General features: G+C 46.4%; 4 protein-coding genes, 1 long non-coding RNA gene and 2 other non-coding genes across 12 annotated transcripts; 2 read left to right on the top strand and 5 right to left on the bottom strand.

Annotated features, from left to right (window-relative positions):
* The first annotated feature begins 286 nt into the window (after positions 1 to 286).
* On the top strand, positions 287 to 2,256 carry LOC119702146. The gene is made up of 2 exons (XR_005257262.1): positions 287 to 444; positions 905 to 2,256. It is a non-coding gene; the product is annotated as an uncharacterized LOC119702146 (long non-coding RNA).
* Positions 2,089 to 3,790, bottom strand: CDKN1C (cyclin dependent kinase inhibitor 1C). The gene is made up of 3 exons (XM_038139679.1): positions 3,133 to 3,790; positions 2,916 to 3,042; positions 2,089 to 2,776 (listed from the first exon to the last, which is right to left on the bottom strand). Exons 1-2 carry the CDS (start codon positions 3,581 to 3,583, stop codon positions 2,921 to 2,923), a joined length of 573 nt encoding a protein of 190 aa, XP_037995607.1. The 5' UTR covers positions 3,584 to 3,790; the 3' UTR covers positions 2,089 to 2,776; positions 2,916 to 2,920.
* A 16,071-nt stretch (positions 3,791 to 19,861) lies between these two features.
* SLC22A18 (solute carrier family 22 member 18) lies at positions 19,862 to 78,707 on the top strand. Of its 2 annotated transcripts, none has more exons than XM_038139177.1 (10): positions 19,862 to 20,402; positions 21,771 to 21,868; positions 23,904 to 24,049; positions 24,923 to 25,055; positions 54,953 to 55,068; positions 55,557 to 55,667; positions 60,867 to 60,967; positions 69,500 to 69,601; positions 73,326 to 73,446; positions 73,929 to 75,015. In XM_038139177.1, the coding sequence occupies exons 1-10, from the start codon at positions 20,229 to 20,231 to the stop codon at positions 74,048 to 74,050; spliced, it is 1,224 nt and encodes a 407-aa protein (XP_037995105.1). In that variant the 5' UTR covers positions 19,862 to 20,228; the 3' UTR covers positions 74,051 to 75,015. The 2 variants fall into 2 exon arrangements, with proteins under 2 accessions (XP_037995105.1, XP_037995107.1); XM_038139179.1 differs by lacking the exon at positions 73,929 to 75,015 and adding an exon at positions 78,417 to 78,707 and having other exon boundaries at positions 20,180 to 20,402.
* A 1,468-nt stretch (positions 78,708 to 80,175) lies between these two features.
* On the bottom strand, positions 80,176 to 81,571 carry PHLDA2 (pleckstrin homology like domain family A member 2). Of its 2 annotated transcripts, none has more exons than XM_038139181.1 (2): positions 81,024 to 81,571; positions 80,176 to 80,599 (listed from the first exon to the last, which is right to left on the bottom strand). In XM_038139181.1, exon 1 carries the CDS (start codon positions 81,469 to 81,471, stop codon positions 81,073 to 81,075), a length of 399 nt encoding a protein of 132 aa, XP_037995109.1. In that variant the 5' UTR covers positions 81,472 to 81,571; the 3' UTR covers positions 80,176 to 80,599; positions 81,024 to 81,072. The 2 variants fall into 2 exon arrangements, with proteins under 2 accessions (XP_037995109.1, XP_037995108.1); XM_038139180.1 differs by having other exon boundaries at positions 81,066 to 81,567.
* A 17,314-nt stretch (positions 81,572 to 98,885) lies between these two features.
* Positions 98,886 to 125,921, bottom strand: NAP1L4 (nucleosome assembly protein 1 like 4). Of its 4 annotated transcripts, XM_038138151.1 has the most exons (16): positions 125,793 to 125,921; positions 121,917 to 121,948; positions 120,898 to 120,958; positions 119,349 to 119,450; positions 118,281 to 118,422; positions 118,087 to 118,173; positions 116,434 to 116,553; positions 115,777 to 115,848; positions 112,846 to 112,985; positions 110,793 to 110,938; positions 108,967 to 108,989; positions 108,246 to 108,365; positions 107,925 to 107,954; positions 106,621 to 106,677; positions 105,446 to 105,483; positions 98,886 to 100,163 (listed from the first exon to the last, which is right to left on the bottom strand). In XM_038138151.1, the coding sequence occupies exons 1-15, from the start codon at positions 125,888 to 125,890 to the stop codon at positions 105,478 to 105,480; spliced, it is 1,236 nt and encodes a 411-aa protein (XP_037994079.1). In that variant the 5' UTR covers positions 125,891 to 125,921; the 3' UTR covers positions 98,886 to 100,163; positions 105,446 to 105,477. The 4 variants fall into 4 exon arrangements, 3 of the variants coding, with proteins under 3 accessions (XP_037994079.1, XP_037994080.1, XP_037994081.1); XM_038138152.1 differs by lacking the exon at positions 105,446 to 105,483 and having other exon boundaries at positions 119,349 to 119,448; positions 120,897 to 120,958; positions 125,793 to 125,919; XM_038138153.1 differs by lacking the exons at positions 105,446 to 105,483; positions 125,793 to 125,921 and adding an exon at positions 125,131 to 125,481 and having other exon boundaries at positions 119,349 to 119,448; positions 120,897 to 120,958.
* On the bottom strand, positions 115,356 to 115,476 carry LOC119702230. The gene has a single exon (XR_005257290.1). It is a non-coding gene; the product is annotated as a small nucleolar RNA SNORA54 (small nucleolar RNA).
* LOC119702231 lies at positions 117,761 to 117,889 on the bottom strand. The gene has a single exon (XR_005257291.1). It is a non-coding gene; the product is annotated as a small nucleolar RNA SNORA54 (small nucleolar RNA).
* Positions 125,922 to 126,525: the final 604 nt, after the last annotated feature.

Genomic DNA, 126,525 nt, shown 5'->3' with positions numbered 1-126,525 from the left:
TTTTTTTTTCTCTCTCTCTCTCTCTGTCGCCCATTCGCATCAATAATAGAAGCAAACAAAGTTCCAATTGTTCCCTGTTGCGGGACATTATGTGCCTGAATAAATGGATGTTGGCTGTGTCTACATGGATTTGCCATATGGCTACAAAGGCCGAAAGAATAGGGGCAGTGTGCTTTGTGCCGGGGCGCGGAGGGCCGGCCGGGCTGGGTGGGGCAGGGCGCGGGGGCGGCCGCACACCTTCCCGCACCCCCGGGCCCGGCGGGCAGCCGGAGCTGCGGCACGGGGCCCTCCCTGCTCGGGATGCAAACCCGACGGCTCAGCTCGCTCGGGCAGTGCCCGTGGGCTGGAATTATTTGCTGCAGAGCCCCGTGCCTAAACTGTCCCCGCGGTGAGAGCTTTCCTCCTGAGCCAGGCTGGGCACACCTCGTGGCTCCTCCGGCCGAGGTATTTGGGAGCTCGGAGCAGGGATCTTTCATTGCGAAAAGTCCTATTATTAGTTGCGGGCTGGGACAATGGAGGTCCCAAAGGCACCTGCTTTCATGAAAGCGAGAGAAAAGCCCATAAATCCTGGAGGATCCAGCTGCCTCACTCCGGGTATTGTTGGCTTTCATAAGGAAAGGGAAAAGCTATTTTTCTTTTCAAAGGGGGGGGGGGGGGGGGGAAATCGTATTGAGTCAGCGGCCACTGATGCGGGCGTGTAAAATAATCCCGTTCTGATTAAGCGATCATGGAGCTGGAGGTAATCAATGTTACTTTTACAGCCAGGAGCGTTTGGCGGCCGTGACAGCAGGGGGAGAGGTTGGGGGAAAGGAGGGGGGTGGGGGCAGAGAGGAGCGCTGTGACGAGGGAAGACGATGTGGGTAAACCTTGAGCCTTATTCACCCTGAACCTCATTCTCTCTCAGCTCCTTCCCCCCTCCGTGGAAGTGTATCACGCAGAGATCAGAAAGCCAGGGAGTGACGCCCTCTCGGTCCGCCCCAGCTGCCGGGTCCAGCGCGGGGGTGCAGCATTTCAGAGGTGCCAAGTTGGGGAGTGGAATCGGAAAGGCACGAATCAGTCCAGTCAGTCCCCACGTCCTGGTCCTTCTCCCCATCTGCACTCTCCAGCATCCCACTCCTGCACCACCTGCAGCCGGCGCTGCTCTGTCCCCCTTTCCCGGGCAGCGCGGGGCTGGGATTCGGAGCAGGGCGTGCGCCCCGACCCCGCGGGGCTGCCTGAGGATGCCGCGGCTTCAACCTGCCCTCAGGCCACGGGGACGCGGTGATGCCACAAAGTGCTGCTGCTGCTGCACGGCTGTGACAGCACTGTCACCAAAGCACTGTCAAAATGCTGGCTGTTTCGTCTCGTGGGAGGGTCTATTTCGTGCGAGTGTTGTTTTGCTTTTTTACGTCTTTTAGGGCCAGCTGAAACTGCTGCCTTTCCCAGAACTGTTGTGTGTTCGTCCTGTAAATCATTGCTGGGCAAGAGGTACCAGGAAGTGCTTCCCTGCAGTAGCCAGGGCTCCGGGTTGGGGAGTGAGGGCCCGCGGCCGAAAGAGGGGGAGGGGGGAAGGTTTGCACAGCCGCGACAGGGGCGTCCCCCCGTGCTGAGCCCGCTGGGGGCCACGGCCCGCACGCACCAGGCAGCGCCCGAGGCTGTCCCCAACAGAGGCAGGCAGCGATGTGGCGAGGGGGGGCGGCCCCGGGCCAGCCGCGCTCCCCGAGGGGGGCAGACACAGCCTCGGGAAGAAAGGGTGAGCTGTTAGAAGTAACCATTACAACGTGCCGAAAGGCGAGCGAAGGCAGGGTGTGATGAAGGGCGTGTGCTCGCTCCCCTCATGCTTGGTTAACTCCGGCAGTACTCAGGAGTTTTAAAGTTGTTTTTTTTCCCCTCCGAAGCGCACGCCCGCTCTTCGCGGCGGGGCGCTGTGGGGGGAGCGCTCTCCCCGTGTCGGGGTCGCGCTCCGGGGGTAGCCGGGGCCCCGCGGCGAGGGAGGAGCCCCTCCACGAGAGACTCAGACTGGGCTGGGCTCCCCCGCCCAAGCCGCCGGGGCTGTCTCTGCCGCCCCCCCTCCCCCCGGACTTCCCCTCCAGCACACAGCAAGCAGGCTTGCGGCCGTTTCCTTTTATTTAATTTTATTATTGAAGTTGTGGCATTATTTGCAATTGGCAGTGGTACAGACCGGCTCAGGATCCATTGAAACAGATTTGTCTTCAAGTAAAGTCTAAAAAATATTTTGATTCATAGCTACATCTTGTGAACGCAAAAAAAAAAAAATCCACTATAAAAATAAATTTACATTTTGTGAATAACAAAAGCAAATATAGTGCCCTTTGGCTTAACCAAAAGAAAAAAAAAAAAGACTATTGGATGTCAAAGTTATCCACGTTTCTGACATAAATAGAAAATATAAGTTAGTATAACTCTTAAAAAAAGTTTTGTACAAATATACACTTGTTTTTTTAATTTTACCTTTTTTTTTTTTTTTTTGCACTGAGAGCTCAGCAGAGATTAAACATTTCTTATAAATGACTTTTAAAGCTTTACACTTCTGGCCAGTGTACTCACATTACGCATAATACATTTCTATACAGAACGTCATACATTGCACTGTTGTACGATAACACTGCTCCGTGCGCGGCCGGCGCTGCGGCTCCGCTCCGGCTCCCGCTCCCGGGCCGGGCGGGCGCGGGGGGGTCCCGGCTCGCCGCGCCGCCCGCCCCGGCCCCCCGCGCCTCCGGGGCGTCGCGCCTCTCGTGGCGGCGCGCCTCTCCCGTGGGTGCAGTAGTGCAAAAGTCTGGAGAGAAAAAACAAACAAGAGGAGGGGAGAAAAAGTAAGCAGGGGGAAAAATAACTGGTCGTGGTATAGGAAGTAAGTAAGAGAGCGCGGGAGAAAGCGCCCGGACAGCCTCGCCCGCTCCCGGGGCGCGCCTTACCTGGCTCACCGGAGCCGCTTGCGGGGAGTCTGCTCAGCCGGCACGGCGGCGGGGGGCGGCGGGCAGCCGCTGGGGCGCTCCGCCGCCGCCTTGGGCTCCGCCGGCCTTTTTCTCCTCGCGAAGAAATCTGGATGGGGGACGGAGAGGAAAGAGGGGTCCGTCAGCCACTGCGGCGGGACGCCCCCCCGTCCCCCGCGCTCCCCGGCTCCCCACGCACCTGTGATGCGGGCGGTCGGGCCCCTCCGGCGGAGCCGCATGCCGCGGCGGCGGGGCGCTGCGCGGTTCTCCCGGCTCAGGCGCCCCCCGGGCCCCTTGCCGGAGGCGGGCGGCGGCGGCGGAGACGGGGGCGCCCGGACGAGGGGGACGCGGCACCGTCCCACCTGCAGAGTCTCCCGGTAGAAAGCGGGCACGGCGCCGGCCTCCACCTCCTCCCAGCGCAGGCGGCCGGGCCCCGGCAGCGGCGTGTCGGTTTGGAAGTTGTAGTCCCAGCGGCGCTGGTCGTCCTCCCCCATCTCCCGCAGGCGCTCCCGTAGCTCCCGGCCCAGCTCCTCGTGGTCCACCGGCCCGAAGAGGCTCCTGCAGACGGGGCTGCGGCCGTGCCCGACCAGGGCTCGCCGGGCCGAGAGGCGCTCCAGGGCGGCGGTGCCGGAGAGGTGCACGTTGGACATCGCCGCCGGGCCGGGAAGGCGTGGATGCCCCCCCGCCGCTCCTCTCCTGCCGTCCTGTCCTGTCCCGTCCGCTCGCTCCCTGGCGCTCACAGCGGCCCTGCCTCCCGCCTTTGAACCCCTGCCCCCGGCCGCTGCCTTTTAAACCCCGCTCCCCGCGAGTGCGAGCAAAACACCATTAGCATAATAGTGTTTCCCTGCCGCCGGCCCGCCGCGATTGGCGGGGCCCCCCCCCGGCCCCCGGCGGCAGCGCTCCTGCCCGCGCCCTCCATTGGCTGCGCCGGGCAGCGCCGCGCCGCCGCCGGCCGCATTGGCCCGCACCGGCCCGGCCCGGCCCCGCCGCCGACCGGGGGGGCGGCCCCGGCGCTAGCCCGGCCCCGGAGGGCGGCTGCCGCGCTCCCCGCCCGCTGCCGGCCCCCGCTCCCTTTGTCTGCCGCCGGCCGCAGCTCCGCCGCTGCTTCCAAGCCGGCGACTTTCGGGGTTGTTTATTTCGCCCCGCTCCGTGTTGCCTTTTCCGCGTGAAGAGTGCGTGAGGGAGTGTTTTTGTTATTATTTTTTACTATTATTTTGTTTGAGATTTTTTTTTTTTCTCCTCGAGGAGTGTCGCCAGTTTTTTCAGCATCCGTGGAGCGCGGGGGCTTGGGGCGGGGGAGGTGATGCGTGTGGAGGAAAACGGGATCGTTTCTGGCTCGGAGATTTTTATTACACTGCTGCAAAACAAAGCGAGATGCTTGCAGATTTCAAAACAAGCTGAAGGCTATTTTTAAAAATAGGGCTTCTCAGCTGCATGGAAGTAATAACTTGCAGCCTTAGTGAATAGAAGTACATGAAAACCACAGCATTTTCCTCTCCTGACTTTAAAACCCACATAATACGTGTTTGTTCACTGCAGATGAACTAATCTTGCTATTGTGTTGCCAGGGATCAGCTGGCTTGTGCTTTACATTTTCTGCAGGTCACTGCAATCATTGCCTTTTGTTGTTTTGGGATGGAGAAGTATGAAAGGAAAAGAAGGGGGAGCATAATTGACACCGTGCTAAAATTGGTCCCAGAACATCATCACGGTGTTGATGTGCGTCTCAGAGGGTCATCGTGGCAATGATTTTTTCATCTGCAGACAACAAGGGGAAAGAAGAACCTCTTTCACGCAGCGTGTTCAGGGACCCCTCACTCATGTCTTTATGGCTCTTGCCTTTGGGAAGTTCAAACCCTTGAGCAAAGACAACTTGGATGGCTTTATTTCCTAAAGGGAATAGAATTAATTCCTAGGATGTGCTGGCTCTGCAGAGACTGCCCCAGATGCCTGCTTGCTGCAGGGCTGGAGGGGTTGCAGCTTTAGGCCCCTTAGGGCAATGGTGCCCACAGGTAGGTCTGCTTCAAGAGAGGCATTTGTCTTTGCATCCATGCAAAGGCCTTGCCAGGTGCACCAAAGTAAGCCCACGGTGTTGCCGCATTTGTCTCACCTCTGTGACAGCGCGGCCCTCCAGCAGTGCTGGGGACTCTCACTCCTGCTCTTGCCATGCCAGTGAGGAGCTTGTGGCAGCTGGGACAGCCCCTGTCACCTCCCAGGTGCTGCACCTGCAGGGGTGCTTCCCAAGCCTGCCTGCCCCAGGAGGTACCAGCAGTGCCCGTGGGTTTGGACCCAGGGACCTGGGGTTGGCTGCTGCTGGCAGAGAGAATGTTGGAGCCTGGCTCACTGCACAGGAAGGATCTATCCATGCTCAGGCTGCTGAGCAGTGAGATGCCATGACAGGTTTGATCTCCTGAAGTAATTTCCTGATGTTTGTGGGGACAGGTGGGGTGCTTGGTGGGGAGCATCTGTAGGTTGGTGATGGAGCGAAGAAGATGCAGCAAGTGCCTTCAGGGTACAGATTCCCATTTGTTTCCTAGGCTGGCATGGAGCTGGCAGAAGATTTTGTTGACCAGTGGTACAGACAGACCACTTTCATTTCACTAAGGGTGATAGCACTGGTGTTTTAAGAAATGTGAAGACTTTTTTCTTTTAAAGATGCCTGTTCAGATGTTATATTCTTAACAGCCACTCTCAGTTTCCCAGGTGAGCTGGACAACCTACCCATGTGGCTGCTTTAGGTGAATATTGCCCCACTGTCCCTTCCATCCCAAAATAGCCCTTGAAGATGGCCATATGGAGGTCTCTTGGCCCCAAGGCTATAATTTAGGGAGCAGGTCATGAAAAGTTCCTCATCACTAAGAGCACTTCATCTTAAAAAGCAGGAGGTGCACATCATTTAGGCACAGGTTCAGCCAGGCGAGGAGGCGTGGGTCTCGTTCAGCTGGGGACTTCTCTCAGCAGCCATCAAATGCATCTCTCGGGATATAGGTTGGGGTGGAATAAATGTGCTGTGCAGAGAAAATAATTTGAGGTCCCCAAGAAACCTGCTGGAAAAGTGCTCTCTATTCAAGACTCGATCAAAAAGGCAATGTCCAGGTCCCTGCAGACAGGGGCTCTTTGTGAGGAGTCCTCGTGAGCCTGCTGCCATCCTCCCCCCGTGCCGGCGAGGCCAGCAACTGTCTTTCCTGTGCTCTGCCTCCTCGATTTTAGACATTCCTGCCATGAAAGCTGCACCAGCAAGATCCCCCGCTATTTGCAAGATGTGGGTGTGCCCTCTGCAAAATCCATGTCGTTGTCCTTCCAAGCCCTTCCCAGAGGTTAGCCAATATTTACGCCGTGCTTGAGGGAGGCAAGGAACGACGGTTTCAATGTTCAGGAGTTGCCTTGTGTGAGGCCACTTCACCTTCCAGCTCCCGGCTTTACCTGGGAGGTAAGGCAGCTCAGGTTTGAGATTACCACCCCTGGTTTTTTTAGTTCAGCTTCCTCACTGTTAATGCTCCCTAATGCTTTTGACTCAATTTTTTTTTGTCCCACTATACATTTAGGTTTTAAGGTGGTGGTGACAGTCCTGGCCACTTTCTGCTCACAAATTCTAGCACTGTCAGTTTTTCTTTTTTGTGTGGAGATAGAGAGCATCCAGCCTATTTGAGGAGGAAGTACTGTGTGCACAGAGAGATGTTTTTAATTTAGTGGATCTGTGAACTCTCAGGCCAGACGGGTAGGTTATGATCCTCTAAACCAGCAGTTTGCCTAACATGAGCCTCAAAATCTTACCCAGGAGCTCCTACCACCAAGCCTATTAGCTTCTTTAGAAATTCCTGCTCCAGAACACTGAGCAGAGTAATTACTGCTATGGTTAGAACAATGCCCCATGAGAATGAAACGTTTTTGCTCAAAATATCCAAGTCATATCTGCTTCTGTCAGGAAAAATAATGACTTTAACTAGTGTGTATTCCTGCTGGCTGCTGTGTTTCAAAAGGGTGAGGGGAGGGAAAAGCAAACTCCTTTATGGCCTGTGCATCATTGCAAAGGGATTGCAATTGCAGGAGGTTTATTGCATTTGACTCTTTCTGTTTGGAAAGGGTCCAGGTTGACTGCCAGAGCCAGGGCTGAGTCTGATGGCTTGGCAGATAGGGGAAGAGAGGTCCTTGCACTGTAAACTGAGCAAGGAGTAACCAAGGAGATTTGATAAGAAGTTATGGAGGTAACAAAAGAAAGATTCTCGGTGCTGTCATTCTGATGGGGCTGGCTGTTGTGCAACTCCAGGTTAACTTATTCAGAAGAGAGGGTTTAGTGAGATGCTTATGTATAGAGGCAAACAGCCCCCGTGATGTGGTGCCGTGGAGAAGCACTCCGCTGTCTTTGGCAAGTCTTGGAGTGAACTTCTCCTGCAGGGATTGTCCTCAGCATGCTGCCAGACGAGCAGACCTGTTGTTGGGCCCCTGAGGCTGGGAGGTTTGTGCTTTGCTCTCCTCTCATTTCCTTTAGTACACGGTTATCATCTACGCTCAGCAATGTTTAACTCAAGATTCTTCAAATGCTGGGTGCTCTACATGTGATTGCTTCATTTCAGAATGTGTTATATTCCTGTAATTGCTTTAGCAGAGGCACAGACCAATAGACATAGATACTTTATCTCCTTTGCACTTCTCTTTTACTAAGCATGTGATCATAAGCAATTTGCATTTATACCAGTGGCAATTTTGCTTGGTACTTTGGAATCCCGCTTAAATAAACTGATTACAATTAAGGTTCAAGTTAGGACAGGCTGCTCAATCTCTTCATCGAGGCTTTTCTACCACCAAAGTGACAATTCAAATTAAACTGGTTTAGACTCAGAATTTTCCATTTCTTGACAAGGTCATAAAGTGTCAAATTATTAGATTTGATAGCTGAGCAAAACCACACTAGTTCAGGGGTTAAGGAAATTTGAGCAGAACCCTGGAAAAATTCTGGCAGCTTTAATTCAGTTTGAATTGCTTTTTGTTGTGTTCTCAAAAAAAAAAAAAAAGGCATAAGCTAATATCTCAGACAAAAAAAAATTGCTTCATTTAATTTAATTTCCTTTAATTATTTTTTTTATTATGCCTTCTGTTCTTGGTTGTTAAAAGAAGAGCCAGCCTTGCTGTCCAGCTGCTGTGCATCATTAGGGTAGCACAAAGGTAGCAGTGAATTTAGCCTAATCTATTGATGGACCTGCCAGTGCACCAGGGGCCATTGCATTCTCTCTTCACACTCCTCTTTTGCTCTTGCCATCATGTTGTTTTACTAGATGAACTCCACTCGCCATCTGGCTCTTCATCCTTACTGGGAGCCTGGCTCATTTGCAGGATGCTGTTATATGGGAAAACAGGCTGGGAATGGCAGGTACCAAGCAGCATTTCGAGCTCGCAGTACGTACCTGTGGAGGGTGGCTCTTTTTTGCTTGCTGTCTGTGGAGTTATATTTTAGCAGTAGTTAAATGTTCCATTTATTTATATTCCCCGCTTTTCTGTTGGTGTAATTGCTGTCAAAGTCATGCTCTATGCTCACGGGTCCTGTTCATTGCCACTCTTTGCATTAAACTAGAGGTTTGCGTTTTGCTTGTTTTGACATTCCCCTTGCCTTTCATCTTGATCCATGGTAATATTATTTTTGGAGTAGCTTTTCATAGGTTATTTCTACTTTATGTAGGGGGAGGTAGTGGTGAAGGGGCCATTACGCAGGTTTTATTTTTGGTTTCACGTTTCTTAAGTAAACAGGTTTTTTACTGCTCGTAGTCTAGTCCTGAAGGAGATCGTTCATGGCCCGGACTGTTGCAGAGGGGAGGTGCCTGGTCCCCAGGCAAGCCCAAGAGCAGCAGTAAGTGCATCAGAGGCATCTTCCCATGGATCCCAGCACATGCCTAGAGGGAACAAAACCTGCAGAGTATGAAAAAACCTCCCCGAAGCCCTCGAAACGTCTTGAAATCTGACCGTGGAAGCAGCACACCCCCGAGAAGTGGAGGCTGTCTAAAGAACGCTGACGACGAGGACCTTAAAAACAGCGTGACGGGAGAGTAAACGAAAACAAGTTGTACTCGCCCAGTCCGTGCGGCGCTGGCGGAAAACCCACCGGGGCAGCCGCGTTTGCCCTCGGGCCGTGCCCGCGCCTCGCCGCTCCGGGTGCCCAGCCCGAGCCGCGGCGCGGAGCGGGGATGCGGCGATGCGCGGGGCGAGGCTGCCCTCTAATGTCGGCCTGGCGCTCGCCCGCCTTCCCCTTCCCTTGCCTCGCCCCGCCTGGGCAGCCCCGCTCTGCCCGCAGCGCCCCTGACTTGCGGGCGCCTTCTCCGGCCATCCAGCCCCGGGGGTGTCTGCGTGCGACCCGCGGGACTTGGGGGGCCGTTCGCCGCCCAAGGGGCTCCGGGCTGGGCTGTGCTTGGTGACAGGCTCTTTGCTTCCCCACGGAGATCCCTCAGGGCGTAGTTTGCTGGGACGCTGTTCTCCAGGCCACCAGCCTGCTGGGCAGCTTTGGGAGAGCAAGTTATGGAAAAGTGTAGATTTTAATTCCATAGGGTGCGCACAGTGCTTCTAGAGTAAGGAAATACATTGTAGCTGTAATAACCATCCTAAAGGTTCTCAAGTTTGTAGGATTCTTTGGCAAGATTTGTGAATAGAAAAATACACTCACTTTATTTTGTGAGCAATTAGGGTTGAGGTGTAACTTGGCTATCACAGACTTACAGAATGGCTTGCTTTGCAAAGGACATTAAAGGTTATCTTGTTCCAATCCCCCTTGCCATGGGCAGGGACACCTTTCACTAGAACAGTTGCTCAGAGCCCCATCCAACCTGGCCTTGAACACTGCCAGGGATGGGGCATCCTCAACTGTTCTGGGTAAAATGTACCAGTGTCTCACCACCCTCGCAGCAAAGAATTTCTTCTTAATATCTATCCTAAATATTTTGGTTTAAAACCATTGGCCCTTGTTCTGTCATTGTCACTTCTCAAATATGCCAGATGTGACTTCGCTCAATGGCAGCTCTAACCCTGGCAGTCCAAGAGAAGCAGATCCAGTTGTAGAGGATGCAGACCTTGAGACACTTGTCTGGCTTCATGGAGGCCTGGCATGTCTCAAGGAGCCCCAGGAGTTTTGTTTCTTTTACATTTTCCTGCAGTGGGTTCCCTCTCCAGGAGGGGTTGGCAAAGCAGTACAGTGCTGTGGGATCTGGCTGTTCCTTCTCTTGCACTCCAGGCTGGATTCCCTCTTCTTATCTGCCTCTCCTTCAGGGCTTGCTCCCTCCATTCCGTACGATGGGCTGTTGAGATATCCTGCAGTGACGCAGCATGATGAGATAATCTTTCCTCCCTCCTCACCCCCCGGCTTCTTGTTTGTATTCTTTGATTAATTTATCTTCTTGCCTACAGCTTTGAATTTGCTTTTAGGGCAGTAACTTTCTGAAGACACAGCACTAAAATTTTATTTTTTTTCTTAATCTTGGAAAGCAATCACTTTATAATCTCTCTGCTAGAATCATAGCATTAATTTTGCTGCAAGCATTGAATGTGGACCAAACATCACCCAGCCAGTGGTGAACCTGCAGAGGGAGTGGTTCAAAGAACTCCCTTGGGGGAGTCCATCACGTTCATTTTTCAGCAGTTTAACCATAATAGGGCTGCCGTGCCCACAATCAGGTATGTATTCCTACAGAGTGAGGAGTTAATTGTACCTGGATCCAGCAGCACATCTATACAATGCAGAACAATTAGTGCTGTGTCTCATTGCTGGGAGCTCAGCCTATGTCATATATGGGGCAGCATTAAGGGATTTGTACGTGCCATCCACAATAGCACTCAGCACAAATCCCACTAGCCTTTGGCAACCTGCAGATCTGAACAGAAAACAAGGGCCGTGTCCCCTAACAGGGCAGGAGAGGTGGAAGACCACAGGTAGCACTGGCCTAAAGGCTTTCTAATGGTTTGCATTACACCCACTGACACAGCTTTTTCTTAATGAGGAAGTTCTTGAGCTTTGGACAGAGGCTGGAAGGACCTGTTACCTGAGATCATGGTTGGAAATGTTACTAAATACTCTGATTACAAATGATTGTAATGGCCCTTGGTAGATGGTGGAGGCCAGGAGAAAGTCAAGGTTTTTTTCTGTGTTGTGACCAGGTTGAAAAATCATCAGGTTATGTTGCAGCCTTTTCAAGTTTCCCCTTAGCAGCTGCTCTGAAACTTCTTTCAGGAGTTGTTGCTAAAACAAGCGTGTAGGACAATGACCTCCAGGTGCCCAGCTCTCAGTTTCAGCTAGGATGACTTTTGGACTTTGGACAGGAGAATCAGGCACAAAGAGATTAATTTGTACCTGAGTTTCTCAATTAAATTTTAATTCCATGAAGGTGCAATTAAAACCACACCCTGCTGCTGTGCAAGATAACAGATATCTCACTGGTGCTCAGTGAGCGTGCACGCGAGGGCATTTCAAAATGACATGGTACAAATTCTTCTGGTGTGAACCTGGAGACACATTCTCAAACGCAGTCATGACCAAATGGGTCTGAAACAAATGTTTTCCTAACAGTAAAAACAGAAGAGAAGCTGGATGAAAGACTTGAAAGTTAAATCCTGGCAGCATGGAAATCAGAGGCAAAATTCCCAGTGAATTGGGGTCATGGTTTCAGTCTAAAGCCAAGTAATCCAGATCCTGTACTTCTCAAAGTAAAAATGAGTCAGCTGGTCATCGTTGGTATTCAAAGAGAAAACAGAAACCAGGTGAAATCATTTAAGCTGACAGTGGCCAAACGGTTGTGAGTTTGCTCTGGAAGGAAATAAATACATCTGGAGGTGTTATGTTTACAGAATCTCATTGCTTTCTGGATCAAATGCACTTGCTTTGCAGATGGAAGAATGGCTATTTTTTTTTCCCTCTTTTTTTAACCACCAGGCTGCAACTTTAATCTGGAGTCTTTTCTTTTCATGCACCTCAGCCATTAAGCAAGATTTGTCTCTGACCTGCCCTGGCAGTCCTGCAGCTTCTGAGGGCACCTCCAGCGGGATTTGGGGTGGTTGTTGCTTCACCTGCGCAGAGATGGCTGAATTTGGCAAATTGATTGATGAGGCTTAGAAGGAATATAACCCACTACTCCCCTGGTGGTACTGGGCAATAAATAAAAGGACTAAATCCTTATTGTTTTGTTTTGAAGGTGATGAGGAGAGAGGCTGGGCAGATCTGCTGAGTAGATTGGTGTCAGTTTTAACAGGAGCTTTCAGGACCCAGTTAAGTTTGGAAGTTGGAGAATTGCTTCCCAGCACCCTACCTAGGGCAGTTTTACAGAGCTAGACTAAAAATTTGTAGAACTTGCTTGATCTCTGCATTGTGAGCCTGTGATCATCTCAGGGACAAGCTTTAAAAAGTATTTTGAAATACTTTTTAAAAATAAATAGCTCTTAAGGATTTTGTCTTGGGAAAATTTGTGTGTGCCCTCATACCCTGATGGCAGGGTTGGATCCTAACAGTGTGTAAAGTCTGCTCTGATTCTTTACAAAGAGAGATAAATTTAATTCACAGGTCCTGGTGTTGTTCCAAAATAATTCTGAAGAACTGTTATAAGAAATGTGCTTTCAAGAGAGAACAATTGAGCAGGTTTAGTGTTTGCTTGTGACAGACATACCTGCAACATGTTAGAAATGCATCCTCATTGTTTGCTTCGAGGGAAGGCCGTGCCTATAGAGGTTGAAACTGGATAGAAGAGAATTAAATGGTACCATGCAGGTTCTGGCTTCTTACAGCAAAATTTCAGATATATTTGAAGTGGGAATGAATTATGTGATAGAGTAGGTTGAGATTAGAGATGTGTCTTCTAAACTTTTCCACTCTCATCTATCTGTCCATGCTAGAGTTGTATTCAGTGTTCAACACTGGTTTTGCTTGAAAATTTTCCAAAAACCACTGTGAGGATTCCTCATATCCCACTCAAGAGCCTTAGTGGGTTCCCCCTACAATCTCAGTGCTAAGGAGTCCATGAGGAATTCTCACTTCCAGGAAAGGTGATTTGATTTCTTTTTGTCTCAGGTAAATTCAAGCAGAGATTGTATGGGCAGGCCAGGAGGAAACAATGAAGCATCTCCAAAGCCTTCTGGTGGTTTGAACAAAAACCCCCAGAGTTTGTAGGACTGACATTGTTCATGTATTTCTAACTAAAATCAAGATTGTAATTGTTCTCCCCGAGTAGCCGTGGCTACAGCCGTTAGTGCTGATGCAGCCGGTGCAGACCTGGCTGGCAGAGAGGACATCTCCAAGGGCTTGTGTCTTCCAGATCTTTAAAAACTTTGGTTTTCCTGGTGAGTTGACTGATACACAGGAGTGCATGCTATGCTCCAATTTGCAGCAGTGTGAACTCCAGGATTTGCTCTGACTTTACAAGACCATTCAAGCCTTCATCTAAAATGACGTGTTTTACTTAGAGGGAGAAGAACAAGAACCTTGGAGTTCTTATTCTTTTTTTTTTTTTTAGACTTTTTAAAGTCATTTAGAGCCCAAATAGATCAGGGGCTGTGAAGCCATGTTTGCACATTTCACCATTTTTGAGCTGCTGATAAATCCAGCCTGCATGACTCTGGATGTCTTTGTTCTCTTCCAGCCATAGGCAGCAAATAATCTGCAACACAGGTTTATCCCCTACTCGTGTAGGGGGTGGAGCCATGGGGTCAGCTGTCCTCTCCCCACTCCTGGTGTGTGGGTTCTGTGCAAGACTGGGAGAGGAAATGTCTCCCCTGGCCCTGAACTACTAAAGATTTGTCTCAGCATGTAGCACAGACCCCCTTCTGTGCAGGGGAGCTGTCTCTGGGATGTGCAAGGCTTTACAGACATGCTTTGCCCTTCCCTCCTTGCTCTGTACAGAAACGTGCACTTGCAGGAGTGCTGGATACGCACCCGTGTTTTGTTTGTGCTGTGTACAGCTTTGTTGGAAGGCTGAATGACAGAGAGATTCTTGTTACATTGTGTTGCTGGTGGTCTCCCGAATGCTTGAGATTTATAAATCAGGCAATTGTTTGATTCTGACACAGGAAAATGTTTTGGTAAAGGCAGAAGTCTTGAGACTAGTTGAAAATGTCTGGGACTCCCATTGTGTGGAGAATGTTATGTGTGCAGAGGAAATCTGCAGCATTCCTACAGCAAACCACAACAAGAAGCTCCATACAGCCCCAATCAGTCACAATTCTCATATAAATTATAATGGCCTAAATGTTATTTAAATGATAAACAGCTTTTGCATTCCAGACATTGCTGTGATTCCAGAAGGTGGCTGTGTAATACCAGCTGAATGAAATACTGTACATTGCAGGCAAAGTTTGAGGCTCCATTTGTGTGAGCATCCGGATTTATCATTTCTAGAATATTCTTTGGCTGTGAACCTCAGACTCCCAATGCTCTGTGTGTATCTTGGAGCCCAGGGCTTCATCCATTATCCAGCAGTGAGCTGTCTGAAGACTGGGCATGCCAGCATGCCAGGAAGCTGAAGACACAACCACAGAGGCAGCAGAAGCATCCATTGATTCTGGGCTGTCACCAAGACTTATTAGTGTGTGGAGTTTTGCCTGGACCCTGCTCAGCAGCTGATGGAACAACCAGTCCTTCAATCCCATTTTCCTCCAGAGATGGATGGGTCAGGCTCTCTGGAAACAAGTGTGGCTTGTGGAGGAACAATGCCAGGTCTAGGAGAGACCATTTGCCCAGCAGATCTGGGTTTTCACTAAGGATCTTCTTTTGCTTGCTGATTCTTCAGTGTTCTGACATAACAGGTTGGAGGCATTTGCTGGTTTTTGGTGTTCCTGCTTGAAGGAGAGGCAGCCCAGCAGCCCTTCTGCACTGCGTGGCAACAGCTGACTGAAACTCAAGGGGTTTCTGTTTGCTGGGGAGAAATTCTGGGTAGGGAGGGCCACAGCCATGGCCACAGCTGGGAGATGATCCAGGGTGAGCTGAAATCACCCTACACAAGGGCCACTCAGTGGGAGCAGGCACAGGAGGCTCCTGCCCCAGTGAGGTCCTGCCGGAGCCCAGGAGACTGGATGGGTACAAAGGACTGAGTTTTTCTTCCTATTTGGTCATGTCATTTTTGGTGTAACTCTCCTGAATTCAGCCACAGGATTTTTCCAAAACTCCTTTACAGTTGACACAGTCTCTGTCTCATCTGCATGCTTTGTTGTCTAATTCTAGTATTCAGAAATGTTCTCTTTTAATTCTTCCAGAATATTAGAGGGAAGAAACTGCCCTGTGGTTAACAAGGGGACTGGCATCCAAAGGATGATTGAATGTGACTCCAGCCTCTTCCACAGACTTCCTCTGTTTTCAGGGAAGCCATGAAACCCCTCTGTCTGTTAGAGTCCCATCTGCAAGACAAGGAGGATTTAATGTTTTTCCCTCATCTGAATCTCAACCTCTTTTTGTGGTTACAGGGCACCAAATGAGGCTTCAGTATTAGTTGGAGCTTTGGGGATTTACCATTAAAAAGTTAATAATAACCAGCAATATTTCATAGAATCATAGAATGCTTTGGGTTGGAAGGGACCTTTCAGATAAAATGTGATTTGCAGTTTAATATGCTAAGTAACAAAGACTTTACCAAGAGAATGAACAATAGCCTTTTCCATTTTACAAAATAATTTGCCAGGCATAATAAGTGCACCAGCATTTTTATAAAAACAAATTATAAATAATTGCTTTTTGCAATTTAATACACACATAGAAAAAGCCAAAAGCAGCTACCAGGAATCTGATTTCATTGTCGATTTGGACTGTCTCTGCAGTTTTTATGAAAATCCCTGAAGACTGTGCTGTTTTGTAAACTAAATATGGCTGCTTTTTTTTTTTCTTTTTTTGCTGGCCATGTGGAGTCTTTTTCCATTCATTAGCGAGCTGCTTTTTTCATGGACACAATTAGACAAAGGAATAAATCAGTCAACAAACTTGGGATATAATTTTGGCAATACCAGGCCATCTATGCTCTTATTTGCTTAACTGTATAAATCTTTCACCAGAGTACAAATGAGGCCTGTTCCCTCAGTCTTGGGGTCGGGGAAAGAGAGGGATCAGGCCAGATCCTGCAGATTTGATGGCTCCCACCGACCATGGCTGGTGTTGAGCAGTTTCCCTCATTACAGCCATCCAGCATTCCCACTATTGAGGAATCGCTTCGAGATAATTCTTCCATTTCCTTTCTCATGTTACAGAGTTTAAGAAGCATGCCCAGGACAATGGCTCCCTGAGGACTGGGTCTGTGTGAAGGGTTGTTATGTGCCTCCATGTCTGAATGTCTGCCTGCCTTACTGGTTTTGGTTGGTGGCCTTTCCATGTGCTTCCAGAGAGAGGAAGGGTTTTCTGTGTTCTTCTTGGGCAGGGAGATGCGGTTATGTTCATAATGCTTCAACTTGCACCTCGTGTCTCTCCTGGCACCTGCAGTACACAGCGCACAGAGTTGCTATTTCTCTTTGCAAGGAGAAATGAAAGTTTTGCTGACAGCAAGAGGGAGGGATTCCCTCCCTGGCATTCCCAGCCAGCTGTCATGCTTGCCATGGGTATGCATGCACACTCACAAGGGCAAGGATTTGTGGATGATCTATGTTGGAGCAGGATTTGCTTCATCCCATTGCTGATTTTTTTGCATAGCTGAAGACACTGGCCAGTTCAAATTCATCGAGGATTGAGGCCTGAGAGATGCCCTTCATTGCAGGGCATTATATCTGCATTTTCATCCCTCTTCAAAGTTCCTTTGGGCTGAAAACTTGGTTTGACCCTCTGCAGGCTCCCACCCAGGGTACCTCATGTTCCTCCAGACCATACTAAGCTTCCTCTGTGAAAAAAAACAAAACCACAAACAAACAACAAGTTCAGAGAAGGATTCGAGGTTTATTCTCCCCCAGTTCATTGTTTTCCAACCAACATTTTCAACTTCTGGTATTGATGTGGGTGGATTTCCCTTCCCTGTGCATGTGCTAGCCTTGCTTCCCATTCCAGCAATTTAAGAAAAAATTTCTGCCCAAGTAACATAAACAGTAAGCCTTTATGATTTTTTAAAATATGTTCTCAGGTTTCCTGCTCATTTTTTTTTCAGAGATCACCAGATAAATAGGCCTCAGGAAAGACACACCAGGAAGGCAACTATAAATACTCCAAAATTGCTGAGAATAAGTGTCAAGGCTTAATGCATAGCTAATGGACTAATCTGCAATTTTACCACAAGATATTTATCTTCCTGCTCGTTTTCATGGTAGTCTCCCTGAAATATATGTCTATTCAAAGTTTATTTATCCTACCCAAGAAAACTCATTTCCTCTTCATAACCTCTTCCTCCCTAGTTTTAAAATTAATTTTGTTTTTCAAAGATGGCTTGTCAGTGACTGAGTGCTACCTATGGTGTAGTCTATAATTGAGCCAGAAGGAGCCTTTAGATAAAAGTGCAGTGCCAGCTTATGCCATCTGTCATTAGTGGTGCATTATCACTAGAGCTATAAATGAGCTGGCCCCGAGCTGCATGGCTGCAAACGTGGTGTTCAGTGGAGCATAGCTGGGAACAGGGTTAATCTCTACCATACTTAGGCTCCTGCAGACATTTCCAGTCAGACTTCTCACTCAGGGGAGGAGGAGAATTTGTCTTGTGTCAGTCACAGTGGCTGTATTCCCATCAGTGCTCCTGCTGCCACATTTAGCCCTTAGGCTGATTGATTCATGGGGCAAGATTCTAAAAATCAGGCGCTGAAAGTCAGGAAAATCCAAGTTCCTGTGCAGAAGACCTTGCAAGAGGATACTGAGAGGCTGACAACATCCTGGCCAGGTTTGGAGAATACAGCTCATGTCTGCATCCTTGGGGCCAGGGCAGCATGGACATGACCTGGCCATTGGCTTGTAAAGATGCTTAAAACTGCAGCCTTCTTGCCTTTGTCCTGTGTGAGTCAAAGTGCTGGGATGGGGAGAGAAATGATCCTGCCCAAGGACATGACTGCTAGAAGAGGATCACCAAACTGGGCCCAGGGCATTTTCTTACTTGCAGCCTGATCTGGGATGCTAAGGAGCAGTCTTGGGTGCTAAACCCTCCAGGGGTGGGGGTGTGCAGGAACTGATGATCACGGCTTATTCTCCATGGACACCTCCACACCAGGCACCAAGTTTAGCTTCCTGCTTTTTAGAACTGTGTCTCTAGCCCCAGAGGCTGGGAATTAAACTCTGTGGTTTTTTACTCCACTTCCCTTGTCAATGCCAGTAAAAAGAAGCCAAATCCAAGGGAGAGCATGTGTCTGGCTAGCTGTCTGCACTGCATGCCCTGGCAGGACAAGGCTCCTGTCTGGTGGAGAGTGGCTGCATCTGCAAATCTTTGCTGCCCTGGTTGCCTTGCTGGGATCTGTTTTCAGTTGCTGCTGAGACAAACTCACCAGTCAAATTATTGATGCTTTTCAAGTCCAAGGCAGCAAGGTTTCCTGTAAGCACAGTTGTACATTGCATTTGCATGAGTCGCTTTCTTGGTTGTCTCGAAACCTCCATAAACAGAATTCTGTCATTAATTTGACTCTTCTATTCAATGGTAATTTGTACATTGTGCCTATCCAACACAAGCCAGGGAGTGATGATGGCGGTACTGTGCTGAAGGAACATTCAAAGTGCAGGCAATTCCATTGTTTTGCTCTGAGATGAACCAAATGTCGAGCGCTGGTGCTTTGCTAAGTTGGGATATATGCTGGGTAATCATCCTTCCTCAGGAACAAATCCAGATTCTGGGGTCTTGTGAGTTGGATCTGCTTGAGTGCTGGCATTGCTGTAGGAAAGTCATTTTAAAAGGTGCTTTTTTCACTCATGCTCTGAGTTTGTGAAGGGTTGTTTCTGTGCAATCTCCAGTGATATGGTACCCAACGCTGATGAAAGATTTAACCTTTGGACTTCTTCCTCCTTTGCCAGGACGTGGAGCCTGGCAGCCTTCAGCAAATCCCAGCGCTCAGTGGTGACACGATGAACAGAAGGGTGTGCCCAGAGATCTTACAGATCACTCTCCCTAGGCTTGGTTGGAATCCTAGAGCTCTGACAACCACTCCAGATCCAAGCCAGCAGACATCTGTGTTGATGTGTCTGTGTCAGCCTTCATGGTGAGTCAAGACTGTTTCTAAGCTGAGGTGTCACTAACTTAGAGGGACTGGGTGACATGGTCAAGCTGCAGCACAAGAAATTCAGATTGGACAGTAGGAAAAACTTCTTTCCCAAATACTTAGAGAAGGGGCAAATCTCTTTTGTTTGAGATTTTCAAAGCTTGCTTAGAAGAAGCCCCAGCTGAACCGAGGTGTTCAAGCAGCAGGGTGGATGAGCTCTGTTCCCTTCCTTCTAAAAGTCCTATAATTCTGCAAAGTCAGAGCATTGGAATCTCTGCCTTCTTTTTCTCTTCAAAAGAAAGATAATCCTCAACCAGACTTCCAGCTTCAACGAGTAAGAAAACAAACAAATAAACCCCCAAGCAAATAAGCAAGCAGACAAACAAATAAAACCCTAAGTAAACAAGCAAGAAAACAACAAAACCCCCAAAGGCCAAATAAGTCTTATTTATTTCCTTCCGCAGTTGGCAGTCAGCCTCATGATTTTTGTGGATTTAATACCTTTCTTTTTTTAATGTTTTTGACGTTGGCTGGTAATCTGTAGTTTGAGTGGAGTCACATGTGGACATTTTCTAGCTCAGAATTACTATAAATTTGCAGCACCTGGAAAGAAGGAAAAAATGGCTCAGATAAAGGTGATGAGAGGGGCTCTGACTACATGCAAGAGTTGTGTTTGTTCCAGGGTCTGTATAAACCTACTGGAATTGGAAATAGCTGTTGTGCTGTAAGCTTCATTTGTAACCTCCAAAAATAAAAGCAAAGTGCCTTTTGTGAAGAATTAAAACAGTCATCTCTCCTGAGCCACCAGGGGCAGTAAAAGTGAAGGAAGTGAAGTAGTTAAAAGAGTTGAAGAGCTTATCACATGCTCTTGTTTGGGGCAATGTTCACTTTCACTTCGCTGGGAACTCCAGCTGACTTTTGTTGTGATGGCACCTGGGGCAGTGAGCCCACAAGGCTGAAGAACCAGGTCCGTGGATTGATGCACAGTTACTTTTGATCCTGCCTAGCAAGTAAGCAAAGGGAAGAGGAAAAAAAGAAAGAAAGGAACATTAAATCCGTGGCATGCTGGCTCAGCACCTTTCACCGTAAGCTTTGAACTGTGCACACAATTTGTGCCCCTTATCTACGCTTCGCGTTCGCAGCTAGCAAGTGCCTCCGTGTCATTTCCCAGCCCGTCCTGCAACAAGCCGTTCTGGGAGCACCATGAACGCAAAAACCAGCTCTGCAGGTGAGGAAGAAGCCTCAGGAATGAGGAATGAGACCCTGGGAGAGAGTGGCTTCTTGGGAGAGGCCAAAAGGCGGCAAGTGATCCGTGTTGCCTACGTGATTGCAGCCCTAGAGCTGACCTTTTTCTTCATGCAGATCGGAGTCATGCCTGTGAGTATGAGTTCTCTTGCTCCACAGCACGTTTCCTTCAAAGCAGGGCTCTGTGGTTTTCCAGCAAAGCCAGAAGATAGTTTTTAGCAGGAAAGAGGAAAGGTATCCTTGAAACTGAAAGGAATACTTGGTGTTCTTACCAAACAGGCAGGCTGTGTCTGTGTCCAGGGTACACCCAGGCCATAAAAGCTGATTTATTGCTTGGGCTGCAGTAGCACCCAGAGCCCTTTCCTGGCCCGAGGGCCCTGGGTGAAGCTGATGTAGTTTGTGTCTTCTGGCATGGAGTGTGAGAGTGACCCATCCAGCAGCCATCAGGAAGCAGAGGTTTCAGATCAAAGGTGGGGTTTTCTGTGTGTAATTAACCAGCTCAGTGGGATTCATCGCTTCTCACTTACTGGACTCAGTTGTATCTGATTTTATAGAATCAGTGAGGACTTTTGGTTGGAAAAGACCCTTGAGGTCATTGAGTCCAATCAGAAACCTAACACTGCCAAGTCCACCACCAAACCATGTCCCTGAGTGCCATACCTACATATTTTTGAGATGCCTTCAGTGATGGTGATTCCACCACTTCCCTGGACACTCTTGTGCAGTGCTTGACAAGCCTCTCAGTGCAGAAATATTTTGCAATATCCAATCTAAACCATCCCTGACACAACTTGAGATCATTTCCTCTTGTCCTATTGCTAGTTACTCGTGAAAAGAGACTGACCCCAGCTGGCTACCAGTCCCTTTCAGGCAGTTGTAGAAAGAGATGAGGTCTCCCTACACCTCCAGGCAAAACAAAAGCATGACACAACAAAAACATGAATCAGAAATAAGTGCCCATTGGCTCTTCAAGGTGTGCATCTGGGGTTTTTTGCAAGCTCAGGCTGTGGGTGTACCCTCTAGTGAAGGCAATATTTGCTCATGTTGTACTCTCATTGATTCTGGCTTGCTTGATTAAACAACAGCTCCAGAACTTTTCCCTAGTTATCTCCTAGAGGGTGACTGGGCTGTTCCAGGTGCAGGGTCTGGAGGCAGGAAGGCATTTAAAACTTCCCTTATCCCCCTTGGTGGTTGCTGAATACATTCAGCTGTGTTGAGCTGCAAAGGTAAATGGTGATACAAACTTGTCAGCTGGTGCAAAACTGATGGTTTTGATCACACCTCCCTGTCCTTCAGGGTGTGGGATAGAGACATTTGGTCTTTATTAAACTGCCAGTATCTGGCCCACTAAAGATTTCCTCTGTAGGGGTGGGGAACTGAAGGAAGTGGTTGTTTGGAGCTGCGATCCTCTCCACAGAGATATTAAGATGTTTGTTCATAAATACAGCGTGCTTCTTTTCCATTTATTCGGTTTTTGTGGCTTTTTTTTTTCATTTTTAGTACTTGGCAAAGAGCCTAGGTTTGGATTCAGTGGGGTTTGGCTATCTCCAGACCACCTTTGGTGTCCTGCAGCTCGTGGGGGGTTACATTTTTGGAAGGTAAGTGAGAATGATTCTCATGACCCTTTGCCTAGCTGAAAAAGGCCAGGCATTTTTACACTTTCATAAAAAATCATTTTGTTCTGGTTTGTGGTCCTGTTGAAATGTTTGAGGATTTCATAATGAGCAAGGGAAAAAATAAATGCTATTATTAGAAATACTGCAGCATAGAAGCAGCCTTTATATTAACTTAGCTACATTTTAATGGCACACATTTAAGTGTAACAATATCCTGGGAATGGGCTTAAACCACCAGCGTCCTCAGAGCCCAGGTCCTAACAGCTTAATTCTGCAAATGTTTTACAGCCATGTGTAACCTTAGAAATGTCTTGTGACTGGGAAACAAAAAAAAAAAGGAGGGTATTTATTGATGGTAAGTAGAGCTGTCAGTTACAATAAGTGAAGGTGGTGTCATTTCATCAGCTGGATCTGCATCCATGTTGAATACAAATTTAGACTTGCAGGGACCTTTAAAAACGTCTGAAAATCTTTTAAGAATATCTATAAACTCAAGCTATCAAAATAAGAAAAGAGTGGAAAATACTTGGGGTTTCTGCCTCTTTACCCCATGGAACAGACTCTCCTGTTCCTAATGAAATGCAAATAGCCCTAAAAATATGAATGGTGGGAGAATATGTTCCTAAAGAGCAGGAAAAACAAAACCCTGAAAAATACATGTATTTCAGTGACAAAAAACTAAAATGGGACTGAAAATATCTTAACTTCTCTTCTTGATCCTGCTACTGATCAGCACATTAATAAATGGATAGGGAGCTGGTGTGTGCTTGAGTTTACCTGCAGGAAATTTGCTTTCTGGCTGATGTAGATTGGGAGCTCTACAGGATCCTCTGGTACATGGAGTGTGGCACTTTGAGGACCTGTTTTCAGCCCTTGGACACATTTTCAAATAAATAACAGCAACCTTTGATTCTACAGTACTGCTTGGCAGAAAATGCATTTCTAAGAATGGAGATGGTGCAAAGGGCTCACTTTTAATGCTTTTCCTATTAATACACAAACCTAGAGTAGTATTTCTGTCCTGGATCTGGTGCCATCTGAAATCTGGTTCTCCTCTCTGCATGTCATTCACTAATATCCAGAGTCACTGCTGAAGGGAAGGAAAATGGCAAACCAGAATCTGTCTGGGACTGAAGGTGTCCTTTGCCAGATTGAAGGCAAAATTTGCCATGTAGGTTTGAGATAAAAATGATTTTTCTAGACATCAGACTGCTTTGATGTCAGTGTAGGGACAAATTAAATAGAAAAGAGGAAGAAAGGGGAAAAGAGAGAATGTGTTTCTTAGCTCAGTTTTTCGTGTTCTTGCTTGATGCTCCTAAACAGACATGGAAAGATAAAGCACTGTGTTTATTTTCAAGTAACAAAACAACAAAAAAAAAATCCCCACACCAACAATGTAATGATTTGTGGTCTTTAGGTTACAAACAGCAAATGTAAACTGCCCTGGCTTACATGTAAACAGCAAAGTTTTGACCTGTACCTTTCCCTCAACACAAAGCCTTTTAATTACTTAAGCTTTGCTCTGTTTGTATACCAATCCTGGCATTTTTGGGGGAGTTGTTCCTCTTAGTGTAAACACAACTAATTGCTATGCAAGGTAATATTCATCTGCTAACTGTAATAGGCAGCTTAAATAAAGGGAAGGAAGAAGGAGTTGTAATGAGAAACTCTATCTGAGGCCTGGTTTATGGTCATCTTAGCCCCTGTTGCTCAGAACCTGTCCTGTGGTACTCTCAGACTTTGTCCAACTTAAGCTTTTAAAGCTTTTTGGAGTTGAATTACAGCAAAGAGTTTGAGCTGGGTCAAAACCTGATCTGACTGGGGTTTTTGCCTGTTTGTGTTTTGGGGCTTGGGGGGTTTGTGGTTGTTTGTTAGTGTGTTTAGTTGTGGTGTTGTTTTTTTCCCCTTAAATAGGAGCAAAACTGATTTACTATTGAGAGGTCTTTTTGTTGTTGTTGTTTGTTTTTTTTCTTAACCTAAAGAGAGAACTGACAATCTTGTGCCATTTCTGTACCAGGTTTGCAGATAAATTTGGTGCCCGAGCAGCCTTAATTCTCTCCTGTGCATCTGGAAGCATCTTCTTCCTGCTTATGTCCCTCTCCACCAACATCCCCCTCCTCTTCCTCTCCAGGCTGCCAGGAGTGTTCATGCATGGGATACCAGGTAAGGTCAGTCAGGAATGAGTAGCTTTCCAAATTGCTTTTCCTGCCTGATTCCCTCGCTTCTTGCCTGTTTTATGGGAAGTGAACAGGTCCAACAGCATGAAGGAAGGCAGGAGGAACATGTGATGGTCCTCAGGGGTGAAATGGTGGGAGCGTGAAGCAGCAGGTGGAAAGCAGTGCTTATTAGTCTGAGTTCCAGGCCCATCTTCCTGTAGAATCTTGAGGAAGTTCTTTGGCCTTGATCATCCAGACATGGGTGCAAGTCACTTGCTGGCAGCAGCGTTACCCCAGACTTTTCAGCTGCCTTCTTAAATACCGGGATACTTTACACAAAAGCTTTTCCCTTTCTCCTGGTAAAATGAGCATACTGGTAAAAATTAAACATCATTACAAAAATACCTTCCATTACCCACCAAGCTGTTCTGTTTTGGCTGATGTTTCCTATATTTTTCATGTGAAAGACAGAAACTTCAGCTATTAGAAGTCCATGTAACTCATGCAAGAGGAATCAAGTTGATAATGCTTCCTGTCACTTGTGAAGGGGTTTATTTGAGTGGTTTGGATGGTTCTGTTTCTCTGTTTCTCATGACTGGTGGGCTGTTGTGTTCAAAACTGATGGACTATGGGGCTCCCAGAGGAGATTGACTGCTTATTTGGAGGCCCTCTTCCATGCAAAGTATGAAAATTAAAAGCTGGAGAAATTGCCTCTAACCAGAAACCATCCCAGAAAAGTTTTAATTGGGAAAAAAAAACCAACAAAACCGAGAACCCAAAAAGCTCTTAATGGCTTAGCGATAAAACCGTGGGAATTGCTGGGGCATCTGCTCAAACCCTGTGGTAAGGTTCTTTTAAGGGATATTTTTTCCCCCTGCAGGTGCTCAGAAGGTTATTACAGATGTGACCACTCCTTCTGAACGTGCTGGTGCTTTGGGGAAGCTGGGATTTTGCTTTGGAGTGGGCATCATTTCTGGCTCTGTCGTGGGAGGTGTTCTGTCCACCAAATTCAAGTGAGTGGCCCACTTGTTTGGTACTGATTTTGTTGCAATCATTGAGGGAGCTGCTGAGGGATATTTTGCTGCCCTACAGCTTTTGATGCTGTCTTACTCCTGGTGGCAGTAGAGGACCATACCAGAACTCAGCATTTTGCTTTCTGTGCTGCTACAAAGAAAACTCCTACTGTTTTCAAGGGGATCTTGTTGAAAATCTCACCTCTGCCTACTCAAATACATTTAAAAACAAATTATATTGAGAAGTCGGTATTGTCTTTCTCCTGATTGTCTTTGGAACTGAGCGTGCTGAAAAGCAGCTTTTAAGAAATGGTATTGTACAACTGAGAGATGGAAATCAGGAGCACCGTGAAACTTGTGGAGAAAATGGTGCTTGGGGGATGCTCAATATAGGGCAAGACTATGGAAAAGGGGAAGGCAAGCTTGGGACAGTGGGGGAAGAGAGTGAGGAGGTCTGACCCTGTCACAGCAAGATGAAGCATACACCTGACAATTCCATGTTGACTCTGCACAGCCTGGCACATCATAGCAGGCTGCCACCTTCTCTTACATTCTGCAGTAGGAAAGAAATGCTCAAAAGGTATGGTGTGTCAGAGAATTTTGCAGGCAGTGAAGTGCATGGGGCTGTAATCGCCTTGGAGGATTCCCCAGCTGTGCTCTGGAGGGGGAAAAAAGTCTCTGGTGGACATTCAGGTTTCTGTGTTGCTCTACTTCTCTTTACTTTGGGTACTTGCCTATGCAGACTCAGGTTAAAATAACTCTACAGCATAGGATAGAGGGTAAAAACCACTCCCATCCTTGTCCCAGTGCCATAAGCTCTGTGGACTGTGTATGGTCATGCATCTCCTGGGTGTTTTGCATGGGGTGCAGTGGATTATGCTGTGTGGTGTCACGTGTTGCTCTCTGAACCCCACTGTGCATTCAGGTGCTGCAGTGATGCAGTTTAGTGTGTGAAATCCTTTCACAGGTTGAGGAGAACGCTGTAACCTTGTAACCTTAGGGAGCTGCCCTAAACCCGTTGGCTGCTGTACCTTGGCAGTGTTGGCCAAATGACACAAAACTGATCATTTTGTAGTTATTACATGGTTACATAAAATTAAAATTGGAGATGTACATAATATTAACTGATCAGTGTTTATAGATGTTGCTGGCTGAGTGCTGGTTTCAATAAGTATTATTTTTAACCAAATACAGTGATTGTTGACTTTATGTGTTAACTGAAAGTAAAAGTTACCTCAGTTCTCAGCTTTGGTTATATGCCTATATTTAAACATCAACATGGAAGCAGCATTGCTATCTAGCAAAAATTTATGGGGTTTCACTTTCCAGTGTGTGTATCAGTCACAGGTTTATAGAAAAGAGGCGGGGGGGGGGGGGGGGGGGGGGGAATCTCCCGTGTCATTTAATTAGGGACATTCATGGCTTGAAGGCAGTCTAGCTTTTGCATGTTAGGGCTTGGTGCTGTCAGACTCCTCGCTCACTCTGAAAGCTTCTGGACCTTAAACTTTGTGTCTGCAGCACAACGCGGAGAAAAGTGAACCTTGTCCGTAATTATGGGAGAGCAGGACAGCTGTCCGTGGAAAAGGAGCTGGCTCCTGCCTTTCCCGTGCCGGGCTGGTTTCCCGTGCGTCCTGCGGAGGGCAGCTCCAGCCCGCTGCTCCTGCCCGGCAGCCGAGAGCCAGCCCGCCTTTGGGGCTGCCCTGCAGTGCCACGGCAGGGCTGGGGAAAGCAGCCTGCCTGCCAGCAGCACCTGGTCTTCTCCCAGAGGATCTGTGCATCCTCCTGGAAGGGCGATAGGAATTTCTGTTAGCGCGGGACGAGCTGTAGCGTGCTGGCAGCGCCCTCCTGAGCATCCCTGATGTGCACAGAGGGTGGATGCGATGTGTTCAACAGAGCTTCAGGCTTCGCAAGCCGCTCTGGGGGTTTGGCAGCAAGGTTTGCTGCAGCCAGACCCCACTGTGCTGAGCTCCTCTGGCAGATTTCAGTGCAAAGATTAGAGGAACAATCCACCGGGTTTTAGGTGTTTTGGCTGGTATTGGTGGAGAGCGGGAATTCGGCTGCCAACAGCTCTGTGCCACGAACAGCTCCCGGAGCATCGCCGGCCCCTCCGGCTGTGTCTGCCGCCCCGAGCCGGGGGAAGGAGCGGATGCTGCACTGGGGACATGCCCGAGGCTCCTTGGCCTTGCTGCTGTATCCCACAGCCTGGCTGCTAATCCTTCCTCCCTCTTTCCCACGTTTTTACAGGAAGGCTCCAGCTGTACTTGGAGCTGCGTAATCACTTCCATTTTTTTTTTCTCCAGAAGAATGACCCAGTCACCTTCCATTGAAAAAAAGCATTTCTGCTGTGTCATGGAAGAGCAAAGCTGGAGATTTCTGTCCACTCTGTGTTCTTTGCTTTCCCTCACCACAAAGCTGGCCAGCATTCCCCATGTCTTGTTGACAGCATTATTCATATGTTAGCAGTGCTTTGTATACAAGAGAGGGAGTAGAACTCGGTCTCAGTTCCTCAGCTGATGTCATTTTAGTATTATTCTTCTGTATTGTATTTACCATTGATGTATTTGACCTAAAGAACTGGTCTGTTATTGTTTTCATTGTTGGAATAATATTTGTCAACCCTTATTTATTAAGGGAGCCCTGAGGAAGTTGAATGTCTTGTTCTGATTTACATAGGATTTTTTGGATGTTAGATCCTGACCTCTGCTGTTAAACTGTAACCACCAGATCCAGCCCTTCCTCTTTCTCTTTGAAGTGCTACATTTTCCCTCCATGTTTTCCAAAACTTTGCTGGTCCGGCAGATTTCACCACCTGAGGATGTAGTATAAGCCAATTTATTAACACAAGCAGTTGTAATCTTAACCATTTGGAAAGTGTTTTCCTGTTTTTACGTGTTTGCTTTAGTGTTCTGTTTTTTGGGGGTTTTTTTTGTTTTGGTTTTTTTTTTGGTTTTTTTTTTTTAATTTTTTATTTGTGTTTTCTGGTAATTGATCAGTTGGCTCAGGATTGTGGATATAAAATACCTCCAGCTAGAAAATAACTCCAGTGGTTCAGCTGAGGGCTACACAGGTTCTTGGGGAGTTTGCACTCCCCAACAGTTCATCCACAAAAGGGGACTAAGAAAAGGAGTTCTGTTTGCACTCTGCAGAGGTTCTCCCTCCCTGTACACCTTCTGCAAAGCTGTTGTGGGGCCACTTGCTGCAGGTGAGTGCACCCCTAAAGGGAGGTGATTTGGTGTTTGCAACAGACTTTTGTGGCAGCCCTGTGGGTGAAAGGTGGAAGTAGGCAGCTGGATTAGTTTTCAAAAGTGGAAAGATGAGTCTAGGTAGTTAATTACAGAGATTTCATCCTTTCTTCTGGGACTATGATTAATTACATTTGGCTGCTTTTTTCTTTCCTTCTAACAAGGCTGTAGAGAATCTCTGCTGCATCACCCAAGAATTGTTTGCTTTCTATGGACACGGAGAAGCTTCCTCATTTTAGTGACTCAGCTGTAGGCTTAAATCTCTTTGAGCAATTATTCTTTTGATTACAGCAGGCTTTGGGGATAGTTTGTTGGGATTTTTTTTCCCCCTGGCTCTGCTATTATTCTTTTTCTTCATGGGGAAAAGAAGGAGCATGTTTGCCTGGAGTAGGGAATAGCTTTTTTTTTTTTTTTTTTTTTTTCCAAAAACCCATTTGAACAATGTCCTCTGGCAGGGAATTTCTCATGGCTTCGTGGCAGAGTGGAAAAAGTGTGGGTGTTGAAAGGACTGAAGGTTGGGAGCTGGGAAGGCGGGTGGGAGCACGGCAAAGGGTGAAAGGGTTGTGCTCCATTTCGGGACAAAGCAGGGCATTCTGCTTCTGGGAGCTGCTCCTGCTCCCTTCCAGCAAAAACTCTGATGTTTCTCTGCCTGGGATGATGCTGGTCAGCCAAGCAGCAAGGACTGGTGACGCTTGTACAGGCATTGCTTTGTCCTTTGTGTCAAGGCACTTGGGAGAAAGGGAGGTGGAGTCTGCTTGCCAGCAAGCAAGTCATCCATAATCTGCAACATGGTCTGTCCCTGCTGGTTGAGCTCTGTGGTGCCCTGGCAGGAATGGGGGCAGAAGAGGAAATGGGCTGTTTGTCAAGGAGCTGATGGCTTGGGAAAGGTGCAGATGCCCTCAGGTGTGGCCTTCTCTGAAAAACAAAACAGAATATAAGGTTTTTTTCTTATCACTTACTCTGCATGGCAACTGCCTTAATTTGAAGACATGGCCCTGAAGTTTATCTGTAAATTCTGTGACAGAGGATCATGGATAGTATCCTTCAACAACTTGTTGAAGAAGTCAGGTTTAGGGCACTTCTGTCCTCTATTCCCAGCACCAGAATTTTCTAGTTCTGATAACTTGTTTAATCTATTCTTGAACCTGAGAAATGCCTCAGTGCACTTTGGGTGGAGTTCATCTAATCTTAGACATCTGCAGGGGAGACAACTACACCTAAACTTGCTGTTCAGACTCTGTGGGACAGAGAGGCACAGGTGGTTCTACAGCATCTTTTACCTCCTCATGAAGCAGTCCTGAAGCAACTCGGGGAACAGTCTGCTTCCTAAGCTTTTTCTTGCTTGACTCCCAAGGCCCAGGACACATTTCTGGCCATCAACACATTGCACACGTGGTCTAGGTCCTGTTGTTTGATGCCGGATTGTGAACTTACCAAAAGCCACCAGGATGCAGGTTCTGAGTAGTTTTCTGTCTATGCTGCATTTATGCAACAGATAGGTCTGCACTGAGCTTTCCCCAGCTCTTCCTTCCTGCAAACCTCTAACCTACCTCCCCCATCTAGGACACCAATTTTCAAGTTTGGGTGCCCTGGCTTTCTGCTATGTACCCACTGGAAGATGGCACTGTCACTGCAAAGGTGCCCTTGTTCCCCCTTAGCCCATCTTCAGCAAATCTGGCTCTTCTGTGCTCTCCCTGCAGCCCCTGGTCTGAACTACAGTGGAGGGAGGTGTGATGGTGGAGCCCAGAGCTCCTCCTTGGTCCTTCACCCGTAGGTGGGGCCCTTTCCCAAGGGAGGAAGAGTGGGGTTTAGGACAGGAGCCAGCAGTTCGTGGGAGGGAGAGCCTTGTGGCTGCCCTCAAGGAGGGCTAGGCATGGGTTGAGCTAATGGGGCAGTTGGCAGCCCCTTCCTCAGCCTCAGCCTTATCAGGTGTGCTCTCCATTTTCTTTCAAAACCTTCATTCCCACTTAGCCTTCTGCAGGGATGATGTTGGAAGGGCTGTGAGTGAGGCTGTGCCACCTCACAGAGGATGGCCACCTGCCCCTTTTCCCCATAGCACCCTCCTAGCTCCTGGGCATCTCTACCTTTAGAGGTTTGCTGCTTCATTTTCCCAAAGTAACCATGGTGAAAATGCATTTTAGAAAAAGACCCCCAAAACAAGTATCCAGAGCTTTCTCCTGTGACTGGCTTGTGCTGCTTACAGAGAGCTGAGGTTTGGGGGCTGCTGGAGATTGACTTGCACCAGAGCCATGGGAAGAGGGACTCCTGGCAGGATTTGCCTGGTTTCCTTCCATGGGCTTACAGCAGTTATCCAAACAAACAGGCAGATAGAAAATAAAAGGCAGAGGGAGAAAGATATCTCCAGGGGAGCTAAGGAAATTTCCCTGCTGCCTTTTCCAGCTTTCATCATGCCTGTGCACTGGGGGAGGCTGCCCTGCCTCGCACCCCATGCCTGGAGTCAGAAAGTGAGGGGGCGGCGGGTGAGCGAAACCCTGGTTTGTGTGCGTGGTCGCCAGATCGCAATCAAAAGCGTGTGTGTTTGTGGAGTCAGCTCCGCTGAACAATTATGGATGTTTGAACACTGCTCCCCTCTCCTGATGCTTTGAAAGCCCTGGGTGCCTGTGCAGTGCAGAGCCCTGCCTGGTCTGTTGTTAACTGCGTCCCTTCTAAGCTGTGCATAGGTGCTGGCTGATTTTTCTTGTTAAGCCTGGCTTAACAGCCCCAAGGAATAAGTAAAAAGTGGGTGCAAGAAACCCACCATGAAACCAAAATGGGAATTTTATAAAAAGGCACAAGGTATTTTAGATCTGGCCTTGCTAGCAGAAGTCCAGTTGGAGGGCTGAACATGGCCCTCACAGCGCAGGTTGCACAATGAGGCAGTGTCTGCTCATGACTCACTAGAGCTTCATCTGCTCTTCCCACTCCCGGACTATTTCATGACTGGGCAGCAAATCCAGCAGTATCACTGGGGATTGAAATCCAGGAAAATACTGTTTTCTTTGTTAACAGAAAATAGAAAGTACAGAATAGCTTGTGGTTAAGTCCCTGAATTGGGATTTGGGATTTGGGACTTGGCTCTGCTGTGATTTTCCCGTGATGCGAATAAGTTATCCCATCCCTCTGCACTGCTGTTTCTCATGCATAATACAGGGCAATGAGATAGTGTTTCCTTCCCTCATCCAATACATTTACAATATTGCTATTTAGATCATGTAGCCTTTGGGATGCAGACTTTCTCTATCACGGGGTATGCTCATGCAAATTTCTACTACCTTGAGGGAATACATCCTGCTTTTCCTGGATGTATTCTCTTTTTCATTCCCTGGTGCCCTGGGCAGGCAGAGTCCTTGTAAGCCAAATTACCATCTCATTCTGGGGGACTTGTTTCTCTTTTTTTCTTTTTTCCTTTTTTTTCCCCCTTTCTTAGTTGTTTGTAAAAAGTCAGTGCCAGGTTAGTGGTTTTTTTTTTTTGTCATGGAAAAGTCCCAGAGGCTGAGCCCAGCAAGACCTAGCAGAGGGACCTCTAGGGCAACCTGAGGTGGCCCTACCTGCCTCCCTTTGTGTTTGTACATATTCAAGTGGCCAGCCCTCTCCTTTACTTCTCCTAATCCTTTTGATTCAAAGGGTCATGCTTATGTTTCATTCTGATCTGCTTCAGTGAACAAACCCAGCTTTGTGGCGAGGCCAGGGCAGGAAGGATGTGGTGCTTGTGTGGGAAGGACTATCAGCCAAGGGAGGGACGGAAGGTCAGGATGAACAGAAATGTGCGGATGCGGCATGTGAAGGGTGGACTGGGAGGAGCTGAGATTCCTGGAGTTAGGGAGATGAAGAGTGAAGCTCTGCAGGAGATAGACTCTGTGATTTTAGATGTATTGTGTCACCTGGGGCAGTAAGATTAGGGCACCAAGGGGCTTGGGCTGCAAGGAAGGAGTGTTTCCAAAACAGACCCTCATTTACCACAGGGGAAGAAGGGACAGCATACCTACTGCTGCTGCTTTCCTGGTTTTCTCCTGCCTGAAATGTGACTGCTGGGTGGAAAAGCAGCCCTTTTGTAAGGCTTTGGTCTTGGCTTTTAAGCCATTGCCGGTGCTTTTCTTGCTGCTGGGTGGCTGGAGAGATGCAACGCCCCATTGTCATGAGGTGCCAGTTCACTTGTGTGCCAGACTGAAGGCCACACTGCTTGAATGGGGTGTTTAGAATGAAATGAAACGGGTGTGACCTTCTCATGAACTGCACCAGCTTCTGCAGCCTCACCCAGGGGTTTTGTTGGCTCGCGGTCTCCTTACGAAACCCTGCTCACAGCCACACCACCAGAGCCAAAGGCATGTGAAGCATTTGGGCAGTGGACGTGGCCAGAGGGCAAAGGAGTTTCTGAATGGCCATCTCCAGGCTACCCCTGGCACTCGTTGGGGCTTGTCTCTTCCACCTGACAAAGCATGGGATAGTGCAGCCAAGTGAGAAGGTATTTCCAGCATCAGAAACTTCTGGGTGCTTCTCAGAGTACTGTCAGTGAGCAGCAGGAGTGCATGGAGCCACCGCATGGAGCTCTGCCTGGGGATGGACGAAGAGAGGATTAATGGGTCAGGACTAAAGGGAGGGCAGGACAAGTGACATTATAGTCTGGGTCTGCTGTAGGCCATCCAGCCGGGGTGACAGAGCAAGTGGCATCCTCTATTCAGATAGGAGTGGTCTCGTGTTCAGAAGCTCTGGTCCTGGGAGGGACAACATAACTGGTCATAAGCCATGCAGGAGGGGAGAGAACTTCCTGCTCCAAGTCATGCAGGAGCCAGTGAGGAGAGGTGTTATGCTGGACCTTGTTCTCAGCATAGGAAAGGCTGATGGGGAAGGTGAAGCTCAGGGACAGCCTTGGCTCTAGTGACCATGGAATGGTGGAGTTTGAGGACTTAGTGCAGCAAGGAGGGTGCAGAGCAACCTTCCTGCCCTGGACTTCAGGAGAACAGACTTCGGCCGCTTCAGGGATCTGCTTGGTAAAGTGCCATGGGATAAAGCCCTGGAGGGAAGAGGGGTCCGAGCAAACTGGTTGATATTCAAGGATCACCTCCTCCAAGCTTAGGAGAGATGCATGCCAACAAAGTTGTCAGACAAAAATGCATGGATCAACAAGCAGCTCCTGGAAAAACTCAAACAGATGATGTCTGAGGAAAGCCTTCCAAGGGTGGAAGCAAGGACAGTTAGCCTGGGAGGAATACAGAAAGATCATCTAAGTAGCCAGAGATCAGGTTAGGAAAACAAAAGCCCTGACAGAATTAAATCTGACCAATGACATCAAGAGCAACAAGAAAAGCTTCTATAGGCACATGGTAGATAAGAGGATGATGGTAGAAAATATAGGCCCTCTCCAGAAGGAATTAGGAGACCTGGTTACATGGGATATGGAGAAGGCTGAGGTATGGAGGAGGTTTCTGCCTCAGTCTTCACTGAAAAGTGCCCCAGCCACACTGCCCAAGTCAGAGCCAAGAAGGCAAAAGTAGGAACTGGGAGAAAGAAGATTGTGCTCTAGAAGACAAAGCTCAACATAGCCCAGCAATGTGCACTTGCAGCCCAAAAGGCCCACTGTGTCCTGGGCTGCATCAAGAGCAGTGTGGTGAGAGGTTTAGGGAGAGGACTCTGCCCCTCTACTCCACTCTCAAGCCCACCTGGAGTGCTGCATCCAGCTCTGGAGGTCCAAGCATAAGGGATGTCGACCTGTTGAGGAGGGCCACAAGGGCTGTAGCACCTCTGCTATGAAGACAGCTGAGAGAGTTGGTGGTTTTCAGCCTGGAGAAGACTCTGGGGAAACCTTAAAGCACCTTCCAGTACATAAAGGGGTCTATAAGAAAGATGGAGGGGGGCTTTTCACTAGGGCATGTAGTGACAGGACAAGAGATAATGGCTTTAAATTCAAAGAGGGCAGGCTTAAGTTAGATATTAGAAATAAACTCTTTACTGTGAGAATGGTGAGACACTGACACAGGCGTTGTGGCTGCTCCATCCCTGGAGGTGTTCAAGGCCAGGCTCAGTGGAGCTCTGAGCAACTTGATCTAGTAGGATGTGACGTGCCCCTGCCCATGGCAAGGGTTTGGAAATAGGTGATCTTTAAGGCCTCTTCCAACCCTAGTCATTCTGTCATTCTATCAAATATTCTCTGTAGCATTCATATCACAAGCTCCTGACTGCTTGGGCTGAGCCCTGTGTTGTGCCAAGCAGTGCAGGAAATTACCGTAAGCACTGCTGGCAAACTAAGATGCTGATCCAAGAGGAGGGAAATGCTCGTGGTGGGATCTGAGGGGCCAGGCACCATGGTGACAGTCCATTAGTGCACAGGGCTTAGCACTGTGTGTTGAGCCAGCAGTGTGTCTGTGCCATAGGACATGCTGAAACACTCCCAATTTGCCCAGTCAGCATCTGCAGGTGGCAAAACAACATCTTCTGGGGTTGTATCCCACTTGGGGGAGGTATGCAGCAGCAGATTTGGAAGAGTAGCATGTCTTGTTATTAACTATTGCTTGGGAGATGGCTTGGATGGCCTGAGAGAGACAAAAGCCTTATATGTTCATTGAAATTATTTGCTTTGCTTTATCATCATGTAAGGGGTTTGGCTCTGCACTCTAGCTGCCCTCTTATGCAGAAGCAGTTGCCAGCCTTTCCAGAAATGACTGTGATTTTCTTCATCTCCCACTTGGGGATGTCTAAAGTGGATTTTCAGCAGATAGGAATTTATTACTTTTGGAAGTCTGATCCATTTAAGGTAGATCACGATCTGAAAACTGTGAGAGTTTTTGAGAATCAGAGGTTTCCTTGTTTAGCTGCTATTACAGCAACTGTTGCTTCGATTTTAATTTATTTTTCTTTCAGAAGAGGGGATTGCATATCCAATCCATTGTGGTCTATATGCAGCATTAACTTTCTCAGTCTCACTAAATGTTCCTTTATTCCATTATATTCTCAGCTAAAACTTTTGGTCTAATTACATCTTTATAAAACTTCACTGTGAATCCCTTTGAAATCTGCACCATTTTTACGGGATTTGGTTCAATTCTCTTTTACCCCAGGGTATGTGATCTGAGACATACTGAAGTCATTGTGTTTCCTTTGAGTTTAGTTTTAAATCAAGCTCCGGGTAAAGAAATTTGTAGAGGAAGGAAGGAAAGCCCCAGAAACCTAAAAGATTCCTGCAGGATATTTATTTAAAAGACCCTGAATAATTAGAAATCCCCTTGGAAAAGCCATCTGGGGAGCATCTGAGCAATGCTTACAGGAGGCCAGAATCTTAAATGCTGTTCTGAGACTTTTAAAAAAGGGGAGATGAAAGACAGTAATGGTTATTAAAGCTGAGGATGTTCATGCATCAGATGTTTAAACTTACTTCCTACAGAAGCTTGGAGAGGCTCTTTTCTGATATAAAGCTGTGTAACAGATTCTGTCTTGTGTGTGATGGGTTTTTTTTCCCTTTCCAGCTGTCCGGACACAGTTGGATATGAGACAGATGATAGATCAATTCTTCCGGCTAACATTTTCCAGTGCCGTCCTGGTGGTTTCCCAGTCTTTCAGGAATTACTTTTCATGACAGTGAGAGGCCTTCTTCTGGATCTAGTGATGTTTAGAAAAGAAATTTTTAGAGCGTTTGTTGAATGACTGCTTTTGGGTAAGTGGAGGAGCCTGTGGTTGGTGACACCAGGCTCACACCTCGCACTACGCCCACGTGTGTTCTCATTGCATGTGATTACACGGTCTGGCATGTGTAATTGCCTGATTGTAATCTCTACACCCTACCAAAAGTTGCATCATTTTGATTTTGCCTGGGTGCTGTGTGGCAAGCACTTTGCAGACAGAGGCTCTTGGCTCTTGAAGGATTATATAATTTTTTCCCCTGTACTTTTGTGTAAAGTCAGATTAGTATTTTTTTAAATTTTTTTTTATTTCTTAGAGATGAAGGTTGTACAAGAGTACATCCAAGGTGCAAAACTGCTCTGAATAGCAGTGGAGCTGAATTGTTTAAAGGTTTTTCAGAATACAGACTCTTATTTGAACATTGCAGCATCAAGTGTGAGCAAATGCTATTTGTTCTTCTCCAGCTATGCTGGTGAGAGGTTGGGTACCCACTGGGAAAGCAATCCAGAGCCCTGTGCATTAGTCACTTACCTCAGCCTAACAGCACCCAACGTCAGATGATGGAAAAAGGAGTGACAAATACCTACCAGGAATAATCCAGCTGGGAGATAAGGCCTCACCTCTCCTGGGGGATGTGCAGGGAGCTCAGTGGTGGCACCCAGTGAGGGGGAAATCACAGGAATGCAAATGGCATGCTCTGACAGGGCAGCGAAGCCATCTGATGGCACACTCAGGCACTCTTTTACTGGGAACTGGGATCTATTTCTGGGCTTTGGAAGTGAGCCATCCAAAAGTAAATGTTTAGTCAGCCTTGCAAGCTGTCTGAAATGCGTGACGTGCCTGTGACAGGGTGATTTTATGGGGATCAGGCTGACCTTTCTTTGTCAAATGTGATTCTGCTGAAAAGAAAATCTACAGACAAAAGAGTTGATAAGGTGTGGGAGAAGTTCAGTTGTCTATTCTTGAAAACTGAGCTGCAGGGGAGAAAAGGGAGTCTGCTTCTTCTGCGAGCTCTCGTAAAGGGCGTGGCGGGGGGGGGGGTGTTTTCCCTGACATGGAGGTTGTACCCTTCAAAACAAGCTCTAAATCTGGGGATTTGTCACAAAACTGGGGGTTGCTGCCAATTTTTGTCTCACAGGCATGAGTGGAGCCACTGAGCTTTGAGTTAGGGCAGGCTTCTTGCTTTGACAGGAGCTGTTGCGTGTGAGGGCAGGGAGAAGGGAGTGCAGAGACAAGCTGGGCTTGGTCACAGTGCTGGGGCTGCTGGGGCTGCTGGAGCAGATGGGAATGCCAAGGAACAAGAGCCAGCTCTTGAGTGGAGCATGGTGGACCCACAGCAGGGCACTGGGTGGTGTGGGGTGAGAGGAACAGAGGGCACCAGCTGAGCACAATGACTTGGCCAAAACCAGGCTGAAAGTAGAAAGCCAAATCTCCAGACTTTGCCTTTTGGAAACCTGTAGCTCCAACTGTGGGTTGGGTTTGGGGCTGGGTTTTACTTCATTTGGGAGAGGAGAGAATTACAAAATGTGGATCTGGGTTCAGGTTACCGTTCTGCTCCCCTGGGCTATTCCAGGTGTTCAAATATGAACTTTTGGCCCAGGCCCATCTCTAATTAGGCGTATTCTTTAAAAGTATTTTCCTTACTTGGCTCCTGTGCTCTTGGCTTGTCTCCACTAGCCCTCTTTGCTGTGCTAGAGCACAGTTTGCTGGGTATATTAATTGAACTGTTTACACACCTGGTTTCCTGCAAGAATAGACACCTAGCTCCTTCTTTTGAAAAGACAAGCCCAGAGGCTGTAAACAGGGATTGTGCCATGTCTGGAAAAGCTGAACTGCTGCTTATCTGCACTCCCCGGGGCTGTGGGAGCAGCAGCTGCTGCAGATGTGGGTCAGTTGAGCACAGAAACCAGCCTGTACACTCTGTACCCACCAGTCCTCTCCTGCCACCCAGCTCAGGTCCACTAGCAGCTGAGGAGTCACCTTCTTCACAGGGTTATTCCCTTTCATTGTGGCAGTGACAGGAGAGGCCTCACCTGGCACTTGGGTCAGCCCAGATGCAAATTTTGTCTTGTGTGTGAAAGCTGGGGTGTCATCCTGTAGTTATGTCCTGTGCAGGATGGCTGAGGGGACCCTTCCTCTCTTTATGGCTTTACCTTCCAAGGTTAGTTTCTGTTGAAGCTCCCCAAAAGCAGTGGTGTGTTCATCACCCATTTTACTTTTCATGGCCAAGGGACATCTTTTGTAAAACATTGTATGGCTCAAAGAATGACTCTGGAAAACAAGGTTGGTGCAGGACAGATGGAATCGTCCCTCATGATCTTTTTGACTTTAAAAGGTATAAGCATAAATATGTGCCACTGCACAATTTTGCTTTCAAAGTATAAGAGGATTACCTTGAAATACGCTGATTTTTGTGGTTGTGCTCTCCACCCTGAATCCTGCTTTGCAGCTGCTGTTTTAATGAATGACCTTGAGTTTTACTTTGCTGCTTCATCTCTTTGCTGAACATGACTAGCACTTCAGCTGGAAGGCACCAGCCGACCCCTGTGTGCGGCCGAGAGCTGGGGAGGTTGGTGTGCTGTGCTGCTGGTGTGGCACAGGCCAGGGAGTGCAGTGCTGATGAGCTGGCCCTTGGAATCTTAAACACTTGAGGTTTCCAAGTCTGATGAAGGCCTCTGGAGGAGTGCCCCCAAGGTAGGCCCTGGAGAAGGGGCATGCAGATCGATGGGCTGGGAATAGGGAACAGGAAACCAGATGCACCTTAGGGCAAAATTTGATATCCAAATTCCAGTCCAGCTAGGAATGGCAAGTGCTGCTGTTCCCAAAGCACTGGCCCGGACTCCAACAACCTCCAAAGCAGACACAAAGTCATCTGCTGGGGAATGCAAGAAGGCACGATAGCAGCTTTTTGCTGCTTGTGCTGTGGGAGAACACCAGCAACTCTGCCCAGGAGCAACACAGCTCCTAATCACCCAGCAAGCAGCAACTTTGTCGTTGAACTTTATGTTGGCATTGATCCCTGCTTGGCTGCTGAGTGTTGGTTACAGGCCATGAGTGTTACAAGCTGTAAGGGCTGGGAAATGTCAGCTCTGGAAAAGGGGCCTGAAAGGACAAAGGTGACAGGTACTTTTGTCCAGGCTTGTGTCAAAACCCCTCAGAGAGGAAGAGAAGGCTTATGCTATCGCCCTGCTCACCTTCCCTCCTGCGCAATCAGGCCCCTCTGCCAAGAACAGGAATCAGGGCTTTTGCTGGAGCCCAGTGGCTACCTGCAGCCAGAGTGCAGCGGTGCAACCGCTCACGCTGCCCTCCCTGCTCCTGCTAATGCTATCAAATCAAGCAGGAAATTATTTTTGGAGCAGTGAAGCATGTTGAAACCCAGCAGAAGGCAGCTGTTTGCGTAACCAGAGTTGTGGGAGAGCTGCCTCCCTTGTTGCCAAGCACTCGACTTCCTCTCCTGGTGAGAAACGGCTTCCCCGCTCCCGGCAGCGTGAGCGAATCTCCTTAGGCTTGGGAGGCTGGGCTTGGTCCAGCATCCATCCTTCCTGCAGCGCCTGCTTCACTGCTCTGAAAGTCCCCAGATGCTTTTTGGGGTGGGGGGTGTCTGAACTGGCAGATTCTTACTCCTCAGATCACTGCTCAGCCCTCTCCTTAAAAACAAGCTACCCCCAAAACAAAGGGTTTTCTCCAGAATTTCAAATGTGTCTCGGTTATCTCTCAGCAGAGGTCCATGTCTGGCAAACAGCCCATGCTGGAAGTGAAACAATAGCTCTGCCTCAGTCTGATCATCTGCACCATGTGTTTACACCCTGGCTGCGTTTCCAGCACCAGTTTGGTGCCCTGGCGGCACACACAGTGCCTTCACAAGGATGTGCCCTGGCACGCAGCTCCTCTGGCTGCACTTCAGCACCTCCTTTTCAGTGTAGCTCTTTCAGGAGCTCCCAACTGTCTAACAGGGCTTGGGCTATTTTCTTTTCTTTTCTTTTTTTTTTTTTGGGGGGGTGGGGGGTAGGGTTGGGGGTATGCTCTTGGCGTGCTGCTTCTTTTTCACTCTCTAATAATACCGTTTCTGCATTTTCTTTCTGCTCCATCACTGCAAGGTGGTGTCCGGGCACTGGCCTTGCCTCCACCTGTATGCTGATGTTTCTCTTACCCAAACAGCTCTCACCCTGGGCTCTGCCTGCCTCTTATGCCCTCATACCAGAGCAGAAATAAATCCTTCAGCACTTTAGTGAAATGCTGTGCCCCATAAAATGGCATTGCTAGTGTGAGTTGGAGGATTGCGTTAGCCAGAAAGAGTGAGATAAAGCCATGGCTGAAGAGACGGGGCTTAAATTCCTGCCCCCAAAATGTGATGCTGTTGTACAGAAGGAAAGGACTAAGTCAGTGCAGAGAGGTTTTGAAAGCCACCATGTGGGTATAAAGCCTTTTTTGTTTGTGGAATTATTATGTCACTCCTCGGTCATGCAAATGTCGCCCCAGAAGAAAGACTTCTTCACATTGGTGCCCTGTTCTGGAGAAGTCCCTCCCTGATTATTCATGACCGCTGACTCCTTCAGCCATGTGCCCCTTTCCTGAGGGCCGCAGGGTGGAAAGAAATTCCCTGACGTTGTGAAAGGCAGGAAAAAATCCAGTGTACCCGAAATGACTCAGTCTGAAATATTTATGGCTTTTCAATAGGGTAATTAAAATCTCATGCAGCCCAGTTATGGTTAAAAAATGGTGTCTGTCCTGTGCGAGGCTGAAACTTGTAACAGTGACATGAATGTATGTCAGCAATGAGAGCTGGGATGATGGACAAGGTGATTTCCATACTCTATCAAAGTCTTGGTGTTAAGCACATTAAAAAATAATTTTTAAAGCCACTGTTATTTCAGTTAATCATAACCTTTCAGCACAAGTGCTGGACAGCTTCTGTGTGATTTGGTACTAGATGATGGAGCCTTTTGTTTCTACCTGTTCCATCCATGCCTACATTTGCAGCTATCTAACGTTTTGCTGTCTAAGGCTGTTTAGCACATGATTTTAGTTGAAGATCCAATTATTTTCCCCTTGCCACTTAATTGGTCCCTGTGGCATCATTATGCCTTGTGCCTTTGGTTTTGCTTTGTTTGGTTTGCGAGGGACACAGCACAGAGTGGGAACACCCTTGGAGACCTCCAGCTCCATCTTGAGTGTGCTTCCTGCCTTGTCTTTCAGTTCTCTTCCTTTTCTTTGTCCCCTCCATTGGCCTGAAGGCATGAAAGAAAAAGCTTTGAAAAATCTCCTGTTTGGTGACTGCTTTAACTGGTCACTCAGGCTTTGCCTGCTCCAAAGCCATCCTTGGTCTACAGTGCTTTAGCCCAAATTTCTTGGGACCTAAACTGAAGCATTTATTAAGATGTACCCCAAAAGGGAATTACATTTCGCGACAATAAAATCCAGCCCATGAAATGAAGTTAGTATGAGCCTTAGAGGCAATGCAAACAAAGGAACAGCTGCGGAGTGTGAGGAGCAGTACATTAAATCCATCAGTTTGAAACCTCTGAGGTCGGTCCTGTTTCCTCAGATGAATGCCATTGCTGTGTCTGAATGGTACCTCTATTTCTCTGCTGATATTTTACTAAAGTGTCGCTGTAGGGAAGGGTTTAATTTTACTTTGTCACCTTATCTCTGGGAACCACTTCAGTTCCGTTTCCATGACGTTCCTGAGAAGCGTAAGACTAGAAAGGGATTTATTGTGTCTTTGAACTGCCTTTTGCTCTGAGGAATGAGGATATAATTGTAACGTAGGAAGGACAAACTGAACGTGTTCAGGCTTGTCCTGCCTGATCTTTCCCTGTTGCTTTTTTTTCCTTCGCCCCTTGCAGCTAGCACTCATGACTGGGACTTTCCAGCCGATAAAGTCTTGGCTGGCCTCGGGGCTAATTTGCTCCTAGCAAAACCAGCTCTCTGGCCGGCTAGATGTGTGCTTTCTTTTGATGCCAACAGGACGAGGGATTGCCACTTTTTTTCTGCCATCAGAGCATCCATCTCTCACTGATCACATCTGTGGGATGAGTACGGGGGGGAGTCTCGAGCAGATGGCTTTCATGTTCCCTCTGGGATAATTTCTTCCACATTTTTATTGATCTTTGAGTACTCTCCTCTCTCTTGGTTATGTTTGGATTTTACAAGAAGTAAAAGTCTGGGGAAGAAATTAAAGGTATATATTAACCACATTTAAAGCAGCCCGTAAAGAACATCCCCAGAGCCCTCAAATTCCATGGTGCTTTGCTTTTAGGATATCATAGTATTAGTGTAGTTAAATTACAGGGTTTGTTGGCTGTGTCTGTAAATACAGTAAATTGTGCCTAGTTTGTGTAATTTAGTTTTTAAAAATAGCCTTTTTCAGATGCCACTACTAGACTTGATCTAAAGCAGGGATTAAAGGTAAAGATGTGGGTACCAAACTCACCACCTTTTTTACTCACCTGCTGCTATCTGATAACTTACTGAAGAGCAGTAAATTTCAGGTCCTTTCCTACTGCTAATCCCTATCCCTGTGCTCTGGCTAGGCTTTGTATTGGATTTTGATGCCCTTTTGATGGGGATTGGCAGCCATCACATCTATGCCGCTGATGTTGGGCCTGATCTTAAACCATTTTCAGTTTTACTGACTTTCATCTTTTCCATGACGCCCACAGTTGATCTTTTCCAGCCCCTTTTCCATGACAGCCCCTGCTGCAGCTGGGATTGCAGCTTTTATTACTAATTCCTCAGGATCTGCATTGCTTGTTTTACTCTCACCCTGTGGTTTTTACTCAGTCCTTCCTCAGACAAGTTTCCACTGACTCAAATTCATGCTTAAATTGAGTCAGGGCTCTAGGATGTGTCCCCGGGGCGAAGCCTGTTCCTAGGGCACCTGGCTCTTGTGGAGCTGGGCCAGCTGACACCAGTGTGCAACATCAAGGCTCCTGGGGAGGAATTCTTGAAACAGTAATAGGGATGTCACACATTTTCAAAATCTACATGTGTGTGCATCTCTCGTAAGTGGTGTTGTAATACATAGGTGCTGCTGTTGTGTTGTCAGGGTGCTGCGAGACACAGCAAGCTGTGGGTTCCCATTGCATCACTGTTGTGGCTGGGGCAGAAAATGGCTCTTGGGGATCCAGGGAAAAGAAAGAGGAGAGGAAAATTATGGTACTCTGGTGTGAGCACTAAACTTGCATGTGAGACACCTGATTTTTAAGGCTTTTTCTTTCCACCATGGTCTTTATGGGATCTTACTAGGGCATTCGGGTTTTCTGTGCTTCGTTTCCCTGTGAGTACATCCAGGGTGTTTGCACCACCACTACCCACAGGGATATTATGAAGATAAATTGTTAGATTTAAAGTGTGGGGGTTTTCAGCTGCCTTAGGGCTGTTTCTGTAGGTAAGAAAGGAAAACTTTATAACAAGTCTCTTACAAGGACTGATGCAGACCCAGGTCTGGGGATTTGTGTACTTTGGACAACCCAGTATTTCCCTGGTGCTGTACAGATGTATGTCCAACAAGCTTGGCAGCACTCTGAAATCCTTGTTTCCATGGTTTTGCCCTGCTGAAAGTAAAATTGATATGAAATGAAAATGTAATTTTTTTCCCCTGTGCACTGAAAAGAAAAAAGCCAACAATCTCAAGGTAAATAATTTCCTAATCAATAAGTTCATCTGTTTAAGTGGACCTCTTTGGTGCACTGAAAGCAGCCAGCTTTTGCAATGCTCCAGGCTACCACAAACACCAGTCTGAAATCATCAGCACTGCTGGCCACTAAATAACATGGCCCCTTGCTGCCTTCATAGCACCTGAAATACAGGTGTTCCCTAGGATGTCCTGCCAAAGAAGTGTGTGGCCTCTGGCTCTTGCACCACCACATGGCTTGAAATGTAAATATTCCAGCCACAGCAAGCCCCAAGGTGCAGCGGGCCAGCGCTTCACCCCGCACAGCTACAGCCATGGATCATCAGAGGTTTCCAAACTCCTCTGCAGACAGCTGGCAGCTCACACCTCACTCACCCCTCCTGATTTCCAACTGCTAATTTGCAATTAAATGCAACTAAAAATACAGTAAACACTCTGCTCCCAGTTTTCCATACAAGTCTGTCAGGTAGCTTGCTGCTGCTGCCATTTGGTGGTGAGCAGAGTAAGCGGGTGGCTGGGTGGAGAGCTGCCCATGAGGCTGCCTAAGATGTGGTTCCCACTGAGTGCTCCCACAAATACCAGTTCAGCATAATGCAGCTGATGCTAACTGGCATCCCTGTAGGTGGTCTCTGTAGTGGGGCCAAGATGAAACGTGGTGTGAAGAAAGAACCGAGCGCTTTCTCTCCCTAAGGGGAGTTCCTCTAACTGAGAGCAAAGGTGTGGGAGGCAGAGCTCGAGATGCAACTGCTGCAGCAGCTCTGCAGTTAAAGGATGTTCTTGTTCAGGGCTTTGGCAATGTTGGAATCCACCATAAATACCCAGGATGAATAGAAGACCTGGCAATTACGTTTGACTGGTACGAAATGCATTCAGTTTGCTTTCATTCATTGCTCCAAAATGTGCAAGCAACTTTAGTTAGTGATGAATGTGCTTTTTAACCCAAATAATTTCCTACTATGCGAAACAAAGTAGTTGAGAATACCTCACTCGGTGAGAAGTTTGTTAGCCATTCCTTGGCTAGTGTTTCTCCTACCAACTGTGTAGAGGAGAAAGCTACTCTAATTTGCAAATGCGAAACCCAGAGCAACCTCCTTTCTGAATATATTTAACATGCAGAAACCATTGTCATTATGGATGAGGGAAACAAAGTACTTAATTGAAGGAGTTCAGTAAATAGAGCAGCAGTGAGACCACTCCTGGTAAGAGCATAGGAAGCCTGCCCAAACAAGCAAACTGTGTGCCTTCAATTAATGGTTTCGCCCATTATTGAAATGGAGTGACTCACTCATCTCATGCAGACGCCTCCTTTTGGGGTCAAAGTCTTAATGAAATCAATTCAGCTGCCCCACAGCCCTCAGGCTCTGTCTTTGCTGGAGAAAGGATTGGTTTCAAGGGGCCTGTTGTGCAACCAGAGAGGTTGCAGTGGGATGCTGGAAAGTCTCCCACCTGACCCTTGAAATGCCTTATTTGTGACTTTTGGATATTAGTGTTTCAACACTGCTTCCCATACAAAATTAGTCCTAATGTGTCCTATTTCATTTAAAGGTCTTACTAGACAAAAGATGCTGGAGCCCTTGATGAAGCATGGCAAGTTTTTTCACACCTTGAGGAAGGAGGTGTTGGCTGCCACTACTTGTTCCAAGGAGAGATCAGTCTGTGCCATACCTCTGGTAGGATGCTGCATTTACAGTTACTTACCTCAAGGTAGAGAATTAACTTGTTTTGCCAGGGATTACGTAGATTAAAAATGTCATTCACGTGAGCACAGTCCTGTTAAGAGATGAATTTTAAGTGTTAGGCTTGGCTAGCCAACGACTTCTCTATTTATTTACCTCAAAGCCTGTGGGTGTGGGGCGTGGAGGGAGTCCTTGCTTTTGTGTGACACGAGAGTCGCTCTCAGGGATCACGGCAGCAGCACTACCAGAGCCCTGCTTGCAAAAGGGACTGACAGAGGGAGAAGCTAGATTCCCTTAGTGGGCTGATGCTGGGCCACCTCCAAGATTGGCTAAATAAGACCTGCAGCATCAGATTATCTTCCCACAGCCCTGTTGTCTACTTGCCAGAGTGTCGAGAAGGCACAGTCTTTGCCGAAAGCCAGAGCATCTGGTCTCCCTGTCTGCTTTTGGAAGGTGGGAGAGGTCCTCTTGGAAGTAGCAGTCACTGCCTCACTCCTTAGTGCTAGCAAAAAAGGCAGTGGCTTGCCAGAACTCTCTTCATCCTTTCTTTGCCAAATCCTACCCCTTCCCCTTGCAGGAACTTCCCGGATCCCACCCCTCATCCTTGGGCAGCAAAATTCAGCTCTGCCCACACACTGCTTTGAGCCAGCTGTGAGTGAGTGAGTGAGTGCATCATGATGGGTGAGAGGTAACAGCTCCAGCCAGTGCCAAGCTTGCAGATCTTCCAAAGCCACTGCTTTGAGTCGAGACTTGACGTGCTGGAGTGCAGCTCAGGTTACTACAGCAAATCCTCAACAGTTTCCTGCCTAGCTGAGTCTTTTGGAGTCTGAAGCACTGTAACCTCATAAAAGCTGGAAAAAGCTTGAACTCATTCAAAGATTATTTCACACCACCTACAGCACTCTATGAAGTCAGACATGCTGTAACACATAATTAATGATGTGTTTGGTGGTGAGTCACTGAGTAGTCTAGCAAGCTCACCTTCAACCAGTCTGTGTGTGGGAGTCCTTACCCAGCAACACACCCAAACTGAGCATTTTAATAATTTACCACATTCTGAGCTTGGAAGAGTAGTTTTTGTTGCTTAATTAAGTAATTTAAAAGAAATACTTAAAGGTTTTGCTACCTGTTAGGGAACAAACCTCCAACATGAAGGAGAAGGTGGGGGAGAACCCCAAAAATCTGTTTGTAATACTACTTTCTATTACTTTCTTTGAAGTATCCAAGAAAAAGGTTAAGAGATAGGAGACTGCATCTTTGTGTTATATTCAACAGTCACTTGATAAGGTACATGAACATTTCTTGGGCTGAAAAGTGGCATTACCCTTTCCCAGCTGCATGTCCTCCCAAACACAATGTGAGAGTTGTGCTTATTCTTATTTATTCTGTGGAATGTTTTAGGAAAAAAAGCAGCATTTTCCAGGGAATGAATGAGCAAACATGTGCCTGTCTGGCCTGTGACATGGTGGTAGGAGACACAGGTTTGATTCCCAGTGTAGAGAAGGAAATTGCACTTGCCTCTCAATGTGTTCTAGTGTCCTTATCCTTTCTCTGACAAAAATCATAGTAAGAGTCCTCGTGAAGAGCAAGAGTCGGGCAAACTTGCATAATACTTCTCTGATTACTTTTCCAGCCTCCAACTATTTTCAGCTCAGGGGATTTCCTGACATGAATGAGTGAATATGATTCGTGACGCTTTAGTAATCTTCAGTGCATTCTTCTAAGTGCTTATCTAATCTCTTCTCGTACGTGTCCAAAACTTTTGCTTCCACAACAATAGTAGCAACAAACTCCACAGACCATCAACATGTTGCAAGAAGAATTAGGCCTTTCTCTTTCTTTTGAATTAGTCTCTGACAGTTTCACTTGGTGTTTCCCAGTTTTTGTGTTGGAAATGACCATGTCAGTCACTTCCTAACTGCCTGCTCCAGAAATAAGCAGTTCAGAAACCATAATTTCATGTGTGAATTTAAGACTTGTTTTGCCTGCAAGCATCTAATCTGCATTATTGCCCAATCCCTCAGCCCTGTGAGGGCCATATGCAGTTCCCCACTGGCTGTTTTTTTCCCCAATACTCTTTTAGTTGTGTATTCTCAGGAAATTTTCTTATTTCACTGCTGTGCCAGATCAATCATAGATAGGTTGAAGAGCACATGTCCCAGCCTCACCAGTGGGGTGCCTCTGATGTGAGCACTGACCACCAACACCTACCTTCTGATGCCTATCTCGACCTGTCCCAGCTCATCCAATATTAGTTAGCACTGCTGGGATCAAAGCCAGGAGTTCCAAGCCCCCATTCAGGGAGTGCAGCTCATGTCTGGTCCTTGGCTAGACTTCTCCATTTCTAGGCATGCAGGGTTATGCTGTATAGAAGCGTGAGGCAAGCACTGCCTAAAATAACTAAAATCTTTTGGGGAATGCAGTTTATTCCCCCGTTTGTTATAAATTCATGTAGATGTGCAGGTGTTCAGTGAACCAAGGCGCCAGTGGGACTGTTTATGCCGTGCAATATGGAAAAGCAATAATCACACATACAAGTGAAGCTTTGAATTAGGAAAGCACAGCACTTGGAAATATAGGGTGTTTTATCAGAGAAAAGAGTACTGTGAGACTAAATGATACTCAAAACTAGCGGCAGACTGTGGGCAAAGCATGCAGGTCTGCCCACACCTTGTTGAAGCGTGGCTGATATCCCTCTCGCGGCAATCAGCCGAGTGCGTGCCGCGGGAGAGCGCTGCGCTGGATGGGGCAGCACAGGTCTGGCGTGGCCAGGCTGCTCCAGCTGCCTGGGAATTAGCATCCTGCCACAGGGATCTCCTTCCCGCTCTGGCAGCGGGATCTGCCGGGGCTGGGGCTGGCTCCTTCCAGCTGCTTCTCATTGCTGGGATTTTCTCTGCAGCAGGTGCTCGGTGGGGATGGATCACGTTCATGCTGCTGAGCCTCTGATGGACAGCCAGCCTTATCCATCCACACAAAATACTTTTTACCTGGAGAGCTCTGCCAAAGGAGGGTTTTCCCTGTGGAAGAAGCCCAACGCTTTTTATTATTTTATTCCCTGCATTGCCCCAGTGCTTTTTCTTCAAGGCTGAGTATCAAGACCCACCTGCAGCCCTCCTTGTGCTGGGTCAGTGACACGCACAGCAGTGAATGTCCCTTTAAGGGAAGTTAATCCACAGGTGGCTCCAAGGGCTGGTGATGGCTGTGAAGTCCTGTTCCTGATGTCCCCCGCACACGGCAGCTCTGATGTACCCCTGTGGTTCCACTCCTGGCTCTTTTCCCTGCTAATGCACCAGTGCCAGTCTTCAGCACCCCTGCCTCACCCAGTTCTGATGGAAGCAGGTCATGGAGACTGCTCATTCCCCTCTTTGTATTTTTTTCCTTCCGCACCACACGAATTTTCCAGATGTGGCTGCCACTGGAAATAAGCAGTTGAATGAGCACTTGTCTGCGGGTGAGTCATTCTCACCCTGTGAGGAGCTCTCTGGAGGGTGTGGATGTGAAGTCTCACTCCCTCCTTGGACAGCCCGCAGTGATGTCAAGCTCACCATAGTGGAAAAAAGCCTCCTGCTCTGCTCAAAGCAGTAGCAGCCAACTTCTGCTGCTCCTCATCTAAAGCATATGTGGCAAAAAGGACAACCTGGTAATGGTTTCCAGTTGCATCAGGAGGGTGAACTCCCCTCTTTTCCTGCTGAGGCATGGGAGGGGGTGGCTATCCACTCAAGTTTTGTGTTCTGTGTCAAGAGATGGGGAACACACTTCTCCATGTCTCTGTAATGTTTTTTCCATGAGGACAGAAGTAGGAACTGCAGAAAGGAAGACTTAGGGGTGTTTTGTTTGCCTCTCAAAGGCATGGATAATGTGATGGGTGGTCCTGCTGTGGTAGTGCTGCCCTGAATTCTGCAGAGCATTGGGGTGTCTGAGTTTATGTGTGTTACTGTGCTGTTTCTTGCCCTGGGCTGTGGAAGCTGGACTAGCTCTGTACATTGGCTTGAACATCCTAGGAAATATGGGAAAATTCTGTCAGCTCAATAAGTCTTTTTTTGGTTGAGGCTTTTGTGGGTTTGTTTTTTTAAGAAGGCTTGGTGAAATTTTGTGCTTGGGTTTTTGGGTTTTTTTTTAGTTGGTTTTTGGTTTGGTTTTTAGGCAGAATCTCAACAATATAGACCAGACCACAATGGGTCAGAGAAGAAATGCATTCAGCAAGGCAGTAAAACAGTATCTTGAACAAAACCATCACTAACTTACAATAAGTTATGCAGTAACTTATGCATCACTAAGTTATCAGGACCCCAGTGGTCACTGCTCACTTTCTTACAGACCTAAAACTGGTTGCCAGAGCCCATGGTTTGGTGTCACGATTTCACCTGAACTTTCTTTTTTTTTCACCTCAGTTTTTTTGCTTTGCTTTTCTTTTTAACTCACCAGCTTTTTTTCACCTATATCTGCCCCTCTAAGGGTATGAGGGGATAGTGTGGCCAAACTGCAATCAAAGAAATATTTTGAGAGTCCTCTCAGAGCTTAAGGAATCTGGGCTGGCTATGAATGCCGGCTTTATGCAGCGCAGTTTTGAAGTAGGAGTGAGTCACTAAAAAACAATCTGTGCTATCTCCATGTTCAACTTTGACGTTATTAAGAAAAAGAGAAAGAAAACAAACACAATCCCATTCACTGCTGAAATGCACATTGATCCTTTAATCCTCAGGGAATCATTGGGAGCTGCTTCCTCCTGGAAAGAATCGCTGCTGCGTTGAGGCCGCGTTTAATTGTGCAATCACATGCGTGCGTTCTCCTAGGCTCTGCAGAGCAGGGCTCTGTGGCTGGAATGCTAATGGGAAAGCCACTGATACCATCTCGTGGCACAGGCAGCCTCCCCCTTGGTACCTGCCTCTGTGGTCTATCCCAGGCTTCTCAGGCAGGAAATCAAAGATGGGAATTGCAGCCAAGCAAGGACTGGAGTTTGGGCTGTGGCCCCTGTTGGTTTGCTGGAGCTGCCCTTGGTGGAAGCAGGAGGTTCCGGTGCTCAATCCCTGCTTGGCACTGCCTGGGGGTAGTGGCTGGCAGGTACCAGCTGGGATTCTGCTCAGACTCCCTGTCTGTGAACTGAAAATATGCCTGGAAATAAGCTTGCAAATGCCTGGCCAGTGGCTTCTGCTCCTGGTCCACTGCCTGGTGCCCGCATGCTGCACATGCCTTTGTGGGATTGAGTTTTTCATGGAAGTTTTGCTGAAAGCATTGCTTCATAGCTACTGTGAAATGCTCTGCACATGTATTTGTACCTGTGTATGTACCTATACCCACCCACACATTCTTTTTTGGCCAGGCCCTGCTTTCCAAGAGCTGCATTTGCTCTGAAGTTTGCCAGGTTTTTCAGATGCTGCATGTGTGCCACCTCTGACTTCAGGGGCAGGTGACAGGAGCTGGAGAGCCTCTGTGTTGCTGCCTTGCTGTGTTACTGTTGTGTCTTGATTCACAAACTGATCTCTGATTGCATTCATTTGGCTTGTACTAATTGACCCTGCTGGGAGCAGGTTGTGAAGCAACATGGATTAGCTCCTCACTTTGCTGCTCTTGGGAGGTGAAGGTTGGGATTTACCTTGCCAGTAAATACAGGGGCTGGTTAAGTGTTAGATGGGAAGAAATGCAACCCTCCTCCAGCTGGCTTTGGATCCTGGGATTTTTTGGGGGACAATCTGTTTTCCAGTACATTACTATTAATGGTTTCAACATCAATTCTGCTTTCCCACCAGCATTTAGGATGGAGTTTCCAGATGGGTAGTCTTAGCTGCCAGCCACTCATCCCTTCTCCATGGCCAGAGGGGGTACCAAGTGAGCCTTGCATTGGGCCACACCATGGGTCCTGTGGCAAGTGGCCATCCCACTTTTTGAAACCCTTTAAAACTCTTTGAACGAGTGGCATCTTTAAAATGTGGCATCCACCACATTTTACCTATTGGCTTCAGGAAAGTGAAAAGGAGAGGCTTTTGTTAGGTTATTAAGCAGTTCTTGGCTGATGTTACGGGCTCCTGGCCTCCAGGTCCCTCTGCTCATGTTATCTTCTTGTTTCTCTGAAAGTTTTAAGTCAGGACAAGCTGCAGCTAGTCATGTTGGCAAAAACTAGTCCTCCTTGACCCTAGTTCCTCCTAGTCCTAGATTCAAGTGTTTGCTCCCTGCATCCAAAATGTTTGCATCCTCCTGAAAGCAGGAGATTGGGAAACATCGGTCCCATGAAGGACAGGAAAATGCACTTTATTCCTCTGCTTCAGGGCAGGGCTGAAAAAAAAAGAAGAATAATGGGCAGCTGTGGTTTTAGCTGACAGCTGAAAGGAGCTTTGCTAGCAGAAGTCCCCAGCGAAGACCAAGGAGGCTGCTGACAAAAGTCAGGAAGGGGCTTTCTCTACAGATTAAAAAGCAGAGGAATTATAAATAACACGCTGAAGTACACAGATAAAGTTACCCAAGTTATTTTGGCCATAAAGCCCAGGACAGTAAAGGCTCTTAATCTCTCATTAATCAACAAGAAGCTGGAAGAGGCCATACAATGAGCTCAGCTGCCAAAGCTGCTGTGCCCTTTTGCTCCATTTAATTTAATTGTATTAGTCCTGCCCGCAGCCTTTGTTCTTCCGCCCCGCTCAGGAAATCTGCTGCTGGGTTTGGCAGGGCTCACTCTGGTTCCACATGGCTGGTTTGTGGACAGCCAGGAGGGATGAGGGGGAGAGCAAGAAGGGGAAGAGGATGGGAAAAGGTCCCACGGGAGCAACCTGCTTGATGTACTTCATTTATCTTAATAGTGCCACTGCATCCCTTGCTGGTGAGGCTTCCTCCTGCTAAGCCAAACACAAAACTGAATGCAAAACTGGCTGATATCAGCAGAGATGGGAGTTCATGCTTCAGTTTTAAAATAAAAAACCAGAAGAGCGACCACGAGCCAGCTCTTGTTCAGCAGGTGCTACCCAGCAAAGCATTCCTACCACCACCTCCCTTGGTTTCACTTCATCTCTCTTAAATGAGCCAACAAACAAATGCAAAAGGTGGTTTCCAGGACACGGGTGAGTTTTGTCAAATTTCAGCCTTTGTTCCTGCTGAAGGATGAGATAGCAGAGCAGCTAACTGGAGGGTGCACCTTCCTCACCTTTCCATCATGGAATGACAGTGCTTAATGTATGGAAAAAGATGAAGCACTTACAGAAAGATGTGCTCAGGAAAAGGGATTTCAGATGACTTTGCTTCAGGCTTGTGTGGGAAGCACAATTTGAGCACCATATTTTACTGGATTTCTCTGATTTCAGCAACCAGCTGTATAAAATTCCACAAATTTGTTATATCAAGCCCAAGTTTTCCCAAACATGTAAATTGTCAAGGTTCTCCTCTCCCTTTCACAACAGTGAATTAACAGTCCTGTGCTTGCAGTGAAGTAAGCACAGGGCATTGTTTGCTTATAGTTTTACAGAGTGATCCATGTGTCATTGCTTACTGTAACTCTTCTTGGATGTGAAGAGTAAAACACATTTACATTGGTATGTGGGGATTCTGGACAACCTCAGGAAAAAGCAGAGCTGGAAAGGAAGTTCTTCTGGCTGATGAAAAATTTTGAGATGTGTTTTTTACATATCAGAATGAAAGCCTGAAATAGAGAAGCTCCCAGGAAAAAAAAAGCAGTCAATCAATAAGATAAACTACCACCCCCCCCCCCTTCTCCCCCACATTTAGCCAGCTGCAGCTACTTATTTAGGTTGTTTTATCCTTTTTATTTTCTTAATAAATTTACTTTATGTTGCAATGCAAAGTAGAAATTCTGGATGTCTTGGATAAAAATTTTTTGTCCACAAATTTGATTTCAGTAGTTTGGGAACTGCTTGGCATATAATTTTAATTTAGAAAGTGGCAATCTGCTGCACTAAAAATCAAAAGTAATGATCCAGTAAATGACTAATTTTGTGGTCTGAGTTAATTAGTGAAACAGCTTGGTGGATAGAAGGCAGCAGGTCTAAATTATTGTGCTAAGTTCTTTTGCAGAAAGATATTATCTGGCTTTGTTGTTTTAATAATAATTAATGAGAATTAAAATATTCACCTGGGATTTTGCTGTTACCATAAGTGAGAATATGTGTGTGTGTGTATATATGTATATTTATATTTGTTCTCTGATGCTTTTCTTGCTTGTTTGCATCTCAATCCTTGACTGTCTTGCTCTGTGGCTTAAATAATACTCCAGAAATTATTCAGACTGCACTTTTGTCTAGCATGGAGGAAACTTGAGGCTTTTACAATTGGTGCTGCTGGTTTTTTCATGAAAAACATGCACCACAGCCTGACAAGGAAATCAGCAGTGAAAAGCCAGGCAATAAGCAGTCTCTCATCAGCAGGATCACAGGGGGCATCAGCTAGGGGCTCACAGCTCACTTTTACATTTAATTGTGGCAGCACAGGTTGCTGGGAATGCAGGGATAGCACTCTCACCTCCAAGTCTGGATGGATCTGCAAAACTTCAAAGCCTTCTCTGGTGAAATCCAGGCATTACTGTGCTGAAGTCCAAAATGATTACATTTGGATGCCTCCAAGGCACCATGCTGGTCACTTCATCTTGTGCCCTACATGACAACAGCCTTTAGTGTTTCTGCTGGGCATTTCCACCCCAAACCTGCTTCCTGTGGTTGGTTTCAAGCACATGTTTTAGGAAACCCAACAACTAACTGGGTTCTCATGATGGGGGAGACTTCTAATGAGCTGGCTTAGTGGATAATTGCTCTCACTGCTAAACAAGCTCCTCTCTTTGTTTTCACTTGACTTCTCTCAGTTTCAGTCTTCCAGGCCTGGACTTTGCTCTACTGTGTTTGTTAAAATTAAAGCCCTTTAGAGTGTGGAATCTTCCCACATACCCTGAAACACTAGGAAGAGTCCTTTCCTAATCTTCTCTTTTAAGAGGACAATGATAAGTGGGGACTAATTACTGGCTCTATTGACTTTTTCATGTTTGTGTTTTTTAGATAAGTTGTAATTGTTCCTTTTTTATCTTTCTGCAACTATAGTTAATAATTGCTGTTCACTGTGCCTACACCCAAGGATGTGGCCCTACTTCTGTTAACGATTCAATGTTTGGGGTTCTGAGAGATATTGGTTTGGTTTGGGGCACTTTTGGAGAAAAGTGCATCAGTCAAAATGCTGTTTACCTTCTCAGGAGGTTTTGTAGTTGTGTTTTTATTTTTAATGCCTCCTTTTCAAATGGCATCGTCTCTCTGGCGGGTTTAGTTCTGCTTGTAGGCCGTATTCTACCATCCTTAATCATCCTGAGTACTTTCCTGAAGTTCATTTTATTTCACTGAGAAATTTCAAGGAGTGAGATGATACTTAGACTAATGAAATTGGGGATTAGACAGGGATTAGATGGATTCTAACAAGCAGATGCTGTTCTTTCTGTGGGAAGATTTCTAAGCTTCATTAAACCAAGAAAAGCTCCTTTCCCCTGACACTTGGAGATTTAAAAGCATTGTATTATACCCTATTATTAATAAAATTATAAACTATCTTGATAAAAATAGCCATCTTTTGGTGAAATTTCAAACTGTGGTCATATCCAAACCCTCCATGAAAGGATGTGAGTTCTTTTAATGCCTTATGTACTGTGACTTGAAGGGGAATTGCTCCTCATCCAAATGCCCAAGCCTTTGCAGGATGGAGGTATAAATCTCTGTTTTATGGTATTTATCCAGTTACCTCTGTTTTTTCTGTTTGCAGTGTTTATGTTCCTGCATATGTTGGGCTGGTGGGAAGTCTCATCAACACCCTGATAGCAGTGGTTTGGATCCCTTCTCAGACTAAACCAAAGTCAGACCATCACGTGACAGAGCACAGTGAGTATCTTGCGTTTCTGAAAAATAGTACATGAAAAGGGGCAGGGGATTCACGTGCTGCAAGAATTGCTGAAGGACCATGGAGTGATTTAAGGGCAAAAAGGTCCCAGCCTTGAGATGCTGATGCTTCGATGTCTAAGCTGAGCTTATGGAAGAGGATTATTCCAAATACATTGATCACTCTCCCGTGTAGAATAGCAGTCTTCCAGCCCAGACTTGTGTCTCAGAAGAGGTGATGGTGGAGGCCTTGCTGGGGGTTAGTTTGGTCTGACAGGGGAGGGAACCTCACTGTCTCAGAGGGTTCCTCCACATGCAGACCTGGCACCAGCTGCCAACCTCCTGCCATCGGCACAAAGCTGGTGCAGCAGAGATGTGGGGTTTGGGTGGTTTTTGGGTGCCTTTTGAACCTGAGCAGAGTCTCAGAGCTTCCTGCTTTCTACCATTAGCCTGTGTAAACAGAATATTAACCCATATGTCATCTTCTGCAGGCACATCACAGTCTGGGAGCTTGTTTAGCATCAGAGAAATCCTGCGCCTGATGAAGTTTCCGGGAGTAATGGAAGTTTTCATAGTCAAGGTCTTTGCTGGACTTCCCATAGGTAAATCTCACCCATTACCCATGATTGCTGAGTAGTTAGAATGGGATGATGTACACTGTAGGCCAGGCTTGTCTCAAGTTACTGAAAGCACATTGCTTTTGATCACAGAGCAGTGAGGATTCACCTCCTAACTTGAGGCTGGGTGCTTTCAGATAGTCACAGCTACACAGGGTCAAAAGCCTGGGACTTAATATCCAACACACTACTTGTCATAAGCTGCATCTGGGAGTTTTGGCAAATGACTTAATCTCTCCATCCCCTTCACTGCAAATGTTTTTTCTTCTTGTCTGTCATTTCTCTTTGGGCTGTAAGCTCTTCAGAGCAGAAGAAAGTTGTTTGTCCTCTGCCAGGAAAACTGAGGTCCTTCCTGATTTTACATAGTGATTTTAAGGTGTATGTGTATCCTAACCTTTTTCCCAGCAATTAAAAACTGTTGATGGATGAGAGGGCCAAGCTGCACACAGGGGATCCGCAGCATGTGTCTTCCCTTGCACATTGATGGGGATGTTTGTTCTTCCCTTCCTTATATATTCTGCTGGGGTTTTTTTGTGTCATGGTAGGAACTCGCTGATCCCTCAAACCTTTCCGAAACCCATCTCTTTCCCTGCTTCCTCTGAGTCAGTTGCTGTCCTGGCAGGGTTCATATCTCCCTATTTGCCTGACTATGTATCCCTGGCCACAATTTAATAATCTTCAGTTTTGCCTACCCTCTAACTTCTTTCCCCACACACTTGACTGGAGACAAGCAGCATGTCATCCTCGTCAGTGATGTGTAAGGACAGGGTGATATTCTCTGTCCTTCTACAAACAAAGCCTTCACAGCTCTTTTCCCAGTCAAACCCAAAAAGTCCAGTTTCTCTCGATGATGATTTCAAGAACTGAGCTTTGTGCACATCATAACACGTGTGTATCATGCACCTGAACAAACTAAGGCACTTCCCTTCCAAACAGGGATCCTAAGAGGGGGCTTAAGGCACTCTAGCTTTTAGACTTTGCATCTTTTTCCAATTCATTTTTGTCTGGAGAAGTCCTTGAAGTTTAAAGAACGTGAAACATGATTTGCAAATTAAATGCTAATTTGTAAACTGTAAATTCAGTTTACAATTGAAAGTAAATTTGGTTGTGGAGTGTGGCTGAATTGGAAGGGGATGGCATTCCTGGGCTTGGTCAGGCTCGTCTGTTATTTCTTGCTATATCTCTGGGGGAATGAGTCCAACTGGAGCTGGAAGTAAAGGATTTCTGGGGTTTTTTCCCTTGCTGTATGTTGCTGGCACTGGCTGAGATCAGGAATGCCAGTTGGTCCTACCCCTGCCCCTGGAGACAGGATACAGTCTCAAACCACTGCTGGCTTGACCTAACAGTGCCATTTTTTTGGTTCTTCAGAAAATAAACTTCTAAAACTGCACTCTAAAAAGTGTATAAAATGACAGCATTTCACAGAATGAAAAAGATGTTTTAAAAGGGTTTTCTTAGCTGATTCTGACTCATTTCTCATCTTAAAGTAGCATTCATTTCTCTGTTAAAAATGCCTGAGACTGCATCCACGTGAGCTTCCCACAGTAATTTCCTGTCTGCTCTCTCTTTTCCAAAGGCCAGGCAAAATGCACTTTGCTTTAGACATTCCTGCCTAAATGCAAATTCCTGCCTGTTACAGAATCCATTCTTCTTTCCCCGTGCAAAGCAAAAACGCTCACTGAACCAAAATAAACATCTCCTGCCCAAATCTGCAAGGCAGTTTCTAGGCAAAGACGATGGAGATGGGATTTAAGGCAGGCACTGGGATTGAAGGCACTGGGATTTCAGTCTGTCATTGAAATACTGGGAGTATTCCTGTAAGGGTAGGAGAAGGTTCACTTGAGGCATTCCCGTTCCTACAGCGAGGAGTGATTAAAATCCTAGTGACTTCTCTTTGCAGGTCTCTCTTCACTTCAGGTCACTGACCAAAGTGCTGGCGGCTGAAAGGGGATCTGGCCATCCCTAATTCTCTGCAGCTCACAGCTGGAGGCTGAGCTCCTCATGAGCTCATTTACCTTTCATCCCCAGGCTGCAACTGTATAATTAATTAGATTGCCCAAATTACAGACCGTTTGCTATTTACTTTGTAAACAAGTTTGTGATATACAGCAAAGAAGATCTTTTGTTCCTTACGGATCTCATTGTTGTCTAAAATTAGCTCGTTTGAGACTGAAAGAACCTCCCTGGGAGGGCTGCAGGGCTGGGAGACTCCTCCCTGTGTTGCATAAAAGCAGAGACTTGGTCTCTGTGCCTCTTGCAGGAAAGGAGCTGCCAGGGATTGGGCAGGCAGCAGACAGCTCCAGCACAGCCCAGTTACCTTTTCAGCTGACCTGGGAAGAGAGAGCCTCACTGCATTGTGGTAGATGGGAGACAGAAAGAAAAACAAGAGGATAAAAATATCAAACTTAACTCTCATTGACAAGAAATCACCAGGTCCTTGAAAATATTGATAAATAGCTGCTTGTATGAATCTTTGGCTTCCTAATCCCTTTGGAAAATCTGGTTTCAGCATTGATTGCTTTAGCACCTGCATCCCGTTTTTTCAAGGATTTTCCTTCATGTGTTGAGCAGCGTTTTGCAGTGAGCTTTAGGGCTCTGCATCCCATCACGTTTCCAGTCCAGCATAGGAGGGCTCTGATGAGCTCCCAGAGGCTGTGCTTGCCTTCTCACACCACCTTGCAGTAGGGATTGCTAAACTGGCCCTCCAAAACTACAGGCTGCTTTCAGACATGCCATGTCTTTTTTTTTTGTTTTGAAAATAGGGTTTGCACTCCTGGTTTTCCTTGGTGCTTTTTGTCATCGTTACTGCATCTCGCAAACCATTTCCCTGCTTTCTTCTGCATAACCTTTGTTATTCATCCCACTGATGCCAGGTTTTCTAAGGAGCTCACCCTTTTCTTATGAATCCTCAAAAAAGGCAGGGTTTCTGAGGATATTTTATGCCATTTTCCTTTTTTTTTGTTTTCCCACGTTGAGCCTGTCAGCATGGACTGAGGCTTATCATTATTTATGTGCTGCACTCAGCTGACCTGCAGCCTACCCAGCTGGGAAGCCGCTGAGATCTTTGTAAGAAATGCTTGTTCCAATGAGCATAACATCTTTTTTTTAAGTTCAATCTGGGGCTTGCCTTGTGGGTTTCATCAAGAAATGTGTTACCAGTGGGAGAGACCACCTTTGTTTCTGAGAGAAGGGGGGCAAGGGGATCTCCCTCCTCCAGGTAGCTTTAAGAGAGCACGCAGGCACAGGGGGTGACACCCATCTGAAAATGAGACCTTGCACCTCCAGCTGAGCTGTGCAATGTGTGATTCTAATTAAAGAGCACGGCCTATTCCCCTGCTCTGAAAGAAAGCAGCTTGTTTGGAGGAGAAGGATCCAAATCTGTCTTAACTTGATGAGGGACTTCAAAGGGGAGAGGAGCTGTAGAAGCTGGGGCACAGTACCAGGAAGAGGCATTAGGTATGTAGGGAGGCCAAGCCCCTCCTAGGTGGTACCTGCAGTGGGGTGCAGGATGAAGGGCAAGCTCCTGCTTCCATCTAATCTTCCTACAAGTGAAACCAAGTGTGGTTTTTCTTTCATTTTGTCACGTGTGTCTTTTATAAACGTGTGCAACCCTGTTGCCTGATTTGGGTGTTGTGAGTAAATACTGGTATTTGCATGTTACCTTAAGCTGGCTTGAGCTGAGAGCAATTTCAAAGGAACTGGATAACAATGGGGTGCTATCCATGGAGGGGTGTGGCGAAGCCATAGATCTTCATGAGCCTCAGCTCCCAGGCACCTTCTTCACACAGCTGGAGAGTAGAAGAGCAGGGCACCCTTCCTGCCCTCCATCGCTCTCTTCCAACCCCATGGAGCCAGCTGGGGTGCAGCTACTCCTGTTAAGGGAGAGGACGTGTCTCCGGTGGGGTTCAGGAAGACTTTGTGGCAGGTTCTGGGGTGGGAGGGCAGTGCTCCCTCCAGGCAAAGGCTTGGGGTGCCTGGAGGCAGGTCCTTGTTGCTGCAGGCGCTGCACTGGTGGTGCTGGGGTTGGGCTGCTGGATGCAGTGGAGTTGTTCGTTAGGAAGCGAATCCTCCATGGTGTTTTAACCAGCAGTCTGGAATCACCCTCTTCATCCTTCCAGGAAAAGCTGACAAATCCTCCCCATGCCATGCCACTTTGCCAGGCCACCAGCTGTCTTCTCAGTCCTCACACATTGCCTCCTGCATTCTGTTTTTTTCAGGAAGGAGAGGAACACAAATCCCTTTCTACCCAGTCTTTATAACTCAGAGGCTCATACAAGGAAAGGCAGGACTGCTAAAAGTCATCTGGTCTCTTCTCTCCCAGAAGGATCAGTGATCTCTGACAGGCACGTCGTGGGGTTTTTCACACGCAGAGAGCCCCAATTTCATACTGTCTTGGTCCATCTCAGGTGCACTGGGGGAAGCAGCAGACTTACCCACACCACACTTGAAGTGCAGTGTTTTGACATAATGTTTTTAATTTGATGGCTCTCTCTGTAAGATTGGGAGCATGTGCAAGCATGCCTGTATTTGTGTATGTTTGGCAGTGGGGAAAACACACACTATTGTATTTTCATTTGAGACAGAGTGGATGTGCTCTGTTACACTTTCCAGAAATTGCCTCAGTTGCAAAGCAGACCTGGTCTGTGCTCTTTCTGCCCATACTTTCCTGACTGCTTGTGTTGACATCGCTGTCAGTCCTCACAAGAGATTTCTCACGTGCCCCAGACATCACTGCTGAGGTGTGCAGTGGAACCACTGCATTTTGGCTGATGTCACTGGGCTGCTCCCCACAGTGAATATCTGAAGTCAGGCAAAAGGGGTGAGGAATCCAATCAGATTATATTTATGGTTACAGTCTTGTCTGAACAAATGTTTTCTTGCTGTCTTAATGGTTAGCCTGGCTTCAGTGATACAAATATTTACCAGTTTATAATTAACAGCTGAAACTACAGCCTACATAGTCACATTACTTAAAGATGAAAGTAAGGGGGATAAAAAAAGTTAACATTTAAAGATTAAATTACTACAATGACTTTGAATAGGATTGTGCTCATGTTTATACCCAGTGCTGGCAAACCCAGGGAGAGCTACTGACTTGGACTGGTGGTGACTGGGAGCAGGGTTTGGGCTATTACATGCACTGCAAGTGAATTGATGTACTCTTTTCATTAACCCTCCCTCCAGGTTTGTTCATGATTATGTTTTCCATCATCTCTATGGATTTCTTTGGCTTGGAAGCAGCGGAGTCTGGATATCTGATGTCATATTTTGGTGTCCTTCAAATGGTAAGTGAAGTGCAAGTCCCCCTCTTAGACAGATTATCTTGCCACACTGCTACCTAATTCACTACCTTTTGGACACATGCTCTTCCAAATCCTGGAGATTTGGAAATTTTCACAGGCAAATCCTAGCTCTGCCTTATGGCTTTTATCTTCAAAAAGAGAAGTGACTCCAAATTTATTCTGTTCCTTGGAATGGGAAGAAATTGGAGCAAGAAGTGTCCTGAAAGCCTTCTTCCCCTTGTCCCTCTAAGTGGATCTTTAAGCTGTAGAGCTAAAATTTCCTTGGACTGATATGTCCTGTGTAACAAAACTGACATTGAAGCTAAAGTGCCTTGGCTGAGGTTTTTCCTGGTGCAGGTTCGTTGATTTACATTTATATAGTAGCACCCTGTACACTCAGGAAAGCAGACAACCTTCCTGGTGTTTGCACTGGAGATCCCTTCAGTGTAGAAGAACTTGTTTCTGCTGTGTGGAAACAAGCACAGCAAGCTTGTGATTCCCAAAAAAGAAAAAAAATACAAAAAACCCCCCCCAAAAAACCCAAAGCATAGAAAGGTGTGTGACAGAACATGGTTAGGAGGCTACCAAAATGAGGAAAAGGGAAAAGTCAGCTGAATTAGGCAGTAATAAGGTCAAAATAGCAGAGTGTTCCTTTTGGAGGAAGAGGCTTAATAATTTTGCAGAAAGAGCAGCAGATGGTTATAACCAAGCCCTGAGGTAAGAATGCAAGTTAAGCAATATCCTGAAGGAGAGTGGTCTTGTTATTAAATCCTCTTCATTTCCTGGGTATTGCCACAGAGTTCCTGTGGGAGCTTCTCATTTGGGGAATGGCAGCTTAAGCTGCTTCCTTTGTGATTTGGATTTGGCATGGCGTTGCCAGTCACTTGGGCTCTGGCCTGGTCTCACCAAGTCTTGGCGTCTTGGCAGAGCAGCAGACAGGCATGGCTGGACATCAGCAGCTGGATTCTGCAGTGTAAACTGGCTGGAGCTGAGCAGATGGTGCCTTTGCCACGTCCCTCCCGTGAGGGTGGCTTTGGACTAGCTGTCTCTTGGTCCTGTGAACATCTCCATCCTGCTGAATGCAGTCCTGTTCAGCCTCTTTGGAAAGAAGACCAGTTTGCCAGTGCACAGTATGGAAACAGCATGAAAAGTGGGGTGATCAGCAGCTGCTTTCCAAAGCCAGCTTCTGACCCACACTCCACTGCTTTCAGAGGCTTTCCCCATGTTAGCCTTGTATGCTGCCTCCTAGACCAGCATCTGCAGGAATCACTCAGGTTTTAGAGGGGCCAAGTTACTGTCCCATATCTTCTTCCCCATTTGAATGCAGAAGGACTCCCCACAGCTGGGCTTTTAACTAAAGACCTACCAGTTAAACCCCTCTTACATGGGCAGAAGTAAAATCTGGAGTTGCAGCGTGGCCGTGGTGTGCTTGTTTAGAGCTGGGTAACGTGGGCAGCAATTGCTCTTGTAAGGAGTGGCTTTGTGTGGCTAGATGGAGCCTGGACTCTGCTGCTAGGTCCAGGATATCTGTCTTGAGGACACTGCTGTTATGTCTGGAATATCTGTCTGCCTTCAGTGCCATTGTTCCCCGGGTTAGTTTGGTTGAAACTGCTGTAGATAAGGTCACCTCCTCTGCCCTGCTGGGGCATCCCACACAGAGACACAGCCCTGGAAGAGATGGGAATTACAGCATCCATTCTGCTTCCTCATGGATGGTCAGATGCCAGGTCTAACCAGGAACCTGACCCTTCCCAGAGTCACAGAGTTTCATCCCACAGAGGCCAATCATTCCTATTGCCACAATCCAACCCAGCAGGGCCCTGCAGGCTCAGGTGCAGCATCCACTCTGCTGGGGAGTCTTTGCCTTGGGACATTTGACACAGAAACTGGCTTTTATCAGCCAGGCAGTTTTCTTTCATACATCCATGCAGTTTCTATCCATACATCCATGCAGTTTCTATCCATATTGCTAAGCCTGTCCTACAGTGGCAGTTCCATACTTTGCTCTGGTTTATGCAGGACAAGATCCTCAACTGGACCAAATTGAACTCTCACTCTCTGGCTTCTAAATGATTGTAAAACATTAGAATTCATGTCTTTACTTTCAGGTATCTGTCTAGAACCACCCAAAGATATCTCTTGTGGATGGTGTCTGGGTCAATGTTTCGTGGCTGCTCTCTGTTGGGGTTGCTCTAGCAGGCAGGGAAGAGGAGTGTGCTGGCTCTGTCTTGCTGAGCCCCAGAGCTGCTTGTATTGCCTAAGCTGGCATTTCAGATGTATTTGTTTCTGCTGTACAGTGAATTGATACTGCTGAGATACAAATGCAGATTAAGGTGCAAGTGAATTCCACCAATCTGGATAGGTGAACGATGATTAATATCTGCTGACTGGCTTCCCCACTTCACTGAGTAAATTACAGCTTTATTCATAAGGAATACAATGTAATTTTCAGTGAATTTCATCAACCAGATACTCAGCTTTGATTTTTTTTTTTACTCTTTAGTTTGCCCTTCTGTAAATCATTGGGAGGATTTTCCCATCCTCTTGGACTTGCCCTGAGCCCTTCTGTTAGAGGAAACCTGTCCCCCATGTTTGCATCTCTTCCTGGACTTGAAAAAGATAGTGTTTAAGGACTTTTATAGCTGGAAGGGGACATTAAAGAAATTAAAGGGGAAATGATTTCTTTGTGTTATTGTAGTTTCTATTTTTAAAATTAAATATTCTCAAAACTTACATATTCTTCTTACAGAAGGCAATGTTGCAGCTCCCTTTCCCAGCCTGATCAGCAATCCCAGGATGACTCAAATAGTGATGGTGTCTTCCTGCCTTCCTCTCCCACCCCAAGGATATTATGCTCCAATTGCTTAATCTAGTTTTTCAGCTTCCCAACCTCATTTGACCTGCTGTGGTGAGAAGTGGCCAATGCAGTATAAGAATCTGTTTCTCCTCATTCCTCTCATTCAAGCCAGCTGCAGAGTACCTAGAGAGGAGATTTTGAGAGGCTTTGAGTCAGTCCGCCTAATTTTAAGTAGGCAACTCAAGTTCTTTGTCATTGCTATTCCAAACAGCTCTTTGAGTGGGCAATCAGCTCAGAAACACAGACCCTCTAGGAGGTGGGAGATGTGTGCTCTCTTTGCAGATGGAGGATGTTAGTTTAGACACACCACCAATTCAGGCATCACCTCAGGGATCCCATTCGGAGCTCCTCAGCCTCAGCTCGTCCTGTGGGGAGCATCATCTAACAGCAGGGGATATGGGAAAGTTTGGGCAGGTTGAAGTGCAGTGAGAGTGGGAAGGGGGCTCGTGCCTGGGTCAGGACACAGCCAGGCAAGATCAGAAAAGGAGGTGTGGGAAGGCAGTGAGACAGCATTGAGACCTGAAATGTCTGATGAGGAAACAGAGCTGTGGCTTAGAAAATGGAATGTGACCAAAGCTGGAATGGACTGATGGGAAAATGAAAGTAGCACATGAGGATAATTCAAGCAATCCAGGTCTCTGCAGTGATTCTTGAAGCACCCTGAAAGTGTGGGGCTGTCTGATGAGCTGGGACTGTGCCAGGTGAAGATAAGTCATGTGGGAGATAACAAAATGAGGAGAGGAGGGCAGACAGCAGGAGAGCTGCCTCTGCACCAGGCAGCCTGCACTGCAGAGATTCCCTTGCTCGTGGTGTGCTTGAAGCATCTTTATCTGATCACTGGTAGGTCTGCAGGCAAGAGTTATGAGAGCCCGTCAGGGGCACAATCCCTCTGTCCTCCAGGGCTGGGCTTCCAGAGCCCTCTCATCTGAGAAGCCATGCAAATGAGATTTCCCTCATAGTGAATGCCTGGCAGTGTGAAATGCCATTCAATCTACCTCCAGAGAATAATTAATTTCATAATGGTTTAAAATAATTTCATTTTGAGTAATGGGCAGAAATGAACCTAGACTCTTTTTTTTTTTTGAGTTTGCAAGTGTGATAACATGGAGGCCTTCCAGGTGTAGAGGTGTTGTATGTGGCTCGGAAAATGCTGCTGGAAGATTAGGCAAGTGAAATACCTGGAGTCCCCAGTTGATATCTGAAGTCACATCTGATGCTTAGATTTCAAACCATGGGAGGGGGTGGGGGAAACTTTCCTTTAAGAGCTTTTTCTCAAAAAAAAAAAAAAAAAAAAAAAAACAAAGCAAAATGCACCAAACAAAACTCTGTGTGGGACAAAGGGGTAGATATTTATAACCCTGAGGATCAAGAAATCATAAGACATCTGTTCTATTTACTGCATTTAAATTTGTATTGTTATACAAACTCCACCTCTAGCTGTGCAGCTTCTGGAGGGACAAGTTGGTACGGAGTGATCCTGAAAAGATGAGAGAGATTCCTGGAGGAGAGATTTACATTGCGTATCATCTTATCACCAGTCTGTCCCTCTCGCTTTTTTTTTTCTCCCTACACAGCAAAAGAGATGATTAAAGAGCCAGGGATTTAATTACAGCCAGGTATGCCTAGGGGGAAAACCCACTTAGTGAAAGGACCTTGCAACAACAAACAGAAAGTTCTCCAGTTTCCTCGCTTTGAAGGATTTATATCTGTGCAGAGGGTTAGGTTGGAGGGGGAAAGAAAGCAATTAGGCTGGAGTTTGCAAAACACACCGTCCTCTTCCCCCTGCTTGGCAAAGTGCTGCCTTCAGCAGTTTGGTCCTCACCATCAGCCCTCCTTTCAGTCCCAGCACCCTCCTGCTCCTCCACCAGACCTGAACTACTCAAGCGATTTCTGGCCGCGCTGTGTCAGTAGAACAGCTCCCTTTGCCCCAGCGTGGGCTTTGCACCACGTTCAGCCTGTGCAGAAGAGCCCCGTGGACTGTGCTGACCCCCGTGCTGTGCCCCAGCAGGTCCCTCCCAGCCGGGCTCGCCTGGGAACTGCCAGCCGGCACAATTTCAAAGGCGAGATACGGGTCCAGGGCGTGGGAGGCAGCTTCTGATGTGAATCATGCTATCTGTGCTAGGGATGGGGCCCTGCATCTTCTCTACGAGGCTGTACCAGCTTATCTGGCCTGCTGTGCCTGCCTTTCCGACCTTCTCACAGCTTTCCATTTCCAAGCTGCCAGGTGAAAGGGAGCTGATTTTGTTGCTGGGCTCTGTCAAGCTTTCAGTCGGTGCTGATGGAGGAATCTTTAGCCACAGTCCCATGTCCTCTGAGCTCAGAGGAGCAGCTGAGCATCTGCATAACTCCTCTGACCTCCACAGGTGAGGTCAGCTTCTTGCAGGTGCCAGTCAGCTCAGCATGCAGCAAGGCTGCTGCTTCAAAAGTCTTCCAAAAACTAGCACCTTGGACTTTCAATCTTTTCCATCCTGCGAGAAGGGGTTCCTGAAATTTGTTAGAGGTTAACAGTCAAATGGGTAATTGGCCTTTCTGAGCAACTGGGAGCAGCTGTTTTCCCAGAAACCAAAAGCAGTGATAGAGGCAAGAGAGTATTTTTCCATGTGATTTGCTGGACTAGTGTAACAAACCCCCAGCTTGCTGAACGCAGAAAATGATGAACAGAGATTTGACTGTTCTTATGCATTTATTGGGAGACTTATTTGCCTTTAAAGAAGGAGAGGGGGGCGGAAAAAAATATGAGTTGGTTTTTCCTGTGACATATGTACACAGCCACAGGCAGTGCTTGTTATTTCACTTGCAAACAATTTCCTCTCTCTTTTGTTTATTGATGGCAGAAGGCATTCCAGCCAGGTACACTGGCTCTTCCCCGACTTCAAAGGAGGTCAGGTTACACAGGCAAGCACCATCCAGGCAAAATGAAGTGCAGGAGGATAAGGTCTCAAGGGGATGCAGTCGATCTCAAGGGGGGTTTATGTGCAAGGAAAAAGCCCAGAACACACCAGTAAGAATAAAAATAAGGATAAATTCCATTTATCAGCTACCAGAGCTTGTCCATGGGAGTGCTGATGGCCAAGTCACCTGGGATGTCCCCGCTACCTTCTGGTAAACCAGCAGCACATGTTCAAAATCTTACATGGGAGAGTGCACATGAGCCACCTTTCACCTTCCCAGATGTGCTGCTCATGCCAGCCCAGGAGCTCTGCACTCAGGGAAAATTGCAGACAGGAAGTAATGGGTTTTCAGGTCTAAATTCAGACTGGAAAGTGAGGTCAGACTTACTGGTGACTGGAAATATTATCTAGTGCCTAAATCAAGGCTCTGTGTCCAAAATTAGGATGATGGGCCTTGCCTACCTGGGCTTCACGGCTGCATCAGCAGTGCCTTTGCTGGGGAGGAAGGCAGGAAGCCCAGACAGCCCGTGGGGGGACTGCCATCTGTACAACCTAAGGATTGCTGCCCAGCGCCAAGGGGAAAGCAGGTGACTTGGGCTCATTCTTGCCCTTGGAAATAGTCCCCTTGCCAAGCTGGTTGATTCAGCGGTGATGTTTTATCTTGAGCTTTTTATTGCCACAGTCCAAGTGGTGGGAAAGCCCATGGGGAATGCCAGCATTGGCAAGAGGACCATCCCTCTGCTCTGCTGGCTCTGAGGACAGCTCATTCTGCACATCTCCAGCTCCTGCCTGCTCAGAGCCTGTCTCTGCTGCAGTGGTGCTCATTGGATCACGCAGGGGCTCGTGTGCAGTGATGGCAGTGTTTTTGGGAATGCCACTCCCATGGCCATCAGACAGGGACGATGCTGATGCTATACCCAAATGACTCAAGGAAGGGCAGGGACTGGGCTGTGCCTGCACGGTGTATCCCAATAAAATATGCCATTCAAGTCTGGGCAAATTGGGAAATGTTTCCTTTCCTCCAATGGCTCAGCAGAGCTGAACTGGGGTTCGGGTGATGCCACCCTTGAGTCAATGCATGCCCTGCGACAAGGCTCAGCCCCCATCCCATGTGACTCAGCACAGCCCCAGCTGTAGGAGGGACTGGGAAGTTGCAAAAAGTTAATGATGATTCTCCCTTTTTGGAGCACTCAGCTTAATGGAGCGTCACTCAGTGGTTTCCCCACCCACCCCCGGAGTAGGAGCTGCTGGAGCTGGTATCAGCCTCCTCTCGTGGCAGGGCTTTTGGTCAGGATGATTCAGGTCACCCTAGGCATTGTCCAAGCCTCGTGCCACAGCAGGTCCTCCTGTCCCAGAGGCTGTTTGACAGGTGACATGACCCAGGAAGGACACACAGAGCCTGTGCCAGTGGCACATGGCAGCTGGGCACATGTGAGCCAAGCTCTCAAGCCCTGGCAGGGACAATGACAAAAAAGGAGACAGGAGCCAGAATGTCTTCTTGGTGTGATGTGCCCTCGTGTCAAAAATCCGTTGTGCTCTGAAGCAAAGTGAAGGGTTGAATTTTGATGGTTTTCCATTCAGTTGTATGCTGTTGGAAATATATTAATTTTGTAGCTATTGTTCTTTATGTCAACTTCATTTTCACTCTATTGCTATTTGCTTTTTTTTTTTTTTTTTTTTTTTGTACTGGTGTACTGGTTATTATAGATTAGCATATCCTTTCTGTTTAATAACTTACTTTCTCATTTATTTTGCACTCATTTCCTTTCAGCTGACTTTGGGTTTCTGCCTAAGGACTAACAAAACAAGGCTGAGTGTAGTGTAGTGTCATTCCTGGTCCAAACAGACCGCTGAAGTTTTCTCCAGGTTGGACTGCCACAGAAATAAAGTGAAACAAATATTTTGACATTTTGAACTAGAGGTCTTCTTTCAAGTCAGAGGGGTTTTCATTTGGATCAAACGAAGCCTTTCAAGGCAGGGGAAACTCAGTAGATCCCTATCAGTCCCTTCCCAGTATTGCAGCCAGTCAGACTGTTTAACCATGATCTCTTCCAGCCTCTCTCCTCTCATGTCCACTTGGGCCAGGATCACCTGAAGTATGGGAGACGCTGAACAGATAAATAAAAGAGGGAATCCATGCTCTGCAAAGTGCTGGAAAAGTAAAATAATTTCTGGGATTTTAATATTTTGCTCTTCCTTCCCTCCCCCTCCCCCCCAGTTTTTGTTTAAATCTGTAGAACCAGTTCCCCTATCCTTTACATCTGCGTGTACTGCTGGGACTGGATATTAGCATCTCCGTCATACTTGTTTCCTGCCTAAAAATTATGAACCATCCAATTTGTATATTTATAGTTTAAAATAATAGCAAGAGAAGGTACAGACATTTTCCTCCTTTGCTTACAAACGTACAGTTTCTCTTTGAGAGGTCTTGCCAAGAATCAAGACCATAATATTAACTGTATTTCACAAACACATCACAAGTTCTATCTGCAAGCCTTTTTAGAAAGTTTCAGTCACTGCTGCTGAGTAGGCAGTGATGGTAAACTCAGGCATACACCCTGAGTAAAACTTCTAGCTGATGGGATGAATCTCTCTCAAGAAAGCAAAACATTTGAAATAATGGATCACACCTTCCAGTCATTTACTGTGGCAGTGAGGTCCTTTTTTTGTCAAAGAAACCCTGATGGAAGAACCTGTTTGCTTGAAGAAAGTAACAATTCTCTTTTGAGTTTGTTTAAATTATTATATTCTGTCAGGCTTAATGGTGCTTATGCGTTTCTTTTCCAGGTTGTCCAGGGTTTGGTGGTTGGGAAACTCGCTAGTCGCTGCTCAGAGATGACCCTGCTCAGACTCGGCGTCTTCATCTTTGCCGGCGTGGGCCTAGGCATGGTAAGTGGGGTGGGAAGTCACCCACGATGCCTTTAATGCCTTTAATAACGTCACCAGCAGTGACACAAGGTTTGTGAGACCTGCCTGCGAGCACTGCCCCTGGAAATGCCACCTCTGGCTCTCTTGGGTGGTCTTCAGGGCAGGGAAAACCAGCTCTCCCGGGCCTCTGCGCAAACAGAGCCGCGCTCAACGTCAGCATTGCGCCAGCCGTGATAAAGAGCCATGTGAGTAATAGTTATGGGGATTAAAAAATATATTAATCTTGCACAGAAACTCGCTAAGTCCCTCCTGAGTCACCGGATTTGCACGGAAACCCTGGCCTGGTCTTGTCAGCAACTGCATTTCCTGGACTACCCAGAAAGTAAATGAAGATTACGGTGGGGCAAAATCATTGCAGTGAGACAGCAGAGGTTGTGCACTCTCCTTCTGGGGCATTATTTTTGTCTAATGCCCCAGCATGAGAGTATTTAGGGAAGCAGCTAGCGAGGCACTAATTTTGCTCCTCCATTTTGGGGTAAGTGATGTTAGCTGTTGCTGATTGTGTCCACACGGGCGACAGTCGATGCCAATCTCAAACAGTAATTGGAAAACTGAGTGGATGTAGGTAGCTCTGCTGGGAACTCTGCTCAGATAAGCCACGTTCAGGCACTGATAGCTCTGCTCAGCCCATGGGGATGGAGGAAAGGTGCTTACAGTCCCTGTCAGTGCAGTGGGCCCAAAGGAAAATTGAGCTGCATCAGCCTTTCAACATTCCCTGCAGGATTTAGCCTTGAGCCTTGCTGCCAGGACGCTGGTGGTGCTCCCACTGCTGCAGGTAGGATGAGTGCCATTCCCACAACTGTACCACAGCCATGGGGAGGTCAGGGCCAAGTCCTGGAGGGTGTTGAGGTTTGTGGCTCCCAGCTACATGGATGAGATGAGGCACCTACACGCCTTAGCTAATCTGAGGCTAAATCATGTCTGAGATGAGGCTGTGAAGGGAGGATAGGTGCAGACCAAGGGTTGGCTCTGCAGGTGGAGCGTGGTCCCTCTCCCTGAGGTTTTTGAGGCTCCAGGGGATTCTGTCAGGTGCAGAATGCTTGGGAAGGGTCTGTTCCAATTGGTGTCATGCTCTTTGGGCTGAAATCAATGTGCCCCCTTAACATGGGACATCTGCGCAGAGCTTTGACGCTCCTGAACATGGCTTGGGAAGGACTTGGAAGGGCTCCCCATTGTTTTTTGGTTATGGGTGGGAGAAATTAGGTGGGACCAAGGTGGACCTGGCCCATCTGGAGAGATGAGCACCCTCAGCCAGGTACAGGGCAGGTGTTGCTGTGCTGAAGCCAAATCCCATGGGAATCAGGCAGAGGAGCATCATGAATTATATGTCTTTTGTGCACTGAGGTGCCCTCTCCAGGGAAGGCTGGAGTCAGGTGGAGGTAGGAGAGAAAGCCTCGGTGGCAGTGGAGAGGCACAGGAGGCAGCACAGATATCCCAGGGCAGGAAGGCTCACATTGGCTGCACAGGGAGGAGAACCAGGAGCCAGGAAGGGAAATCATCTTAGAGCTGCTAATTATGCCGAGCCCGGAGGGCTGTGGACATCCTAACAGCACGGGCCTGGGGACAAGGGTCAGCAGTGACTTCCCATGAGAGCTATTCATAGGCAAATGCAGCTGGGACGCCTTGTTAAAAAGTGCTCTGTCCAAGTGGCTGCCAAGAACACATCCGCTTCTGGGGTGGCTTTCTGTCTCGGTGGGGATGAGTGCTGTCACAGCAGCAGCCTCAAATGCAGAAGTTATCGGGTGAAGCTTTTAATCCTTCACAGCTGCTGGTGGAGGAGTGTCCCACCTGCTGTGCCCTTGCAGCATGTGGCCTCCAAACACAGCAGTTCCCCTCCCCAAAGGATGGAAGTGAGGAGAAAGGCGAGCTGTTAATAACAGACACTCCAGAACCCATCCTGATATCACGGGGAGGGGAGGTGGGCTGGAGCGTTTTTGGAAGGCTGGCACAAGCAGCAGCAGACAGACAGTGCTGCAGCTGGGAAGAGGCTGCAGGATGTTCCCAGCAACAGGCAGCTGGTGAAGGGAAGGGGTGGGCTGGGAGTTCGGCAAGAACACCTGGATAAGGAGAGGAGGGAAGAACCAGCGTCTGATCTGCAGATGTGAGCTGGGAGAGCGTGGGCAGGGCTGTAGGAGGGCTTGGCAGTTGTGATGGGGAAGTTTTCCCCCCTGTCTGAAGGCACGGCTGTACCTCATCCTGCCTGCGTTTCCCAGGCATTTGTTTTTTGAGTTGTCTGCTGAGACTCCTGATTCTGCCTCTCACCTAAAAAATGCTTTCAAATCTGCTCACCTCAAAAAAACTATTCACCACCCAGCAGCAGAGGAGTAGCAAGGACTGGGCTCTGCCTGGCTTGGTCCTCCCTCAGCCCCTGGGAAGTGAGGAGCCATTTCCCCTTGTTTTACAGGAGACACAAGATATGCCTCTGCTTTTTTCTGCTCACTTGCTCCAGCCCATGAGGGAGTCTGTACAAAGCAGGAGGGATTAAAACTGATTTTTTCCATGAGTTTCGCAGTGTTGTCCTGCAATGACATTTGCCCTAGCAAGGAATTACTCTCCTTCCTTTTGTTTATGTACCAAATACCTGTTCCTCTGTCTTTGTTCTACGGTTCCTTAATCAGAAGTGCCTAGATCTTAAACAAAATGTAAGCAAAGAGCCCCTTTGAGGGGAAAAACCTGGCTGTGTGTAACTCTAGAGGGGAACTAGGAATAAACCTCAACATTTCCAAGTCATTAGTGAGCAATGTCTCTGGGCTCCTCCATCTTCTGTAGCCGAGAGGCAGGGACCAGATTTTAGGACAGAGGACTCCAGAGAATGAAACTTCTGGCTAAACCAGTGACAGAAATATTTTCCAGCCACAATAACACACCTTGAGACATGGGTTAGGGCAGAAGACTTGCAATAAAGGGGGAATTTCCTTTCCATGCCCCAGAGAAATCCATTCATTTGACCAGCAGGGCTTGTGAATGAGCTGGGAGCCGCTCCAGCCCTACAGCTTAGGGAGCCTCACCGCTTTTGTTTCAGCATTAAACAGCTGGAGGGATGTCTCCGCTAAGAATATGTGCAATAACAAAATCATTACTCTCCCTAATTATGCTCGCTAATGCGCACTCATGGCCAGAAGACCTATTCCAGATTACTGAATTTGGTGAATTTATTAGCAGGGAAGCAGCAGAACAGGATTAGAAATCCCAAAGGTACGGTGTTACATAATGCACCGTGCTCATTTATTTTGACAGGCTTGGTTTAGTTTTAATTATTTATGATAATGAACCAAAAAGCCTTCTCTAGGCTGTTTTGTATAAGTAATGGAAGCTTCCTGAAGTACACCACATACATCTGCTGCTCAACATTTCCTCGGGAGTTGGACAGAAGACAGAAGACAGGGGGAAGGGACGTCACTAATTCCCAGATGCTAAAAATACCCACAGCAGTGCCGGGGAAACGTGCTACCAGATTGTAGGGTATCGTTTGCTCTGCATGCTTGGAATAATTCACTGCAGACAAATGGCAGGCTGTGAAAGACCCCACAATGGCCAAAGCCGCACCACCACGTATCATTTGTGGCTCCCACCATTTCCCTAAGTCCTGAGTTTGACTCGTGATTTTCCTCCAGGTTGTTTCTTGCCACAAAGTCACCGTTTGTGCTCTTTGATGATCTGTGGTCTGTTGTGTCCTGTCCCTTAGGCCCTGATGAGGACGGTGTGGCACTACTGCATCATTGCGGTGCCGCTGGTGTTTGCCTTCAGCATGCTGGCCACCATCACTGACAGCATCCTCACCAAGGCTGTGCCCTCCTCAGACACTGGTAAGACTCATCAAAAAAGGTCAAACTGGTATTTTTTCAGTTTTGAGTCCATTGGGCACTTCCCAGCTCCCACCACAGCTGTGGAGCACTGGGGTATCAGGAGCACTGGGTGAACACCCGGATCCAGGTGGGTGTGGGCAGAGCAGGTGAACGGGACTGCTGGGGCTAATACAGGATGGACTTGAACAACCTTGGGCAAGCACCCCACAACCCAGTGCTCCCAGTCCTGTGCTGCCTGCTGATATCCATAGTGGTGGGCATAGAAAGGGAAGGCTTTCTCAAGCTCTCTTTTCCATGGAAAGCTGAGGTATGTTATAAAAAACCAAAAAACACTGCTTTCCACTGTGACAGTGTCAGAGAGGGCTGCTTGTTCACACCTCTTAACTTAGGGTATCTCAGAAGGGGATTCTGGATTACTCTTTGTAAACACGCTTTGCCTGATGCAATAATTGCCCCCTCTCTCTGTTTTGGCCTTGTTTCAGGAGAGTTCCTGTATTTCTCTGTGCAAGACAGCAGTGGTAGACACTTAAATCTTTATACTTGGGGCTTTAGTTCTGTTGATGAAGGAAATATGCCTACATTATTGTCATGGGAGCCTGGCTGAGTTTGTGCAGGGATGGAGCTGGCTTAACTTGGTTTGTGTCTTTCGCTCAAGCCCTTTCAGGGTTTGCTCCCAGAGCAGGTACCCAAGAGTGTCTCTCCTTTAGCTGAGGCTTTCTGGGCTGCCAGTCTGCGCCCTTCATCTTCCCCAGCAGCTGTCTGAGCAGATACCTCTGTGCAGACCCTACCAAGAATGGGAGCTGTAGCTTGCACAGCCCATTAGTGAAGTTTATAAAGCACTTTTGAGATGTTTCTGGGTGAAGAGCTTTTCTGAAAATGAAAAGCTCTGTAGTTTATTTGTAGAGCTGGCCCACTACATCTCCTACAAATGCTGGGAGCCTGTAATTTTCAAGTGGAATATTTCCACCTGCAAGGACCATTTATCCCCAGTCTTCGTCTCCTTGGGAAGAGTCTCAGCCCCTCTGCTCAGCCAGGGAGAAAATTGCTGCTTCATGACTTGGAGCAACGTTCATGTGAGGGAGAGCCAGCGGGGAAGGGCACCAAGCGGCTTTGGGACACACAACCAAGCTGGAATTCATCCAGGCTCTTCTCAAAGGGATTTTGTGAGGAAAACCAGAGCAGTGCTTAACTTTTGGAGCCCGGAGGCAAGCTTTGGTCAGGGAGGAAAATGGGTTTAGTTGCCTCACCCTGCTCCCTGCTTGCAGATGTTGTTAGGCCAGCCTGTGCCTCGGCGGGATGGATGGTCTCCCCTTGGCAGGGCGGGATTGCCGGGCAGGATGGAGGCAGTCTGCAGAGCATCAGTGAAGATGCTCAGGAGCAGGTTGCAGGTCATCAGGGGATGCCATGGGCTATTGAGGGCTTTCTCCTGCCTGTCCATCCCAGGCTGGTGTCATGCCAAGTGCTACTACAAATGCAGAGTTACAGCTAGCTCAAAACTGGGCGTACCACAGGGGGACGCTCTGGCACGGAGCATTGTGGCACTGAGGGGAAACCTTGAATCTGCCACTCCTTCCCTTTCAAACTGTGCTTTTTCCTTACAGTATTTCTAGGGAAAGAGGTACTAATGGTCCTGTGCTTGTTTTGGAGGTGCTGGGGCCAGGGCGAAGGCAGGAATGCCTGACACAGCAGAGCCAGCAGGCTGCCCTTCCACAGCAGCTGCAGCAGTGATGGCGTGGGTGTCTCACAGAGAAATGCAGCCATTAAAATGCCTGCCATCCATCCCTGGCTGTGGGTGGCACCCCGCAAAGGCTACTCCACCCATACAGCAGCCTAGAGGCTGCTCCTTCCTCTGCAAGCCCGAGACCGGCTCTGCAAAGAGAGTTTTTTGGTGGCACAGTAGAAACCCTTACTGTAAGGGTGGAAATTTGGTTTTACGAAAAAGCTTTCCTGTTGCTGTGTTGAAAACCTCAGTACTCACTTGCAACAACTTTTAGCTAATGCAAGGAAATCACACATTGTGAATTTGCCTTTGGAAGTATCACTTTTGAGCCTTGCTGCCAATCTTTTCCTGATGTTTTTGGTCAGCTTATGGGCCATAGAAGCAATGGAAGTTTTTCTTTGTGTCAGGAAAAGGCTTTCTGAAGGAGCTGGAGTCTGGGCTGAGCTCAGGTGTCCATCTCGGCACGGGGCTGGGATGGATGGGGCGTTGCAGGAGTGTAGCCTGTCCGCCCTTGCTAGACACTGAGTCACCCATCCTTGCATTTTAAACAGGCGTCTCAGAAAGGGAGCAGTGGGAGGTGGCACGGCACCTTGCACCCATCAGCCTGCTTTAGATCCGATCCAAGGTCACTTCCTTCCGAGGCTGATGCATTTGGCACTTGCTCTTTGCTGGCTCTCAAAGCTCAGGCTTTGCGCAGAAGCAAAGGTAGCCGTAATGATTTAATTAGTTTCCCTTTGATTTTTTTTTCCCCTTCTCTTCATCTTCAAAGGCAGGAAGAGAAAATCCAGCCCCACACGCACGTGCTGCTCAGCTGGACACATGAGCTGGTGGGGGGCAGCCCGGAGCCCAGGGGGACTTGCGTTCAACACAAGCACTCCTTGTCAACCCCGGTCCTTGCCCAAGAATGGAGGTCTTGTTCCTGCACAGATCCCCCCCTGTTCCTGGGGGAGGGAGGCAGGAAGCCCAGCAGAGCCTCCGTGCGTAACGGGCCCATGCGTCCCGATTTTATTTGCGCATCAGAACCTGAGGAGGAGAGTTTGCAGCCAGGCAGGGCTCAGGGCACTGAACCCCCCAGCTTTGCCGGAGCTTTGCAGGTTCAAAGGCGGCCGCTGGCGACAGTGACCTAATGGTTAAACGCGATTGCCCCATGGGCGTGTGGCTGATCTGGGCCAGAACCATCATCTGAGCGAGGCAACAGGATGTGAGCTGGAAAGGAGTCGCCCGTCTTGGAGAGCCGCCAGCACCCAGCCCTGAAACCTGCGGGAGCAGAGGAGATCTGGGATGGGAGGGGAGGATAGGCTCCCAGCCGGCACGGGTCATGCCAGGTATGGGAAAAAGGAACGGAAAAAAAGGCGGAGAGGGAGAAAAAAGAGCAGGGAAGGTGCAGAAGGTGGGATAGCTATGACGAAGAAGGTGAGCGTGTGCGCTGGCAGAGCTGCGCGAAGCATGCAGGAAACTTTCTGCTGAGGCGGTGACTCGTCCCAGTTAAAGGTCTTGCTTTAAACGAGATCTATCACATGTGCAGCTTTGCCACAGAGCCACGGCCATGCTGTGCAGCTGAGATTTGCAATGTCCCAAAGCCCGAGGGCGTCTGACGAGAGATCTAATTTAAGCCCATTAAGCAGAAATTATCTTTCTCAGCAACATGTTGGAGAAGTGCAGAGGGAGAGCCCGGGATTTTAAGACGATGGATTTCTGCTCCAAAAGAAAAAAAAAAAATAAAAAAAAAGGAAAGGGAAAAAAGTGCCTCCTCAATCATAAGAGCCAGTTTGGCAATTGCACGTAGTAATTAGTTTAATTCAAATACCTAGAGGGGAAAAAATAATTGCAAAACCTGCCCAGAGAGTTTGGTGGTTGTGGGATGGTTCCCATTGGCAAAGGGTCAAGGCAAGGTCCCACCCATCGCCTTTGTGTTCCCATGCGTGGGAGGAGCGCTCGGCAGCGCTTCCCGGGAGATTTCCCTCTCCACATGGCTACACCCTTGGCTTGGGCTCATTGCACAAGTATTTTAAGCACGCTGATAAAAGCCCAGCAGTCGCTGCCCGGCATTACACGAGCACCTGGCTGCCTGCTCTCTCTGCGAGCTGGGGATCATTTCCCCGTGGCTGCCCACGTTAAACATCACACTCCTGCTCCACGTCTTGCATTCTCCTCATCCTTCCCCACTGTGTGGTGACAGCACCTCAGCATGTGTCTTAGTGGAAAACTGATGCCAGCAGCCCAAATAATCATACTGATAGTAAAAAAATAATTGCAAACATCATTTCAGAGCTGGGCACAAGTTTATTGAATACACTGCCAGCTTGCTGTTCCTCCCAGTGCTGGGGGCTAATGGTTTGTTGGCTGGCCGGGTATTTTCTGCTCCTCTGAACATGACAGCTGTCCTGAACAAAGACTGCAGGACAAAAGAGCACACAAAAGAGGGTGTGTGTGGGACAGCCTTGTGTCCCAGGGGATGTCCTGGCCGTCCGTCTGCACGTGGAAAAAAACCTCACCTTTGCCAAACTGGAGGTGCTTTCCCATCCGCTGGGTTCCTGTTAAGGATGCAAATGCGAGAGCTGCAGGAGGGGGAACCGGCCCAGCCGGGCAAGGGCTCGCATATCCATCCAAATGGAAATATCCGCTCCTTTTGCAAAGGGGGGTGGGGGAATATCTCAAGGGGGTTCTGTCTTTATCTGTGGTTTTATTTATTTATTCTTAAAGACCTAGTTAGGCCTAACCCTCTCACTCCTGTTAGAGAGCTGTTTCTCTGTTGCAGACTAGAGGATAAATGGCAGTAGTAGCTTGGGTGGAGCAGGGCCACTCAGGTAATTAGGAGATTGGAAGAATCTGTGTGATTTGCTAGGAAAGCTCAAACATGACCCTAGAAATTATCTCTCCATCCCTAATCCCATGCAGCAGTTAGCAGCCCTGCCAGGTGTGATATTCAGCAGCACCTTCTGGTGCCAAAGGCATCCCTGGACCGTGGTAAGCACCTACTTTGCCTTTTGGGCAGTGCTGCCATTGTCCAGACCGCTCAGGGAAGAGCTGAGCTGGCTCGTGGTGGAAACTGGTCCTTGTGCCTGCAGGAGTCCCTAACCAGAACAAACCCTAAGTGGACCGCTATAAATTAATGCAAGAAATTATTTGAAGTGATTTGCTACTACTGCAGGGGAGCAGCATCAAGGATGAAGGGGATCTTGTGTGCTCTTCTCTGCTTTTCCATGCCAGGACTTGCTCTCACCCTGTGTGTCTCTGCCATCTCTCCTAGGTGCCATGCTTGGGATTTGTGCCTCAGTGCAGCCCTTGACCCGGACGGTGGGTCCAACCATTGGTGGAGTTTTATATAAACAATTTGGAGTCTCCTCCTTTGGCTATTTACAGTTAATGGTCAATTTAGGTTTGTTTGTTTACCTCTTGAAGAGTAAAATCCCACTGGAAGAGGTGAAAAGCCAATAATACAGTTGCAAGAAAGTAACCCCTTTATTTTTCCCATAGAAATAAATTCTTGAGGTTTTTTTTTTTTGTTTTTTTTGGTTGTGTAAATCTAGAATAAAACAATTTGAACAATCCTTCCATTTTGTCAATAATTGCCTCTAGAGTAAAGGACAGATCAGTTTGCAAAGGTCTTGGAGCCCATTCTGGAGCAACTGGGGGCCATGGGACCCCTGGAGCTATCGGGTTCCTCCCATTAACCCCTCCTGCCACAGTGGCTGTCATGGCAGGAAACAGCCCCCAGCCCTCAGCTGTCATCAGGCAGCATTCCTGCTTGGATTCGCTGAAACTGAAGGGATTAGGAGCCAGTGCCTTTGCTCTGGTTTGGCCTTTTATTCCAGCGCTCCAAAAAGGTACCAAGAAAAAAATGGGGGGTAAAACACATCTGCTTTTGGGTGCTGTTTTGCTGCATTAAATGCATCTCCAGCGTTCTCAGGTTAGAGGGGGCACTGAGGCCAAAGGCTTTCAAATGCTGTGGCCAGAGGTTCACTGCACCCACAGCTCAGTCATGTGCAACCCTGCCTGTGCACGAGCTGCCAGCAACGAGGGACGAGGATGCAAAACCCCGACGTACCAGGCTGCAGTGCCAGAGCCTCCCTGCCACTTCCAGAAACTGGGCCAACCCTCTTTCCAGGTTTTTTCCCCTCCCTGTACTGAGTATCTCTTGCTCTTACTACAGGCTTACATAATTACATACTTCACAACTTCTTCTAGTACAAAGTCTCCTGCAAGAATTGCACTGATATTGGGAAGGGGAAATTACCTGCTGGAAATGACCAAGTTTGGAGCAAGTACTTTGTGTGCTGCGCTCACAGTCCTGACTGCCAGAATTGAGTCATGTGCTGCAGCATTGCTCTCGAGGAAGCCCAGGTTACTGAGAATTGAACCTCACAAAAAAAAACCAAAAAAAAACTTCAGCACTTTTATCCAAAAAATCAGCTAATTTTTCTCCAAGTTTCTTGGTCCAGGTGCTATGGGAAAAGAGCCTGCCTCCATTCTTCAGTTATCCTGGAGAAATTTAACTCTGTCTAGAGACTGCAGAGGTGAAGGAAGAGAGGAGAGCGAGTTCAGCTTGCTTTGCTACAAAGCTGAGGAATCCATGGAGCGTTGGCGCTCTCATTCCGAAACCAGGAATCCAGTTTTGTGCCTTAGCACAGCACTAAGCTATGGGGGCTGGGGAGGACGCAGGGCGTTCGCAGAGAGCAGCATTTTCCCGTGGCAGGGAGCTCCTGCGCCTTCTGCAGCTGCCATTACTGGATTCTGTGGGAATGAGCTTCCAGAGGAGCACTTCTGCAAGCTGTGGTAGGCTTTTCTATCTCCACCACTGACCAGAACTGAACCTCAACACATTCTCCCTCCCTGGCTGGGAGACAAGGTCAAACACAAACAGGTTATCTGGGCTTCCTCCACCTCCCACTGCCCAGTCCAGGGCACCAAAAGCCAAGCCTTACCCACTCTTTTTAAGCCACTTCACCACTGCCCGTATCCACAGATATGCCTCAACAAAAGTTACTGCAGCCCAGAGTACAGTAATAAAAAGTGAACATTTCAAGTAATTTATTTGGAATGGACACATTAATGCAAAAGCAATATTAAGACCAGTAACTGCTGAAAGACATTCAACAAAATAAATACAAATATAGATACTACAAATAATTTAAATTGTGTTTAACACCACCAGTCAGTGTTGAATCTTCCTTGCATCTCATAAATAGAAGATAATAGTTCACAAAGCTGTGCCACTCAAAACACGTGGACGCTTTGCTAGAAGTCCTGTACGAAAGTCTTTGGTTTTTCTTTATGCATCTCAGGCAAAGCTCAGGGCTCTTTGCTCAGCAGCCACAACGGGCTTGGAGAAAACCAAGCTGCTTCCAGCTCTCTTCTTTGCTTTCCTTCATTGGTACCCTGTCCCATTTCAGTCCAAGACACTCGATCTGGTTTATCATCCAGTGGTATGCTCTAAAGGTAGCAAGAGAGGAAGTGGGTTAGTAAAACAAGCAGCACAGCAAGTCACAGGAAAAAAAAAATAAATGGGGGGCTTTAAAGGGAGAGTAAGCACCGAGCATTTATTTTCACAGATTTTTTTTTTTTAGCAGATTCTGTGAGGAAAGCACTGCCAAGTGCCATTTCTTATCGCCCGCCACCCCCACATCGTGCTCTCAGCACACTGCCGAAGCGCGGCTCCCACCAGAAATTCCCGGCCGTGCATGGGAGAAGGGGCCAGACCCGCTGCGATGTGTCGGGACAGGGCCGTGCCCCGGGCCGGGCAGCGCGGTTTCGGGGCGCGGCCGGGGCTCGGAGCGCGGGGAGCCCCGAACCCGTCCGGCTGCGGGGAGCGGCCCCGGGGAGCGAATGATTCGAAAGGATCGAGCGAAAAGCCCACCAAGTGCCGCGGCAGCAGCGCCGAGGGGCCGGGCGGGCTCACCTGGGGCTCAGGGCGCCCGGGCCAGCCGCCGCTCCTGGGTGCCCGCCGCCTGCTCCATCTCCTGGCGGCTCTTGAAGTCCTGGATGGCCCGCTTGTTCTGGAAGTCGATGAGGGCCATGGTGATGGAGGCGTTCCAGCAGCTCTGGTCCGGACACCGAAAGTCAATCTCCTTGCGGTCTTTGGTGACGATGGTGAAGTAGATGTACTTGCCCGTGCGCTCCACGCAGTCCACCTTGAGGATGGAGCCGAAGCCCAGCTCCTTGCCCTTGGCCCGCTTGTGCCCGTCGGGGAACAGACTGAGGCTGTCCTTGGTCAGCACCACCAGCTTCTTCTTCCACAGCTGGAAAAGGCTGTCGCTCCGCTTCTCCAGCTCGCCCTCGCGGATCACCTCGGCTTGCATCTTCATCCTCGCTCCCCGGCGGTGGCTCCGGCTCTCGCTCCGACTGCTGCTCGGGCGGCGATGACCGAGCCCCGCCGCGATGGGAACAATTTATTGCAATGAATCAGCGCCGGGCGCCTTCCGGTGCCTCCCCCGGGGAGCCCGGCCCGCCGCCCCCTCCCGCCCCGCCTCCCGCCCGCCCCCCGCGCCGCGCTCCGCGCCCGGGCCGCCCGAGCCCGCGGGGCTGCGGCATGGGGGCGGCGGGAGGGGGGCCCGGGAGACAACGGGAGGGTCCTGGAGGCTGCCCCGGGTGGGCTGTGGGGAGGGGTGCCTCCCCCACGGGCTGCCTCGCCGAGGATTTCGACTCTGCTGCTGCCGCTGCCGTATGAGGGGACCCCAGTCCCGTCTGCCCACTCCCCTCCCCGCCCGTGTTTCCTCTGCCCGTCAAGGATGGCCGCCCCGCCGTGAGACTGGGGCCACTGTGATCTGAATCAGACCCCATCTTGCCCCTCTGAGCGCTCCCTGCCGCTTCCCAGATCCCAAATTGGGATGCTGCCAACACTCTGTTCCTAGGGGCCTGGGTCTGGGCATCTTCGCAGCATTGTGTCTGCCCTGGCATCATTTTTATCTGCCCCCCTGGGCAGAGGGGCCTGAGCCAAGCCCAGAGTGGGTTTCTGCCATTTCCCATGGACATCTGCTATGAGTCCAGCCCCTGGTCACCCCAAGAGACTCAGCCAGGGCCTGACCAAGCTCACCAGCTTCATTTGAGGGCCTGCATCCCACCAGCTCTGCACCATCGCCATCAGCCCTTCCTTCATCCTTTCCTGAGGGCAGCCCCCCTCTCTCTCCACTTTTGCATTAATACTGCTTCCCCTTATTTTTATCCCCTGCAATCACAGGGCTTATCCCATTTTCCCTCCCTAGCCCATTCCCTCCTCCAGGGAAGGCACCACAGTTACAGCCTGGGCAGTGCCCAGCGCCATGGGGAAGTCAGGAAAGGCTGTGGCAGCTGGAGGTGATATTTAAGAGGCACGTGTGAGCCCGCAGTCCCTTCCTCTTGGACACCTTTCATTTTGTCACTCCTTCACGATAGCTGACACGGGGCCGATCCAGCTTCCAAGCCAAGGGCAGGGCGGTGCTAAATGAATTTGTTCACGCTGGTTCTCCAGCAGTGTTTGCTCAGGTATGCACCATGTGCAGCATCACCCTTTGGACTCCGAGCGCTGCTCTCCTCCATCGCCTGCCCCGGCTGCCCGGCACCCCTTTAGGTGTTTCCGAGCCAAACCCCAGCGGTGAGCTCGCAGAGCAGGGCCCGGCCCCTTTGAAGAGGCTGGCAGCGCTCCCAGGGAGCCGGCAGGGTCAGAGGCCCATTTCCCGGGAACAAATCAGAGCTAGAGCCAAACCCATTTCCGCTGCAAATCTCTCCTCTGCCAGAGTGCAGGGCCAGCTCTGATAATCCACTGCGGCGGGCGCATCTGTGGGGAGGGTCGGAAGAAAGGTGGGGGCTGTGTGATGCTCCTGGGGTTGATGAGTGAGCCAGGAATGGTTCGGCTGAGCTTTTCAGGGAGGGATGGGCTGGGAATTGCTCTGGGAAGACCACGGTGGCCCATCCCTGCTTGTGGGGTAGGGCAGAGGCTGCAGAACATCTGTGGGGCTGTGACCTGGCGTGTGAAGAGCTGCAGGCTTTTCCCTGAGAGCCGGCACTGTCTCCTACTTTTCAGTGTGATTTATTTTGTTTCAGTGAGGGGAACAGCCCAGACTGATTCACAATTAGGCTGTTCATCTACCTTTTCAGGGCAGATGCTGGTCTGCTCTGTAAAATCACTTTCTGACCAGAAGGCCCCATAAAAATAAGGGAGCTGGAGCCAGCCAGGAGCAGAGCTGGATATTAAGCAGAAATCAATAGGAGATTTTCAGTTTGGCCCCCAAATGAAACAGGGAATGGTCTTTGTGCACAGGAAATGGGACACCACTTCAAAAAGAGAAAAAAACAAACAAAAAAAACCACCCCAAAAACAAACCCAAAAACCAGGCAGCAAGTCAGGAGCATACAAGGAACATCTGGAGGAAGGCTCCTGGTGTGGAAAGGCTGCAGGACTTGGCATGTTTGTGCACACCTTGCTTCAAAAGTTCCACTAAAAGAACCTGAATTTCCTTTTAAATGAAACTTGTATCAGTAGATGCAGGGTCAGAAGGCCACTTTGGTCTCTGTCTTTCTGCTTTTGCTTTCATCTGGATGATTTTTCTTGTGCATTTATCCATCATTTTGAAATATTCAAAGCCTCCCCCAGCTGTCACCTCAGTAAACTTGCCTTAATACTGGCCAAATTAGAAAACTGCTAGGAAAAAAAAAAAAGGGGGGGAAAAAAGTGAAAAAATTGCTCACAGTGGAAAAAGGTAGGTTCTTGATGAACTGGGACCCTAGTTTTGAACATATGTCCATTGTATGAAGGCTCCATGTTTTTACCTAAGATGGGTTAGTTAAGTGGATAAAAGAATAAAAAGAAAGTCTAGTAAAGTACCACAGGGTCTCTGCCATCGTGACCATGCAGAAATTCCGTAAAGCAGGTTTTAAAATTTAATTACATTTACTGAGACAGAAAGCAAAGGTGACTGCAGCTGGATCCACAATGGGCAGCAGAGCCAAACCACCAACAATTTCCTACAGGAACATTTCTCAGGAAAGAATGGAGAGCTGCAAGGAGCTCAGAGCCATCTGGTCCAGGAAACGTGGCAATTCCTTACAAGTAAGTAGCACAGCCCGACTCCTAGTGCATGCCATGGTGGCTGGTCACTGCTGATACAAGAATACAGCATTAGTTTTGCCTGAGGAAAGAAAAAATATTTATATTGCCCTATTTTTTAAATAGCAAGGTTAATAACTTAGGCGAGGAGCTGACAACAGGGCCCTGGTTTCATCTCAGCACCTGGGGAGAAGGGTAAGAGGTGTGACACAGCCCTGCATGGTACCCTGGCACCAAAGCCTGGGACAAGTGCCACAGGGTGCCGCGAGTGCGTGTGGGTAGTGGATGGCTTTGATAATTAAGGGCCATGACCAAGCTGCAGCTAATGGAGCCTTGGGTGGTTGCAGCTCAGGTGCTGCTGTCGCTGTCCAAGCTGGGGCTGGCAGCTGGGAGGAACCTGTCACTCCCTTTAGTTTGGGTTTAGTTGTTTAGTTGTGTTACCAGTGAGAGAAAGAGAAGGGATTTTTTTTTCTTGCCGCCCAGCACATCACCGTGGCTGTGCCTCCACAGTGTGCGAGCTCCCAAACACAACCACCTTTAATATAAAGCTGCCTTTGATATAAAGTCATCAGCCACTGGCCCTTCCTTGTCCCCCAAATGGTGGACATCTCCGGGAATCTCAAAATTTAGGAATTTGTCTCTGTTCTTAGGAAGAGGAGGGAAATAACACAGTGGGGAGCGTGAACCAGAGGAAGGTGATAGGAAGAGCCTTGTCTCACACAGCCATCTCCCTCTTCCCACACTTGCCAGAGGTGCTGGCACCACCCTCTGCTTTGCCCCAAAGCAATTTCCAATTTACTAGGGGCATTTTCAAAGCCTAAATTTGGCATGGAATTGTGGCTTCATCCCGTTCCCAGGAGAAGGGACCAGCATTCAGCCGCTGAGGGGTGGGTGCTCGTCCATGTGTTGTGAATAGGGATTATTTTATGGGTGTGGGATGGGATGGGCACCCTCAGCCTCGATGGACGGGCTGGTGGTGCCAGCTCTTGCAGGCTGCATCGATGGCTGTGCCGTGACACATGGCTCTGAAGTGAGTGCCCGCTCCAGAGGAGGGGTTTGATCACTGTTTCCGAGTAAGAGGCGTCAGAGCCCTGCTGCCGGCAACATCGGGTTGCCTTAGCTACGTGAGTCATGGTAACAAAGCACGGCAGCCAGGCAGGCACCGCCGGGAGCAGCCCGTGCTCTAAGGTCAGGGCTGAGGATGGATAGGGATCACACCGAGGAAAAACACCAAAAAATTGGGGGTTTTCTCAGTTTAACTCCACAGGCACATCAGTGGGACCCGCTGCCTTTTTTGGTGAGATGTAGCCACGTATTTATCCCACCAAGGTTTTCAGCTGGCCCCAACATTGCATCTCCTTCCCAAAAGATGCAGGAGCTGCTGCTGCAGCAGCTATTGGCCATTGCAGGGTACTGGCATTCCTGCAGCTGTCTTGGGTTTGTTCCCACTGTCCCTCTGTAATCCTGGAGCTGAGCATCTCCTCTCCCAGGGCTCTGTCCCTGGAGAAGAACCCCTAATTTTGCTGGCATTAATGCAGGCTTCTCAGCAGCAGAGGGAAGAGGAGACTGAAGGCTGTAAAATTGCTTTTATTATAATGATTTCAACATGACATCTGTAGGGGGAAAAGCTGGTTTACAGGACTGACATTGTAATCCTGGCAGCTGAAGTCGATTAGTAACAGAGAAACATATGGTCTTGCGTTGTAAATTGCTGCCCTCCATGTTTATATTAGGGCGTAGCTGTATCCACAGGCACTTTTAGCTGGAGCTCAGTGTAGTGACCACTGGGTCTCCTTGGAAACTTGTACTCAAAAAACCCTAAATAGCTGTAAACTAAAAGGGTGGGTTGTTACTGGGGAAAATCTGTGATGAGCAGAGGTTTTTCCATGTTTTTCCCATTTTATTCCTTTTTTTCCACATCTTTATACTCCTTAAAATATTTGATTGTTTTTTTTTTGTTTTTTTTTTTTTGTTTTGGGTTGGGTTTTTTTGTTGTTTTGTTGGGGGTTTTTTTGTTTCTTTTTTTTTGTTTCTTTGGGGTTTTTTGTTTTGTTGTTGTTTTGGGTTTTTTTTTTTTTTTAGACTGTTCCAGAGTATCTCTGGGAAGTTTTTGGCTATAGTTCCTTAATATTCTCTTCCTTCAGAAATGTCCTGGGACAAATTGGTGCCATTGGGTCCCTCCAAACTCCACTGGTGAGCTGGTGGGTGCCAGTCCCTCTGCAGGCAGCACCTCCTGGAGCAGCATGGAGCACACCAGGGCCAGCTGCCCATATTGGAGATGCCCTGGGAGGGGCTCAGTCTCCCTTGGGAATGTTCAGACCTTTCCATGGACACAGAGAGAGCTTGGATACATTGCTCCGAGATGGCCAAGCTCAGGTGAAGAAGCTCTTCTCTTAGGGGCAGTTTACTGGGAAAGGTCTCAGCCAGGGGGATGAAGGCCACCCCGGCTGTTTGTTCAGTGATTCCAGTAAATGATAGGCAGCGAGGCTGGAGCTTTTGGGTTGATTTAAACAAGGGCATCAGAGGAAGCATCTTTGCTCAATCTGGGAGATCCTTTTTTTGTACCATACGCAAGCCATGGATTAATCAGCAATAGCACGTAGCCCAGCTTGCTCAATTTACTAATATTTATCTGACTAAGACTCTTTTTTCCTGAGAAGCTTGAAATGTCTCATCCCACTGAGTCAGTGTGTTACCATTACATGTTGTAAACTGCTGCAGACAGTCATGGAGCAGTTGTGAGGAGCTGGGAAGAAAAGATGTCATTTCCCGTCAGCCGGTCCCTGGCTGTGCTCTGCAGCAGACAGCCAAATAAGGGTGGGAATGTGCCAAATCAAACCTGCTTAGGACGACTCCAGGCACTTAATTCCATACTGGGAATAAAAACTGGGGGGGGAGAGGGCTGTTTTGCTCTGTTTTGCTTTGTTTCTTTCCACAGCATCCTGGGCAGGACTCTGTGTGTAGTGTGTTTCCCACTCTTGGATGCCGTTTGGGTGTTTGGTTATTAGAATAAAAGTAGAAAAAGAAGTCTTGTGTTATCTGGCCTTTTGAGCTGTTGGTGCCCCTCCTAATGCCCATGTCTCTGAGCCTCTTGGCCCAATTTCAAGCCCATTTGGCAGAAATACAACAGGTAAAAAGATCCCCATGTAGCTTGGCCTGGCTTGGAGGAGCCTGGATGCATCTTCATGCAGGTGAGGAAGGTGTTGGCCCCTCAGTTTGGGTTTGGTCCAGGACTGCTGTTTAGATGCTGGTGGACCTCAATACAGCCTGTTCTCACGATTCTCCTCACAAAGCAGCTTGCTGAGCATCATGGGGGGATCCATGAATACCCTGAGACGTCAGTGGGGAGGACAGAACCCCATCACAGGGACCCGTGGGACCCGTGGGGACTCGGTACTTCCCCTTCTGCCAAGGGAATGGAAAGCCCATCCAATGGCTTGCCAAGCCCTGCCCTGAACTGTGAGGTTATTTACCGACCCCTCTGAATGCTGTCAACATTTTCCCATGTCCTGTGAGCTCAGGAGATGGTTTAGGCTACAGCTCACCGTTTTAAAATGATGGGACATTCCTCTGCTGAAGGATTCAGCTTCTCATACTAAATCTCTTGGGACAAATATTTGGGATATCTTTATTTTCAGCAGCAACAATAAATGTCTGAGACCTCAGCCTGGGCTGACACTGTTGAGCTCTTTGCACAGGCAGTCCCTGGTGCTTTCAGCTCATGCCATTCAGCCTGGCATTCCCTGCCTGCTGCCAGGCAGCCTTTTATTACTCTGCTGTGCTTTTGCTGGAGACTGTGAAGGGCCAGGCTTTGCAGAAAGACGCTGACATTGCATACTGAAGGTCACTGCTCCACATTACCTGTCCTTTCGAAATCTGCCAAGATCCAGGAAGTGGCTTTTATCCATCCTTGTCCTGTCTTTATCTGCGTGTGGAGATTGTGGCAGCTGCAGCCCTGACAAGTGCCAGGATGTCCTGTGTCACACAGGTCAGCATGGCCCGTGTCCCCACCTGGCTGTCCTGACAGCACAGCATTGAACTCCCTGCTTGGTGCATCCTCCTGCCCCCGCATTCTGAATTTTGCCTATTTTTTTTTTAAACGGTATATAAACTTTTAGAGTAAACACTGAAAAGGATCACAAGGCTGCCTAGCCACAACATCAGCAAACTTTAGGGAACTGGGGGGAATATAAGGTCATGGTACTGTCCAGCTTTGGGATGTTTCCTGTCTCCAGGAGGGCTGGGAAGACATCAAAAAGAAACTCCTCCAGTGCATCATTCCCAAAAGTGGCCAGGGCCAGGCTGTGGGAAGTAGCTGGAGGGGAAAGAGCATCCTTTCCCTTCTGGACAGCTGGGGTGTGTGTGGCAGGCCAGGTGGTAGAGCTGATATTGTGTTTCACATTGTGCTCTGGCTGCACAATTTTTCTTTTTGAAGCTGGGACGCTGCACTGTGGCAGGTGTGAAGGGAAGCAGTGAGATGAGGGTTTAGGATTTTTTTCTGTCTATCCTCTCCTGAGGCTTTTACCTCCTTGCCAGTGTTTTCACTGCTGTGATCTTTACCTGTTACCCTTACCCTGCTGCTCCCCTACTAAACCCGTGCCCATGGCCAGGTTTCTGCTGGAGCAGGCAGTGGGAGCTGAGGATGCTCTGCTGACTGGCTTGCAGTGCTCAGGAAGGCTGGAGGGAAACAGCGGTCTCATATGGTGGATTAAAATGCAAAAAATACTCTCTAGGCATCAACTTTACATCATTCAGTGACATCTGAAAGCCATAGGGGAAAAAAATCCTAAAAACATTGGATAAAATGGAAAATGGAAATCAGCAATGTGTATTTTTCCAGTTCTGATTGGTTTTCCCAGTTCTAACCTATCACTGATTTGTCTCCCCACTCCTACTACCAAATAAATGAAAGGGTTTGGGGTGAGTCCAGTAGTCCTGAGCTGTGGATGTCAGTGTTTATAAGCTCCATGTGCCTCCCAGTTTGTACCTGTCCTTTGCCTCGTGGCTCGTGCGGCAGGGGATAGCAGGAGTCCGCTTGCTCCTCGAGTTAATATTTGCCAATGGGGCTAAAATGTAGGAGTCAAACTTTCTTCTTTCCTGCTGCTTACTCAGCCCACCTCATACTCAAACACCTGGCCCCACCTGGGCAAATATTTGCAATGAGTAGCTCAGGGCATGTCCCACCAGGCTGCGAGCTGGGGCTGGGGCTGGGCAAGGATCAGTGATGCTCTTATTCTCCTCCTGGTGGTCCCTGTGCTGCTTGGCTGAGCCAGGAGGTGTGAAAGGGAAATCCTGAGCCATAAAAAGCTGAGGATTTATTTTTTTCCTGCTCTGTTAGAGAAACTACAATTTGCTGGCAGGGAGAAATGGGTTTGAGGAGACCTCTGTGTGTTTTGTGGAGGGAGCAAAAAGCCAGTGTTTTAGGAGATGGGTTTGAGCCTGGTGGCCCGGTGGCCCTGGGCAGTGTGGGAGCACAGTGACTGCAGCCTTTACGAGTGGAAAAAAAGATGAAGGGAGAAAGTTTGTGATAAAGCAGGGAGGCAGTTAAGAGGAGGAAATGAGGGTGCTTGGCACATAACCTTGGCCAGGCTCTGCTCCCCCAGGACGAGCCAAAAATAGATTTCCCTGGAGGCAGGGCAGCCCAGGTTAAAGCGGAATGATGAACGGGGGATGCAGCCATGGCACTGAGAAGCAGGGGGGAGCAGGACAGAGATGTTATGCTCAGCCAAGAGCATCCTGCTGCTTTATTTGGGGCAGTTTTGTTCCCCCTTCCCAGGGGTTTCCTCTGGAACCTGGCTCCCATACTCTCCCCATCGCATGTCCTCTGTCAGCTCAGTGGGGCTCCTTCCCAGCCCCTGGTGCAGCTGCAGGGCTGGGGAGGAAGTTATTTGCATTGATCTGAAAACTCAGGACCCTTCTTCCACTGATAATACTGTGACACACATAAACCCCTTTCCTGTGGGGTAATCACTGAGAGCTGGCTGGGACAAATATCACAAAATCTGAGCTATTAGTCCCAAATTGCTGGTGTTCTTTAGAAGAGGGGTCTTTTCTTCAGCCAAGGACAGGTGGCACTCACTGGCATTTACCAACCAGGATGGGTTTATCTGAGCTTCTCTGTAGGTGTTGTAACCAGGGTTGCTACAGCAGGGATAAACTGCCTTAAATTCCCTGTTTCCTCAATCCCTTTATCGGCTATCGGACATTTGTAGTGCGGAGTCCTGCTGGCCTTTGGAGCCCGGAAATAACCTCCAAACGGAGCAAAACGAGTTAAATGGCTTGGCAGGCAGCCAGGATGACTAAGTCATTCTTCCAGCCTTACTGGAGCAGGAGTCAGGCATGGAACCGGACACATTTCCCATAATTGGAAACCCCTGGTCAGAACTGTGTTATCTGTGGCTGCAGCAAAAGCCCTCCTGGGCTGCGAGCGGCCGGGGAGGCCACGGGCAGGGCACTCCAGAGGGGACATGCATGTCCATGGCTGTGCCTGTTTGCAAGAGCAGTAACCCGAGGACATAAATAGCAAATCACACATTCGGCCAAAATACTGGAAAACGAGGCTGGAGTTTCCGACACAGACGCTGCCAGCCCCCTTTCATTGCCAAGGCTTTTCTAAAAGCCTTTTTGGACTCCCGTAGGCACACGGGAGCGTGCACATGGCACATCTCCAGCCTTAACTTTCCTCATGAGCCCTTGAAGTGAGAAGCCGTGTGAGAGCAGGAGGAAAAATGTTTGGTTTCAGTGAGAACGCCTCTTTTCTTCCTGCCATGGAGGACAGGGCTTATGTGTGGGCACTCCAGCAACACGTGTCAACAGCCAAGCAGCCTGTGGGAGCCGTGTGGGTGCTCCGGCACCCACAGCTCATTTAGGCACCCATTCGGCGCCACCTGGCCCACGGCACCCCTGAAACCCATCATCACCACCGGATGCTGCTGGGAAATGGGCAGTGGAGGAAGAAAACCAGCACCCCCTGGGCTGGTCCCCTGGGCAGAGCTGTCCATGGCACTGGGATTTTTGGCTCTGGCTGGCCTCTGAGCACATTTCTTTGCAGCACGCCCAGTCGCAGCCTCTCCCATGGCTGATAACGAGCTTGACCTTTATCTTTGGTGACTCATGGCTGCTCCTGTTTCACTTGCCTGTCAAGGGCCGGTTGTCTCCTCCATGGGAAAACTCTTTGAGTGTTGACCAGGGGCAGGAGAAGCACAACCACACCTGCAGCCAGAAATCCCCTCTAGCCACAGCCACTGCTTATCGTCCTTTGGTGCCCCACTCGCTGCTTCACTAACAATGATGGCTGCTCACAGATGGAGGAGGATGAGGATGAGGATGAGGACGAGGATGAGGATGAGGATGAGGACGAGGATGAGGACGAGGATGAGGATGAGACTGCCCCAAGGGAAGGGCACCCTGTTCCCCAGCCTGAACTGCAGGAAGGCGGTTTTCATTCCTGCAAGCAGTTGCTGCATGTCATCTTGGATCAAGTGATTTCTCATCCAGCAGTAATGAGGGAAGAAAGGGGGAAAAGGCCTTCATCTCGTGAGAAAGCTGGGTACTGGGATGGAGAAGCAGCTGTCTCTGTGGGAGCAGATGCATTTCTCTGGGAGATAACAGGTTGTGGGTCACTGTAAAGCAGTCCCCTCCACAAACCATGCTGTGATCGATGATTGCTGCGGATAGCGAAGGCGATGAGCTTTTGTCGAGCATCTGGGACCCCAGGGCAAAGGAAGTGGGAAGGCAGGAGGAGGTTTGTGCTTGCAGGGGGCTGGCACGGAGCCTGCAGTGGAATCTCAGCCCCGACCTTCAAAGGGAGGAGGCTGCTGGCTCAGTGCTGACTGTCCCAGCTCCCATCTGCGTGTTTAAAAAGGCAGGTTTCACTTCTCCCCGGTTAAAGGCGACCTTGTTCTCCCATCTGGCGCGGGGCTGGGGCGGCTGGCTGGCAGCAGGGGTGATTCAGCGTGCCCACGCAGCAGCCGCCAGCCAGCTCCAGCTGTATCTGACGAGCAGGTGAACTATCGTTGCTCACAAGGACCTTAGACCTTGCCTTCTTTCCCTTTTCTTCCCTTTTCTCCTGCCCTTGCCCTCCCTGGGGCTGCTCCGTGAGGTGGCACGGGCCGTAGTGCAGGCCTGGCCACCTTCCTGCCCGTGGCCGCTGCTCTGTGGGCGCTGGTGGCCTTGGCCATCGCAGCCATGCCTGGCCAGCAGCCCGGGGGTCCCTGCAAGCCAAGGGCGAGCCCAGCGGCGGCGGCTGGGGCGGAGGGAACGCCGAGGGCGCAGGGCAGCCGCAGAGCCGCCGGCTTTTCTTCCTAATGATTTTTTATCTCCGCCGAGAGGAAGTCGTAAAGCGATTGCGTTTTATTGAAACACGATGAGGGAGGACATCCCAGCACATGGAACCGAGTCAAGGCCAAAGCTCCGGCTGCCTGGCTGCCAGAGAGAGCAATAAAGCAGAGAGACTCAGCCAGCAGCTCGGGCCCTGCAATTATTGATGCTTCCCAAGGGACATTTCTCCCACGTGCCTCCATTTTTCCCTCTCCAGTCATGCTTTAGCACAGACAGACAAGGTGGTGTCTACAGGAAAAATGAACCCGTGAGCTGGGTGGGTCAGTCCCACCTTGGTGCTCACTGTGTGGGGTCATGGGGAAGGTGTTTCTATCACAGGGCAGCTGCTTGCTGCTTGGCATAAAATAAAATAAAATAAAATAAAATAAAATAAAATAAAATAAAATAAAATAAAATAAAATAAAATAAAATAATAATTATGTGGCTGAGCAGCTGTGGCTCTGCTTTAGCTTTCAGACACTCATCCCACCCCAGCAGCTCCTCCTGCCAACATGCACCCAGTACTTTATCCAGGAGGTGTTTTGGTGTGTGGGGAGGGCTTGGTTTGCCTTGGGAGGGCTTTCTGGGGTTTTGTTGTTTGGGTTTTTTTTGGGGGTTGGTTTTGGTTTGGGGTTTTTTGAAGCTATTTGCTGCCCCTTTGATCTGCTGGCTCTGGCACAAAAAAAAAAAAAAAAAAGAAAAAAAGAAAAAAAAAAAAAAAAAAAAAAAAAAAAAAAGGAAAGCAAGCTGATTGCAGCTCGCCTGGGGGTGCTGGGGCAAGATCTACAATTGCCAGCGGTGTGGCTAGGAGGCATCTGGCTTCCATCTGCTCCTGCCAGTCAGCCCAGAGCCCCCATGAAACCCTCCCAGCCCAGGGGGATGAGGGAGGAGCCCCCCGAAAACCCTACCGCACCATACCCGGATCCCTCCCTTTGTGCCACTGACGAGCTCGAAGGGGGTCGGCCCCCCCTCCCCTGCACCAACACCCCCTTTAATTAAAAATTGAAATCATGTAATTGCCTCTTCATTAAAGCCAATTAGAGCCCGGCTGACAAGGGAGGAGGCGGCACATTTTGCAACTCGCCGCGGAGATGAGAAAGCGCGCACCGCAATTACGGTGTCTGTTTGCTCTGCCTTCCCCCAACATCTTCTTCAGGGCTGCCTTTGAAACCCGACCCGCGCTGAGATGGGGCTGGCGGGCTCCTCGCACCCGGCAAACCCCGCACACTGCTCGGGCTGGGCGCTGGGAGAGGCTGCCGCACACCACGGTGGGGAAGGGAGGCCGGGCTGCCCCCTCTCCATCCTCTGCCTCCTCCTGCCCTGCGCCCGCAGATGAGGCCAGGTGTGGAGGAAGGATGCTCAAGAGGATGAGGAGCAGAGAACAACACTGGGGGGCCGCATTCCTTCTGCCAGGCTGTGCCAGGGGCTTGCTGGAGCTGGATGCCTACTGCAGCTCTGCATTTTGGTCTCCATCTCCTAGGGATGCTGCAAGGTCAGGGATGGCTCTTTTCCAGGGCCAGGAGCACCAACAGGGGCGATCCCCATCCCTGCTTGGATTTGGGAATGATGCTGACCTCACACTGTGAGGTGGGGTGAACGTTCAGAGCGCTGCTGGTTTGCTGTCCCCAGCCAGTAACAGAATCAGTTCCCAGAGGTTCAGTCCCAGGGTGTTGATTTGCAGCCTCTTTGGCCTCGTTGGGTGAGAGGGACTGAAACACCTGCTCCCCAGAAGGCACAAGATGAAGCTGGGGGTGGAGGGAAAGAAGGATCCATCCTCTCTTCTCCTTGGCCAGGAGATCCCAAAACCAGCCAGGCCATCTCTGTGACCGCAGGAGTTTCCAGCCGCAGCAGCCCCAGCGAGTCTGAGTCTGCACTCTGGCTGCAGAGCGGAGCACACGTGGAATGCTGCGCTGCTGCTGCTGCTGCTGCTGCTCCAGATGCCGGCTCCGCGATTTTCCCTCCTGCTGCCCGGCTTTGAAACGCCTGAGCAAGCAGCCCTTGCAAACACTTTATTGCACACACCACGCACTTGCCTACGTTTTGACCTGAACTGTGCTTATTAACCTCTTTTTTTTTTTTTTTTTTTTTTTTGGTGTAATAATAGTCCGGTGTTCTTTGTAGGCAATCTGTCTTCAAAGATCTCCTTTTTGATCTTTTCATACGCTAAGCAACAATTCAGCCTATATAAATCTCAGATTGAAAGTACATAATTTGTTTTTCCCTGATTTTTTGAAGCGGTAAGAGATGAAACGGCTCAGGGGAATGTCAGCAGCAGTTATATCTTAATTGTTTTTTCTCTGCATCAAAACGCCTTGAACTATTTACTCGTGTGCAGGAGCTCTGCATGACCTCTACAGCAAGTGCTGTAACTCCCCTAACAAGTTATATCCCATCGCCGACTCCAGGAGTTGGCTTCAGTAGGAGCTCCAATACTCATTTTTCACCCAGCCTTCATTCTCTCATGCTCTTTCTGTTGAGGCAAATCAGAGTTTGGAATGTGCCTTAAGTCAGGAGCATGAAAAGGAAGAAGGAAGACTGGATAATTGGGTTAAGTAAAAGAACAATATTAAAAAAAAAAAAAAAAAGGAAGAAGAAATTCCCAACCTCCTTCTAAGTGTGACCTTAACAGAGTTTATCCATAGATATTAATTAACTAAGCAAATTCTCATTTATCCCTAAAAGGTGGACTCAAAAACCAGAGTGAATTTGCTTTGTAAAAAATAATCAATTTAACAGCTCACAAGGAATATTTGCACAGGGCAAAAACTTGCATTAGTGATAGATCAGACCATCCTATGCTGTTAGGTTTCTGCCCCAAACAGGGGCAAATTATTATTTTTTTGTTCCACCCTTTAGGTTGTGATGAATGATGAGTAAATTCCTTTCCCTAGTGTTTCCCTTCTCTTCAGCCCTTTTTCTCAAGCTGGGTTGGGTCTAGTAGGGGTTGTGTCCACCTTGCAGATGCTGGGGGCAAGCAGGGAGGTGGGGGCGAGCCAGCAAGAGGCCACAGCATCACTGGTGATGCTTTTTGGGGAAAGGAAACTTTGCTGGGAGGGATCTTTTGTGCAGTGGGGCACTGTTACCAGGGAGGCTCATAGAGGCCAGGAGGCCTCTATGGGGAGCAGAGCTGGCAGCTGCAGCACAGGCTCACTGGGTTGTATTAACCTGCTCTGGCATCCCCACACGGTGTCCAAATTCCCACGGTAAAATCCGGAGGGTAAGGCAGCTTGTGCAAGAGGCGAGCGCTGCTGGGTGGAGCGAGCGTTTTCGCTTGTGTAATGGAGAGGTGAACCAGCAGAGAGGAAAGCCAGTCTGGAAACAAAAGCTGGCACTTGACAAACTGCTCAGTCTTCATTCACATGATGCCTCATTAACAGCGCACAGGCTTGGATTCTAAAAATTTTTTTTCCCTTTTCTTTTTCTTGGATGCTTGTCAAACCAGAGTGACTGAGGGCATCTATTGTTTAGGATCCGTGGCCCTGGCCCGTGAGAGGCTGGTGGTATTTAGGGCATCAATATGAGCAAATGGAAAAAAAAATATTTCTTCCTGCTATTAGTGTGATAAACCATTTGGGAAAGGGAGGATGTAAGTTTTTCCATGCACAGGTCACAGCTACTGCAACAGAGTTGTTTGCACACCAATTTGTAGTGAAAAACGTGGACAGCAAAGGTAAAAACTGTGAGGACATCAGCTTCAGGGGAGGAGTCCTGAACAGGTATTGAGATAAAATCAATTCCCTGTGGATTTTAGTTGGGGAATAATATAGGTATTTATCCTTCGGAAAAGGCAAGAGAATAAAGAAGCATTAATGCAGAATTTTTATTTTTTTTTTATACATTGCCATTTGTCATAGACTCAGAATTGCTTGGGTGGGAAGGGACCTTAAAGAACGTCTCATTCCAATTCCCCTGCTGTGAGCAGGGGCACCTTTCACCAGACCAGGTTATTAAGAGCCCCATCCAACCTGGTTTTGAACACTGCCAGGGATGGGACATCCACAATTTCTCTGGGCAACCTGTGCCAGTGCCACACCACCCTCATAATAAAGAATTTCTTCCTAATATCTAATCTAAACCCGCTGTTGTTCAGTTTGAAGCCTCCTTGTCCTGTGAGCATATGTCCTCTGAATAGTCCCTCTGCATCTTTCCTGTCAGCTCAACTGGGAAGGATGTTTCCTGAGCTAGAGTTGTTCCAACAGGGCTGGAGCGAAGATGCTTCAGACGAAGGTGCACATTACAAGCACAAGTTCATAAGGTGGTGCTACCTCAATGCAACGTCAGGCAGCGGGGCCACGTCTCACATCTTGAACTCACCTCTGCATCGCTGAGCTCGCAGGGAGCGAGCGATTTCCTCGTGCTGAACTAGTCTGACCTCTTCCTACGTGTCCCTGTGCAGCGTGGGGCTCCTCCGGCCTGTGCTGTGCTGAGCTGGCTTCCCAGCCAGACCTCATTTGCTTGAGGAACTGCCAGCAAGGCAGCATTTAACTGAGCGTGAATCCATTACCAGTCTCCTTTATTCTAAAACAGGAAAAGCTCGTTTAATGAGGAGAGTGGAAACACGATTTTTCCAGGTACCACAGATCCTAACCAAATAGCAAACCCCAAATAACTGAACATACTGGAATTGAACCGAAAGCTGTTATCCCAAACACCAAATTTCCAGGAAGGTATCCTGGTGCTGTGCTTGATTCCTGAGAAACCACAGGCTGTCCCTGAGTTTCAGCTGGCAGCAGAACATTTGCCATTTGTTCCTGTATCAGCAGGGCAGTACCTCCGAGGCTGTCCAAGGCTCTCTTCCTAGACAACCCAGGCACTGAGAGACTGTTAATCACCTGTATCTCGAGCAGGTGACACGCCAGATGAATTCCTCTTGGAGTGCTTCCAGCTGCTTCAACTTTCAGTCCCAGAACTGGAGTTTTTTCCTCCCTCAAATGAGAAGTCACCAAACATGAAGGTTGCATCACCAAAGCATGTTTCCACAGACTAAACTTCAGGGTTTTTTATTAGGGTGCTGAGACAATCAGGCATGGATGCACATAGACTTTTTGTTATCACCTCACCATTTAAAAAAATTTACAACTAGCTTTACATAGGGCATTCATTTATTTGTCTCATGGCCCAGTCTTCAAAACACACCAATATTAAAAAATTCATTAATTCAAACAGTAACTTGTGGGTTTTTGCACACCCACACTCCATCAAGCCTGGATTTATCTGGCTGCGACATTGTGCCTACCACCTCAGCAGTTCTTCATTCTGTCAGAGAAATGAGCTGTACAGGTACCAGTTCACTTCCTGTAGACAAAGTTGGTAAGTGAAAACAGTGAAGTCTAAGAACTGCTCATCTCTGCCATTATTGGTGGGATCTGCAATGGGAAGAGCACAGCCGGGTTTTGACAAGATCAGTTTTCTGTTAGGCTGTGTCAACCGGCATTAACTCCAACAAATCCCAGGTCAGCTTTCCCATCGCTTTCCCTAGGATGAACATCTTGCTAGGCAGCTTCATTAGCCACCCATCTCATTTGGCTCCCTAGATGCTGGCACATTTGCTCCACATGTTCTGGAATTTCCCGTTTTCTCAAAATTAAAGTCAGCCTTTCAGGATTCATGCACATAAATTACTTTGGTGTGCTAATTTGCAGATGTTTATCTCCAGGTAGCAGCACTCCCGTTTAACCATGTAGTGGAAAGTACTGCTTGAGGATGGGGAACTATTATTCAGTTTCTTCCAATATAAAGAGACAAACCAGGTTAAATCTCTATTTGATGTACCTTGCACTGTGCTGAGCCAGTCTGCACACGGGCACGCTCCAATCGTTATTCCTGGCCTTGTCAGAAATGCCTTCACACTGCTCTCCATGCCTGCCAGAGTGCACTGCAGTCAGACTAGGCTACAGAATCTAATTTTTTAAAATAAAGGCCAGAATCTATCCCTGTTCCTGCTTTCTTTCCTCATTCCTGCCTCACCACTGTGGCACCTGAGCAGTAGCAGTACATGTTCTAGCTGTGAGGTCAGATGTTGGAGTACTTTAACATTCATAAACCAGTTTGGCCCCCAGGACCTCATTCAGTCCATGACCAAAGTGCACAGATCATGTGGAATTTTGAAATGACACTGCCTCCCTAAAAACCCCAACTCCTAAAAAAGATTCCAGACTGTTTGCTTGCAAATTGAGGAAGTGTGTTCTGATTTACATCAAAGAACTGTACACTGCTATATTTACAAGGGCTCCTGTTTTGGCTTTTGGCAAAGGCAGATGTTCAGCCAGGAGCTTTATGTCCAAACAGCTGGAAAGGTGCTGTGTTTAACACTCCACCATTCACAACAGGATGCTCATTTCTCCTAGGAAGCATTAGGGACCAGACAGGCACCACCAATCATGTTTCACAACTTTAATAGAATATTCTATCTATTCTGTACAAATTGAAAACACTGTATTAAGTTACAAATGTGTAAGGTAAGGCTGGAGCACTCTACATGCCTGGTCACAGTGTTGATACAGCTGCTATTCAACTGCTGCCAGAGGTTGGTAATGGATGCTGAAACTAGAAACGTGTACTTTAAGTGCCACACAACAACAAAACGTAGTTTTGCAGACTTCAGAACTTGAAATAAAACAAATTGTGGAATGGAATCATTTCAGTGTTGCAAGTAAGTCACCCAAACTTCAGATTTATTGAACTGACTCATTTTGATAGATTTCCGTGTTCATAGTGAAAGGTCCTTTCATGCTGGACACTAAGCAATAAGACTGGAAATTGTCTGGTTCTTTGGCTGCAACCCACTTCCACCAACAGCAAGTTTGGCCTTTACATTTTGATCTTCATCCAGAAGAGTTGTCATTTTGATGCGAGTTTGTTTCTTCTGTCTAGACTACTACATTGAGACCACTTTGAATTACCTGTTTTACAAGTACCCATATTGTATGCAAAAGAGGAAGAAGATTTTTCAAGTATATTAAAAACTATTAAAAAGCACTAATTCTGTCAAAGTACTTACAAACATGAATAAATAAATAGTAAGATGAACAACTAAGTCTCAAATATGACACCCTCTTCAATGAAGTAAAATTACTTCAACTCAACTGATTGTACTGAGATAATAAATATGACATTTAAAGCTGCTCAAGCACTAGTTCAATTTGTAGGTTGCAAGAAACATTAAAAAACGGGGGAGGGAACTAGCAAAAAAGTCATATTGCTCTATCTGTTTCAGCTACCATACATGTAATCCATTTACTTTAGCTTCTCAGCACATTGCTATTCCACGATTTTCAATGTTGAGCAAGAAAATGGATAATCCTCACATGGTAGTCTGGACTATTCCCCTATGCATAGGGCAAAAGGCTCTAAAGGCCTATTGACATACTTAGCTACAGTGTACCAACGGCTGTAGAGTGTGCTTTATTTAAACCTCATATTTCCCAAATGCATTGAAGTTGCCACTGTACATGTTAAGCAATAAAGTTAGTGAAAATCATGCATTTTAAAACAAATTAATTTTAAGCATTGTTAATAAGATTGTGCTGCAGCGATAGAATATCCTGAACTGCAGGCCAGGTATCCAACTATTTGTTACAAGTTGTTCAAATATCACTTCCAAGTGGTATTTCCTTATTACTGTTGTTTGCATTCAGCAGGTTGGCTGGACTCTTTCTGCATAAAGGGAAAAAAGAGAAAATAAACAGTTAAAAATCAAATTGGCATAAAAGAAAACACTTCAACAAATAGAGAGAAACTGGCTATGTGGTTCTGAATTAACTAGGTATCACTAGCATGTACAAAAATGCTACATGAAAATTCAAGCTACATCATAAAGGTCCAACAGAGTCACCACATTTACTGGGTTTCCCCTTGCCCCCAGCTGCTTAGTACCCCATAATGCTTTATCTATTTTTGTGCTGTTAACACTGCATCCTGCAGGCCACGGTTCACACAAACAAGAAAGCAAACCACCACCTACTCCCCTCAACCACAGGCTCTATTTGACTTCCAGCCCTATTAAACAGTTTTAACAATAAACTGCCACCTCCTCCAGCTCTGAGGAGGGAGGAAGGCAGGCTGCTTATTCTGCAGCACGCCTGAGTTTTTCCTTAGGAGCCTTTCCCTTTCTGCTAAGGTGATAAAAATGTAATTAATGTGTTGATTCCTTCTAAGTTCTGCATCACCAGCAGGTAACTATTCAACAATTTAACACTGGGCAAGAAGTCCATATGTTAATGTGAATATGTAAAAGTAGAAACACCTTCATTAGGTAGTTAAACAGCTTCCCCTTTGGCAAAGGAAGTTTATTTGGGAATGAGAACAACTACTCAAACAGCTAAGAACTTCAGGTTTACAATGCACTTCTTGCTTTTTTTCCATTGTAAAATAGCATTCTTAGAAAGCAGGAGAATTTATTCAGTGAACTTCCACTTTGCTTCTCCCCTTACCATTCTCAATATAGTTTATTAAACACAGTCACAGAAACCTGTGCTGCAGTCTAGTAAAGAAAAATACAGGTATGAAACACAATACCCTGAACGTCACTGATGCAAAGTAAAATGTTTCTTAGTTATTATCCTAAAGAGGTTTATGTGGTATAAAATATGTACCCATGGCAAGCTCAGTATACATCAAGTAACCAAGAGCTAAGACAACTGAAACATTCTGCCTCTAGCATGGAAGAATAGGTGCAACTAATTTAAACTTCCTTATCATGAAATTTTGCCCCGATAACCTGCACTAAAACCAGGCTGTTTCTCTGTTCCTCACCAAAACTGCTTTACAGTCATAGTAGTCACCATCATTCCCACTGCAATTCAGCATTAGAGCCAAATGCAGATGTGTCAGAGACCTTTCAGACTTCTTCCTTGTGGTATTCCTCACCCAGCACATCTGGCTAACTTTAACTTCGTTCTCTCTCATCTGCCTGAAGTTCCAAATAACACCGCTGTGAATTACACTGCACTGACTGGGGACTAAATACAGGAAAAGGGGCATGTTTACACAAAACAAAATTAGCATTCTTGCTCTTAAATTTAACTGCCACTGGTAGTACATTGCATGCTATTCCTTTTCATTGAGGGGCAGGCAAAACAGCAGCATTTTTATCTCAAGTCTTCTTAAGGTTTGTATTCTTTAAACTGCTTGGTATTTGAAAATGGCCAGAGTAGTGTGCAGGCAGCATCACTTCCTCTGCTCTTTGCCTTCCGGATAAGAGCCATGATAAAATAACAAATCTGCCATTTAAAAGGTACTTTAAAAAATCTTTCAATCTTTCCATCTCCCTCCTTCCTAGTCACCTGTTACATTTATATCAAGACATACCTAGATTGACCACTGCAACCATTTCTGCCAAATTTTAGCGATCAACCAAAACATTTGTTGTATTTTCTAATAAACTCCATTATCCTTTCCTTATTTCTGTAAACACTTATATCATATTTACTGCATATAAATGTTTATCCTGTAAAAACTGAGTCACAGTGATCACAAAGCTCTTTTTTAAGAACCTTTCAGTGTTGATTACTGCTCTCAGACAAAAAAAAATTAGTTTGAGGGGTTCCTGGATCTGACTCAGTTGTTGGAGGATTTTGAGACAAATACTGCTATTTTTATGCTATTTTTAGGTTATACTTGAGGGTGTATCTCTGTTGGCCCTATATACAGAATGTTTAAGCAGGCCCTAAGTATGAAGGCAGTACTTCAGACCCAGACTCCAACATAATCCATGTTCTCCCACCGCTTTAACACACAGCACTGCCCTTGCTGAGGAAGCCAGTATGTGAGCTCCACGCTGCCTTCAGCTACCCTCAGCCTCATGCAAAGCATCTCACAGCCTAATCCCAGAGGACACCAGCACAAAGAGACCGTCATTCCCTTCCAGTTACAGCTGCTCCAGCAGGCACAGGCACATTGAAACTCATCTCTGGCCTTTGCTGGCTCCTGCAAGATCAGGGTCCAGACTCCAAGCTGTGAGTGGGATGCAGAGCTGACATCCACACTCCCTCAGGATGGGCTTTAAAGCCTGAGCCTGCTCTTCCTGCAGAGCCCAGACCTGGTGACACTGGGTCAGCAACCACTACCACTGATCTGCCTAAGCCCCTGTGCTGTTTATCACCCCATCCTGGCAAGGTTTCCATTCATGCTCTATTTCCCCTAAATTAACTTCCCATGAAATCTTAGAAAGGTAGTGAAGTGCACTGGCCAGGCAATAAAGACCAGAGAGACTTGAACTGGCAAAGATAAAGAGGAATTGCATCTTATTTAAAAAAAAAATTTAACAATAAACACACATACTCAAGATCACTACCAGGGCTACCAGAGACAAGAATTCTTCTGGTTGTAAACAGATTCTTTACAGTAACCATAAGCAAACTTAAATTCATCTTAAAATTGGGAGGATTTAAATTTTTTAATATCTTTTAAGTATTTCGTATTCACTTATTCTGTGCAAGGAATTTAAACTGCTCTGGGCCTTTAATTTCAGTTTGAGATACCATTCCAATGGATATGAACAAGCTGAGTGAGACCCCACCTATTTTATCACTTTTGCTAACAACGATCAATATATAGCTTTTTGTTACTGCCACTCACTTATTGCATCACTTTCTCAGAATTAAAAACTGCACCTCAAATCAGGAACATAGAGCTAAAACAGAGAAGAAAGTAGGTCTGAGTTAATACTGCTTTCTTGACTTTCCTCAAAAACCCCACTGTGTCTGCCCATCCAGTTAAACTGGTGTCCTAGAGGCTGGGGACATAAGCCCAAAATTTCCAAGTATTTTATTTTAGCAATTTTGTTTTTTCAAAAGACATCCTAAAGGAAACACTGAATTTCTGTTAGTATTCAGTGTTTGAATACACTAGGCAAGATACATTCCTAAGTGATTCAAAGAGCAATCAAGTCTTTATCTCCTTACTTTTCCAATTCACTTTTTGGGAAGCTTCCCATCTGCTAAGGTGGACATGCAGGAACACGCAGATCAACAAGATCTCATCTGACTCCCCATGAACTCTGCTGCCAACAGCAGCGTCAAGACAGGCAGCAGGCACTAAATCTGATGTCTTTTCCAGTGGGGAAGGTAGAAAGCCTTTCTGAAACATCTTCAATGGAAAAGTCCAATTATGGGACCTAAAACTGAATTTTATCCTTATTTCCTATTCTCTGTTACTGAAGAAGAAAAAGTAAGGATATCAGAGTGTAAACCCAGAGCTAACTAGAGTTAAGTGAACAACCCTAACCCAAACTGCCTGCCTCCACACCAGGTTCTGGAAATGAATTTGCTGCTGACAGGTCCTGCCACTGTAACCCAGATGACAAAGGATCTTGAAGCCCAAGCAGTCTCTTACACACAGAGCAGCTCTTTTGCTCATGATTCAAACCAGCACGCTGCACTACCCTGTCAGCTACTTCTCAATTCAGGCATAGCCTCAGCAAGGTGAAATAAAGGCAGCTAAAGGAATGGGACATGCAAGCACATAGAAAAATGTACTACACAAAACCAGCTACATTATCCAGTTTCATAGCATCTTCTGAAGCTACTTCCAATCATCTGACTGTTCAGTCTTCCAAAGCCACAACTTATACATGGTATAAGTGCTTTGTGTAAGAGATGGTAATTATCTGGTTGTAGCTGGACAACTCAAATGTACTTAAAATTCACAGGAAGGAAGGAGGAAAAGTTTACCAAGCAGAAAGTGTTGACATGCAGCAAATGTACTACAACAATAAAGGAGGAGGTAATATGGAAAGGACTGAAAAGGAGAAACTGGATTTGAAAGGAAAACAGACCAACTTGTGTACATGGAAAACTATTCTAGATAAGAAAAACAGGGAGTGGAAACTGGAAGGCAAAGAAAAGCAAGGAACAGGGAAAAAGAGGACCAGAAAATGGTACAAGCAGGAGAAAGAATGGAAAACAGGACAGGACTGGGGTATCAGTGTCAAAAAATGAAATAAAAAAAATTCCAAATTGACTTGAAAAATTGGAGCCAGTGGCTAACAATTTTAACTGTAGGGAGGGAACACAGCTGCGTAACAGACTGCAGCAGGACAACAGATAAGCCACTGCGACAAACAGATGTTCTACTGCTGCAGGTGAACCACCAGTGCACGTATGCTGAGGCACCAAAAACCAACACAGAAGCACAGCTCCATTTTGAGTGTAACAAAAGCAAGGAAGGGCATTATCTATGCAGAGGGAGAGAGCTTGAAGGATTATAGCTTCTTCTAAATAATTAAAATAAAAAGACACAAGCCTAAAATACAGGAGGGGAAGAAGTATGGAGGCTGTTGCAGGCATTGTTCTCTGTGAGGAATGGGATGAAAGGTGAAAGATGACAGTATACAACAGAAGGAAATTTTTCTCTCTTCTTTTTAGGAGACAGATGAGCAGAAGAACAATACCTGTGCAGAATCATGAAAGATCAAGAAAAGGCTTCTAAGAGTGACTGCCTGCCTTTGTCAGGCAGCATAAATAAGATGCTGGAAAAGGCATACTAAGTAAGCTGATGACTTAGAAGAGTTTAGGAAGAGCAGAGAAGATATTTAAGAAATAATTTGCAAGTGCATTAGTAACAGTAAAGAGATGCAACATCAAACTAGAAACAAGGAAAAATAGTCTGACAAGTCTCAGTATCTTTTATCATGTGTATATGAAATACAGTTTGATTGCTTTAAAGACAAAGCAGGAAGTGTACCAGGAAGGCAGAGAGTCATTCTGAAAAATCTACTTTAATTATAATGATTAAAAGGCACGCATCCCTACACCCATTTCTTTCTATTTTTTACTAATAAAACCTAAACTCTGAAGTCACTATTCCCCCATTTCTTTTCCCCATACAAGGAAAAAAACCAAAACAAAAACAAAACAGAAAATCCTAGAAAACAAACTACATTGCATGACTACAAATGGGACTCTTGGAAGTTAGGTATGAATGGAATTCCACCTTACCTAGAAATGTATGAATGAATAACAGACTTATATTACACCTAAATGGGAAAAAATTGAAAGGAACTGTCAGCATGGATGAAAAGTGAAATGTACAAAATAATACAGGAGGCAACAACCATAACCTTCCAAGATAACTTCAATGTTTTTTCCCCTACAGAATACCAAATCCTCTAGAAGGATACTTCACACAAACATATGTTAATGTAGAGCTAACATTGTTTCTCAGCTGTCCAACTTTTTCCCATTACAGGTACACCACTGCATCTGAATCCTACAGAGCAGTCAGAATACTGATTTTTGCCAATCTAACCCTGTTTGATTGATCTTTGTACAAGACAGATTTTCTTTAGTATACAGAATTTCTCATTAAAGAAAAACAAACCTGACTCTTCACAGTGACAAAAACCATTTACTAATGATAGGATGATGTATAAAACTATACCAGAAGAGTGACATGTCAAGCTGCTGTTAAGACTCTTATCCAAAGATCAAGCAGTTTTGCATGCCTTTCACTTTTTCACCTGTCTTTATAAAAAATGGAAAGCTTTTATGATGTTTTAAGAACTACATGAACACAAGTCTGTCATCACTGTCCCAGCTTCACTAAATATAAACATTTACTATGACTGAAGAACTGAAAAATACCTATCAGAAGGAACACTAACCCTCAAGGCTGAATTTTAAGCCAGGTATCATAAAGTTTAAAATTCAAAGTTGAGGACTGACTTTTTTTGATTTCTAACCAAGTACAGACATACAGAGTCTAACCTGCAGCCATCAGGACAACAGTAAAGAACAATTCTAAGGAAAATAACATAAACAAGCTAGTTGAGATTTGTCAGACTAATTCTAGCTTGAAGCCCAGCCAAAGAACATCTGAATATGACCCTTCTGAAGGAAAACTTTATCAGCATTACACAGAGATGTCATTAAGAAGCAAAGGCACATGTATTGGAAATTATCTTAGTGCATGTTGGAAGCAAAAACCTGCATCTTCTCAACTGATGCAAACATTAACTTCTCTTTGAAGAACAATTTGAGTGCTGAAGATAATAAAAACATTGCAGTCAGAAGCTAGGGGCTTTTTTTGATTGATCTTTTCACAAACTATCATACCCTAAACTACACTGCTCATGATTATACCCTGTTATGACTAAGCACACAAAAGTCCTTACCTTAGGATCAGTCTCTGCATCTTCCTCCTCTTCTCCCTCCTCTTCCCCCTCCAACTCCTATGACAAAATAGAGATAAACTAACAGAAATTAAAATAGGTTAAAAGTGCCCCTTTTTGTAATGGACAAAAAGCAAACTAGCAAATTATCACTGTATTCCAGAGTGTTTTAGATGTCAGCATGGGGCTGATTTAAAAGGATTCAGCATCTTACAAATTTTAATACAAAATCTTTAAAACATGATATAAAGGTCTCAGTATGGCTTAAGGCAACTTTTCTATGTACACTGCTGCTGCAGTTCCACAGCAATTTTTTAACTTGTACCGAACGAATTATTTTGAATTTTAGTTCTGGTAGTAGGATATATGCCTGATTTTGTTCTTTATTTCAGCCTCCCTCCAAAGAGCCACTTTATTTTGATTACTGTGGACAAGCTATGCATTCCTGTGCAGGATTTTTGCACTCAGTTTTACACACAACTACATCCAAGTGATAACATCTGGAACTGGAAACCAATTAAAAATACACATACAGACTTCTATCAATACCCAGCTTAAATAAATAAAAATATGAAAATGTTTAGTCACTCAACAGCCTAAGCACAGAGGGAAAAAAAAAAAAGACTGCATGCTGAAGGCTGCCAGCTCTCATCAGATCAGCTTGATAACCTCTGATGTACTCTGCTATGCTGAAGCTGACAACAGTCAGGGATGTACCTTTGACAAATTAGCAAGAACAGCACAGTAAAAGCAGTAAAGCAAAAAATGTAAAGGATATTAGTTCATTTAAGTGTGGTAACACTTAGTGGCTTTGTGCAAAGCCTTTCATAGTGTGTTTGTGTTCATACAACATTACTGCAAATAGACCAGAGCCAGCCTAAATCATTTATGCTGAGCAGTTGCACACTTCCCCTTTTTTTACTTGGCATTTGGTAAGACCCAGTCTTCAAGCTTATGACAACTAAAAGCTGACAGCTGGATCCCACTACCACCTAAGCAACAGATATTTACCATGCAGCACTCTAGAAAAAAAAAAACAACCTTGTCTTTAATTTTTGATTAATGTCAGAAAACAGCTTTCAAAATACTGGATAAAAAAATGGATATAAGCTCTTGCAGAAAGTACTTTTATGAAAAGGAAAAACCAGGCACAGTTTTGCAAGTTGTGAATGCTAAACTCTTTTGTAAAGAAGTACCATGAACAAGAGCACTTATGAACAACTGTTTTCTGCTCCATATAGAATTATTCCTGGCACTGGAATGGAATAGGGTAATCAGTAATGTATAAAAAATAGTGTGCATCTCACCTCCTCTTCACCTTCTTCATCTTCTTCAAACTGAAAAACAAACCCAAGGTTTAATTAGCTCTGCTAGTATTTGCATAAAAACTTCTGCAGTAATAGGTGTAGCACATTCAAACGCTGTAACTGAAACTAAGCCCCTTCCAGAAGCTGATTAACAACTTATAGCAAGATGAATGACCTTTCCCTATCCCCAAGTAGCAGGAATATCTTCAGGGTTTTTTTTGTTATTCTCATATAATTAATACTTCACCCTAGTCTAATCAGAAAAGGAGAAGTATGTTTCTATGTGCTGACTAATAAACAAAATGCTAATTGCATACATACATTATCATCATCCTCTATAGCTTCCCCAGTGAAATACAGCACAGCACGAGGGACTATCCTTTCACGGAAGAAGTGTCCAATTTCAAAATCTGCTGCTAAAGTGAATTCTGAGTCTTCATCCTGTAAAACAAATCAGTTTGAGTTTTCTACTGCAAATGTGACGCGATACACAGAAGCAGATGAAAATATTTCAAAGTAAGAGGTTTGGGAAAACATCACAATGTCATCACCAACCTTCAGGTCACAGGTACTTTCAGCATACTTTGTAACAATTAAATCTAGATTTGCAGAATTGAGATTTTCTGTACAAGCTGCCTACTTTCTACACACAGGTTAGTGTCCTGCCAAGGGACCTTTTATTAAACAGCTCATATAGACTTGGCTGGCTCTAGCATCTGACAGTGCAGAACTGTTCAGAATGCTCCAGACTGATTTTTCTAGTCAGGTACCAGCCACACAGTAGTGCTGAGTGGGCAGGGAAAATAATGACCTTCCCAACAGTGACCACTGGAGATGTCTTGGATCAGCAAGTCGTGTAACAGTGAACTGTCAATGGATTACTTGGAGAAGCCGACAGTATCTTTTATCAAGGTGAAGCCCAGCTTTGTCAAAAGCAAAAATAGCAACAGAAATACGCAGTAGTTAATAAAAGAATCCTACAGTCACTACACTTGGCAAAAAGGATGTGGCAAAGAGCAATTGTGCTGCTTCAAAAACTTACCAGTGACTCTCCATCACCAGATACTGCAAAAAGAAAAGACAACACATTTAAGAAATCCCTGTATAGTCTCACCCACCTCAATACTCAAGATGACAAAACACAGTATAAAGACCTTCTCATACCAGAAAACATTGAAGTTATAAAGGCTTCACTAGGTAGCTATTAAAACTATGACAATTCAGATTAGTTTTAAGTTAAACCTACAGAAATGATAAGAATTTCACATGTTGTACTTAAAGCATCAAAGCTGCCATTTGGATGTCAAAGATTTTTGCACAGGAAATACTCTTTCTACAAGGATGGGTTCAGAGGACATGTGGATCAACACATGTGGTTTCTCTATTAATGCTGTAATTACAGTAACTTCATTTGGCTGGAGCACTACACCTACACCTCCTCTCCCCCATAACAACTGGAACTAAGTAGATGAACATTTTGACATGAATCTGCAAAGCACTGTTGAGAAGAGGCCCAGTACTGTAACCAGCATGGAACAGGGTGTGTGTTTTGTTTGTTTAAAGAAAAAACCCACCAACTAACCAATGACAAAAAAAAAAATCATCAAATCAATGCAAAAAACCCCAACACAAATCCAAATGTATTTCCCTTCCCTAAACTACCATGTAATCTACTCTGAAAGTGGTAATTTGGCTCAGTTCTCAAGTTGAAAATGCAAGTATCCACTGCCAGCAGATGTCAGTGTCTTATCATATACTGCTAATTCCAAAGCATACCCTTTTGAGTATCTAAAAGAAAAATATAACACCAACAGGAGATAAATCTCCATGCTTTCCTCAAAGCAGCAACAAAAATTAAATGACATTTCTGTACCAAACCACCTCCATTTTAGAAATACATATCCCATGTTTCTTAACCAACATACATGGGCATTTGCAGTAGTAATTAGGAGGGACAGGTAGTTCATAACAGCCCACAACAGAATGAAGAACCATTCTGTTCAGTACACCTCTGGAATCACAGAACAGTTTGGGCTGGAAGGGACCTTGAAGATAAGTTTCAACCCCTCCACCTTTCACAGACCAGGTTGCTGAAAAGCCCATCCAGTCTGGCCTTGAACACTTCCAAGAATGCCCACAGAAGTTAAGGATGCCCCAGAGTGTTCCAGTGTCTCACCACTTTCACAGTCAAGAATTTCTTCCTAATAACTAACCCAAACCTGCCCTCTTTTGGCCTAAAGCCATTCCACTTCTCCTGTCACTACATACCATTCCAAAAAGTCCCTCACCACCTTTCTTGTAGGACCCCTTCAGTCCACAAAATAAACTACTTCCCACATCTATGTTTGCAGAAGAGGACAACAAAAGATGGACCAAGAGAAAAATAATGGTTTTGGAATCCATCTGAATTGTTTAAAATGTGAGTACACATCTAACATTAGACTAGGAAAATGGGAAAATTATTTATGGAGTATCAGGGATCACTAATTAATCCCAGAAAAAACGACACAGACGTTTCAATGAAAACACTATGCTGTAACTTGACCAACAATGGAACACAGTTCTTTTGCATGTTAGAAACAAACTGATGCACAGAGCCATCCTGTGGTAAAACATGTCAACTTCTTCAAGAGTCTAGGAGACTCTTGAATACTATGAATCCTGTTTACACTGCACACCTATTGGTCAAATTCTACAGAATAACAACAGAACAAAATCACCTGTTTGGATGGACATGAGTTTGCAATCTTCCTCTAGTAAGCACTTTACAATGCAGCAGCATAACCAGTTTGAATGTTTAAGTCACATAAATACAAATATATATAAACATATTTTAAGGATCCTGAATTCTTAAATTCCCAAACTTACCCTTAATTGGGCTGAAGAAGTTAAAAAATGAATCATTAGGTACTTGTTTAGTAATTGTCCGAACTGTGCCTCGGCCCTTATGTTTCTGTTTCTTCTTGATTGTTTTAACTGTAACATTTTTTCCTTTCTTCCAGTCAATGGTACACCTAGAGACAGCAGGTGAAAAACAGCATTTTAGCACAAGGCAGCAGGGAAAAGAAGGAACTGAGCAGCAGAGTAGCAACATCAAGGCCAAATGGTTTATCACTCTCTAGATAAAGCTGCTTGACAAGATAGGAAGTGGATCATAGTTCTAGAGATGGTGTGTATGTTGGACAGGTCAAATGTTTCCCTAAATGAAAATGTTTGTCTTGGCAGACTAACCACTGCCCCCACTCCACCTGTAATTCAATACCTCTGGCCCAACAACTGGACTGCTGTAACCAGGGACAGGATTAAGCTATTCCAGACAAAATCTCCACAGTCAGACTGTTAGAAAACAATACATTATATCCTTTAACTACAGGTCAAGGCAGTGTCCATTTATCCTAAAAATGCATGTCCAAAGAGTGGCCAGGCAGAGGGATGTTTGAGCTGCCCAAAGAGCAGTGCTCAGATTGACCTGGCAGCCAAGCACATCAAACTGAAAACAGACTAATTTTCAGTTCCATTCTGCTGCTCTACAAACTGACACTCAATGAAAAGTCTCTTTCCATTCAAACAAGTTTTACCCAAAGCTGCACATGGCAAATAGCGAGGGGCAAACACAGCTAATTCTCCTATAATGGAAATAATGGTGTCACAGTAACCCTTAAATGCCTCAAAAATACCTTGTCCTACAGACAGATAGCCAAAGTCACCAGTTTTATACTTAACCTGTATAATAAAGCACAGACATGTTTCCTGCTCTACTTGTACCATATCTAACACCTTCCTCTGGAAACCTCAACTGAAATGAAAGTTTTGACAAATCAGCAACCCAGGAAAGCATTCTTTTATAATACTTAAAAATATTTTGCTGTAATGAACTAAAGTTTTCTTCAAAAAGGAGTAGTCTAATACTTAGGCACAACTTTCACTAAACATCCAAGAAGACATTTTGCCTCACTGCAGGTGAATGCTGGATTCAACAACACGTAGAACTAAAAGTCAAAAGGTTTTGAGGTTGTCAGCATGCCTTCACAAAACCAAGTATATGGCCTACCTTAAATGTGAGTTTAAAAACCCCAAAAACCAAACTGCCAAAACACATCCTTGAAGGGGTAGGAAAAAACCTAAAACACAAATATTCACCAACAGGAAAGAATACTTAGATGCTAAGAAAAATAGGGTACAAAAGCCATTTTTCATTTGTGTCAGCTCTGCTCTGGCACTGGAATTTGGTTATAGAACAGAGATCGTGGATGGGAACAGAAAGGGTTAGCTTAGATTGAATGATTCTTTTACCCCCAAGAAACTCTAATATGGTGTTCAACCCAACAGGCTTCCAGAACAGACATGAGAATTCCCCATCCAGAGCTGTCTCCTGAACATGTGTTGCAAACAAAATAAAAATTTTAAAAATTACTGCATTACATCCACAGCTGCCAGGATCAAACTGTATAACCCTGATGTTCCAGCCTGAAAACAGGCTGAAAGAACACACGATAAACATGACCTATTCCTGCCTGATAATAATAAACCAACTCCTGCTGGAATAAAAATTGCTGAGGAGATGACAAGAATCCAAGAGAGTCCAAGGCTACCTATCAGACTGAGGAGGGGGGCAGTCTGTGAGAAGTAAGAACTAAAAATAATTTACGCACTTACCTGGAAATAAAAAGTTTGTTACCTCAGACAGAGAACTATTAAATTTGAGCAGTGTTCCATTTAAAATGTACACAATGTTAAAATATATCCCCATCTATGCATCTGTTCTTCTGCTTGCTGAGACTAACATCATCATGCCTACAAACATTCCCAGCTTTGAAGTCAGTAACAATTTTATCTTTACTAATCATTACCATGATAAGCAAAAAAAAAAAAAAAAAGCATTTGTACTTCATAAGCTTTTTTGAATTTCAGTTTTCCTTACCCCTCACAATCAACTATTTCAGGTCCTTCAAATGAAAAGGGATCTGTCTTGTCTGGCTCCGACTTCATCTTGTATGTTTTTGTCAGGACTGAATTAGAAAAGTAGTCATTGGGCCCAAAGTGGAACTCTAATGAGAAAGACTGGAAGAAATTTTATGTTACCACTAACTTCCATCTATGAAATAGTGCATCAGCATAATTATCATTAATCAAACTCTGAAAATAGGAAAAAAATTATAATTTGATGGCAAACGTATTTGAAACCACAGCAGAAGCAGGAAATTATGAATGTCAATGAATTTCAAATGTGCAAGAAGCTACAACAACCTTGGCTTAGATTCAAATTATAAACAGGTAATCAGTAGATTTCATTCACCTTCACATATAGAACTGCTGTCTTGAAAGCAACCTTTGAAGCATTTTGAGAAAAGTCTTGATTTCTTTTCCTATGGAAGCCTCTCATCATCCTTGCACTAGGGATGAAGTTGTTATTATGAAGTAATTTTAACATTATAACAACACCATGGGGTTCTATTGCTCCCCCAAGTCTGATCAATATCATGATCTTAAGAGAGTGAATCAGACTTTATTTCCAATCAAAGCACAATTTAGACTGCAAGAGTCTATTTAAATAGCATAGTCCCCCAAGAACCAAAGGGTTTTTTTCCATTTGATAACAGAAAATCCTGCAAAGGAACACTGATTGCATAAACTGAGTCTTACAACCAACATTTCTCAACAGCTTACAGCCTGAACCAGGTGTTTCTGGTTATGTTTGAACCTCGTCTGGCAGCCAAAAATTGTTTGCAGAGATTCAGTTTCTTACATGAAGAACAAAAGGCACGTTACAGAAAACCACAGCATCCACAATGCATCAATTTTCAGTAAAGGTTTCTGAACTCCCTGCACAACGCTCACTTTGCACTCAGGATCAACTATGAACATTTTAAGTACACTAAAACTTAAGCTGTCTTGGAAAGGGGAAATAATAAAGAATAAAGGTTTTGGGCAGTATTGATTTAGTGACTTGAAGAGGGAAAAAGTCTGCAGGTCAGTTCAGCACAACAGAACTGAAAGCCAAAGCTTCCAACACCACTGCCCAGCCACAGCCATGTCTAACCGTTACTTTAAATATCTGATTTACTCTCCCAGTAATATGCATTAGCCCCAATCTGCATACAAAACAGATTACATAACTGCCAAAAGACTGGCCCTGAATATACTTCCCCAGGCATTCTTCAGACTCAAGCCAGAAAACTGCCTGTTATCACCAAGTCTGCCTTGCCATTCTTTTTCTCAAGGCTATTCATGCATGGACAAGATAAATAACTTGTGAAAACAGCCTGCTCATCACAGATATTTATCCCTCACTCATCTCCCAAAGGCCCCTAATCTTCCTAAGATCCCATGACTCTCCTCATGTGACTCATACCTGCTAAGAGAATGGTCAAGGAGTGATGGAGACCAATGGCAACAGCAGCCTTCCCAACCCCCGTGCTCCCTGTTTAAGGACAGGAAGCCACTGGGTCCCAGCAGCTCACTGGAATATCTGTGTTGATTTCACATTGCTTATTTCAGCTTTACTTCCCTTTAAAGCAGTTCAAGACAGCTGCATGGTTTGGAGGCTGTCTTCAGCAAAGGCTAATCTCTCTCTGGCAAACATGCTCAGGGGAAGAGTTACAAACTTAGCTTATCCACTACCAGTGACGAACACTCATACCCAAATAATCCCATAAACCATCACTGGGGCTATAAATAACTAACCAGTGGCACTCTTTAGCATGCAGGATCCCAAGGGCCAGCAAGACAAAAATATCTGCACACACTGCATTTCAGCATCTCACTGTATACCTGCTAATTAGGAGACAAGAAGCTCCAAGCTCCAATAATATTTGAAGTGTTGTAATAACCTTTCCAATACTCTATATGTGGACATCTCTGGGGTTTTTTTAATCAAATATGTGGTCATGAAGTTCAAAAAAAAGAAACTGCCTTTTTTAAAGCTACTTAAGTTATACCTAGATGCATCATTCAGGTCTAAATATGCAAGCTAAGGATCCTGATATCTAATAAATATGTAAATAGAAATTATAATTATAAAATACATATGAGTTTACCCATGTGGTTATAAATAAGTAAAAGTAAATAGTAATGGAGTCACTTAGGCTTCATGCACATTAAAGTTTCTACGTGCAGGCCATAACAAACAGGACTTTGAAGCACTTTAATTGCAATCAAGTAAATCCAGTTTTGGAGTGCCGTATCTAGGATTAATTGTTTTAGGTCAACAGTAATTCAGAAAATTCCTAATTATCATGTATTTCTTGAGCAGCAAAACCTAATCCCCGGCAGAATTAGTGTATCTATGACACACTGGTTATGTGAAGCTCATACAGTACAAAGCTACCACTGCTGCACCAATTTTCAACAAAGAACTGCAGATTTTGTTGTAAGACAGACAGTCACACACAGCTGCAGAACAGGTTCCACTCAAGCAGTCAGGAACACATCCTTTGTCTCCAAATACAGAAGGGACATGGAGTTTGTCAGCCTTCCATTATTGGATTTAATGTTGCACTGGAATGGAACCTCTTTGCAGAAAAATGCTGTCAAAAGGTTACGAACAGTGCAAGACCAGATAAATCTAGCGTGTAAAGAGTTTGAGAGAGAAAAAGAAAGCAGAAACTAGACAGAACTGAGCCAGAATTTTCATCTAGAAACTACAGCAATGTCAGAGCTGTTCAGGCTAAGAATGAAAGAGCAAAGAGTCAGGAAAGCTGAAGATAAATCCTTCAAAGGCAATGCATGAAAATAATAACCTAGAAAGAATCTTTACCCACACATAACAGTCAAAGAGAGCTGAATGAATATTTTGGAATGCTGCTTATTTCATTACTACAATCTTCATGAGAAACAAGGAGAAAACACTCACCATAGGCTGTCCTGGTTCAGAAAACTTAACTTTAATATCCTGCAGATGTTTCAAGATAGGTTCATCATATTCCTAAGCAGAAAAAAGTAAAATTCTATTCAGCAGGCAATATTTAGAAAAACAGTCTCTCCTTAAGAGAGAAGCAAACCTCGTAACTAATTCAACAACTTCAGCTGAAGTAAAGATCTGGACCTAAATTTCCTAATCATAGTTGCAAATTCTATATGCCAAATTCTCAGTCATTTTAGGGCTGATCTTCAGTAAACAAAGCTGCTAGGATGTATTACTGAAGATACAGTAACTTCCTGCAGGGTATTTATTACCTGTGAGATTCAAAGGCAGACACACTCCAGGGAATTCTTCTTTAACAACATTAAAAGCCACTAATTCAAGTGCAGGCATAAAATTACCTAACCTATTCAACATGAATTCAACCAATCCAAGGTATTCTTATAACCTTGCGACAATAATCCTTTATGGATTAAACTAAAATGCTTGTCCATCATTTCAAGCATCTTCAGGGATTCCAAAGACTCAAAAGATTTGGTGTCTTACACCAAAGGACTGACTCACACTCCACAAGAACTGACTATTAACAGGAAAAGCAGCAATTCATTTAACACAGCAGAAAATGTTCATTTCAGAGTAAAAACTTACTTGTACTAATTCACTTAGCATATCTACATTCCTAAAGATAGTAAACCAGAAGTCTGGAATTCCTTTGACATTTGTCTCTTCTGCTTTTTCATCTATTACCACTGCATTTTTCAGTTCTCCCTGGGAAAGAAATACAGAAACAGCTGAGAAATTAAATTGTGACTTCTTAGTATATTTAATAAACAGAGACAGAAGAACAAAACAATTGCCATCTCTAAAGCTGTGTTTAAGGAACATTTAAAATTTACTTTTTTTATTTCTCTGCTAATGAAGTTAAGAGATATAGGGTTTATTTACACAACTGAACATATACATAATTCAGATTTACTTTCAATTCATTTGGAATTCTTCTACATGAAGACTAAATAGACCAAGTATCTGCTTCACTGATTTGACACAACAGAAATAATTAAAACACTTTCTATCTTTCTAGAAAGAGAAAAAAATACAAATGCATATCTATTTTTCTATTAATCTAATTCCTGTAGCTCCATAAGCCACCTACAGCGTTTCATCTAAAAATTTAAAATTTAACTTTGTCCTCTGAAATGCTGTTTTAGCCTGCCTATTTTGCAGAATACTTGTCAAGTTGTTTTTTCCAGGTATCTTTCATTATTATGCTGTGTCTAATTATTACTATTTTGAGAAACAGGATGCCCTCCACATAACTGATGTCAAATGTTATAAAAAAGAAAAACGAGGAAGTCATTTCTCAATCCTGAACAACCCTGGGAATTCAGTCTGAATTAGCTGCACCTTTCCTTTCACACCACTAGATAGCAGCAGATATTTAAGATGTTTCTGGCAGCTGCCTGGGTTATGATGTGCCAAGAATACGAAGCTGCAATTTATTTCCCATCTAGACACGTTTCTGATTTTATTGTGTGGAATATGGCCTGTCAGTGCTGTGTGTACACAGAGCCTAAGGAACATTTTTTGCTCATGCACATGGAGCACTGTGTCATGCTAAATCTCAGGAGATCAGTAAAAACAAAGAGAACAATTCACTTTGAATACAGGAAAAAAAAAAAACAAACCAAGAAATCAGGCTAAGGAAAAAATGCAAAGAAAACCTGACAGAATGGCAAACAGAGTTTTCTAAGTAGGTCGCTTTTCTGAGACAAAGCCTGAGCACACATCTCCAGAAATGATGCTGGGAAAGTAACAGGCAGCCCACAGAATATATTATGCCTCCTAAATCTAGACAGCTCCTACTCAATACGCAAGTAGTAGGAATCCACCAGCCAAGCAGACATTTTATTAGCTCGATTCTGTTTTATGACTGCGTGACAAGTGTCTCACCTGTATTTATGAAAATGAAAGCTAATGATGTCCCCCCAAAATAATGGAGACAGGCAGAGAACCAACCAGTCCTTTATTATCTTAGGGTTTCATGTAGCACTGGAATGGAACCCATTAGCAGGAAGGTGCTGTTAATAGGTTACGAACAGTGCCAACAAAGGCAATTCCTCAATTCCTCCAAGTCACAAATGTGAAAAAAGGCTAAACTAATGGTGTAGAAGCTTTCACTGGCCAAGAGTGTGTTCATCACAAGAATACATCACTGACACTAAAGTCCTTTCAATGGCAAGAATGAGAATTTAACTCTGACAATCTGATATATCCATAGTAGATGACCCAGCTTATACTCACAGCCAGTTTTTCTTCATCCTCATTTTCACTGTGCCATTCTGACTCTGCATCTGTGGGTTCAGCTTCCCCATTAATAAACTCTCTTCTCTGTGACAAAAAAAACCCAAAAATGTAATTGAAGATGTAAAATTATATATATGTAACCAGAACTGACAGAAAAAAACAAATAAAAATTATACACATAATTTTCCTACCTTATCAAAAAGAGGCTGATAGAGTGCTGCATATTTTCTCTCTAAGTCATGTACTTCTTCATAGAATTTAGCTTCTATATGGGCACATTTCACCTGGAGCTTTTTCAAGGCATCAATTCTTCTTATCACTGCTTTTGGAAAGCTAAAAATCAAAATAATTTAAGGTTAAAAGTTAGTTGCCTCAGCATTATTTCACGTATTACTGAGAAATAGGTTGCTTATAACTACATGCAATTTTTAAATAAAAGGCTTATGTCAAACATACATGTTTCTCCAAAACCTATTTCAAAAAGTTGAAAGAATCCTCTCCTACCCAAGGTGTTCTCAAAGATGTTATCTTCTGTTCCATTCCCTGGGGCCACTACCCTCCCCGTGTAGTTCAGAGATCTGAAATTAATACCTTTGTTTACACCTAAACTTTGAGACTAGATTTGTGTTGATCCATCTATGAAAAATAAGAATTGTGCATTCTACAGGAAAAGCTTTGATTCACGGGTCATACTCACAAAGCACACACTGCCCATCTGCACTTTAAATTATTAAACATTTAGACATAGTCATGTAAAAAGATCTCTTTACAGAACTTAGGTTTTTTTCTAAAAAGAGGTCTACAACTAGGTATTCTCAGTCAAGAAATAGAAGTATTTACTAAAGGCAGCATTTAAATCTGCTTTACAGTCAATATGAAACTAAGCTTCAAACTAGGCATATACAGGTCCTGAACTTTCCATTACATCCAGGACAGCAATCTTACAGAAATCATCAGTCAGTGTAGCACATACTCTGTCAGAGTAAGGGTCACAGAAGAAAACAAAGGAGGGGAGGGAGTTGTTTCTTTTCAAAACAAGAAATGGCCATGGTAAATACTGAATGGGACAAAATTTTGTTTACAAGTTTGCATGAGGTAAAACTTCACTCTTCTTCCAGAAGTAAGACACTATGAATCACAGGTTAAGTAACCCATTTTTCTTAGTGAATCATTTATTCTGATTTTCTGCCTTAATTACACAGTAATGGTATTCTATTATGCCTTCAGTCTTTCAGTATTTTATCATGCCCACTACTTACGTTTCAATGTAACTTGAAGGAGTAACTGATGTGTTGTCAAGACGTTCCTGAAGAGCTGCCAGGACCTGTGGATTTTGCATCACTTGGTCTGCCAGCTTTTCTATGAAGACAGAAAACCCCTTTTAAACAAATTTGCATAGATTTACAGTGCTTTTGTCATACTGTGTCTCACACCTCAAATAACACCACTGTTATTTTAGGTGTGAAAATAATGAGTATTTTACTACTAAAACAATTACTTCAGGACCGGATTTCAGGAATATAAAGTTGGATAATGATAGAAAAAGCACTCTTCTCTTTGCAAATCTATCAGTTGCTTTTACAAGCAAGTAGTACATTGACAACATAGGCAAATTTCCTGTTTTCCCCTTATGTAAGAAAGTACAAAACAGAACTTTCTCTATCCTTCTGTATTAGCTGTACCTTAAAAGCCACATATAAATTTTCAGGAGAACTACTGAATTATACTTCCAAGACATCTGTTTTCCAGTTAGTGTGACACCTGAAAAAACCCTTTCAACTCTGTGTACTGTACAATAAGCAGCTCAGCACTGTGACCTTGACAACTACTTATTTGTTACCTCAAGAAGATTTTACAATCTGTAAGATTCCTCAACTATCACAACACTTCCCAGAAGACAACTTTTACAGGAGATCAGATCTAAAATGCTTCTGGTTTGGTGTTACTTACTAATAACCATGCACGGTGTCATGGTGTGAAGACTTTTGCTTTTCACATCTTTCCATTCTTTCTCACTGCTCTTTTCCCCAGACATTAAAAACCCAGTAAATTGCACAGCACGCACTAACATGGTGAAGCTTTTACATGCTTGCGTTTGTGTGTTGCTTTGTTTTTCTTATTTATTTGGAATTTTGTTGTTGTTTTTTCTCAAACAACATTACTTGAAAAATTATTTAATGGTGTCTACCAGTTCTCATGTGATTTTCAGTTGCCAGTCACAGAGGATTTCTTAAAAAAAATAAATAGCTAAGGAGGGAGACCTAAAGAACATTCAGTGACCATGTATATCAAACATACTTCACTGTAACTTACAAATTTGAGTGTTGGGAGAAATAATGGAACTGTAGCTTTTCCGCACTCACAAACAATAATTTGAAAAACACTACTCAGCAGTTATCTATAGACCTTGCTAATGAAGAATAAAAACTTCCAAGACATATTCTGAAGATGCACTTTCTGAGAAACAAGACAGTAAAGAACTAGCATAACAAACAGACCATTACCATTTTGGTAATTGGGCTGACAAAGAATACATGTTGTTACAAGCCAGTCTTTGCAGGCCTTGTTGCAAGGGTCTAGAGGGTCATTGCAGGCAATGGTAAAGCACCACAGTCACAACACATACAAAAATACAGCCTTCACTCTGGTTTTGGCTGCAGTAAACATGGAAAACATCAGAAAGTGAACAGTTAGCCTAAAAAACACTGCTTTCATTGTTTTGCTTTCAGCTGTGAACACATCTTCAGTTTTGATTGTAAAGGCTTGTTACACTTCTGTAACATCACCTACTACTATGTATTTCATACCTTTTTTGTTGCTTGCATTTTTAGCAGCCTCCAGAGAATCTGAAGCAGTATCTTCTGTTTTACTAAAAGAATTCAAAGGGTAACATATTAAAATAGCATCACATTACACAAATGTCAGCATTGAAGTACTTTGGTTTACTGCAGACATGTTTTATAGACAAGTATGCCAATAAAAGACACATTTATTTCTTCAAGCCTGTGAAAACCAAAACCAAACAAACCAACCTCAAAACAAAACAAAAACCTCTGTCAGATAAATTCATCTCATTAAGTGAACGGCTGGCCATTCATGTGTATGATTCAGTACGTGAATCACGCGGCCATTCACTCTGCACAGGAAAGTGTTATTACTCACAGATGAAAATATGAGATTCTTTTAGTGTAAGTGATGAAGAAAAACACGAAAAAGGCTGCAGGTATGAAAGGAACATGACACACTCACTCCTATTCTAAAAGACATGGCCCTGGCCCCCCATCTCCCTGCTGCAAGGTCTTCCATCTCACTTCCTAGGCTGGAGAAGGAGAGGGCCCAGCATGAGTGAACAGGCAGCCAGTATTCCCTGTGCTCCCTGCCAGTTTAGAGGTCACAAAATGCACACTGGACAGTGCTGAAATTAACCCAAACTCACACACAAAACCAGGAGAGATATCACATATGCAAATGGGTATTATCAGGTACAGGACAGAGCAGCTTATCCAGCACTGCAAGCCTCAGAAGAGCAGCAGCACATATAGATTTGCTACAGTTCCATAAAAATAATGTATGGTCAAAAAATACAACATAAACTAGGAAAAAAGGGTGCCTTTTTGCATGCTTAAATTACACAGATTAGAGAAACACTAAGGCTCTTCAGTTCTTTAGAGCATTTAGAAAAATATTATCATTTTATTCTTATCCAAGTCTGGTAATCCACTCTTCACAGGTTAAAAAAAACCAACAAAAACCTCTCCTGCAGAACACCAGATAAACACTTGGCTCTAACTACCTTGATTTAATTTCAGGAAAGCAGCCCAACATACCTGTTATCTGCCATCTGTGTGCCTGGATCCACCTGCAAGTTGAAAAGTAGTGTTTAAAAATACTTGAACAGTAATTAGTTTACCTCAACAGAAGATGAAAATAGAACAGGTCATTGTTTAAAACCTCAATGCAAATTAACAGCAACTGTTTTTTTCTATAAAATTCATCATGCATAATCTCTCCCAGGAAACCAAACAGCTACCACAGTAGCCGACTCAAAATGAAACTTGCTCAGTTTTTGAAGTCTGTCAGGTGGTTTAAAGCTCCTAGAACTTATTTTTTCTGTTAAATACTCCAGATACGAGTGAATTTCTACCCAATCATGGGTCTTCAGTCTGAAGCTAAGTGCCACAATTTCCTAGATTAGCTCAGCAGACTATAAAAAAAAAGCCAAAGAGGAAGCCATAAATGTATTATTTTCTATTCCCTTGACAACATCATAATAAATAATGAATTTTTAATCTCTGCCTATATAGCATACTTGAGCAAAAAACAATGAAAGTTCCAATAAATTAATTACAATAACTTCCAAATCACTTTTTTCTTTTATCACCCAAGCAGAAAAACATGTTTCACATGTCTGTCTAATCAGGGTTATTTTTGTGAGCTGCTTCTGCTGCTCTACAATGTCCCTAAAACTGTTGCTAGATAAAAAGAACACCAAAGAGAAGAAAATTATTTAGCAAGTGAAGGGGTTTTGACAGTGGCTAGGAAGACAGAATCCTCTGTATAAAGATTTGTTCCTTATTTATCAGGAGTCAGAAAATGAAGAGGAAAGAGAGAAGTTAGAATCTCATTATTAACAATGACTGGACCAAGTTTAGCACAGCTACTCCAGCCCCCAATATCTAAATTAGCTCTCCTGAGAAACCAGAGGGAGCCAGATTGTCTAACTTGTTCTGCTGTTCTTTCTTTTCTGGGGTGAAACAGCCCAGCCTCCACACGCATTTCAGTAACAGAGATTGGGGCTTTTTAGCCCCACTTTAAAAGGCTGATCACAAATTCCAGTAATCACTACCTGCCACAGAGAAGCACGGGTGGTTTTTTCCACCACCAAGCTTTCACGAAAGCAGACCTCGGTCTGTGAGACAAATTCAGAACAAAAAGTAGCTTCAACCATTCCGAGCTGACACAGGTCTGATTTCTCCAGCTCTCTGAAGGCCAAACAGGCTGATCTCAGGCCCAGCTTCCAACAGAGGGCTACCAAAGAAGAACCTGAGTGCTATTGCCAACTTGAGCGGCAGCCCAGAGATTGCACGCACTCTTCCATCTGGAAAATGCTCAATCCTGCTCTCAGCTGCAAAAGCAACACTTGCACAACCATTTCAAACAGAGCTGAAAAGCTTTGCTAGTTTTCAGCAGTACCAACAGCGCACTTCAGATTATTCCACAGGAAGTTGTTCACATCTCCCATATAAGCCTGGAAGCCCACCCTACAGGTTAAGCCCAGGAACAAAATAAAGGGGCTTCTGGCAGAGTAGGTGTTCCACCAGCTCGGGAAGATTCACTTCCAAATGCTCCCTCTTGCCTTAAACACAACAGGAGAAAGTGGCAATGCCAGCAACCACCTGCTAGAGCAAAACAGATTTTTACAATCTCACAGCTGAAGAAATAAAGGACCATAAATGAGCGTGCAACAGAAGGCAGGGGAAAAAAAGATACAATTAAAAAGGTTAAACAGAGCAAACTGACCTAATACCAGAGTTCAGCCAACAAGTTACACGATGCCAGTCACTATCAGAGGAGGCAACAGCAGGCAACTAAAAATGCCGACTGGCAGTACTTAAAAATTACCCCCCAAGACTCGTGGCCTCCAGCCTCGGCCCAGCAGCTGAGCTAATGGAACAGACTCTACTCCACATGAAAATTCTTCTGCTCAGCAGTTTGTGCTGTATTTCCTGCAGGGAATTACTTCTCAAGGGAAGACATGATCCTCATGTGTGTTTGAAAAACATGGAATAATGTTTGAGCAGCAGCTGAATTCATCCCCACTGGAACAGGCATGAACTGGGCATGTTCTGACAAAAGCCACTCACCAAGAAACAGGCAGGAATGAAAAAAGAAAAAAGGAAAAAGATACCATTCCCTGATGCAAATACACGCTTCAAGCCTTGTTTCATCCCTAGAGTTGTGCCTTTGGCAACTAGAAAGTAAAAAGAAGCATACAAGCAAATAATCAGATGCCACTTTCTTAGAAGACAGCCTGTGATTCCCAGTTTCATTCCAGCTGCCTTGCACTGACTCCACTGCCACAGAGGCACCAACAAAACTGTCGGGGACAAGCTGGTGAGGGCCGTGGAGGGCAGGGAAAGGTAATTTTAGAGACAGAGCTCAGCACACACCAGTTGAAAAAAAAAACAGTACCAAAGCACTGAGCCCTCATGGCCATTGGCTTCATTGCTTCCCAAGCAGCTTTACAGGCAATGAACACTGGAAAAAGCAACGGGAACCCCAGGAAACGGCAACAGAAGGAATCATTGCTGCCACCACCATTAAGAGGCCAAGTTAACGCCTCATTTCTCCTGGGCACGTCCCTGTGTCTGAATGACTCACGCAGATGAAGCTTTGGGGATGGAGGAGATCAGATCGAGCCCCTGCCCTACAAGGCAGGCTACTGCTGCAACTTGCCTGGCACAAATGTCACACACCATCACTCCCTCAAGGCTGCAGGAAACTACACTGGATGCACACCACGACAGGAAGAGTTCAGTACAAGGACAATACCCTGAAGGACACAAATTCAAGGGAAAAATCTACACACTGGCAAGATATACTCATCAACAGAAGTGCACACAGAATAAATCTTCCCTGCCTTGCACAAACCTTCTAAACGTAACTGAAGGAAAAAACAGGAAACTGAAGGACTCCTGAACTCACAGGAAGACTCCTGCCCACAGCTGTTAAGTGTTTTCCGTAACTACAACAAATCAGAAGAGAAAGTTACAGCTTCCGTTTGCGAGGCATTGAGCTGTAACCCCGCGGGAAGCCACAAACAAACAGTCGGATACTTTCTGTAAGGATAATAAGACGGGATCATTAAAAATCATTTGAGGAAGAAACTCATTCACCTGTTCCACAAGCCCCGGAGAGCAGCAATACTTAGCTCACCTCGGAAGTGTTGCAAAAGGAACACTATTTTGTTTAGAGATGCCTTCATAAAATTTTTCCTAGTAATGCCGGTTTCATCTGTAATTCCCACACTCGCGCCCCTACCTTTATATTTGAAAGCCTCGTGAGCAGATACTATAGGAAGGGAATCCAACAAATCCTACGGGCACCGGTATTGTGTGCGGTAAACAATCGCAGCATCAAAGAAAATTTCAAACAGGCCGTCAACTGGGACACAAGGAACCCGAAACGCAAACCCGAGCCCTCCGAACCGCCCGCCGCGCTGCGGGAACGCAACGCCGCGGCTGAGATCAGGCGAAAGCATCGCACCCCAGCCAAGCAGCGAAGGCCTCGACTCAACCCGAGCACGGCGGCGTGAGAGCGCCGGGGGCAGCGCGCACCGCGAGCAGCCCTCCCGCCCTCCTCCTCCCCCGCTCCCCGGGGAGGGCGGGGACAGGGCGGGCGCGCTGCCAGGCAGCGCGGCCATACATGCGGCCGGAACCCCTGCGTTCCCCGCCGCCGGGCACGGAGCAACGCGGGACCCGTTCCGTGGGCTCGAACTTCTGGCACCGCCCTTAAAATGGAACCGCGGCAGGCCGGGCGCAAACCCCGCCGCGCCAGGCGGCTGCAGTCGCCGCCGTGCTCCGCCCCTGAGCGGGCCCAGAGAGAATCCCCGGTGCCGCGCCGCGGCGACCGCGCCCAGCGCGGCCCGTCCGCCGTCCCCGCCGAGTGCCCGGGGCGCAGAGGCCAGAGCCGCCCGCCCTCACCTGCCCGCGCCCCTCACGCCGCAGAGGCCGCAGCGCCGCCGGGCTCCTCGCAGCCTCCTCGCTCGGGCAGCGCCGCCGCTAACAAAGGCGCGTCCCATTGGCCGCGGCGCGGGCCCCTCCCTCAGCAAGGGCGCCGCCGATTGGCCCCGGCGGCGCCGCGGCCGCCACGCCGCACGCGGGCCATGTTGACTGTTCGGCGGCGCGGCGCTCGGCCAATCAGAGCGCGCGGGCGGGGGGCGCGCGGGGCCGCGGGCGCGCGCGAGGCGAGCGCGTGATGCGGGGCGGGGCGGGGCCTGAGGGGACGGCGCGTGCCCGCGCCCTTAAAGCGACAGCAGCACCCCCTTTCCGCCTCGGGCCTGCGGCCGAAAGTCACCCTCAGCGAGCCCGGGGCTGTGCGTGCCGCGCCGTGCTGTGCCGTGCTGGCCCTCCGGCAAATATCGGCACCGCACGACAACCCGGGCCTGTCCCAAACACCCACAATGGCATCACCATGTCAGCCTTTAATTCTTTAATCAGCTCATTCTTCGGTCCCTGGGTAGAATCCACCTCCACCTGGCCTCTCCGCCCTGTCCTCAGAAGGACACAGCCATGACAACGTTGCAGCTGGGTGGGCTATCCACCATGTCAGCAATGCCATCCATCTCAGGAACTGCCATTTGTCATTCAGATGATCCATGCCGGGAGAGGATCCAGGCAGTTTCTGAGGCACCGTGCCTGGCCTGGGAAATGGGCT

Source organism: Motacilla alba, chromosome 5, assembly GCF_015832195.1.
Source record: "Motacilla alba alba isolate MOTALB_02 chromosome 5, Motacilla_alba_V1.0_pri, whole genome shotgun sequence".
Lineage (NCBI taxonomy): Eukaryota > Metazoa > Chordata > Aves > Passeriformes > Motacillidae > Motacilla > Motacilla alba.
The sequence above is the reverse complement of the archived record's forward strand: the minus strand, read 5'-3'. Positions and strand labels throughout refer to the sequence as shown.

What these genes read in the sequence shown, in the direction of transcription:
- CDKN1C (XM_038139679.1), bottom strand. Translation starts at nt 3,583, where the DNA reads ATGTCCAACGTGCACCTCTCCGGCACCGCCGCCCTGGAGCGCCTCTCG. An exon ending in CCCGACCGCCCGCATCACAG is followed by an intron (nt 3,043 to 3,132) that starts GTGCGTGGGGAG and finishes TCCCCCATCCAG; the next exon opens with ATTTCTTCGCGAGGAGAAAA.
- SLC22A18 (XM_038139179.1), top strand. Translation starts at nt 20,229, where the DNA reads ATGAACGCAAAAACCAGCTCTGCAGGTGAGGAAGAAGCCTCAGGAATG. An exon ending in GGGGGTTACATTTTTGGAAG is followed by an intron (nt 21,869 to 23,903) that starts GTAAGTGAGAAT and finishes TTTCTGTACCAG; the next exon opens with GTTTGCAGATAAATTTGGTG. An exon ending in CTTTGCTGGACTTCCCATAG is followed by an intron (nt 55,668 to 60,866) that starts GTAAATCTCACC and finishes CCCTCCCTCCAG; the next exon opens with GTTTGTTCATGATTATGTTT.
- PHLDA2 (XM_038139181.1), bottom strand. Translation starts at nt 81,471, where the DNA reads ATGAAGATGCAAGCCGAGGTGATCCGCGAGGGCGAGCTGGAGAAGCGG.
- NAP1L4 (XM_038138151.1), bottom strand. Translation starts at nt 125,890, where the DNA reads ATGGGACGCGCCTTTGTTAGCGGCGGCGCTGCCCGAGCGAGGAGGCTG. An exon ending in AGGATGAAGAAAAACTGGCT is followed by an intron (nt 116,554 to 118,086) that starts GTGAGTATAAGC and finishes TTTCTTTCCCAG; the next exon opens with GGAGAACTGAAAAATGCAGT. An exon ending in GAAATAGTTGATTGTGAGGG is followed by an intron (nt 110,939 to 112,845) that starts GTAAGGAAAACT and finishes TGCTGTCTCTAG; the next exon opens with GTGTACCATTGACTGGAAGA.